This window comes from Equus caballus, chromosome 4, assembly GCF_041296265.1.
Source record: "Equus caballus isolate H_3958 breed thoroughbred chromosome 4, TB-T2T, whole genome shotgun sequence".
NCBI lineage: Eukaryota > Metazoa > Chordata > Mammalia > Perissodactyla > Equidae > Equus > Equus caballus.
The window spans coordinates 105669629-105788854 of NC_091687.1; the positions used below are offsets into that span (position 1 = coordinate 105669629).

General features: G+C 47.5%; 2 protein-coding genes and 7 non-coding genes across 12 annotated transcripts; 3 read left to right on the top strand and 6 right to left on the bottom strand.

The window, feature by feature from the left end:
• Positions 1-725: 725 nt before the first annotated feature.
• On the top strand, positions 726-797 carry TRNAC-GCA (transfer RNA cysteine (anticodon GCA)). The gene has a single exon. It is a non-coding gene; the product is annotated as a tRNA-Cys (tRNA).
• An 11506-nt stretch (positions 798-12303) lies between these two features.
• On the top strand, positions 12304-12375 carry TRNAC-GCA (transfer RNA cysteine (anticodon GCA)). The gene has a single exon. It is a non-coding gene; the product is annotated as a tRNA-Cys (tRNA).
• Positions 12376-13754: 1379 nt separating this feature from the next.
• Positions 13755-13826, top strand: TRNAC-GCA (transfer RNA cysteine (anticodon GCA)). Its single transcript has one exon. It is a non-coding gene; the product is annotated as a tRNA-Cys (tRNA).
• Positions 13827-20340: 6514 nt separating this feature from the next.
• On the bottom strand, positions 20341-20412 carry TRNAC-GCA (transfer RNA cysteine (anticodon GCA)). The gene has a single exon. It is a non-coding gene; the product is annotated as a tRNA-Cys (tRNA).
• A 1685-nt stretch (positions 20413-22097) lies between these two features.
• Positions 22098-22169, bottom strand: TRNAC-GCA (transfer RNA cysteine (anticodon GCA)). Its single transcript has one exon. It is a non-coding gene; the product is annotated as a tRNA-Cys (tRNA).
• An 8051-nt stretch (positions 22170-30220) lies between these two features.
• On the bottom strand, positions 30221-30292 carry TRNAC-GCA (transfer RNA cysteine (anticodon GCA)). The gene has a single exon. It is a non-coding gene; the product is annotated as a tRNA-Cys (tRNA).
• Positions 30293-40003: 9711 nt separating this feature from the next.
• On the bottom strand, positions 40004-40075 carry TRNAC-GCA (transfer RNA cysteine (anticodon GCA)). The gene has a single exon. It is a non-coding gene; the product is annotated as a tRNA-Cys (tRNA).
• A 13486-nt stretch (positions 40076-53561) lies between these two features.
• Positions 53562-80587, bottom strand: ZNF777 (zinc finger protein 777). Of its 2 annotated transcripts, none has more exons than XM_014739264.3 (6): positions 80390-80587; positions 74813-75664; positions 73627-73753; positions 71352-71465; positions 58211-58462; positions 53562-55147 (listed from the first exon to the last, which is right to left on the bottom strand). In XM_014739264.3, exons 2-6 carry the CDS (start codon positions 75647-75649, stop codon positions 53991-53993), a joined length of 2487 nt encoding a protein of 828 aa, XP_014594750.2. In that variant the 5' UTR covers positions 75650-75664; positions 80390-80587; the 3' UTR covers positions 53562-53990. The 2 variants fall into 2 exon arrangements, with proteins under 2 accessions (XP_014594750.2, XP_023495681.1); XM_023639913.2 differs by lacking the exon at positions 80390-80587 and adding an exon at positions 79640-80085.
• Positions 80588-93138: 12551 nt separating this feature from the next.
• On the bottom strand, positions 93139-117425 carry ZNF746 (zinc finger protein 746). Of its 3 annotated transcripts, none has more exons than XM_023639915.2 (7): positions 117113-117425; positions 113772-114071; positions 113565-113646; positions 112448-112561; positions 97796-97987; positions 96928-97053; positions 93139-95789 (listed from the first exon to the last, which is right to left on the bottom strand). In XM_023639915.2, the coding sequence occupies exons 1-7, from the start codon at positions 117134-117136 to the stop codon at positions 94735-94737; spliced, it is 1893 nt and encodes a 630-aa protein (XP_023495683.1). In that variant the 5' UTR covers positions 117137-117425; the 3' UTR covers positions 93139-94734. The 3 variants fall into 3 exon arrangements, with proteins under 3 accessions (XP_023495683.1, XP_023495682.1, XP_023495684.1); XM_023639914.2 differs by having other exon boundaries at positions 93139-95792; positions 117113-117424; XM_023639916.2 differs by lacking the exon at positions 117113-117425 and adding an exon at positions 115873-116547 and having other exon boundaries at positions 93139-95792.
• Positions 117426-119226: the final 1801 nt, after the last annotated feature.

Consider the following 119226-nt stretch of genomic DNA (forward strand, 5'->3'; position numbering starts at 1 on the left):
GGGTCAGGCACACAACAGGCACCTACTAAGTGTTTGTTGGCTTAATGAGTGAGAACCATCAAGGAATCTGTGGCTGTGTAGGGCTTCCCATGCCTTTGGATAGCAGAAGTGATCGGTTGCTAGTCTTCCTTGATATGGCAGACTCAACTGACGAGGTCCCAGGGCTGCAGGGGTGGCCCCCTGTGGCCATGTCTTGGCTACCCCTGACTTCCTTTGGAGTCCCTCCCTCCCTGTACTATGGACACATATTCTGAGTGGGAGCAGATACCTTCTTACATGACCTCACTCCTGAAATGGTTACACCACTCAGGGACCCTGACCCCTGGTTGCAGTGGTTGGTCATGGATAGGCACAGAGCCCAAGCCAGGCCAATCAGAGTCCTTCTCTAGAATTTTTCAGAATTAACCCTTTTACTGTCTGGCAACCAAGATGTAGAGATGTGAGCCTGGAGAGGTTGGAGATGAGGTGTCAGCAGCATAGAGAGAATGGTTTGAGAGATTAAAGCTGATGTAAGAGAGGACAAAAGAAGAAAGCTGGAGGGAGAGAGTCCTGATAACATTTGAGTTTCTGGAAGTCAGCTTCTTCTCTGACATTCTCACTGTCTCTCTGACTCTTGTTTTTAAAATTTTATGTCAGTTGAAATTTAATCTCTACTGCTGCCTGCCACTATTAACACATCATAGTTCTAGGGGTGAAATGATATTAGTAGAACCATAACTCCATCAGGGGGTATAGCTCAGTGGTAGAGCATTTGACTGCAGATCAAGAGGTCCCTGGTTCAAGTCCAGGTGCCCCCTTACATTTTGCACTTCCAGAACCCATCTTGGAGTTCATCTTTCAGGGCAGAGTATTTGGAGAGAGAGGTGATGAGAAATGGGAGATTTTCAAGGAGCTGAAGAAATGGATGCTGGGTACACAGACTCAACAGATGCCCACTAGAGGGAGTGATCAGATTGAAACTTGAAACAAAATCAACCTTGTCTGGCCCTGCAGTGTTTGGGTTGGAGGAGGATGAGACAGAGAGGAGAGACACTAGACTGGTATGCTAATACTGTGGTGAGCTGGGCTGAGCATTGCTCCTTCTCAACAATCTACCTACCCTGGAGGTCTAGTCCCACAGCCCTTGCAACCTTCTCATCCCCCGCCCTCATGCTGTGGAGAAGGACATTAACAAGAAAATAGTTTCTCTTTGTTGCTCTGCACATGAAGCTCAAGCCCAAAAGGGCCCTTGGCCTTGGATGCAGGGACAACTCCTGGTGCCCTGACACGAGGATGATGATCACCTTGTCCCTTGGCAGGTATATCTGCAGTGGGGACAGTTCTGTGGACCATGAGCTCCTTGAGTGCCAAACTGGATTCTGAATCAGCCAGCACCCAGAACAGATGGGAACATGGTAGGCATTCAATAAAAGGCAGGAACCAGCCACTGGCCCCTCCTTATCTGACCTCCATCGTTTCTTACACATTCTCTCCCTCCTCCCTCAGGCTCCCCACCCCCAACCTTCTCCAGGTGCAGTTCTGAGAAGGAGGCCCTTGTTGAAGGAGCTCAGGGAGAAGTGGGCAGGTGGAGATAGTTTAATTTGTCAGCACCAGGGTCTGAGGAATAAAAGCTTGTAGAAAAACAGTGAAGTTTTAAGGAGATACCTGGAGTTTTTATTTTGGGGTTCAACCACCTGGCCTGAGTTCTGTCCTTTGTTCTGCCCTAAACTCAAGTGAACTTTCCCATTTCCCACTTTGAGGAGGTGGGGGCTCTTAGCATAGCTGTTCATACAGGATTTATTTCCCATTCATTCATTCATCAAATATCTATTAAACACTTACTATGCCCCGGATTCGGGCTCAGGGCGGAGCATTCATAAGAGAAGTAAGGCAGGATTCCTGTCCTTAAGGGGCTTGTAGATCAGTGGGTGGTAGGTGGCCCTAAGCTAAGCACTGTGGCATATAAAGTAGGAATCTGAGACGCACACTTCACTATTATTATCAGTAATACTGCCGCCTTTGAGGTCTTGATTTCAAACACAGTATCTGACCATGACCTTCTATCTGACTTTGTCAAGTCCTCTTTCCATTGCCCATATTACTTTTCACCATCCATCTCACCCCTCGTGTCCTCTCCCTGCTGCCCACACAGCTTAGATTCCATGGCCCAGCGCATCAACTCTCTTGCAAATCCTCTTACCTGTTTGGCCCTCTCTCCCTGTGTTGTATCTACTTGGCAAAATCACAACCCAGGTGTTCACTTAGTCCATGCCCACGTCTGAGCAGCCAGACAGTGCTGGGGGAAAAATCACATCACACAACTGCAGACGAGATTCACCTGTGACCAGAATCACATGTCGGCCTTGAACACAGCTGGGCAAGTCCAACAGCATTATGTGATACACTTGCTTTCTCACTTTCTGAGACGGCTACTTGGACTCTTCTGTGCTCTTCTCAAGTCCTCAACGCTTCCTGCCTGTCTTCTATTGTAGTTAAATATCTTGACTATTCAGAAATTGGTGCTATCAGATGAGAACACGTCCACCTTCCTTCCGTCATTTCCAAACAACCAGTCTCTGACTGTACTCATATAATCTGCCTTCCCCTCTGTTAAAAAGAAGTGTTTTCATGCTCATCTATCAAGACCAATCTATCACTTGTGAATTAAATTCCCATCTTGCCTTCCCAAGGACCCCACTGCAATTGTCTTCTGTCTCCTGCGTTGACATTTTCTTCCTCTCTATGGGATTATTGTCATAGGCATATAAGCATGCCTTAATATCGTCATCTTTCAAAAAGTCTCTCTTGATCCCATGACCGCTCCAGTTCCTGCCCAATTTCTCTACTCCACTTTCCCAGCAAAACTACTCAGAAGAATCACCTATACTCACAGACTCCACTTCCTTACATCCCACTGCAATCCAGGTTTCAGGGTACCTGATTCATGAAAACAGATTTATCAAGTGCATCGGTGACCTGTATTTGGTCATTATCTTGCCAATGCCGGAGGCCAATTCTCTCTCCTCTTTTTACTTGGCCTCTCATACTTTTGCAACGATGACCACTCCCTCCTCCAAATGCGTGAAGACTAAGCTTTCTAGACGCTGCACTCACCTTTGTCCTACCCCACTGGCTGCTATTTCCCAGCCTCCTTGGCCTGCTCTCCTCTTCCACCAGCCTTGAAATATTAGTCTACACAGGGTGGTGTCCTGGGCTCTCTTGTCACTTCTAACTCCTAATTCCATGGCTTCAAATTCCATTTACATGCTGATGCCTCCCAGATTACATTTCTAGCCTGGAGCACTCCTTACCCTCCAGACTGGAATAGCTACCTGATGTTGGATCTCTGATGGGCATCTCTATCTTCATTTACCCATCACAGAACTATTAATTTCCCACTCTCACTCAAATCTCCTCCTTCCTGATCCTACTCTAGACCAGCAAAGGAGCCACCATCCACCCGGGTGCTCAGGCCAAAAACCTAGGCATGGTTCTTGACTTGCCTTCTGCCCTCACATTTCACATCCAGTCCATCAGTAACTCCTACCCGCTCTACCTTCAAAATGCTTCCTGTGCCCGACCGTTTCTTATCCGCTCCACAGTTCACCAACAATCTCCAGTGTGATCTCTTGGGTTACACTCTTCTCTCTTCCAATCAATGCTCCCCATAGCAGCCAGAGTAATATTCTAAAAATGTGGCTCCCATCATGTCCCTCTCCTGTTCCAAAGCTCTGACGGCTCCTCATCACACAAGTGGAAATAGAAATTTCCCACTGAGGAGCTTGCCTATCTCTCCAAAGTCATCATCGGCCTCCTGCCCCTTGTTCTGCTGCAGCCACACTGATCTTCCTTCTGTTCCTACAGCATGTCAAGCTCTTTCCCTCCTCAGGGTCTTGGCATCTCCTGTTCCATCTGCTTGTTCATCCCCTAGAGCCTTTCCTGTCATTCCCACTCACTCACTTCTGTTCGAATGCTGCTTCTGAGAGGCTTCCCCAATGTCTCTATCTAAAACAGTACCTCCGCCTTCTCATCGCCTAATCACCTATCTGCTCACCCAATTCATGTTTCTACCTGGCCCTTTTCATGACCTGAAGTTTACATCTTTTTTTGGTTGTTGTCAGATATCACCTACCACTTCCCCAAGAATATAAGCTCTATAAAGGCAGGGATGTTAACTGTCTTAAACTTTGTTTATTCCCAGCACCTGGAACTGTGCCCGGTGCATTGCAGATGCTCAATAAATACATGTTGAATCAGTGGGTGAACGTTGGATGGATTGAAATAAGTGCCACACACGTGGAAAGCGCACATTCGCCCAAGGCCACGTGGGTTGTGGACCACGGTGTTAACACATGGACACGCTGAGGGGTGATTCCATGGGCAGCTGAGGTGTCTGCAGTGTGGTGGGATGAAGGGTTTCTGATCCAGCATTAGAGGAACGAGAATGGCAGTGCCTACCTTAGTGAGCAAAACGGGACAAGACAGGTAGCGGGCACTGGGGTCTGCCCCAGGGACCTGTTACCCTGCAGGCAAATGCACTGCCACTGACCTGCACCCCCAATGCTTACAACCAACTAATGCCTTTGCACCTGTGTGTCCTCAGCCTGGCTTCCAGTAGAGCCTCAGGGGCTTTTTCTGGAGCTTGAAGACCTACCAGCAACTCAAGAGTTAATATAAAATAATACAAACTATCTACCAGCCAGGTAGAGCACGACTTGCCAGGTAAGTATTCACATCGTGGTAATTTGTTGTGAGAACATGTGACAGTGATATTCAAAAGATTTAACAATGAGCTAAGCGTTCAGAAGGATGGTGGCCACAGTGATGGAACAGGGCAGCCTTACTTTAGTTATTGTATCTTGGGAGATGGGTGGCTGGTGGCTTGAGTGGTCTGGGGTGACTTGAGACCTCAGTATGGAAGTATGTCAATGTCGTAACCAGGTGGGGCAGCTCCCGTGTCCAGCTAAATATCTGACTTGTGTGTGACGAATGGGGGCTGTGGAGGAGCATGAGCAGGGGATGAGAAGGTAGCTGCTGTGAGGGTGGGCAGACTCAGGGTGGAAGGAAAGATAGCAAGCCGGGTGTCCCACAGGTGAGCAACTGTCTGAGGGTCCTCCTGGGTGGCCTCCCAGGTGGAGGCAAGCACACTCCACCTCAGTTAAACCGTATTGTCCCCAACACTTCCCGCCCAGGTATGCTGGGGACAACCCTCCTTTAGCACAGCTTCACTGCAGATGCCTGGGTCACTTGGCCTCCTGCCTCTCGACCTCCATTTTCATCAGTCACTGTAAGGAGCAGCTGCACGCAGCAGGCTGGAATTGCATCTTACACGTACAGCTCCAACAGGCTTGGACTCTCCTCCTCCTCCTCCAATCGCCAAGTGCTCTAAGTCTAAGGCCCAGGTGTGATCATGCCCTGATGTTATCTGCCGTGTTGTCCCTGCCTTACTTCCCAGCACAGGTCCAGCCTCTGGGAATATAGATGTGTGTGATGTGTGTGATGATGGAGGTGTGTGCAAGGCCCCGGGGGAGCCAGAGCACAGGCAGCAGGGGCGGGGTCTCCACAGAGTCAGTGATCTGCGAGGTTGGCTCCATCAGGGAGAACAGTTTCAGTGCAGAAGGGTCTGCTCACGGAGTGTGGGGCTGGAGTGTGGACCAATCCTGCCAGGTCAGGGGAAGCACTGGTTGTGGAGATGGGCTGGGGAGACAGGAGAGGCCGTGCTGGGCCTGACATACCTTGTCTCACATGTTCCCATAAGTTTGGGCACTTATGTTGTTTCCAATTCCTTACCATTTTAAGGAGCGTTGTGATGAACAGGGAGTTTATCAAAGGATCTTTGCTGTTGACGCTGTTTATTTTCAAATTTTGTAACATTTTATCGATAGTACTGGGAGCTAATGTTTATTGTTTACTTTGCTCCAGGTACTTCTAAGTGACCCAATCATTTCACATGCATAACAACCACAGGAACAGGCACTATTGTTGTTCCCACTTTAAAGATACGGAAATAGAGGCTCAAAGAGGTTAAATGACTGACTTAGGATCCTACAGCTGATAAGTGGTAAAACCATGATAGAAAGTCAGGTCTGAAGTCAACCCCAGTTCTCTCCGACTCCAGGCCCTAGTTATTATCATTATTATTACAATACGCTCACTTCATTCTCTTGCTAGGAGTTCATTTTGTTTTCACACAATAACTCGGTTCCCCCTGAGATGAGAATTCATGGAAGCTTCATCCCCACCATCCTCCCCCTGACTTGGGTGTCCTTCCCCAAACAGGATGATGGTGGTGGCCTGAGAGAGCAGAGAGCTGACTGGAGGTCAGCAGAGGGAGGTTTGGGGAAGGGAGTGGCCGGAGAGTGAGGTCCTTGTGGAGTGTCTCTCAGCAGCAAAGGCACCCCATGGGCCTGGACTTTGGGATACAGACAGACCTCAGGGCAAGAAGAGGTCTCTGGTTCCAGAGCAGGCTCACGTGAAGCTGGGTCCCAGAAGAGGGTTACCAATGACTGGCCCAGGCGATGCCTCACTCCCACAAGGACGATAGGGAGCCTCATGAATTGTGGGCCACGTTCTCATGAGGGATGAGAAGGAGAGTAACCCAGCAGGTAAATATTGGCTCTGTAGGGAAGGGGCTCTGTTTTTCATGGACGCGACCCGTTTTGGAGATTCAGGAATGTTGAGTGAAGACAGAACTCCTAGATGTGACTGCTGTGATTGATGGGTGACTAGATTAAGTGACTGCACAATGGAGGGAGGTGGATGGCAGGCAATATGGTCCCCTGCAGTCGCTTACCTCTCAGCTTCTTGAGGAGCTGATATGATGGCTAGTGCATCATTAGAGCCTTGGTGGTGGCTGGTCATGTGAAATGTGCTAATGGGACAGCTTATTTTAGATGGGCTTAGAGCTTGGTGGTAGAGTACTTGCTCTATGTTATGAAGATCTTTGGTCTGGGAGATCCCATTTTTAATTTTAGAAAGATTTTGATGCAAACGCAAAAGGTTAGACAGCCATTTCCCAGACAATGGGGTCCAGAATTGAGCAGGAGTGGTTTTCATGTTTTCAGTTGTTGACACAGATGTCCTGGGACAAGGGAGAGGGACAAGGAGGGCCTGGCCTAGTGGAAAAGGAAGAGCAATGACTGGTGGAGATACGCAGAGGCCTTTAGATCCAGGAGGAGGGTCCGAACGCTCTGAGGGTGACATTGTGGGGGTGGAGGTTTTAGTTCACTTCTGCTCACTCCTCTGTCTTCTCAGGAGTCTTTGAGGCTAAGATTTTGTCTGCACTTGTTGGCTCTGTTTTAAAATGGACCCAAGATTTTTTTTATTCAAACATGGTGAGGCCAACAGATCAGATGACTGCCATTGAAAATATAGTTTGCCGCTCACAGTTTCCAAGATGAGGGGGCACAGCAGGCCACGCAGGGCAGCACCAGGGTCAGTCAGGAGACAGCAGGAGCGGGGGCCGGGGGGAGAGCGTGGGCAGGTGCCTTGTTGTGGTTTGCATGGGAAGAAATGGGCAAGGCAGGGTAAGCAGGCTTAGGGTTGGATGGTCTGAGTGATTTTGGCGGGCTCTGGACTATGGGGGTGTGCCCTACTTGTCCAGTACCTGACCCTGGGGTGATTTAGGGCAGTGGGATAGTGCTCTGGACTGCAAGAGCCTGAAAAAGGATGCAGATGGGGACATGGAAGGGGGTTTGGTTGGTTTGCATATCAAAGGCACGCTTGTAGGCAAGAGTTTGCTATCTCTAGGAATTAGCCAACCCTGGAAGGGGCAGTCCCTTCCTGGCCCATGCAAAGTCCCAAGATGTTAAAGCTTCATAAAATACAGAAAATAAAAAAACATGATTAATACAGGCTTCTCCAGAATCCGGAGCTTATAGTAGCTTTAGTCCCCACTGTCCTATCCCTCTGGGACCCCTGAGAACAGCTGAGGAAGCCAAGATCAAAATGGCCAGCCATGACTCTGTGTTGGGTAGGAAGGGGAAGGCAGGCCGGGAGGAGTGTGGGGTAAAAGGAAGGAGAAGGTCTGAGGGAGGAGGATAGAGTTGGTAGAGGGAGAACTAGAGAATTAGAGATTGAAGTGAGGGTAGGGAACTTCAGAGTTCACAGTTTTGGAGGTGGGGCAGTTTCCTGTGGTGACCAGGTCCCAGCTGTGTCCTCTGGCCAAGAAGTCCTGAGGTCAAGGCACTGAGGGAGCAGGGATGGGGGAACTCATCAACATGGAGGCAGAGATCACCAAGCACAACCAGAGACGCAGGCCGGGGGTAAAGAGCGGAGGAGCAGAGGCCCAAATCATCAGGGCTGGTGAGGGGGCGTCCTGGAGGCCGAATCACCACAGTGCTAAGGCTAGGAAAGGGGTTGCGCAAGTGAAAAGTGTGAACTTTTGAGAAGGAGAAGTTATTGAAAGACAGAGGGACAGCCAGAAGGGGATGGGCAGGTGGGGGTCATGTCCTGGGAGTGAGAGGTATATGAAAACTGACAAAGAACTTGACAGTGGGGCTGGCCTGGTGGCGTAGTGATTAAATGTGCACACCCTGCTTTGGCAGCCTGGGGTCCACGAATTTGGATCCTGGGTGCAGACCCACACACCACTCATCAAGCCATGCTGCGGCAGCATCCCACATATAAAAAAATAGAGGAAGATTGGCACAGATGTTAGCCCAGAGACAATCCTCCTCACAAAAAAATAATAATAATAAAATAAAATAATTTACATATCTAAGAATAAACTGTCTTCAAGTTATTTAAAAAAAAAAAGAACTTGACAAGTGGTCAGAGGAGAGGGTCAATGATGTCAACTGCTCAGCTGCTCCCTGGGTGCTGGACCAGCCTCGTGGGGTACCTTTGAGAGACTCAGGGAAATGGGCAGGAGGGAGAATCACCCAGAAGCCCAGGGGCGGGGGTGGGGGTTGCAGAACTGTCAGTGACGCCAAGGCCTTGAATGAATCAGCTCTGGGGGCTTCAGTTTCCCGGATAAGAAGATGAATTGGCTTCCAGGTGTGAAAGCAAATGCTCTACGCTGGTGCTGGGCAAGGAGATGGCCGGAGCCCACAGAGCTTTGGGGAAGGGAGTGGGAAGTGGGAGAGAGATGCAACGGACTATGTCCCAGTTGGAGCCCAGAATCTCCCACTCCCTACCTTCTTTCTCCTAGTAAAATACTAGTCTCTTAAAATACTGCCACCACTCCAGGCAACACTGGTCTGCTTTCTGTCTCCACAGATGAGTTTGCATTTTCTGGAATTTTATGTAAATGGATCATTCCATATGCATTCTTTTTTTGCTCTGGCTTCTTTCACTCAAAATAATTATTTGAGATCTATCCCTATTGTTGCGTCAATTGTTCATTCATGTTTATTGACAAGAATTCTTCTGGGGCTGGCCCCATGGCTGAGTGGTTAAGTTCGCGCGCTCCGCTGCAGGCGGCCCAGTGTTTTGTTGGTTCAAATCCTGGGCGCGGACATGGCATTGCTCAGCAAACCACGCTGAGGCAGCGTCCCACATGCCGCAACTGGAAGGACCCACAACGAAGAATATACAACTATGTACCGGGGGGCTTTGGGGAGAAAAAGGAAAAAAAATAAAAATCTTAGAAAAAAAAAAAAAAACAGAATTCTTCTGTTGGATGCCTAGACCACAGTTTGCTCATCCTCTCCTGTCAGTAAATGTTGGAGTTGTTTCCAGTTTTGGGCTTTAAGTAATAAAGTTGCTGTGAACCTTGGGTGCGTGGGTGCGTGGATTGTGCCTTCATTTCTCTCGGTGAACTTAGGAGTGGAATAGCTGGGTCATATGCTACGCGTATGTTTAACTTTTTAAGAAACTGCCAAGCTGTTTTCCAAAGTGGTTGTACCATTTTGCATTTGCACAGCAGTGTAGGAATGTTCCAGTCGCTCCACGTCCTCGCCGACCCTCGCTCTGGTCAGCCATTCTGCTGTAATGTCGCAGTGTCTCATTGTGGTCTTAATTCGTACTTCCCTAATTACTAACGATGTTGAGCAGACTTTCATGTGCTTGTTGCCGTCATATATCTTCTTTGCTAGAGTGTCTGTTCAGGTCTTTCGTCCATTTATTCATTTGGCTTGTTTGTTTTTTATGATTGAGTTTTGAGGGTTCATTATATATTCTGGTCCAAGTCCTGTATCAGATATATGGTTTGCAAATACTTTCTCCCAGTCTCTGACTTGTCTTTTCTTTCTCTTAACAGTCTTTCAAAGATCAGAAGTTTTTAATTTTGATGAAGTCCAATTTATCACTTGAGCTTTTGGTGTCATATCTAAGAATGTTTTGCCTAACTCAAAGTCACGCCACCAGCCCCCAATGTCAGAAAGAAACCAATTTTCTTTAACTGTTGGAAATACAACAATAAAAAATTTACGAAATTTGCTGTGTAAAAACCAAAATATTTCTGTTTTATGGTATGATAATGTAAAAATTGCCAGTTTTTCCTCAACATGAAGCAGCAGTGACAGCGCCCTTTGAACATTTTGTGTGACAATGGGCAGAGGACCCTCGGATCCTGTCGTCTCTCTGGCTACTGCTCTGGTCGCTGCTGGGCTAGAACTCACTTCCTCTGGTTGAAAACTGCACAGCCCTTCAGTGCCTAGAACCCACGTTTCTTGCTTTCCTGGGTAATTTAAAATTTCGACTGTACTTAGTCATGGCTTCTTTCTTAGAAACCACAATTAACTAAAACAGTGTCAAAGACCTGTCTCCTCGCCACCCCAGTGTCAGTGGCTTGGCCTCTCCCACAGACTGTCCTCATGGTGTCTTCTCTCTGCGTCTCCCCTGCTGCCCCACCTCCCAAGAGGCCAAGCCAGGCAGCAGTTTCCCTGCCCCCAGGGCTGACGTCATCTCCTTCTACATCCCTGTCCTTCCCCAACCCTCCCAGCCCAGGCGCACACCCTGGGCTACTTCAGTCCCTCAGGCCCATTTCCTAGGTCAGCTGCTCAAACAATTCTCCTTCCTAGAGGGGGCTGGAGGAGCACCCCACTTGATGGGGGGTGGGAAGGGATGACGTCGTGGAGACTGAGTGGTAAGGGTCCGGTGTGTAGCAGGAGCCAGCTGGTGGCCTCACTGCCAGGTTTCTGCCAGGAAGAAGTTGCTCCCCAGGCTGGGCTCATCTGGTGTGGGAGAGGTTCCGTATAGGCAGGGGGTAGGCCCTGGGATGCCCCGTCAGAGACCAGTTCCTGCTCTGTCAGCTATGCTGGCTGGCTGGTTGCTACACTCTTCCCCTGCAGTCAGTAGGAACTAAAAGTGTCATCCCCTTGGGTCAATGGAGGGAGGTTGTGGCCAATTCTGGTATGTCGAAGAGGCCTCAAGAAAAGAGGAGAACACAGTATGTATGACATCACTTCAGGTGCTAGGTAGACTTGGCACAATCTGCCCAGGAGATTGAGGACCCTCCTCAGTATTTCTGGACAAGACAGCTATGTCCCTAAAGCCCTGTGAGTGTCATTGTTAGAGACTGCTTCTATGGGGAGACGGGATGGGGAGGGGCGGCGCTGGGAAGGGTTGATGTGGGTTCAAAGCCTTTTTTGGCTTCTCCATTAATGGGGGGTGGGGAGCTCTCTGCGGCTCTGTCCCACACCATGGCCCAGCCTTTCAGATTAGAGGACAGCCCCCTCCCCTGGTTTACTCCCCATTCTCGAGGCCCACATTGAGTTGCCTGTGTCTGCCAGAAGTCTTGGAACCCGTCATCTTCCATGCCCTGGTGGCTCACAGGCAAGCTATCCTGATGGTCCACTGTCCCCCCGCCCCACCCCCTGCCAAGTCAGTTTTTTCCCCAAGTGGGAACCTGGGGCTGGTTCCCCTTGTTCCTCCACAATATTTAGCAGGTTGAGTGGATGGGGCCGGGGGTTGAGGGAAGGGGGGGTTGAATAAATAAGCATACGGTGGAAAGGGAGAAGGGGGGCCATCTGTCTTTCAGGATGTGGTGTCCTGGCCAGGTTCTTGGCCCAGACCTGCTCCTCTATCCATGCAGAGACCTCTCTCTCCTGAGTGCCCTAGTGCAGGAGGAGAGGAGGGGAGCAGAGTTCTATTAGGCTGGGAGAGCCAGTGACTGCCCCCTGCAGTGTAGACAGAGCAAGGGTGGTAGAGGTAAGCAGAGCCAGAGAGAGAGGGAGAGAACATGGAAGAAGGAAGGATGAGCCTGGCACACAGGAACTGGTCGGTGGGTGTCTATAGGTGGACGAGCGAGTAAGTGATGACAGTGAGAGCCAGGCTGTCATGGGGCCGACTGCCCCCTCCTGGGAGCTTGGCTGCAGGAGTCCAAGAACTGCAGAAGGCTGCACAGTTCAAGAGGTACAATTAAGGCATAAGAGTAGGCCAGGGGGTATAGCTCAGGGGTAGAGCATTTGACTGCAGATCAAGAGGTCCCTGGTTCAAATCCGGGTGCCCCCTTGCTAAAGTTGCTTTTAGCTGTGAAGTAGCAAATAAAGAGGAGGTAGGTGATTGCTCTTGTCACCCATATTAGCTCCTGACCCCTAGGGCACTCCAGTTCCTGTATTGATTGTCCTGTGTTCTAGGACAAATGCTGGTGCTTGTCTGCACCTGGGTTCTGTTCTGGCCAAACCTGTGTCCTCATCTCTAGAATTAGACAACAGAGGGGTGGATGTGAGGGTTAAGTGAGGTCAGGGCTAGTCATGCTGTGTGTCACAGGCCTTCCCCCAGTGACACGGCTGAGTCCCATTCGTTGCATTAGTAGGACTGCAAAATGTTTCCTGGGATGATGAGCACACTTTCTGTGTGGCATCAGTCTCAAGCCTCACCGAGTTCCAGACACACTTGACCCACTTTTTTTTTAATTTTTTAATTTTTTTTAAGATTGGCACCTGAGCTAACAACTGTTGCCAATCTTTTTTTTTTTTCTGCTTTATCTCCCCAAATCCCCACTGGTACACAGTTGTATATCTTAGTTGCTGGTCCTTCTAGTTGTGGTATGTGGGACCCCCACCTCAACGTGGCCTGGCGAGCGGTACCATGTCTGCACCCCGGATCCGAACCAGCAAAACCCTGGGCCGCTGCAGCGGAGCGCGTGAACTTAACCACTCAGCCACGGGGCTGGCCCCACACTTGACCCGCTTTTTAAATGTTTGTTCTTATTTTTCCCTTGGCCTGCAAGCCTCCTCAGCTTCTTCATCCACCAAACTCCTCCTTGTCCATCTCCTGCAGGAAGCCGCTCCTGACTCCCCAGGCCGGGTGGCTCATTTCTCCGCGCTCCCACAGTTCTCCGCTTGGGCTTCTGCTACTCTCTGGAAATATTTTGGTGCATAGATTTGTCTCTTATTCGGACTAAGACTCTTCGGGAACAGGGACAATGTTTTATTTGTCTCTGTATCCTCAACATGGATGACTGGGCCTGGCATCTACCATGATCTGAGTGTTTGTTGAGTGAATGAATGAATGAGTGAAACAAGGAGCACTCTCCTTGAGGCCTTGGAGTATGGAGGAGGCTCTCCCTGAGCTGAATGTGAGGTTCACTGAAGACCTAGGACCAACTGCTCCTGTCCTGATAACTACATGCCGGCTCAGGTAGAAACACTTATAGACTCAATTGACCTTTCCGGGTGTAAAGGTTGGTGGCATGACCACAACCTGAGGAAGAGGAGGGCTGGGGGGGACTAGTTGAGGTTGGAGAGGGGAAGATGGGAGAGTGGACCATAGCAGAGAAGACTCGCCACCTCTTGGGACATGCAGAAAAACAGTGAAGTATAGACGCATAAGTATCCTGTGCGTAGTTCCATGGGTGAAAAGATGCTAATGAAAGGCCACACATGAATGGGGGTATAGCTCAGAGGTAGAGCATTTGACTGCAGATCAAGAGGTCCCTGGTTCAAATCCAGGTGCCCCCTCTTTCTCTGCCCTTTTGACTTACTGAAGCAGGTGCTGGAATTTCTAACCCTTCCCCACACATTTAACCGCTAAGTATTGCGCTTTGTCTTGTGATAAAAACTCAGGGTCTATATCAGGACCTGCTCCAAGAATGCTGCCCTGAGCACCATCCACACGGTAGCTACAGGCGTCAGATTTCACTGAAGAGGCTGATGAAGTCAGCCCAGCCCACTTCCACCTCCCCCTGGGGACAGTCGGCCTTCATGGTCCGTGTGGGGACTTCACTTTCTCTAAAAGTCTCATTTACTCAACCTGACTGTAATCTCCAGAAAGAAGGCTCTCTCTCTGTTCTTGCTGCTGCCACTTTTGAAGGATCGATATCCATCTTCCTAGTTCCCAGAGGTGACTGGGAGGGTTTGAGAACCGTATCAAAGGCAAAGCCTCTGTCCTCTCGCTGGGATTTCTCAGCAGGGCTGCCTCTACATAGACTCGGACACTTGTTTCTCCCTCTCCCTCCTTTCTCTCCTACCATTTTTTCTTTTTTAACCTGGGTGAGTATTTCCTTACTGAGAATGCTTAGCAGTAGACTGTACTTTATATGATAATTTTTTTAAATTTGGATAAAAATATTCAAGACATATAAATGGCATAAAGAATCCTGCTGAGGAATCTCCTTGTTCCTTAGTGAACAAGATAATTTGAAATAATCTTTCCTATGAGGACACATCAAAAAGCTCAGAAAATATTATAAACATCTCATTAAAGGCATCAAAGAGCTAACTAGTTAGACAGGAAATTCTAGATGGTGACTTGGAAAGGATGGGATATGGAAAGTTAAATCTCCGCATCGGAGGCTGCTTTGGTCCTGAGAGTGTTTTCCAGCCCAGAAGAGGTAGCTGAGAGGCTAAGTGGGACTTTTGGAAGCCTCTCGGGACTAGGGGGATAGAGGCAAGAATTCTGGGCCCACTAAGAGTGGGGACACTAGTAAAACTATCTCTGGCTTTGGGCTAGGACCCTGAGAAGCAAGAGTGAACTGAAAGAGACAGCCAGTGTAAGAATTTATGGCTGATCTTTGTGACATCTGAACAGCCCAGAAAACTCAAGCCTTGAAACTATCTTGAGGTTTCCTAACTGCTACAGCCCCTCAGATACTTGGAAAAACCAAATAAAGGAAGATATTGTCATCCCCACACACTAGTTCTCCCAATAAATTTTGGAATACAATGTCCAACACATAGTTAAGGATAACTATGCACACAGGGACGCAAAAAACCATCAATGAAAATCAATAAAAACAACAGACCAAAGAACTAAACACAGGAACTTTTTATATTAGAACTGCCAGAAACACACTGTAAAATAGCAATGTTTGCTGTGTTCAGGAAGATAAACGACAAGCTTGAAAATTTCAGTAGGAAACTGGGAAGCACAATAAGTAACCAACAGGATTTGAAAAGAGAACAACATAGAAATTTTATATCTAAAAGTCAATAACTAAAATTAAAAACTCATTGAATATGTCTATGTTCTGCTCAATGAATAGTTTCAGCCAAAGAAAAACATCCGTGAATTAGAACACTGGGAAGAAAATTATCCATTACAAAGCACAGAGAGACAAAAGTATGGCAACTATAGAATAGAGGGTAATGCGTATAGCGGATACAATGAGAAGGTCTGAAGTTCATTTAAATGGAGTCCTGGAAGAAGAAACGAAAGAGAATGAAGCAGATGCAATATCTGAGGAGACAATGGCTGAGACCATTTTACTACTAATGAAAGATGTCACACTTCACATTCAAGAACCCCAATGAATCTCAAACATAATAAACAAGATTAAATCCATACCTAGAGTTATTGTAGTAAAATTGCAGAAATCCAGAGACAACAAGAAACCCTCAAAAGCATCATGAAAAGAAGACATACTACTTTCAATGGGGTGCCTATTAGATTGACAACTGAGTTCTCAGGTGCAACAATGAAAGCTAGAGGGCAGTGGAATTGTGAGTACTGAAATACTGTAACTGTCGACACAAAATTCTGTACTCAGGTAAAATATCCCTCATGAGTGAAGGTAAAATAAAGACAATTTCAGACAAACAAAAACTGAAGGAATTCATCAACAGCAGGTATGCCCTAACGGAAATTCTAAAGGGTTTATTCTAAATGATCTAGATAGCAGGGTTGAGATGTTGGAAGGAAGAAACAGGCAAAAAATTAGTAAATATATGAATAAGTCTAAGTGAACATTGACTGTGTAAAATAATAACAATAATGAGGTTAAAACAGCTTACGGAATAATGTAAAAAACAAAAACCGCATGTAAGTTAAGAGGAAGGTTATGGAGTTAAAGTGTTTTAAGATGCTTGTATTACCTGAGAGGAGCGTAAAGTTATTGGTTAACTATAGACTTTGAGAAATAACTATTTATATGGAGTTGCTGTATAACCACTAAAATAGAAGAAATAGCATTTATATTTTTCAAAGTAGCAGGGGGAGATATGGCATTGTAAAAATCCCAAACATTCAAACAAAATAAAAGGAAGAAGGAGAGAAAAACATAAATAAGTAACGCAAATTGAAAGCACAAAATAAAGTGGTAGATTGGAATGTAAATACATCAACAAATGCATTAAAAGTAAATAAATTAAATGCCTCAGGTTAAAAGACAAAGATTGTCATATTGGGTTAAAACAACCAACTAATTTTCTATATTCTATTTACAAAAGACACATCTATAAAACTTAGGAATACAGAAAGATTGAAAATAAAAGAATGAAAAAAATATATGACTTGCAAAACACTAACAAAAAGAAAGCAGGTGTATCTTACTGTCAGACAAAATAAACTTTAAGACATGCAATACTGCTAGAGATAGAAAGGTCACCTATGAATAATAAAAGGCTGAATTTACCAGAAAGATACAAGAATTCCTAACTTTAGGCTTCTTGTAATATAGCTTCAAAATGTGTAAGGCAAAAATTTGACAGAATAACAAAGAGAAATAAATAAATCTAGAATTAGAGTGGGAAATTTTTACATACCTTTCACATTAATTAATAAAAGGAGACAAGAACATCATGAATAATTTAGAATTTTTTGTTTGGTTTCTTTTTGCCCCACTTTACTGAGGTACAGTTGACAAATAAAATTGTAATATATTTAAAATATAAAATATGATGATATGACACATATATACATTGTGAAATGATTACCACACTCAAGTTAATTAACACAATGTCACCTCACATAGTCACCTTTTTTTTATTGTTGGTGAGAACACTTAAGATCTACTCTCACAGCAAATTTCAAGCATAAAATTCAGTATTACTAACTATATCACCACGCTGCACATTTGAGCCTTAGATCTCATAACTGTAAGTTTGTACCCTTTTACCAATATCCCCTAATTCCCCCACCCCTCGGGCCCAGGCAACAGCCAATCTACTCTCTGTTTCTATGAGTCTGACTTTCTTTTTTTTAAAATTCCACAAAAAAATGATTCTATACAGTATTTGTCTTGTTTTAGTCTGGCTTATTTCACTTAGCATCATGCCTTCCATGTTCACCCATGTCACAGATGACAGGATTTCCTTCCTTCTAATGGTGAATAATATTCCTGTGTGTGTGTGTGTGTGTGTGTGTGTGTATCTCACATTTTCTTTATCCATTCATCCATTGATGGACACTAAATCAGCATTTAGAGGAATACTTATAGCTTTGAGCAATATACTGGAAAAGAAGAATAAAAATAAATTCAGAATCCATCTCAAGAAGCTACTAAAAAACTGGATAAAAGAACACTATGAAAGAAGAAGGAAAGAAAAGTAACAGCAGAAATTAACGAAATAGCGCACAACAGAGAAGATTAACAAAGCCAAAAGTTGTTTTTTGAAAAGAAAAGTAAGATTGATTAACTTCTGGTAAAACTGATAAGAAAAATAAGAAAGCAGAAAAAACTCCCCCAATATCAAAAATCAAAAAGAAAAACTGCAGATTCTTTTGACTTTAAAATAATGATCATAGAACATTATGAAAAATAATACACAAAACAATTTGTCTATTTAACAAACATGTACAAAGAACTTACCATGTGCAGACACTATTCTACGTACTTCAAAGAGATTAATTTATATAATCATCATAACACTTTCACAAACTAGGCACTATCATTGTGCTCGTTTCTATTATCATTCCCATCTTATATATGGCAAAACTGAGGCTGAGAGAGTTAAACAACTTCACCAAGGTCACTCAGGTAGGATCCAGAATTTGAAGCCACACTTTATGTCTTGAAAGTCCAAGGACTTTACCACACTATGCTATGCTGAAATTGAGCAAGAACTCAAAAAACACTACAACTTACCAAAGCTGACACAAGAAAAAACAGAAAAGCTGAGTAGTCCTCTAAGTTTTAAATAGTTATTTTATTAAAACAGTCATTTCAAAATTGTTCCACAGAAAAATTCAGATAAGATGGTTTCACTGGTGAGTTTTATCACATTTGTAAGAAATAATAACTATTTCTACAAAAAATCTTTCTAGGAATAGAAAAGTTGAGTACATTCTACAACTACTTTTGTGAGGCTAGCCTTGATACCAAAACCCAACAAGGACAGTACAAAAAAGTAGATAGGCCAATCTCACTCATAAACATAGGTAAAAAAATTAAATAAATTATTATCTAACTGGTTATACATATATATATATAAATGATAGAACTTCATGATCAAGGTGGATTCATATCTGGAATACAAAGTGTGTTTAATTTTACAAAAAGCAGTAAGTGTAATTCACCATGTTAATAGACTAAAGGAGAAAAATCATATGATTATCTCAATAGATGCAAAAAAAGAGAGTTTTGATAAATTTTACATCAATCTATGATAAAAATTCTTTTTGCAAACTAGAAATAGAGGAAAAAATCCTTAATTTGATAAAGACCATTTATAAAAAGTATACTTCACAACATGTACTTAATGGTGAAAAGTTCACAGCTTTTCACATGAACACAATGAGACAAGATATCTACTATCAACACCTTTATTCAACATTATAGTAGAGGTCGTAGCCAGTACAATAAGGTAATAAAAGTAAATAAAATACATAAGGATTGGAAATAAGGAAATAAAACTTTTGTCTTAGATGATATGGTCATATACATAGGAAATCTAAAAGAATCAACAAATAATTAGACTTAATGAGTGTTTAGCAAGGCCACTAGCAAATGCCCTCCACTCCCTGATCCCCTTTTTCTTGGCAAAACCACAGCTTTTAAAATGATACACTAGAAAATTCTGCATGCAAATTTTAGAAGTCTAAAGTTAACCAGTATCTTTATCCTTCTTCCAAATTACATAAAGATACTTTAACTCTTATCACCTCATTCCTTATATGTTATAATTAACCAGTATTTAGTTCTATCTTTTAAAAAAACTTTATAAATTAGACATCCATATTGTGTTATACGGTCAATGATTTTTAGATTTACTTACATACCTACCAATTTCTTCATTCAACATTTCTTCTCGTATCTCAGACCTCCCATCTGGGCTCATTTTACTTTTCTCTAAGATGTATATTTTATTTTTATTATTTTTTTAAAAGATTGGCAACTGATGGGGCTGGCCCCGTGGCCGAGTGGTTAAGTTCTTGTGCTCCGCTGCAGGCGGCCCAGTGTTTCGTTGGTTCGAATCCTGGGCGCGGACATGGCACTGCTCATCAGACCACGCTGAGGCAGCGTCCCACATGCCACAACTAGAAGAACCCACAACGAAGAATACACAACTATGTACCGGGGGGCTTTGGGGAGAAAAAGGAAAAAATAAAATCTTAAAAAAAAAAAAAAAAAGATTGGCAACTGAGCTAACAACTGTTGCCAATCTTCTTTTTCTTTTTTTTTTCTGCTTTTTCTCCCCAAATCCCCCCAATACATAGTTGTATATTTTAGTTGTGGGTCCTTCGAGTTGTGGCATGTGGGATGCCACCTCACCGTGGCCTGATGAGTGGTGCCATTTTGCACCCAGGATCTGAACTAGTGAAAGCCTGGGCTGCTGAAGCAGAGCATGTGAACTTAACCACCTGGTCATGGGGTGAGCCCCTAAGCTGCATATTTTTAAATTTTCTTTAATGAGAGTATTTTGGCAGTAAACTCTCTCAGCTTTTGTCTGTTCTTTAAGAATAGTTTAGCTGGGAATAGAACTCTAAGTTGGCTATTATTTCCTCTCAACAGATTGAACATGTTATTGCACGATCTCCCAGCTTCCTTTGCAACTGTTGGGACATCAGCCAGCAGTCGAAGGCTTTGTTGGTGATCTCAGATTTCTCTCTGGCTACCTTCAAAGGCTAGAGTCCTAACCCTAAGGCAGGAGATTCAGTACACATTGGAGGGCGTGGGTACCAGGTGAGGGGACAGTGGGAAAATCAGAGGAATGGAGCAAACACATCCCCTGAGAAGAGCTGCTCTGCTTGACCTGGAAACTGGATTCAGCGAGAGGAAACCAGAACTCCTTTACCACTGTTAGTGACTAAAATGATAGGGGGCACCCAGATTTGAACTGGGGACCTCTTGATCTGCAGTCAAATGCTCTACCCCTGAGCTACACCCCCTGCCATACCAGTAGGTCCAGTTAACATCCTCTTCCGCAGCCATACCCAGAGCTTCCGTCCCTGGTGCCCCTGTGGCATGCGTTGGCTGAGTTGCCAGACCTGCTTTGCAGCTAACTCATCTCCCTGCCTCAGAAGGAGCAACAGGTTCCTTTCTCCTGCAGCTCTGCCACCTCTCTGCCTACAGTCCCCGAATGAGGACAGTAACCTGAAGAGCATTCCTTGACAGGGATCCATAGTGACATCTATCTTGTGGTTTTTGCACTGGGCACCTGAAAACAGAGACTCAAATGCCCAATGGCCTGGCCAAGCAGGCAACACCTCAAAGATAGAACGCACATTGCTTGGATATGGATCAGAGCTCTCTGCACAAGGCCACACCCTCTCTCATTGCCCTAAATCTCCATATATTCAACTCTTTAACTGCTGGGTGAGAAGAGCCATCTGAAGAAATGATTGAAGAAATGATTTCTCTAAGCTCCAAGTCCACCTTACTGTGGTCCGCTCTGTGATGCCGGGTCTCGGACTCTGTAAACCACGCTTATCCTTTGCCAGGTGGCTTCCTGGTTGCTCCTGCCAATAGGTCTCTTAGAGGGAGACTGGAATGTTGGAGCAGGAAGAAGCACTTGTTCCTTCTCACTCTTTGGGTTCCTGTGAGCGTCAGCCGGCAGTGACAGTCCATCCCAGTAGCAACAGTGATTGCCATCTGCAGTTTGGTGCTCATGGGACCAGCGTTGTCATGTCTCCTCAGGGACATTAGCATCTCCTTATAGATCTGAGTCCATGATCCACAGAGATACTCCCCGAGTGTGTAAGACTTAGCAACTTCATCTGCTTCTGCTTGGTCCCCCAGCCCTGGGGCGGTAGCTGCTTCTTCCAGATACTACCCCATGATACTCAGTCTTCCCTTTTTGCCTTTCAGTTTTCTCATTCTGGTTGTTGTGGGTTAGTTCTGCCCCCCAAAAAGACATGTTGAAGTCCTAGCCCCCAGCACCTCAGAATGTGACCTTATTTGGAGAGGGCCGTCAAAGATGTAATTGGTTAGGGTGAGAGCACAATGGAGTAGGATGGGCTCTTGATCTGGTAGACTGGTGTCCTTCTAAGAAGAGGAGAGAGGCACTGCGGGAGAAGACTGCCACGTGGAGATGGAGGCAGATGCTGGAGTGAGGCGTCTACAAACCAAGGATTGCCCACAAACACCAGAAGCTGGAAGAGGCGAGGAGGGACCCTCCCCTAGAGCCTTCAGAGGGAGCACGGCCCCGCCAACACCTGCAGCTCAGACTTCTAGGCTCCAGAATGTGAGACAACACATGTCTGTTGTTGTAAGCCACCTAGTTCGTAGCACTTTGTTACAACAGCCCTAAGAAACTGATACTCTGGTTAACAATTATTTACATTAAATTCTCTCTATTAAAATAACCGGTGCAGTTTACATCTCTGGACTGGACCCTGTCAGATACAGAAATCGGTACCCTTGGGGCCCTGGGAAACAGACCCTCAAAGAGGGTGTTGGGGATGGACTCGTCCTTGGTCTTCAAGGCAATGCTGAGTGCCTGACCAGACCCTGAATCATAAAGGATGGCCACATGAGGTTTTATAGGCTCTAGCCAACCTCCTCCCTTACAGGGCGTGGTCTCTGTAAACTTGATTTTGTCAGTTCAGTTCAAGGAGGAAAAGAGGACCCTCAAAGGGGGCATCTGGATTTGAACCAGAGACCTCTTGATCTGCAGTCAAATGCTCTACCACTGAGCTATACCCCCTCTTGCTGAGGGTAATATATAATTAATAAGCTTCTTTACACTTCCACTTACACAGAGGCTGCTCATTCTGACTTAGCAGAGAGCTGCTAGCCCTGCTCAACTGTAAACACACTCCCTTATGCCATAACTCTCCTCCTTTCCCCAAAGGGACCACGACTTCTTGGCATCAGCTTGGAAGGTCACTGAAGGTTCCATTTGAGACAGCAAAGTCTATGCTTGGCTTGGTATACAGGCAGAAGATGAAGCCCAGAAGCAAGTTGCTGCTTATTAAGGACTAGAATGTTCATCATTAGCTTTTCAGTTGAGATCACTCTCAAATATCCTCTAGTGTGAGACCCGGTGTCCTCGCCCACCTCACCTCCAAATCCCACATCTGTTTAAGGCACTTGAACTTTCCATTTTTATTTTAGCTTTCTGTTTCATATTTCCCGCCCTCCATGCTCACTTCTCCCTCTTGTCTTTCCTTTAGCCATCCCCTTCCATCCATGCTGACATCAATTTTCTAAATTCTTTGTTTCTTTGGATTTCTCTCTCATCACCAAATTGCTGTCTTTCTTGTGCTTTCCCGAAGTGGTCCAGAGGCTTGGTTGATTTGGGGGCGGGGAGGGTGTCAGCATTGGTGGCAGAAGGACTCTGTATTAGTTAGATGTTCCTGTATGACAAAATACCCCCAAACTTAGAAGTTTCAAACAATAAACCTTTATTATATCTTGCATTTTCGGAGGTTCAGGAATCTGGGGTGGTTTAGCTGGGCAGTTCTGGGTCAGGGTCTCTATGAGGTTGCACGTGAGATGCCAGCTGGGGCTACAGCCATCTGAAGGTTTGCCTGGGGCTGGAGGAAACACTCTGAGCCGGCTCACTCACGTAGCGGTTGGAAAGAGGACTCGGTTCCTCGCTGGCTGTTGGCAGGAGGGCTCAGTTCCTAGCCATGTGGGCCTCTTCCCAGGGGTTGCTTGATGCATCCTCATGACATTGCGACTGGCTGCCCCCAGTGCTAATCTCATCCAGAAATACTCTCACGGACACACCCGTGTTACCGAGCAAGGGCTTCCTACACCATGCACGTAGAAGCCAATACTAGTGCGCTGGCTTTTGAAGAGAGAAAGAGCTTTACTGTGAAGTTGACTGGCAAGAAGACAGGAAGAAAAGCTCTCAAATCTGTCTCCACCCAAAGTTTGGGGCAAAATTTAAGGAGTTAGGGGCTACTAAGCTGCAGCTGGGCCCAGGTAAGCCAACGGGCTGGTCTCCAATCACTCCACACATGGCAGTCAAGCTACTCGGGCTGCTGGAAGCCAGGTTTTCCTTAGTGAAGGCGGAGGTCCTGCTGGGGCTGTGGGTTCCCTCCTGGCACGTGCGCAGTGCTGTCTCTGTTATTGAGCGAGATTTGACTAAACAACAACCTGTTTTAAGGAAGCAAAACTAGTTTAAGCCGGTCAATGTTTTATGCGCTGTTTCACTCAGAGTAATGTTTGACCAAATATCTGAGTACCCCGTGGACCAGTGACATTGACACATAAAATTAACCATCACATGTGGTGAGCATATATTTAGTTTTGTACAAACTTGACAAACTGTTTTTTGTAGCTGTGCCATTTTACACTCCTACCTGCAATATATGAGTGAACCAGTTTTTCTGTATCCTCACCAGCATTTGGTGTTATCATCTTTTTTATTTTACTCATGCTGATAGGTGTGTAGTGATAGCTCGCTGTGGTTTGTTTTTTTTAAAATTTTTTTTTGAGGAAGATTAGCCCTGAGCTAACATCTGCTGCCAATTCTCCTCTTTTTGCTGAGGAAGATTGGCCCTGAGCTAACATCCATGCCCATCCTCCTCTACTTTGTATGTGGGGTGCCTACCACAGCACAGCTTGCCAAGTGGTGCCATGTCTGTACTCAGGATCCAGGCCAGCAAACCCCAGGGCCACCGAAGCAGAATGTGTGAACTTAACTGCTGTGCCACCAGGCCGGTCACTCACTGCGATTTTAACTTGCATTTCCGTAATGGTTAATGATATCAATATCTTTTCAAGTTCTTATTTGCCATCTGTATATCCTCTTCAGTGAAATGTCTGTTCATGTCATTTGCCCATTTTCTAATTGGATTTTTTTGTTGAATTTTGACAACTTTCTGTATATTCTAGGGGCAAGTCCCATTTTTAATGCTTTTACATCTATATCTGAGTATCCATAAACAATATTGAGTATTGTTCTGGGTACGTTTTTAAAACCCAAATGGCATAATGCAGAATGAATAGTTCTTCATCTCAAATTCCTTTGCATATGACTTCCTATTTTTGAAAGCTGTCTGTGTGGCTCTCGCATCTGGTACATTGAACTTGTAGGACTCGAGAGGTAATAATAAAAGCAACTTTATCTTTGCCCTTCACTGTCCCTTTAAACTTCCTCAGTGAAATATTTCTCTTGCCCAAGTGACTTTAATGATCACTCTTAGGTGACAGCAAGTCCTGTGGCTGCAGTCTGAACTCAGCGATTAAGATGTCCAGTCCCATGAACAGTCAGTGCTCGGACTTGATTTCAACTTCTCTCCTCCCCTAGAAGTGGGCGAGCTGGGACATGGGCCATCCTCTCCCCTTCCCCACCCAGCATTCGTTCCTAGCATTTGGCGGGGGGATGGGAGGGGTAGGGGAAGGAAAAGGAGAATAGGAAAGTTCTTACCTGATGAGAACTGGACTGAGACAGCTTTGCTGCCTCCAGCCTGGCAAGTGTGTGAAATTATACTCCTCCGGCATTTCCACGGGAGTCCTCCGAGGCCGCCAATGGGAACATTCTACTGCTTCCATGACCAGGCAATGCATTCTTCTCTTGGCTTTGCGTCACATAGACTCTCTCTGTTGAGGTCCACGATCCATTCTCTTGGGCAGAGTTTGACGTTGCTCCAAAATGGCTGTCCCCTGTGTGGCCCGCAGGAGACACGTGTGGGCCTTTAATTCCCACCCGCTCTGGCAGAACATGCCGGTCCCGAAGAGCAGTGGGCTGCTCGCCACCTGCAGTGCCAGCCGCCTGGGCCCAGCCTCATGCCGGACACGCCTCGCTGGAACCCCAAGGCTGGGGCACAAGGACCAAGCCCTCCAGTGGGCTCCGTGAAGCCCCTTCGCCAGGCTCGAGGTGAGGGGAGATCGCCCCAACGCTTCCTCAAGAGTGACACTCACACCACAGTCTCTCCCGAAAAGTGTTCCTCACCAGTGCTCTCTGAGCTCCAACCACCTGGCCCGCTGGTGCTCTCGCGGCGGTGGGCGATCTGGTGATTAGATGTGTCGTGGACAGTTCCGTGCTGTCTCTCCTGCCTTTGGTACCTGACACCTGTTTTATGTCGGACTCTCGGTTGAAACTTCCTTTTAGCTGCTTTATTTCATTATATTATAGGAGTCCAGAAAGCTTTATACATCTATTCCACTGTTACTGGGCCTGCTTAGAATGTTTCCTGCTTTTTAATAGTGTTGCAATGAAAGTCTTGGTACGCATCTCCTGATGCACCTGTCTCAAGTTTCTCAAGGGGGCAGACCCAGAAATGAAACCCCTGGATTGCATGCACACTTTTAACTTTACTATTGTAGTTTTATGTAATTTTTATATTTATTTTACTATTTTCATTGCCAAAATTTTCTCCATAGTGAGTGTATCAATTATCCTCCCATTGTCCCATTGGTAACAAATGAAAATACCATTTCCTCCCCTCACCAACTCTTGATCTAGTTAAACTTCAACTTATCCTAAGTTTGGGGAGGGGAGTGAAAATGGTGCCTGTTTATTGTTTTAATTAATTTTGATTTCCCTGACTTCTAGTAAAGTTGGGTATATTTTCATATATTTATTGGTCATAAAAACTATCTCTTCTGTGAATTGCTTATCCTGTCTTTGCCCATTTTTATGTTGAGTTAACTATTTTTTCCTGATTGCTCTATAGGAATTCTTATTTTTTAAAAATAATTTTAAAAATTATTTCATTATTTGTTTTCCTTGTGGTAAAAAACACATAACATAAAATTTACCATCTTAGCCATTTTTCAGTGTACATTTCAGTGGTGTTAATTATATTCACATTGTACATCAGCTCTCCAGAAGTTTTTCATTATGTTTATGTTCTGGTAAAAATCCATTCTCCATCATATGTCTCGCAAAATTCAGAGTATCTTGTTTAAGGAATTTTTGTCATATAAAATTTTAAATTTTGATGCAATCAAATTACCTTTCACACTTTGTGATTTTGGGTCTGTGTTTAAGCAATCTTTCCCTGGGTCACGTATGTATATATGTTTGTGTCCCTCCAAAATGCGTACACGGAAACCTAATGCCTAATGTGATGGTATGTGGGGGTGGGGCCCTTGGGACGCAATTAGGTTGTGAGGGTGGAGCCCTCACGAATGGGATTAGTGCCTTATAAAAGAGGCTCCAGAGAGCCCTCTTGTCCCTTCTGCTGCATGAGTACACAGCAAGAAGACTGTCCATGAACCAGGAAGCGGCCCTCAGCAGACGTCAAATGTCTGGCATCTTGATCCTGGACTTCCCAACTTCCAGAACTGCGAGAAGTAAAGTTCTATTGTTCATGAGTCCCCCAGTGTACGGTCTTCTGTTACCGCAGCCCAAACACACTCAATGTTCTGTCATACATTCTTCTAAAAGTTTGGGTTTATATTTAGGTCTTCAATCCATCTGGATTTTTTCACTGGAATGAGCTAGGGGCCTTACATGATTTTTTTTTAGGAGCCAATTATCCAAGCACCATTTATTGTATAGTTCACCCTTTCCACACTGGTGACACCATCTGGGTCTTATATTCCGAGGTCACACTTCATCTAGGGCAATGCTTTCCGATAGAAATATAATGCAAGCCACAAATGTAACTTTATATTTTCTAGTAGCCACATTAAAAAATAAAAAGAAATTATTGAAATTAATTTTAATGGTATGTTTTATTTAAGCCAAAATATCTAGAATATTATCATTGCAACATGTAATTAACATAAAAATTAATAATGAAATATTATTTTTGGTCCTAAGTCTTCAAAAATCTGATGTGATTACAACGGCATTTTCACGTTTTCTGGTTGTGCAGACACTTTGGAATGGCCCCTGTTGTGCATGAGGAATTTCTTTCTTTACAAGACCAGCACCTCAGAAGAGAACACGGAAAGCTCTGTTCTCCAGGCCCTTTTGGGCTTCTGGAATAGGTCCAGACTCCAATAATAGGACGTACTCGCACGAGGCGTGAGGAGGGAAGCGGCTGGTATAGAGCCCATTTTGCCTGTAAGGATGGTGTCGCCATGCAGCTTCCAGGGCTTGAGCATTTGGTGCAGAGCTGGTGCGTCCTGTGCTGGGTTTTGGTGGGAATGGAGACTGACGTCTACTGCTGGGTGGTGCCAGTCTGGCGGCTGTGGTTTCTTCATCAGTCCAGTTCTGCGTCTTGGTTTGGGGCGTTGTTCCAGAAAGCTGAACCTGGAGATCCGTTTTCCATAGCTCCTGTCTCATGAGATAGATATTCTTAATAAACTTTTACGGCTTAGTCTAGCTTCTGTTGCTGGCACCTAAAGGCCCTGACTGCCCCAGCAAGCTCAACCCCCGAGTGCTGTGTGCTCTGCACCACTGCTTGCTGAGAAATGCGTCTCCAGGGCGGGGGAGTCAAATCAGTGATTTTCCAACTGTCTGCAGCGAAAGACCAGCTTTATTTTTATTTGCTTAAAATCTGTCTTGGCTCAATCTAGTACTTCCGACTTGTGGACTTTGAGACCCACCACAACACCAGAGCTGGCCCACGTCAAACAGTTGTAGAATTTCCAAGCACTGGCAAAGAGCTCATGGACTGGCCCATTTGTGGAGCGCACTTTGAGCAGCGTAGGTCTGACGGTCACACTGACTGTGAATTCAGATGGTCAGGGTGACCGTGAATTCCTCTGGAATCCAGAGCTGACTTTACCACTCTTTGAGTTAGTCCTGCGAGCCCACTGTAGAAGTGCCTTTTGCAACCATGGAAGACTCAGACTCCCCCAGTTAGGAACTGCATTCGGCGGCTGGTAACCAACGAGAGCTGAGAGTGGCTGTTGTGCTAAGGGGTGCAGACTCACTCAGGGCCGTGCCTCGCATGTCTAAGGGGAAGGAAGGGAAGCTCCTGGGGGAACTTACTGGCAAGGGAGCAGCCAAATGCACATGGTCCCCTGAGCTCTCTTTATCCGAAAGAGAGGGGCTTGGACCAGGCAGAGCAGGGCGCACCAAGGACCGTGCAGCCACAGAAGGACCTCTCCCCTGAGTTGCTTTCCATTGTTATGGGGGGCTGAGAAGGCCTGAGAGCACATGGTTGACTCTAACAATGGGTGTTTCCTGGTCAAGGAAATGGCCTTGCTAGAAAAGCTTCCTTTTAATGACTAACTCAGACCCGCTGAGCTAGGCGTTTGCTAAGTTGTTGATGGGGAAAGGGCATGAGCCTTCAGAGTCATCTGGGTTTGTGTCTCCTCTGAGGTGTAAACCAGCTAGAAATGTATCTTTCTTTTGTAAAGGGTGGGTGGAGTCTAGCAGACCAGGGCTGGCATGGCCGCTCCAGGGTGTCTTTAGGGACACAAACTCCTTTTGCGTCTCGGTTCAGTCCTCCTGAAATGTGGCTCTCATCCTCAAGGTTGACTCGTGGTCCATGTTGGCAGCTGGTGCTCCAACCATCACATCTATGCTGTAAGTGGGAAGCAGAATAAAGGTGAAAAAGGGCACATCATGTCTGTCCTTCTCTTAAGTTGTCCCAGACGTCTTGTCCAATGACTGCTTCTTATCCCTCATTTGTGTCTCCTAGCTGGAGGCCAGGAAATGCGGTCTTTCAGCTGGGAACATAACTGTTCAGTATAAAATCAGGGTTCTGTTGCTAAGGGAAAGGGAAGAATGTAAACTGGGTAGTTAAATAGCAAGCTCTGCCTCCTCCACACACACAAGCGCACATACACATGTGCACACACACATTATACATATGTATGTGTGTGTGTATATATTATTATACATATATGTGTGTGTATAAATATACATATATATGTGTGTGTATATATTATTATACGTTATATATTATGCGTGTGTGTAGCACAATTTCAACTTTTTTTTTTTGTAAAAGGGATAGAATATGGCCAATATCTAGGGTCACTGTGTTGCATAACTCTCGAGTACAATGTAATTGGTGGAGTTGTGTAATTCACAACCTGTGTGACTATACACGGCTTCCCTGGCAATAACCATCACCTCTCTGGTGTTCCTTCTATAAAGACCTATCATTTGAACGCCTGCTGGTTTTCAGAGCTAATAAAGTATTTTACTCAGTTGATGAATTGCTGTATTTTCACCTCTGTTTGATTACCGGGAAGCTCAGAGAGACGTTTTGTGTTCAGCGTTAGTAGCTTCTCCTAACCTGGGCTCTCTGGATTAATTATTTACCTCCTCCCTTAAATGTTCAGTCTTTGCCCTTTTTTTCCTTCAATTTTAAAAATTGTGGTAGTGTACACATAGGATAAAATTTATCATCTTAGCCACGTTTAAGTGCACAGTTCGGTGGCACTGAGTACATTCATCTGGTTGGGCAGCCATCACCACCATCCATCTCCAGAACTTTTTCGCCTTCTGGAACTGAAACTCTATCCCATGAATGGATACCCCCAACCCCCGCACCAGCCCCTGGGCCCGCCATCCTGCCATCCGTCTCTGAGATTTTGACCGCCTCCTAGAAGGCAGCCCTTGCCTCGTGTACCTGTTTAATCGGTTGGACTTTTACTGTGTCTTTCATTACAAGCTACTTCAGATCCTATTTTTTTGAAGCAAGCTTGGTATAAACAAATAAAATCAGGATGCTAATAATTAGGCCCAAGGGAAACACAGAGAGAGCCTAGGGCGGTCTGCGTCTGCCTCTCCAGGAAATGAGAATGGCCGAGGAGGTAAAAACGAGCACATGAGAAATGTCACAAGTGGAACACTTCAGTCTTTACTGCTTGTTGGAGATTTAGATTCCGCGAAGCTGGACCTAGCAGATAACAAGGAGCTACACCCCCTGTGGGGTAAAAGTGAGGTGGTACAGGGGGCACCTGGATTTGAACCAGGGACCTCTTGATCTGCAGTCAAATGCTCTACCCCTGAGCTACACCCCCAGCTGTATATATTACTTTAATAAGACATCTCCATGACTGCGGTCTTTTCCAGGCTGTGCTCTCGCCATCCTGTGCCTCCCCGAGCCACAGTTCTGGGCATGCACCTCCACACTTGTCAGAAGCTGCCGCCTTACTCAGAGTCTGCACACCTACGCCCACCTGAACATCCCTCCTCCCACAGCACTTGTCACCCCTCGATCATTATTATTATTATTATTGGGAACAGGAGGATTTCTACCCATTCCCTTAATATCTAAGATGCTTTCTTTCTCTTTTCTTTTTCTCCATCTCCCACTCTCTGGTTTGGTTTCCTTTCTCAGGGACCAAGGTTGGGACCCATCGGAGGCCCTCAGGTGCCTGGCTTAGCCCAGGGGAGGCACCTGGCCAAGAAAGCTGCAGCCCCGGCTTTCTGGGGGAGAGGAATGGGCAAGGATAAATCCAGAAGTCAGCACAGCTGGAGGGCCTGGCCTTGGGCACTGGGCCTGCTGGTTCTGGAACCCGCAGAGCCTCTGCTTTACCGTAATACATGTTTGAACATTGAGCCATCAGTGCGGTTCTGCTGGAGTCTTTCTTGGTTATGTTGTACTATACTATTAGATATGATTTTCTACTGTTTTATTTAGATTATTCCAAAGCGAGATGGGCCTTCCCCATAGAGGAGGATGGTCCTTTGGGTAAGGGTGTCTGAGTTGCTGCGCCCTGCTTGAACCTCCAAGTGCTCAAGGTCCGTTGAGGCGAATGTGGGCTCGTCAAGAGTCCAAGACCCCAGACGTGTCCAAGCGAGGCGCTGCGTGTGGCGGTCTGCCTTTCTTTCAAAAAAAAAAAAGGAGCTAGAGTATTGGCAAGGGGATGATTTTTTTCCAGAATTATAAACAACACTTGGATGAACAGGATCATCTTTGCCCGCTTCTCAGGTTATTTCCCTCGGATCGATTCCTGAACGTGACAAGATCATGCTCCAAGGACCTCGCTCAGGAATGGGGCTCACAGCAGTGATTCTCAACCGTCGCTCAATCTCCGGTGGGTTTCCTGGGCGCTCCCCATCACGTCCCCCGCTCCGCGGTCCTGCTGGGTTACAGCATTCACTCTGCCCTTTGCTGGAGGGCTAACAGCTTCCGAAAGGCAGCCCGAAGTCCTCCGTGTGGTCCTCAAGGTATGGAGTTTGCTCCTGGACCCGCAGCTCCAGGCCCCTGGATTTGTAGATGCAACCTGATTTGACCCGGCTCTCAAGACCTCCCTAATCAGACTCTCAAAGATGGATACTTAATAAGCCAGAATGCCCTCCAGGTTACCTAGGAAACCGAATTAGCCATCAGAAGGCTGCTCAGTGAGGTTGCAATCAAGCAAAGGGAACTGAGTGCTCTGGATGGTATTTTCTCAGGCCATGGAAAATTATGACAAATTATTCCTGTCTGAAGTACTATCCCTTCTCTAGAGACAAGAATACTCACATCCACCAAACTGGGAGTCTCAGAGCATCCTCACTCCCCCCTGCCAGATCACTGAATCCTGTGTTCGAGCCCCTGAACACATGGATCCCTTCTCCTCCACCTAGCGTCTCAGCTCTGTGATCTGTGTGTGCGCAAATCTTAGTGCCCAGATCAAGGGGTAGAAGATACATAACTTTATAAGGCCACAAAACAACTTAATCTCCATTTTGTGTCCCATCCTGCTGAGTCACAGAAGTTTAATGACTCAACCCCTGGACCCCCCACAATTTCCCTCGTGTTGCACGCAAGTTCCCAAGGGGCTTTCAGAGGACTGCAGCACTGGGGGTGGGTGGGCATCTGGGCCTCCACATCGTCTTGGTCACATTGTGAGCGTGGGGACCTCCTGATCTCATGCTGGTCCCCGCTGCATCTTCTCCTCGGTTCCCTGGCACTCCTGGCCACGCCCATGCGGTGCTGGCATGTCCCATGTGGTACTCCCATGCCGGGACACAGCTGGCTCCTCCTGTGCCAAACTTTATTCCCTGAATCTCCCAGCACCCAGACCGTTGGGCTCTGAAAGCAGAGCCCTGACAATTTGCCTTCTATGGGGTCATCCCTTCTCAGTGGTGTTAAAGGCACAACACTTACAGGCTGGATTGGGAATGTGGGGGTACCAGTCCTCACAGGCAGGAAGCCTTGATTACCATCTCCATTAGGACTGCCACACCTTAGCTGAAGGAAGACCCAGCTGTCTAACTGTTCTCTCCATCTCCCCTCCATGGCCCCCTTACTCTCCATCCTTCCAAGACAGCCTCTGCAGGGGCCTTCCTATGACTCGGCACTAAATGCGGTCCCTGAATTGTCTCCTTTTGTCTTCACATCAACCCTGTGAGATCGGAATGATTATTATCCCCAGTTTACGGAGGAAGAAACCAAAGCTTAGGGAAATTCACTAACCCAGACAGTCTAACTCCAGAACTAAAACTTGTGACCATATTGCAAGATTGAAACAGATGGAATCGGGTCTCTGTCTGCGTGGCAGTGCTGGGTAAAACATCAGCCAATTCCTTACTGTCTCATTTCCCTTCTAAAATATTCGGGAGCTAGCGGCCCATCACCCATTGCTTTAGGCTAAGTTACGAGACAATTAATGAGGTCCTATCTTGCTTTCACTGACCTTCCTGTCTGAAGAAGTCACTTTGGGTGCTCCTTCTCATAAACTTGTCTCTCTGGGTCACTTCTGCTGATGGCCGATCCCATCCGTTGTGTGCTGATTCTAGTTTCACTTTCACGGGGTGATATTATCTTCAAGTGACTCTGTCTTCAGGTTTCCAGAGTATCACATCCCAAATATAAATAAAAGTGGGAGGGTCCTAGGAGAAGCTGGAGGTAAGCACTTTTTTCCCCTAATCTCTGGGCAATCCCTGAGGCTGGAGCCCGCCTGGCCCAACAGCAGAGTAGCTGGTGCTCATCAAGGTGTCCACACATTTGTCACCTGGCCCTGTGTTGCTGCTGTCACTGCCAGTGATGCTGTTAATGAGCCAGAAACCACAGCGACTGGTGCTATGAGCGTGCTTCATTGTTTCTCCTTGCTTGTCAGCAAAGCTCCTTTTGGAAACGTCAGCCTATCTCCACGGCACTAAGAGGAATAAGGAAAGAAAGTTTCCCCTTACACACCAACACACAGTTTATGAACGTAAGACACAAAACCAAGTCAGAACGAGAAGATGAAAATAGTGGTTTTTACTTGAGGAGCATAATTTCCCCTGCTGTATATGAAAATATTTATCCACGAGAAAGGAATGTTTTTACTCTTATTATGGAAAATTTCAAATATATACAAAGGTAGTGGTCTCCATCATCCAGTGTATTAGTCAGGGTTCTCCAAAGAAACAGAAACAATTATATGTATAATTATATATATATAAGAGAGATTTTTTGTAAGGACTTGGTTCATGTGATTGTGGAAGCTAGGTCCCACGATCTGCCATCTGCAAGCTACAGACCCAGGAAAGCTGGTGATGCAGTTCCAGCGTGAGCCTGAAGGTCCAAGAATGGGAGCGCTCAGGTGCTCCAGTTCTAAGTTCTAGTGTGAGGCGGGAGAAGACCCATGTCCCAGCTCAAGCAGTCAGGCAGAGAGCAAATTCTCCCTTCCTCTGCCTTTTTATCCTGTTCAGGCCCTTCACGGGCTGAATGGCGCTCGTCAGCATTGGGGAGGGCAATCTGTTTTGCTTAGATTTTATTCATTCAAATGCTGATCTTATCTGGAAATACCCTCACAAACACACTCAAAAATGATGTTTAACCAAATATCTGTGTGGCCTATGACCCAGTTAAGTTGACACATACAATTAACCATCACCTTCAGCTTTAACAATTTTCAACATGGCCAATCTTGCTAGATCTAGACGTGTAACCCCCGCCCTCTAGGACCAGTTCAACTGACCCCATCTTACCAACAGGGTAATTAAGAGTGGCTTTTCAGGAACTGACAAGTGACTCCTTGTCCATTTCAGGCCGGTTAAGGCCATCAACTCAGTAACGGCCCGTGCAGGTGACTGATAGGTGACCCTTTGACGTCAAGGTTTAGCTGCTCCCTCCACCCTCAGGTCATGGTAACACCGCCATTTTGTGAACGTGTGTCCTGTGAAGAGTCATGAAGCCTGATTACACCCGTGCACGTCATCAGTTACCTCACCTCTCCTCACCTCCGGTCATCTATCTGTACACTCAGACCGCCCTGCCCTTCGTCCCACGAATTTTGCCCCAAGCCCTGGATTGGGGAGACAGAGTGCAGAGCATTGCCTCCTGTCTCCCTGCAGATTAATCTCACAATAAAGCTGTTTTCTTTTCCCAAAGGCTGATGCTATAATAATTGGCTTTTTAAAAAATGCACATTGGGTAGGAGAAGCCTGTGTTTGTGTGGTGACAGACGCTTGGTCAGACTCAGGTTCACGTTTTCTAGCAAGCAGTCGGCCCTGGAAGTGCTGTGTTCTTCCATCGTATAAGGATGCGCATCATGTCCGCTTGTCTCTGTTTTTGTGAAATTAAGTAACTGGTATGTTGAGATGTTGTTGACCTCATAGATTTCCCCGCTTCGGCGGCCCAGAGTTTTGCTGGTTCAGATCCTGGGGGTGGACATGGCACTGTTCATCAGGTCACTTTGAGGTGGTATCCCATGTGCCACAACTAGAAGGACCCACAACTAAAATATACAACTATGTACTGGGGGGATTGGGGAGAAAAATCAGAAAAAAAGTTAAAATCTTAAGAATAAATTTAAACAATAAAAAAGAAAGTATGCAGTAAAAATTCTTCTTCTCACTCATCTACCAAGCCCCCTGTTGTGGCCACTGCAGGAAGCCTATGTTCGCACTTTCTTTGAATTCTTGCATAGATAGTCTGTATGTGTGAGTAACGAATGCATAGTCTCTCCTCGACTTTTTTGTAACACAAATGCTAGCATAACACACACTATAACACATCTAATTTCTAGATTTAATATAAGTAATGCATTGCCTGCAACTGTTTCTCTTTACAAGAAGACAAGTCTTGCCACAGGGGCAACCCAAATTTGATACAGACTCAAAGCCCCCCGGAGGCATTTGAGGCATTTGATGCGGTAGCAGGGGTAAGGAGGAAGGTTTCCAGCTGAATTTCTACTTTTTACCCCATATCTACAGATAGATGGGGTACCAGGAGGTGCAAGTGGGTAAAGGGAAGTTTGGGATAATTATAGGGGGCACCCGCATTTGAACCAGGGACCTCTTGATCTGAAGTCAAATTCTCTACCCCTGAGCTATACCCACTACCAGGGTGTAGAAACCTCCTCAGGACTTTTCATTTTGGTCGCCACACTCAAGACACCTGTGACAACTGTAGGACCACCGTGTATTAAGCGCTGACAATGTGCCACATACACTGTTCTAAGGGCTTCAGATATATAATTTAAAAAAATCATTCATGGCAGCACTACCACCACCACCACCATCACCATCCTCATCATGGATGACAATGACACTAGAAATTGAAGCAACTTGTCCCAAATCACAGAATAAGTGACACAAAAAGAGTTAAACGACCACCATGTTGTCCTGCCTCCACTCAGCTGCCCTGTGAGGGTGGATCTGCAGGGCCTGCCTGTCTCACGGCTGACCCTTCTCCCTGCCCGTGACAACCACAGTTCCCCATCCCTTTTCAGAATGGGGTTGCCCAGAGAGGCAGAGAGGGGACCTAATCCAGTGCCTTGAGAGGACCCAACAGAGGCTACTGGAAATCAGAGCACTTGATCTGAGGTTTTCAAAATTTGTGAAAGTAATTAGCTTTCATATGAGTAGTGCTTTCACATAGTACAGAATTGAAAATGTACAAAATAGCATTCGGAGAAAAATCAAGGCTCCGTTCCATCCCCATCACCCAGCCACCCGGTACCCTCTTTACGGGTCTCTTATTGTGTGTACACCTTTAAAAGGGAAAATGTTCTCTGAGGGCCCCAGGGTTAATTTAATTTTAGTTTATTGTAGTGCTTATATCCGTATACAAACATGTACACAAAACTAGATATAAATGCCTTGTACTTACAGTTTTATTCACTGACAAAACAACTTTAGAAATCAATACAAATAAAATCACAAACCCAATAATATTCAAATTAATAGCAATTCAGATGAAATTGTTTTGCTAGAACGAACGGGCCCTTTGCAATGCGCTTGTGGGGCTGTCCCTGCCTCAAGACCCCGTTGTGTTCTGATTGGTCTCTGAAACGGCCTCCGCTGACACCCCTGGGGACACGGCTCCTGCTCCGATGCCCCTGCTGGAGGCTGAGGTCGGCTTCTGTTCTCTCATCAGCACAGGTGTTACAGCCCGGCGGGTGAGCACATAATCATAAACACACAGGCGCGCTCCAGCGCAGGGCGTCCAGGTTACAGACGGCCACCAGAACAAGCCATAGGACGCCTCCGTCTGAAAGGTTAAGATTGTATTAAAATGTGACTAGAACATTTTAAAGATTCTTAGGTGAACTCAAGAACCACCGAGAAACACTGATCCAGCTGTCCCCTTGCCGCCACCACCCACAAAGACACCCAGAAGCCCGCCCGTGCATGTGCGCCATCGGCAAGCATCAGGGCTGGGACTCCAAGGCTTTGTTCCTGCTTCAGGGTCTGACGAGGCGCGTGGCTGCCTCCCTTCATTTTTTCCTCCTCTCTCTCCAACCTCCCGAGCAGCCGGGCAGCGAGCCTTTCTGAGGAAAACACCGTCCTGGGGAGAATGAGTTGGTAAGTGGGTGACTTCAGGGTCGAGAAACCACAACGTCTTTGTTAGTAGAGCCACATAAGTCTGTCACTGGGGACAGTCCTGCTTCCAGGTCTGTCATCCCAGCAACCAATTCATGGATTCAAAGTGACACTTTTGAAGCTCGTTTGGTCAAAGGAGGAACACCTGGCATTGTGAATGCTGGTATAAACGCCACCTAAAATGCAACACTGAAGGCAGAGCTCCTTGTCGTTGCAGGAATAATGCAAGAGGGCACGTTTTGGAGCACAGCACCGTGACACAAATGACGTTCTCAGCAAGGAAGTTTTCAGGAAGTTCTAAGCAAATTAAGCAGAAATGTCGTTGGAACAGGTTGTGGCACACATAACTCACAGTGCATCCCAATGAGCTGTGCCGTCCTACCAGTGAGATAAAAGCAGGCTTTGTCTTTAAAAAGTGATATGTATGCAAATAAGCTAAATTACGTTTGTGACAGAGGTGCTGTAATACAAGAAAATATTTCATTGTGGGAGTATTTACTTTCTCTCTTCAAAAATGTTTTTGAAAATAGCTACTGAACAGAACTATTTTGTAGGTGTACCAATATAGTCAATTTCTGAGACATAACTGTCCCCACTACCACTAAGCCCTGAGAAGTGCTTAAAGAAGCACTTTATAAGTTAACCTAAGTGTCCTACAATGGTATTGGTATTAAACATTTTTTTGTAGAAAAGTGTGTCAAACTGTTCTTGCATTTTGCATATATCTGTTGGAAATCTTTAACCAAAGTTTTCAACAGGGGCTGGCCCCATGGCCGAGTGGCTAAAGTTTTATGTGCTCTGCTTTGGTGGCCCAGGTTCAGATCCTGGATGTGGACCTACTCTGCTCATCAACCATGCTGTGGAGGCATCTCACATACATAATAGAAGAAGATTGGCACCGATGTTAGCTCAGGGCACATCTTCCTCACCAAAAAAAAAAAAAAAAAAAGTTTTCAGCAAATGGTGTACTCCAAAACTTCAGCTTTTGAAACTTTTAGGGAATTGCAATAAATGAAAACAAAATTTGTGAACAGAAAGACATGGAAACATATTCTTGTAAAAGTAAGAGAGAAACTGAACAAATTCAACAATGAGAATTCAAAATGGTGTATAAAATTTAATTTTGAAATTCTAAAATTGCACTCACAATATCTCTAAGCAGTCTTTGGCTGGATCTCCTCATTTAAATTGCATACATTTACACTCTATACCTGAAAGGAATGAAATTTTAAGAGCTTATGATTTGGCAGCCTCTAAATTTGGTGAAATATTCAAAAGAATCATGCTCATTTGAAGAGCTTTGTCATAAATATTTTTGTGGAAGAAATGTACTTTGAATGGAAGACAATATCTGTGAAAATTTTGTGACTAAAATTTTACATGTTGCAATACAGAAAACATTAGAACCGAGAATACTCTTCAATTTCCTCAGCACCTGTATCAAAAGTGTTTTCGTTAAATATACTGTGGTCTGCAGAGAAAAGTCAATTGAAAGGGGTTCTCCAGGGGCCTGGGAGTCTGTGGGTCTCCTATTCCTTTCCCGGAGCCGGCCGCCCACCCTGGTCTCACCTCTGGCTGGAGGAGCTCCGGAACAGCCGTCTGAGCCTCTACCATCCTGGTATCGATGAAGACGGAGGGGCGATGGCAGTGCTGGGACCAGACCCCAACTTCTGACTCCTCAATGGGGTTCCTCCCCTCCACCACACCCCAGGGAGCAAGAGGAGCCTCCCTGTGTCCTGACCAGCCACCCCCACCCAACTGTCCCCTCGGAACCACAAGAAGCCCGCAAGGCCTCCCGCCCTCGGGAGCTGTCCATCATGCACAGGTGGCTGGTCCGCACTGACAGGTGCCTTAAGAGAAAACTGCACGCCAGATTTCAAAGACTCAGTCTAAACCCCCCCACAAAGCGTACAGTATCTCATTTATAATTTTTATACTGATTCCATGTTGAAATGATAATGTTTTGGATATATTGGATTAAAAAATACAGAAATTAGTTTCACTGGTTTCTTTTTACTTTATTTTTTCCAGTTTTATTGAGATATAATTGACATATAGTATTGTATAAGTTTCAGGTGTACAACATAACGATCTCATATTTGTATATTTTGCGGGATGATCACAAGTCTAGTCAACATCCATCACCTCACATAGTTAAACAATTTTTTTTCCTTTGTGATGAGAAGTTTTAAGATTTACTCTCTTAGCAACTTTCAAATATACCACACAATATTAACTATAGTCACCATACTGTACATCATATCGCCAGGGCTTATTTATCTTATAACCAGAAGTTTGTACCTTTGACCCCCTACACACAATTCCCTCACCATCCACTCTTCTTATTTGAATACTGAACATGGCTGCTAGCAAAGGCACATTTAGATATGTAGCTTGCATTCTGTTTCCAGGGAATAGCACTGGTGTAGACCTTGGCCTTGGCAAGGAGCGGCCTTGACCTCACTGGCGGGGTTGCCTGTGACCCCAGAGCCAGCAGTCCCCTCCGCTTGGGCTCCTTGCTGGGCAGTTTCCCCAGGCTTGATTCTCAGCCTCGATTCCCGCCACTCGAGGAGCCTTTGTGTTCACTCTCTGTCCTGGTTCTTGGGATCCCGCTCTCTGCACTGCAGGTAGGGCAGGAAAAGATGGTAGTGATTGTCATCAGAGATGCTCTGTAGCCACCGGCACAGGGCATGTGGCCAGACGTGTGATCTGGACTCCTGCCTTGGTTTCGTCTTTTGTAATCTTAAAGGCTTCCTGTGAGGATGAAATAAGAACGAGAAGATGGGAAGGCAGCTGAATCCAGACAGGAGAGAGTCGAGAAGATGGGAAGGCAGCTGAATCCAGACAGGAGAGAGTCGGGAGGTGAGAGGAGGCCTGGAGAGTGGGTCCTGTTCTCTGTTCAGAGGGGATACAGGATCAGTAAAGCACCAGGGAAGGAAGACTAAGGCAGGCTTGCTGGAGCTTGGGAACTCTAAAACACAACTTTCAGGGGGCGCCCGGATTTGAACCAGGGACCTCTTGATCTGCAGTCAAATGCTCTACCCCTGAGCTACACCCCCTGATGCTTATTATTTCTCTCTCACGCCTTTATATTCACAGAGCCACACCCAGGCCCTATAAACCATCACAGCTTCTGCACCTTGAGTTTCATTTCCCATTGTTACTACAAACTTGCCTTCCTACTCTGAATCCCAACCCACTTTCTTGCCCGAGTTTGGTGGATGATTGATTTGGTCACAATCTCTTCCCCACAGCTGGAGGCAGCAGAGGTTCTGGGGCCCTCTCCTTACCTTACCTGGACGAGAAAACGCAGGCCACCTGGAGCCCTTCCATCGCGCTCGCTCTGGGTCTGAACCAGGCCCACCTCACTTATTTCCTCAGTCGTCCTCCATCTGTAGACTTTTCTTTATCCGTCCTTTTTTCTTTTTGCCCTTCTTCTCCTCTTTTATTTACCACGTGTCTTTCTTCTCCCCTCTGCTCTCCGATGTCACTCCCGGCCCTCCTCCCCACCCGCTCCCCTCTTCAGACCACCCAGACCTCCTCAGTTCTTCATCTGATTCAAGTACTGTCTTTTTCACACTAGCTCCTTACCCGAGCTGTAAATGGAGGACCAGGCCTAGTCAATAAAAGGTAGACCATTTATTTCCAAAATTAACATAGGTGACGGAAGCTAAGAAAACTGTGAAAATAACAGAAGCGACACTGGAGGACTCGTCCTGGGAGAAATCTACTCAAACACGAGGCTGCGAACAGTGCAAGGTCCGCACCGCGAAATCCAGCCCTGGGAAGACACCGTAGCGCGGACACGAGCTTAATAAAAGGCAACCACTAACGTTTGCTCAGCAGTCCTTATGCTCACAGGGACCCTGTGAGACAGGCGCTCTGGCTGTCAGCCCAGCCCCACAGACGAGGACACCGAGGTGCTGAGATGTCCAGTGAGTTGTCCAAGGTGGAATGACCAGGAGAAGGGGTGGCAGACTCGAGCGTTCCAGCACCAGAGTCCACACACGTAACCACAGCGTTTATGCTTGATGGTGACAGCAGGCCACACAGTCACAGGGGAGAGGAAAGGTCATTTATATAAGTCACACTGGGAGAATTTAGTTGGCCATTTGGGAAAAATAATTAAAGTAGCAACTAAACTTCTTTTCGTGTATCAAAACAAATTCCAAGTGGATTAAAGCACGATGTATAAAATATCAAACATAAATAAAAGGATAAGAGACTATAAATGAATAATCTAGCTGAATTTTGAATGGCAGGGAAAGCATTTCCATGGAAGAAATCCCAACAGAAAATACCAATAGATTTGGCTACACTAACATTAAAAGTTTAGGTACACGAACAAAATCGAAAGGTTAAAAGCAAGCTGGGAAAATACTTCCACCATTTATGACAGACAAAATGTTGTAAATTAATATCCTTAATATGTAAAGAACCCACATAAAAAACAAAAGCCATCAATAGACAATTCACAAAAGGAAATGAGTAGCTAGTAGACAAGGGTGAGCGTTCAGTCTCAGCAAGTCTTAGCAGAACCAAAGACATACAAACGAAAACAACGGTATAATTTTCACCTATCAAATTAGAAAAAAAATTAAATAGTAATGATCATCCTGGTGCCATAAATTAGGGCTGTAAATTGGTACAATCTTTCTTGAGGAGAAGGGGTATGAAACAAGAGAGCAGTTAAAACAGTTAATTCCCATTGACCTAGTAGCAATTCTGTTTTATGAACCCATCCTTGGAAAGAGCCTGAAATATGAACAAATGTTGGCTCAAAGATAGTAAGTACTCTTAAGTGTTATAAAATATTTAAACAAATAGAAACCGACACGCCTAATATTAGAGAGGTAGGTAGTGAAGTATGGTGTGCCCCCGACCGAAAACTAGGTGGCTGTTGAAATGTTTGTTATCCTTCACAAGACAATGTGAATCACGAGTTAAGTCAGAGGTTCTCTATTCTGACCGTACATTAGACTCGCCCGGGCGGGACTGAAAACTCTACCGGGGGGAGAAGGGGGCAGGTCAATCGAATGAGCGACCATCACGGATATTCATTAAAACCAGGGAATTCTAACGTGCAGCCTGCTGGCATCACGGTCCTCTTGTAGACACACTTAAATTTTCATTGTTTGCACCATGACATAAAGGTGAGGACTGAAAAATAAATAGGGGGATTATGGGTGATTTTTAAACTTTCTTTTTTATACTCTTCTATAGTCTTCAAATTTGCTGCATAAAATGTTTTACTTTCAAAATCAGAAAAACCAATAAATATTACAATTTAAGCATATGCCCTTCTAGTAATTGTAAGCAATACCATTTCCTGTTGACACAACTGAAAAATAATTGCTTTAAGACAAAAAGGATCAGTGGAATGCTAATTTGGGAGATATGCATTATAATTTACATATCACTCATTTAAGCTTTTATAGGAAGAATTATTTCCAGTTTGCAGATGAGGACACAGCCTCACAGCCTCCTCTGCCATCTCGCTCCCTCCAGGTTAGAATGTGTGTCCATCTAAGATATGAATAATGGCTCCCATATGTTGAGGGTTCACTCTGTTGGAGACACTGCAGGTACATCTTCCCATTTCATCCTCCCAAGAACTCTCTGAAGTAGGTGAAATGACTGTCTCCCATGAAGCAGCTAAGATCACTCCCATTTTATAGATGAAGACACAGAGACCAAGAGGGGTTAAGTTGACTTTCATTCAGCCATTCAACAAACACTGAGTAAACACTATTGCCTTTCAAATTCTAGTCTAGGCACTGAAGGCCCAGCAGTGAACAGGGCAAAGTCCCTGCCCTCATGGAGTGTATATTCCGGGAGGTGTAGGGTGACAGACAAGCAAACAAGTAAATGAACGAGCTCCTCGCAGACGCTGCAAACGCTGTCAGCAAAGAGCAGGATGATGTGACGGAAGATGGCGGGTGAGATGCGATGCTCTGGGAAGTGACATTCTGAGCTGATGTCTGAATGATAAGATGCCAGTGTGTAAAAATCTGCATACAGAGCATTCCAGGCCGTGGGGACTGTGACTGCCAAGGCTCTAAGGCGGGAACCAGCTTGGCAGATGAAGGAGCCTGAGCAGTGCCAGTGTGGCTGCAGCAGAGGGCCAGAGCAGGACCTGGGAGCAGTGAGGGAGGTGGGGCAGATGAGTTACACAGGGCCTCAAGCCATGGTCAGAGGCAGGTTTATTTCCCGAGCCGCCTAGGGAAGGGCGGGCCTGGGCTGATGCAGGCCTGTCTCCTCGTGCGTCCCGGGCTGCGGCCTCCGGAACCTTCCTGGAGGGCCCTCTGCAGTGGACTCAACAACATTAGGGTTTGTTATTGTTCATCCAGGGGCCTGGTGCTGCCCCCGTGGTGCCCACTTTCTAGCGGAGGAGGCACACGCGAGTGTGACACACTGTCCCTCAGGTTCTCGCTTTGTCAATTATCATTGTGATGAGCGCTGTGAGCCCACAGAACAGGGCAGGGTGGCCCTCGTCTGTGGGGTCCGGGAGAGGCAGCGACATTTCGCCTCCTTGCAGGAGGAAGGGAAGTTAGTTAGGAGAAGAGAGGACCAGGCAGCATGGCGGAGCCTGAGCCAGAAGAGCAGAGAAGGCCAGAGTGCCGCAGTGAGGGGAGACAGCCTGCTGCGGGTTGAATAGCGCCTTCCCCAAATTCGCATCCTTGCAGGAACCTCGGAATGTGGCCTTATTTACAAAAAGGGTCATCACGGATGTAGTTAAATTAAGATGAGGTCACAGCGCTCATCACAATGATAATTGACAAAGCGAGAACCTGAGGGACAGTGTGTCACACTCGCGTGTGCCTCCTCCGCTAGAAAGTGGGCACCACGGGGGCAGCACCAGGCCCCTGGATGACGACGGAGGCAGACCCAGGGTGACACTTCTACCAGCGAGGGACCCCGAGGATGGCTGAGAACCGCCAGAAGCTGGGAGGGACTGGGGAACGGATCCCCCCTCAGCCTGATGACACCCTGACTTTTCACTTTCAGCCAATAAATTTCTGTTGGACAAGGCCACCAAGTTTGTAGCACTTTGTGACGGCAGCCCTGGGAAACCGGTCCGCAGCCCGAGAGGGCTGGAGGGGCCTGGCCGGCCTGAGGAGATTTTGGATTTTACCCTAAGAGCAATGGGGAGCCACCGCCCGGGGGTGTCAAGCAAGAAAGGCCCCTGATCCAGCCTGCATTTTCAAAGGAACCCTCCGCTACCCCGGTTCCCAAATCCAGGGAGAGTCAGGCCCCGCAGCAGCCCCGCCGCCGTTCCCGCCTGGTCATCACGCACTCGGAACCCCACGCTGTCGCCGGAAGGCGGGTGATGGTCAGCCTGCAGCCCGCCTCCTGGCGAGGGCACCCTGCCCGGTCCTCGGCTCTGCCTGCGGGCCCTGCCCCCTCAGACAACCAGCCCAAACTGGCGCCCCTTGCGGAGAGCCGTTTGGCGACGTGCATCAAAAGCCTTTAAAAAAGTCCATTCTCTTCGACAGGGCAATGCCCTGTCTAGGAAATAACTAGACAAATAATTTGAAAATGTTTCGAGAAACACACAAGCCCAGCCGTGCATCAGAGCGCACGGCGGCCACACATCTGCCCCCAGCTTAATCGACTTGGAGCTTGAGAAGAGTGGGTGAAAGAACACGCCGCCGGGGAAGGGATTTAGACCCCCTGCAGCTCGGGGACGTTCAAGCCTCATCCCTTCCTTCTGGTCCCCGGGACTTCCTTTGTCCTCTTCTCTGCAGTGGCTTCGAGCCTTCGGGCGGGCACGTCTCAGCTCCCCCGCGCTCTGGGAGCCCGAGGCCTCCCTTCTGCGTCTGCCCGCGCCAGGTCCCCGCACCAGGACGCGCACAAAAGACGGGCCCCGCCGAAGCTCGAGGCGTCGGGACGCGCGGCCCAGGCGCGCTGGAAAACGGGGCCGCCAGCGCGCCTTCTGCCCCGAGGCGGGCCGCAGCAGGCCGGCTCGGCCACGGCGCGGAGGAACGGCCACCGCACGGCGGGGAGGGCGCGCCGCACACGCGGCTCCGGGGACAGCCCCTCTCAGGGCGCGCGACGGCCTCCCGCGCCACCACCGAGAGGCCGGCGGTCCTAGAGCGGCCGCGGGCGGCCAGGTGCGGCGGCGGGCCTCCCGGCTCCGGCCGGCAGGGGGCAGCGCGGCGCGCGCGGGGGCCCCACGTGGCGCGGGAGCGAGGCGGTGGTCCCGCGGGCTGAGGAGCGGAGGCTCGTGCCGAGGAATTTGAAAAATTCAAGTCGTTCAAAATTAAATTTACAAAATACATACACATTTATTTGAAATATGAATACATAAATCTATAGAAATACATTTTTACAATTAAAAAATACATAGTGGGTTTTATTAAGCCCTGGCTCCATCATCTCGCAGCATCGCTTACAGCGTCCCCATGAGACCCACGCTGCATGCCCCCATTTCACAGGTGCTCGCTCAGGCTTCGGAGGGGGTCCATGAAGACTCAGGCAGGAAGAGATGGAGCTGGGAGGCGGCGAGGGAGGCTGTGGACGGGACGCGGCTGTCCCCGGGGGAGACAGGACAGGGCTCTGCGGGACTCCAGGGAAGTCTTCAGGGGCTGCGGGCCTGAAATTGGGAGAGGACGCTTCCCAGGGGTCCCGAGGCCTCAATGTTGTGTTACACGTGTGTGTCTACGTGCCGCTGCTGCACAGAGCAGGAAGGCACAGCAGAGCAAGGCGATTGAAAACCAGGGAAAGCCTGGGAGTCGCTCCTGGCCTGTGCAAACAGCCAAGTGACAATGCGACAGCTCCCAGCCTGCAGAGGAAGGGAGGGCAGGCTCCCTGGATGCCAGGGGAGAGGCCAACGGCTCCGTGTTCCTGCAGTCTAACTCTGCTGCCTGCTGGCCCTTGGACTCCTCATCAGGGAGCTGGGTGACCTTCCTTCAAAGGAGGGCTGCCCAGAAGGATTTCTTCATCACCCCAGGCACCCTGCGACTGTGGTAAGAGGATTTGGCAGTGACCTGAGAACTCTACCTAACATTTGGCCTGAAATATCTGTGGGAATGATAAAATTACATTTTTTTATAATATCTTGTAAAGGTTTTGGATTAGCCTTAATGAAGAAAATCATCTACATCCCAACTGGGGTTTTACCAGTGCTTCTTCCTGCACATTGTCGCCCGTGGCTTATTCACCCATTCGTTTCACATTTATTGAGTGCCTGCATGGGCCAGACCCAGGTGCCAGGTGCTGGAGCAAGCAGGGAAATGAGCAGAAGCCCGCCCCTGGGACTGCGGAGCACACAGGCCCTGAGGGCCAGCTCCGGGTGCACACCAGGCCCAGGAGAGCCGGAGGAGGGGACCCTCAGCACTGCCACAGTCCTGTGTGTGGCCAAGGGCCCTGCGCAGCTGTAACCTGCACCTGGGTCTTGCCCTGCCCTCACAGTGTAGGCGTTTGCTGTAAAAATAACTTGGGGGATCCTTGTAGCTTCTGACAGGGCTTTTCTGGACATCTGTGCTGCTATTTTCCCCTGCCTTCCAGGGATTCTTGGTGAGTGTCAGTTTGCTAGATTTCCCTGGCGAGGTTACAGGGACTCCCGTCGTCTGGTAGGAACCTCTGCCCAGTAATGTAGAGGTTACAGAGAGTAGAAATGCATGTATACCCTAAAAGGAAGAAGTGAACCTAAGAAACCCTGTGCCGTCTCAAAGAATTCAGTGAGCGTGGAATGTGTCCCTGGATAAATTAAACATACAGAGTTTGGATTGAGACTGGGCAAAGTTGACGCAAGAATAAAAGGGTCCTCGGAGACTCCTCAGGGCAGCTCCCAGGGCCAGGGGAGGGCCCGGCAGGTGGGCCTCGCTCCTTCCCCCTCCACCCCAGTGCGCTGCCTCCAATTACTTTGCATGTTTACCTTCTGAAAATGGTTTTATTTAAACAAGGGATTCTGGGGCTGAAAACAAAAGCTTGAAAACATTGACAGATGAAGCACAGAAAATTTGGCTGATTATTATAAATTTGCTGAAGATTTTGTGTCCTGAATCTGAAAGAGATTGTAAAATATTCTAGATTTTGTTTCTACAGAGAGGGGATGAACACTTCCAAACAGTTCACTTAATTTCACAGGTGTGGAGATGGTTAAAGTCCTCATACTGGGTGGTAAATAAAAAGGATTACTTCCGTTACATTTATGGATGAGACTTGATACCTTTTCTTGGAAAAATAAGGGATTCATTCAATCCTAAGATAAGTTTTTTTGTTTTTTATTAAAGATTGGGGCCTGAGCTAACATCTGTTGTCAATCTTCTTTTCTTCTTCTTCTCCCCAAAGCCCCCTAGTACACAGTTGTATATTCGAGTTGTGGGTCCTTCTAGTTGTGGCATGTGGGATGCTGCCTCAGCGTGGCTTGATGAGCGGTGCCATGTCAGCGCCCAGGATCTGAACCGGTGAAACCCTGGGCCCATGAAGCAGAGTGCACGAACCTGACCACTCGGCCACAGGGCCGGACCCTACGATAAATTTTATTGTTCGGAACTCAGAAATTCCTTTTTCAGTTAGAAAACAAACAACAATGCTATTTTAATTTGGGAGAAAGGGTTTTAAATTAAATTCTGAAACGCTGTTGTGTGATTATTACACACTAACGTGAGTTCATCTTTTTGGTAAAATGAACACCGAGGCATATTTGTATGCAGTCTACACTTGTTCCCAGACTCTGAAGAGCTGGCGTAGATTTGGGCAAGAAAAATGTGTCTATTTCTTCTCAATATGTCTACTGTTTGAATTAAATATACTAGAGCTTGGCATCACGTGGTCTGGGTATTGACTTGCTTTTTTAGCAGTCCTCCGAAATGTTTGGGGGTTTAATTTTTTCCAAACTTATTTCAAAATATATCACAAACCTCTGTCTCAGTAAGGCATCAATTAATTCAAAATAAGCTAAGGGAACCACTGCATTACAGTGGGAAAGGAATAATAATTTTAGTTGGACGTTTGTTATTAAATTGTTCGGGGGTAACTATGCAAACCAATATACTGCCTTTCCCTTTGGACGAAATTAATGTGGGGGGTTTTCAGTGATGACGATGGATCTGAGCAGGAGCATACACACACAAACATTTTATCTCAGACTGTAGAATTAGACTGTCGAATTATCTTAGATTGTATCTTATCTTAGGTTGTAGAACTTGTATAAATAATTTACCTGCAGAAAATTTGATCATGGAACCATATCGTTCTTGGATCCCACCTTCAGTGGAAGAATGGCAAAAGTCACATTTCATAACCTGTTTGATTTTCTTAATTGAATTTATCTTAAATCCAATCAATTTCAATCCTTTGAGGGCACAACTTTAGTATTTGTGTATCCTGGAAATAAGGAACTGATGGGATGTAGTTCTTAAGAAGGTTGTATACTTAGACTACACTGATTTGAAAAGGGAACAGTTCGTTGTACTGATGTTCATTAAGGACACTTACTAGAGAGAGTGGGAACTGTCACTGGTGCATCTTGTCATTAAAGTTCAACTTTCCATCATCCTCCTTAATAGCAGATATGTTCCCATCCTGTGATGCTCAAGTTACTTTGAGAACCTGGATATTATTCTATAAAGAGAAGCAGCGAGTTTCCCCCGTGGGAGGAATGGGCAGAACCCCAAGAGGCAGTGAGCTGGAAGATCAGGGTCAGCGTGTGAGCGCTATGGTATGGGGGCAGGTGCGTTCCCTTAGATTCTCCTTCGCCCATGCCTTCTCTCACTGTCACACGAATGGCTTCTTAGGTCCCAGCTTCAGAAACAAACATAGAAGTCGAGCCCCTTCCTTAGCAGAGAGTTCTCTTCCCAAAGTCCATATGGAAGAGAGGGGCTCAGTTTAAACCCGGGGCTTGCTTGGCGCCCAACAACATCCATTCTGCCCTGGTCAGGTGAGCTGGGCTACCGCCCGAGTGTTTCCGGGCTGGGCTGGGCCGGGCTGGTGAACTGTCTGCTCTCAGCCAGGTCTACAACTCACACTCAGTGTCCAAGGGACAGTCAGAGCTGCAAATCAGAGAGGAATAGCACTGTTTTGCCTTTTTTATTAAGGATCCACATTGAAGAAATTGGGAGGCAGGATATAACAGCAGGCAACAGCACACACTTTGGGTCCTACCCAGTTAGGTTTGAATTCTGGCCGTGTGACCTTGGGCTAATTGCTTAACCTCTCCGAACTTCATCTGTAAATGGGATATGAATATGGACCGATTTCACAGGCTGTCACAAGCTAAAACGAAGTGAAACCATTTACCAGCACGGTGCCTGGAACATGGTAAGACCGAATGAATCGTAGTGATGAGGATTATCAGCCCTAATAAACGCGAGTCTGGATCTGATTTCTGACTCCAAGTTTTCAGGTAAGACTACTGTCTGTCGGACTAGGTTTAATTTTGTTTTTTCCTTTTCTTTTCTCTCTCTTCCTTTCTCTTTCCTTCTTTCTTTCATTCATTCAGTCTTTCTTTTTCTCTCTTTCCTTCCTCCTTTTCCCCTTCCTTCCTTCCTTTTTTTTTTTTTTTTAAATTCTTTTAGCCTGGAGTTACCTTCTGTGGAAAATAGAAATAAAGGGGAAAAGAGTTAGATTTATTATCTATTAACTAAAAATACTCACTTCAAGGAACCCAACTATAAGTGGTAAATGCAGAATTGATTCTTTAAAAATTTAAACCTAGAAGTTCCCACTGTGCCTGGGAAGCAGTGAGAGGCTTCAAGCAGCTGAAACGCTTTCCAGAAAGCTGGAGGAGAGGCCTTGGCCTGACTCACCGTTGCCCTGGCAACAGTAGGGCCTGGAGGCCTCCGTCCCTGATCCCTTAATCTGAGGAGCGCCGGAACAGCGCCTGGGAGAGGTCTCCCACAGGCACCTGGCTGGTTAACGCTCCCCTGACCAAGAGGAGGGATGGAGAAAAGATGGAGGGGCAGCTCTTTCTGCAGACAGCTGCCCAAAGGGCTCCATGATCATCTCGGCTTCCAGACCCCTGAAGGCTTCTCCTAGAGCGTCAGGCTGCAGAGTCTGCTCCGGGTTCCAAGTGCTGTCCAGGCAGCCGACGGTCTCCTCCTGTGTCTTTCTCCATGGAGCCCAGCGAACGCTCTGCACACAAGTGGTGTTTAATAAATACCGAGGGCTGTGTGACCGTGAGCATCCCCCACAGTGCCAGACCATCGCCCTGCTCCATCTGCTGTCCCCTCCCGAGTGAGCCAGCTCCGATGCCCCACGCCTCTCCGTCTTAATTTCCCAGCTATCAAATGATAGGCTCCACACTAAGGACTTTTTTGCTTCTAAAATTATTTTTTATTCTCTTTCTACATTCGTAATTTTGGCAGACATACGGCACAGAGCATGTTCTGCTCGATATATGCTGTTTCCCCCAATTTTGTCTTAAATTTTAAAATCTGAGGGTAAAATGGAATAACCTGAAAGAGGCGCTGGCTTTCCTTTTTTCAACAACCATTCAGGTCCCAGGGAAAGAACTTTATGGCCAAGTACATGGACTTTGGAGTCAAAAAGACGAGTTCAAATCCTGGCTCTACCATTTGGTTGCTGTGTGACTTTAGGCCTACCTAACCTCTGGGCCTCAAGCTCTTGGCCTATAAAATGAGTAGGACAATGCATACATCAGAGTTATGAGGTAACATATGTGAAATCTTCAGAAGTTGGAAGCGTTCAATAAATGGCAATTATTCTTCTCGGTACCAAACTCCATGGGACCAATGGCAACTGGCAATTTAGGAGTTTGAAAGTCTGGCTTTCTAATTAAATTAAGGGCACCCTAGGAAAGCGCTGTGAGAGAGTATAGATACCCAGCAAGGTGGGGAGCCACCTGCTGCAAACTCCGGCGTGTGGCCGACAGGTGAGCTCACAGCCCGGTCCCCTCCAGCATCAGGAGCAAGATGCGGTTCTCTGCGTCCTTCGATTTGAACATCCTCGCCGCAAACAATCTTCCGCTTCTGCCTGTTGAAGGAGTTTCCTTCTCAGAGATTCATCCTTTTAGGATACAACACCAGCCCACAACCCACCTGAACTTCTGTTCTTACTAGGTTAGGTCGTCATTGGCTAGAAGCCAATAATGAAATTAAAACAATTTTATTGAGCCCTCAGTATGGGCCGGTGTCTTTGCTGTGTTTACTCTTTATGTTATTTAAACCCCAGAACAATGAGACCTTTATTATCCCCACTGAACAGATGAGGAAACTGATGTTCTGTTAATGAACTTGTTCAAGACCACACAACCCTCAAGCTTAAATCTGTTCGACTGCAGCGTCTGTCTGCACCTCGGCGACTGCCCTCTGTCAGAGGTTGGCCTCGGACCGATGTCGGAGATCATGGCGGGTGCAAAGTGGGAATCATGGCGGTGTCGAGGTGTCGGGGCAAGGGCAGGCGTGATTTGGAGTCCAAGGCCCTGGGCCCTCGGAGGAAGAGGTGTGAAGAGGGGGTTAGAGCTGAGGACGGGGAGGGAGAGGCACAGAGAACCCCTGACAGCCTGGCTCCGTAAGACGCACCGGTCTGATGATATTCAATCCTTTATAAACCAGATTTCCTAGGAAAAGACAGGCACATAAGCACTGTTCCCACTGCCCCACACTGCTCTGAGGATGTCCTGGTAACTTCGCCTAACAAATGAAGCTACTCTCTGCGTCTCTAACCTGGACTCCACCCCAAACCCCCGTGGTCCCCCACTCAGGTCTGAACAACTCCAGCACTTTTTGGTCCTCAAATTCCAGGACAAGCAAAGATTTTGAGCAGTAACCCCCCTCCATCAAATATCTCTAAAATCTCTTGGCTAACATCTCTTCAAGGTTTCGAAAATCCTGGTGTTCGAAAGAACCGTTTCCTCTGTCATCCCCTCACCCTCCAGCCAGCAGTCGCATCCTCTGTGCCCTGTCCATTGCACAGGGCCGATTCGCCTGTCTGTCTGATTACGGCAGACACCCCCTTCCCCATCCGGTTCAGTCTCCTGCTATTTATTTGCATCACGTCTCTCTCCTGGTCAGCAGTCGTCAATGGTTTCCCACACAAAATCAATTCAAACTCCACCATCTTGAAGTCTAAGATCCAAGATTCCTCTGTACCCCCAGGCTACCCCAAGCTAACCTTTGTGACCCTGTTTCTCTCCACAAGCCCTTTCTCCAGTCAGTGGGTTTAATCAACCACTGCTACCTAATCAATCAGAGCCCACTTTCCACACTTCCGCCTTTAAGAACACCCCCACCAAAAGGCCTTCCTCCTTCTTCCCATCTGTGGAATGCCCCCAGCCCACAGGACCAGCTCGGATCCCATCTCTGCGGAGCAGCTGTCCTGACTTCTCCAGGCTCATCGTCCTGCGGTCAGCAGAGCACATGCATTTGGCACTTAGTGTTTACGGCACACGAACGTAACCACATGTCCCTGGATCTGACCCCACTCTGCAGCTGGTTCTTGAGATCAGCGCAGAGACAGTCCGCCTTTCCAGCCCTTTCCGCCAGCCTGGGCCCCTGCCCCCTCCTCTGGCTGCCCGCCCTGATGTCCCACCACTGTTTCAGAAATTTTCAGTGTGAACGGAGAAGTCACATCTTTTCAGATGTGAGCTTTGGGGTGTCACCCTCCTCTCTGTGCCTCAGCTTATGCATCTTCACAAGGTGCGGGGGGGGGGGGGGGGTGTTCTTGAGCGCTATGGTCCCTTCAGTCAACGATGTAGCATCTTCTCCCTCAAACTCCCTTTCGTGAACCTCCTTCAAGTGTCTTGTCCCCTCCCGTCCACCCCAGACTCCCGACTTAGTCTGCCTGCCTCCAGCAGCTCTTGTCTCTCGGGCCAGTCTCTCTGCCTTCAGCAGAAGTCCAGCCTCCCCAGTTCTCGGGGCTGAGCAGGCACCCTGCTCGCTTCCATGAATTGTCCCTTCAAAGTGCCTGCATTCTCTCCGGGTCACTGCCAGGCCCAGGAGCAGTGCAGAGTCATCGCTCTGCGGCCAACGTAATACGCCTAGTTTTTCTATGCCTCACTGGAGGGCAACTGGAAATGAATGAATACCTAGTGAAACCAGGGCGCATCGTGCATTTAACAAATCTAAAGAGAAGCTTTGGTGCAACATACGATAAAAAATGTTCTGACTGGTGCCTTTTGTGTTCTCTCCAAAGACTGGCACCAGGGGTCTCTGCGCCCCTTCTCTACCCTTTGCTGCACGACTGGCCACCCCTCCACCAGCTGCATTTCAACACGGGCAGGAGGGCTGCTTGGTCCTGAGGCAAGCGCCCAGCTTTTGCAGTAGGACCATCTTTCCAGTCCATTCCAAAACTGTCACTCTTCCTGCCTCCCCCCTGAAGTCCCACTGTCCTCGGGACGCCGGGCCACGCGCGAGGGTCTGCAGCCAGGACGCATTCACTATTTGAAGCTCTTCAGTTCCGTCTCTCCTTTCAATTTTATAGTCGGTGGGATCTGGGTCCCCCTCACCACCCAACACAGGATATGAGCACATAAAAGGAACTCAACAGAACCTGTCCACTGACACTAGGCACATGTCCCTTGGTCACCTTCTCAACCCATCCCCTTCAAAACCAAACAAAAACGGCAAACAGGAAACGCTCTTTTAAAAATTACTCTATTATTATCAAATAGAACCACAGTATCCAAAAGGTCATTAGAAAGTTCTATCCCCAACTAAGTGGCTCTGCACCGCCCCTCCGTGTGGCCGGCGGCCAAATCACTCCCCCCGTGCTGATTGGTTTCATCCATTTTATTGTCAAGGAAATTAACAGCCCGAAGGGGTTCCCCAGGTCCGCGCTCTCCCCCCTGGAGCCCCGGGTAAACACGGCAGCAAGCGACCTGGTCTCACTACCCCCGTGTCCTTGGGAGGAGGGACGAAAGGAGAGGGGGGGCTCACAGCAAAGGGGCTGGGGGGCGCCCCGCCCCCGCCCGCTGGGCTCGGGCCTCACGGCGGCCAGCAAGCGTCCCGGGGGCGGGCTCAGCCACGCTCCTGGCTGCGCAGCTGGCCGGGCGGCGGCGGGGCGCGCTCACTCGCCCGTGTGGGTCCGCAGGTGGTACTTGAGCGACTGCTTGTAGCGGAAGCACTTGGCGCAGTGCGTGCAGGGGTAGGGCCGCTCGCCCGTGTGCGCGCGCTGGTGCTCCAGCAGGTGGTGCTTCTGCGTGAAGCGCTTGCCGCACTCGGCGCAGTGGTAGGGCCGCTCGCCCGTGTGGATGCGTCGGTGCTCCAGCAGGTGGTGCTTGCGGATGAAGCTCTTGCCGCACTCGGGGCAGGCGTGCGGGCGCTCGCGCGAGTGCACGCGGCAGTGGTTGGTGAGCTTGGACTTCTCGCTGAAGCTCTTCTCGCACTCGGGGCACTTGAAGGGCCGCTCGCCCGTGTGAGTCCGCTGGTGGCGCAGCAGGTGCGACGGGCGGCTGAAGCTCTTGCCGCACAGGCTGCAGATGAAGGAGACCTCGTGCTTGCCCGCGTGCACGCGCTGGTGGATCACCAGGCTGATGTGCAGGCGGAAGCTCTTCTTGCACTCGGGGCACGTGTAGGGCCGCTCGCCCGTGTGCGTGATCTGGTGCTTGGTGAGGCTCGACTTGTGGCTGAAGCTGCTGTCGCACTCGGGGCACTTGTAGGGCTTGGGACCGCCGCCGCCGCTGCCCGAGCTGGGGGACTTGGGGCGCGGCTTGAGCGCGTGCTTGGGGGCGAAGCCGGGTCCGCGCTCGGGCGACGCGTAGCCGCCGCGGACGCGGTGGATGCGCTGGTGCAGCGTGAGCTGCTGCTTGTGCCGGAAGCTGATCTCGCACTCGGCGCACTCGTAGGGCCCCTCCTTGATGTGGTTGCGCTGGTGGATGATGAGGTTGATCTTCAGCCGGAAGCTCTTGCCGCACTCCATGCAGGTGAAGGGCCGCTCGCCGCGGCGGTTCCGCTGCTGCTGGCCCGACGAGCCCCGGTTCTCGCTCAGGTGCCGCTCGCCGTGGGACGGGGGCGCCAGCCGCTTCACGGCCGGGTTTCCCAGCTGCAGGGGCGGGGGGCTCTCCTCGCCTTCGGGGGACAGCTCCCCCGGCAGCGGGGTCTGGTATATACTGGCCTCGTACCTCCCGGACAGCTGCCCGAGGGACTGCAAGTGCTGCGGCAGCTCATCCTCCTCCTCCTCTTCCTCCTCCTCCTCCTGTTCCTCTGTTTTGATCACGATCCCCTCTGGCCAAGGTCGGGAGAGAGAGAGAGAGAAGATGTCAGCTGTTGCCTAGCGCCCCTAACCTGCACGTAGGTAAGCACGGCTTCATCCTCAGCAACAAACACCGCGTTAACATTGCCAGCCCCAATTCCTTCTTCTGGGAAAACACTCCTTTCCCCTCCAAGCGCTTGCATGTGTAACCCGGGCTGGTCAGGGAGTCGGTTCAGGGATGAGCCCAGACCTAAAACGGGCCAGTCGGAGCCCTCTCTTGGAATTCTACGCGGAGGAAGCAGGGAAGACTGCTTCTTTGTGACGGGAAGCTGGCACTGCTTGTGTCCACTTCCCCGAGCTGCTTGCTAACCAAGCGGGCAGGAGTCAGCAGGGACCAGCAGCCCAGCCCGCAGAGCCCTCCCCGCGGGACCTGGGTGCCTGACGCTGGCGTCCTCGTGGACCTACCTCCCAATGAGCTGAGCCCATAAACACTCCTTTGGTCATTTAAGGTACCTAAAGGTTGGGTCTCTACCACCCGTATGGAAAGGGTCTCATCAAGCTCTCCACCTTTTCCATTCCAGAGTCCCCTCTTCCTGAACTTCTGTGGAGATTTCTCTTCAGCTGCCTTTGCTCGCCCTTCTCTCTCAAATCGTGCCCATCGTTTCACACCCAGCCTCAATGCTGTCTTCTCCCTCCAACCTCCCTTGACCATCCCCACCTGTAGAACTCAACCTCCCGGAGCCCACAGCCTTCTGCTGCGGCTCACCCGCACAGACTCCACCAACCTTGCGCTGGGGGTTTCCTCTGCCTTTCCCACAAGCTCTGGTGTGCGGTGACACGCACACGGTAAGTGTTCTGTGAACACCCCAACTGATGGATGTCCTCCTCCCAGGCCTTCCAGCCTCTAGCCTGGCGCTTCAGGACCTAAAAGATGCCGGGTTCTAAAGTGGCCCCGAGAAGGTAAGTCCTAGAGGAAAGGAGTCGCCTCCGACTCCTGTTTGAATTTTCCCAAGTGCTTCATCCTGCTAACTGGGGAGCTCTATTGTTAGTCACTGACTGTGTGACATGAGAAAGTCGCTCTTCTGAGCCCACCTGTGGGATGCAGGACACAATAATAGTCTGCATTTGTGGAGTTCTTAAAAGCAAACAAATGAGAACTTTTTCTAAAGGAGTTCACACCTGTTCTCTTTTCATCTTCACGGTATCTTATAGGATAAGTCAAGCAAGAATTATCCCCATTTCACAGATGTGGGACATCCAAGCCCACAGATATCAAGTGGTGTTTCCAAAAAAGTAACTAGTGTTATAATCCTTTTCAGAGCTTGCAGCATCTAGTAGTCTATTCCCTCAGCTGACGGGGCAGCTGAAGCTGGCAGTGTTTGTGACCCGGCCAAGGTCTTGTAGTTCGTTAGTGACCGCTGGGCCACAGCACTCTCTGCTGCTCCTCTGAACCCAGAAATGGCAGTGTTAACATCAGAACACAGGGCTGGCAAGTCCCAGCCCAGGGCGCTCAGAAGACAATGCTGCCTCGGCACTGTTAGGATGCTCGGCAGGAAGTGACCCAGAACATCCTTGGAACATGATGCTCAAAAGATAGGAAGGAGGAAGCGGCTGCAGAGGTTGGTAACTAGTTGCCCTGGTGTTTATGCTGAAAATAAGGATTGTTTATTCCAGACAGAAGGAAATATGGGCCCTAGCAGATTTAAACCCTCCTTGAGCATCAAAATTTTTTCTTAATGAAATATCTGGCCCTAAAATTCAGAGCTCAAAATTCCACAAAGTACTATTTAGTAATTTTCTAAGGTTCTATTAGAATTAAGGGGAAATGCTCAAAGGGTAATCTCAAATTTATATTATGAAGCTCCCACTTTAGCATATATTCACAATTTGCCTTGTGTCTTTCACTATTCTCTTATGAAAGACAACTTGGTATAAAAGACTTCTGACATCCTGAAGTCATGCAGTTATTTAAAAATAAGAAGTTAGATCCATATCTTTTGACCAAGGATGTCCATGATATTTTATCATTAAGTGCAAAAAGGCAAACTGCAAAGGAATTATCTACACATAAAATGAAAAAATTTTTAAATCAACCTATTTTTAAAAACCTAAACAAAATGGATGTAGATACATTTCTAAATATAAACAATATATAAATTGATAAGATGGTTAATGACTCTTTTGCACATAAACAAAACAGCCAAACAAAATGCAAAACCCAAGTGAGTTCTACCAAATTTTCAAGGGACACACTTAATTCCTATCTTATACGTTATTTAAAGAATATAGAAAAAAGAGCGAAAGCTTGCCAGCTCATTTGATAAGTCTAGTATAATCTCGTTTCAAAACTAGATGAGGTCGATGTAAGGAAAGTGCAGGTTCATTTCACTTATGAACTGGCTGTGACCTGACTACAACAGTAGCTCACTATTCTGTCTAATAGCGTGTTTGAAAGATATCCCCGGATGGCCAGGTAGGGCTTTCCCCAGGACTGCAAGGGTGGTTCAGCATCAGAAAATCAACCACAAAGGATGTCCTGGGATCAGGCTGCTGCGAGCCCACTTCCTTATTGTTCCCCTTGTACTCACGGGGAGCAAGAGTGTGCAGAATGGTGACTTTGAGGTTTTATAATTAAACAAAAGTGATACCTCGATTCTACTAGAAAAAACAGTACAGTTGGTCATTTAAAAAAAATGCTCTCTGCAAGGGTTGAAATCTCTGAGGCAGCTGGGCTTCTAGTGTGACACAGAACAGTCAAGGACGCATCAGGACACTGAAGTTCCAGCATTGCCACTATGCTGTGACCAGCGCAATTTATTTGCCCTTCTCTGCCGGCAGGAGGGGTTGGAGAGATGCTCTTTGAGATCCCTTCGGGCCCTCCTCTGACCTAGTCTTTGGCTGTGATCCCTGCTTTCCTAGCCCAGAGACAGATTCTTATGAATCCTGAGGCAGGAGAGCCGCCCCTGAGGCCATGCTCGAGGTTCCCTCAGCCTTTCCACCCATCACGTCAAGCTCCCTCTCTGAAGGAAACCACAGCTTTGCCACAGGCAGGGGCCCGCCTGCAGGCCTACCAGCTCCTCCCCAACCCCACTGACCTGTGCAGTTGCTCTGCTGCACCAGCATCTGTTTGAGCTCGCTGAACTCGCTGGAGCCTTCTGTGGACTCCTCCAGCGTATTTTCCTGTTCCTGCATGTCCAGGTCTGGCTGTTCTCCACACGGATCACCCAGCTCTGAGTCCTGAAAGCCATGTTCTTCCACCTGTCCCATCAGGGGCTCCGGCGTCTCCAAACTTTCGGAGCCCTCATCGTTGGTCTGCACCTCAATCTTAATCACAATCCCATCGTGTGCTGAGAGAAGGCGGGAGGGGTGGGGGAGGAGGACAGAAGAACTCAGAACATGTTTATTCCACCTGCTCTAGGATTTACATTTCAAACTCTTATTTTAGAGACCCTGAAGAAATAGAATACTGAGCTGGCGTTGAGTAGACATAGAATTTTCTGGACATTCTGCAGGCTTGCACACCAGTGCAAACTGGAGTAAACTTAAAATAGATCCAAAGGTTGTTTTCCCTGATGCCCTCAAATTTTTAAATAGTGTTATCAGGGTTTATTTTAAAAAGTGATGCTAATTCCCTTTCCCAGGTTAGGCCAGCCAAAGTCAACAGTTTCTGTCTCCCGACCCCAGAATCAAGTTGAATAAAGAAAAACCTAATCATCTCCTCCCACACAACCCTTTCAGGGCGCCCCCCACAGCCCAACACCAACAGACCACAGATACCCCCAGCCCCTCTTGCCCACATCTATAAGCTGCGTACACGTACAATAGGAGCTTGGTTTGTCTTTAAACAGCATCCCATTATCCACGCTGCCCTGACATTTTTTTTAACTTGCCTGTAGGTCTGTAGGTTAACTTCAAATGCCATTACACACTTAGGCACCATTTTACATAAATGGGATTATAACACACATTTTTGGGTTTTAGTGCATTATTTTTTTTCCTTTTAACTTGCCTTCCCTTTCCCCTCACTTCCCATTTCACAGATATGACCTTCCCAAGTAACTCCTATAACTAACCTAGTATTTTTCTCCATGCTTATGTAGTTATTTATTATAACACATTTACATTTATGTGTGTTTATTTCCTGGCCATTATTGGTTTTAAAAAAACAAAATTGCCTTATACATAGTCCTCTATGTTCCTTTTCTCACTCAAATATCTTGTAGTGATCACTTCAAACCCATTTCTACAGGGCTCAGGCCTTCCTTTTAAAAGCTGCACACGTCGCACGGTGAGGACTACACTGCAATGTGTCCAGCGTCCCCTGTAGAAGAACACGCGCTCCACGTTCCCAGTCCTTTGCCGTGGTGAACAATGCTGCAATAAACATTTGTTTATTTATATCTCTAACTACAAAATAGTGGTTTTATTTCTATGAGAGTGCGAGCAGTGGGACTGCAGAGTCCAAAGGTGTCTGTATTTTTAATTCTGATAGATGTCATTTTCAACCAGGCTATGACAATTCGTGTTTCTGCCAGCCCTGCACCTTTTCCCCACATCCCTGCCAGCAACAGACACTGCTGCTCTTCTTAATTTTCCTCAGTCAAATGGGGGTAAAGTGATAACTTACTGATGCTTTAATTTCACTTCCCTGACCAGGGGAATCTGAATATTGTTTCTTTCATTTTTTGGCCTTTTGGAGCTGATTCTGTGTGAACTGTGTTCTGTTCTTGTCAACTGGTAAGAGTCCTTTGATTCCTGTATTAAAAATAACCCATTTTCTCTTATTGGCATTTCAAATATTTCCCCCAAATCTATTATTTGTCTGTTGACTTTGTGTTAACTTTTACCACACAACTTTCTTAAAGTTTCCATATTCTCAAATGTGCCCCTCTTTCTTTTTATGGCTTCTGGTTTTTTATCTTGGTTAAGAGGGTCTCCTCTGGTCCTAGATGGTTTATCTGGTCTCCTAGATTTTACTCCAAGGTTTTTATTGTTTCATTATTTACATTTAGGTTTTACTCCACCTGGAATTTATTTTTATTTTGTGTATGGTGTGAGGTAGGGGTTTCAACTTTATTTTATTCCATATGGTAGAGCTGTGCCAGCACAAACCTTCATACAGGTTGAAAGTCACTGTTAATTAAGGAAATTATAGAAGTCTAATGCATAAGCATATTCATTCATTCACTGAACATTTACTCACTAACAGACAGTATTGAGCACCAACCATTTGCCACGCGATGCTCCAGGGGCTTGGGATACATCAGTGAACACACAGCATTCCCGCCCTCATCCGTCTTACACAAGGCAATCGACATAATTAATAAATTCTATGGTATGGTAGAAGGTGGTAAAGCCCGTGGAAAAAAGTGAAGAAACTAGGAAACCAGTAAACAAAGCTGACTGTCCCTGCCCTCACGATGCCCCCTCTGTGTTCTTCCGCCACATCCACTCGTCATTCTCAAGCTAAGGTGGACCACATTGCAGAGAAAGCAGACCAACCAATGATGCTAGCAACTTATGCCCTATGACCTAAAACTGATGCTTGGTTACCCTTTAAATCCTCTCTGATTAGCCAACCTAAGCCGTTTGGGAGTAGACAGAATATAGAGCAGCTCCAGTGTTCCCAGCTTGCATTCCCCACAGCCTTAAATGCAGACGGTGGCTACTTTGCCTCAGAACTGAGTCTCCAAAGATGTCTCCATCTTAAAAAAAAAAAAAGAAGTCATCTGCACTCACATCCCGGACAGCCTCCTGCTCCAGCTCAAGGTCACCACCTTGACCCCGCCCTTCTCTCCAACCTCAGGAAGAGCAGTGTCCCTCCTCAGTCCTCTTCTCTCCGCAATGCTCTCCTTGCTTCCTTAGCGCTGCCCATGCTTCTCCCTGGAACTTTGCTCCATCAGTTGTGCCTCTTTTCTCCTCTACCTTCAATCCGAGACTTTGCACCAGATCCACAGACACGACCATGACTCCAGCATCAGAAAAATATCTTTCTGACTTCAGACTCCTTAACATGTTTTGCTTGCCTGCTCCCTAAAATAATTTTTTAAAACCGTGTACCCCTTTGCACCTTTCTGAATAAACATATAAAATGCTTCAATAACTGCAAAAGATGTAATTTCTGGAGTATTGTAAATATTGATATTTTAAAATAAACTCTTCCATCACCTTTTAATGTCACCAACGGAACCTAAGAACCCTAGCAATTTTAAACCCACCATTATTCACTTAAAAAAATACTCAAGTTTTTCTTTGATAGTTGAAAGTTTTACATCATTCCTTTTCACCTTGAACTTCTATTTCCATTCCCACTTTGCCCACAGAATTTTCTCCTAATAGAACATATTTTTATGCTTAGAAGCCTTTTACTGATCACCTCATCTACCACTCTGCCATAAAAACATGTATATAAATTAGAAGGATTAATTTTGCTTTCATTTCTAATAACCACAAGGCTCTAAGTGTTAATTTTTTTCCTGGCTTAAGTTATCCTTAGTTATTATTACTGTAGAATGAGAAACAATTGTTCAAGATAGAAAACAAAAAACTTGATGGATAGGGATTTTTTTCCCCAATTAGTTCACATATCTGAGAATGAAAAATTCTTATTCCTTGAATGAGACAGACTCCCACAATCCACTGTATCCCTATTTTTCACTTTATAAATACAGTCAGTGGGGAAGCTCGTTTACACAGATAGGTAGATGGGCTGGCAGGCGCTTTGTTCGGGAATCATCGCTCGATTCTCTGAACGCCTTCTGAATTAGAATGCTACGAAAGCACATGCTTAACGTATCACCAAAAATTGTTTTTAATGACCTATTAGCTGACAACTTAATTAGGTTCTCTTTCAATTTTGTTGAGAGCAAAGTAGTGCAAACGATCTAACTTGCAAAAGAATCCGCCATCAGGCCCCAGCGCGATGCACTTCTGGTCGTGCACCCCAAACTTCTGGACTGTCTGTCTGTGCCCCACAGGGCTTCTGCTCTTCAGAGAAGTGCTCCGTAATAAGGGAGGGAAGGGCGGGAGGGGCCTGTGAGTGGGAGATGTCGGGGATGCGGCCCAGGGTGACAGGGACTGCACGTGCTGGGTGCTTGCTGATGAGTTTTCTGAAGGAGAACAGATGGACGAAGGACCTGGACACTGAGCCTTCAAAGCCATCTATGTGTGTCCCTCTTGGAAAGTCTCCTTGTACCGTCAAGGGCATGGGACCCTAGCCTGAAGACACTGCCTTCTAACACCTGCCCGGACTCCAAGACGCCCTCCACCACTCGTCTCCCAGTGCTCTCAGCTGAACGCAGTCGGGCCCCTCTCTGAACCCCAAGCACTTCTCTGCTCCTCTGTGGCATTTAATCCTTTTTCCCTCCAAAAGTGGTATTTACACATTTTCACGCCCCCTCTCCCCATCTGTTACAGTAGGAAAGCCAGCTGTTTCCCACCTATAAGGCTTCCCACCCCAAACAACTTCTGAAAGAGTATTGACAACCACACTGCATTTATAAACAGTAATTTGCTCTTCCATTTAAAAAATTAATCAGGGGCCAGTCCTGAGGCCTAGTGGTTAAGTTCGGCATGCTCTGCTTCAGTGGCCTGGGTTTGGTTCCTGGGCGTGGACCTACACCACTCATTGGCTGCCATGCTGTGGCAGTGACCCACATACATACACAAAAAATAAAGGAAGATTGGCACAGATGTTAGCTCATGCCTAATCTTCCTCAGCAAAAAAAAAAAAAAAAAAAAAAAAATCAAAGACATATACACTGAGAGAATACAGTTTATGACCAAAGGCAGCATTTCAAACCAATGGGGAAAAGTTTTACATAAACGGAGTGGAGACAACTGGCTTCCTGGCTAGAAGAAGAAAATAATAGCTATCTTCACATAGGTCACAGCAAAATAAATTACCGATGAATCAAAAATTTAGACATAAATCATGAAATCATACTAGTATTAGAAAGAAGCACAGCTTTTTCCCTTCTTTTACAACTTTGACCTAAGGAACAGGCCATGCCTAGAGCTCTGGGACTTAGATATTCCTTCTGAGGCCACAAACAGTCAATGTGCTCAACCCATATGAACTATGGTTTTTTTGCTGTAAATTTTTTGGAAAGAATTTTTGTAGCTTTACCTTGACATTATTTGGCAATAAATTTAATTTGTGATTGGTTTTCAATCTCTGCGATCACATTTCTTCATAAGACCTCTTGTGAAATGGGAAATATCTGTCCTATAAATTGGTTTTAAACATATTAAATGTTTGCAAACACTAAATTTAATAATTGTGAAGCTGATATATGGCCACACCTTGCTTAACGATGGGGATGCCTTCTGAGAAAAGCATCGTTAGGTGATTTCATTGTTGTGCGAACATCGTAGAATGCACTTATACAAGCCTATATGCTACCGCACCTAGGCTCTATGGTACTAATCTTATGGGACCACTGTCATATATGCACAACTGTAATGTTATATTTGTAGACAGTTAAACATTTGATTATTACATTTTGCAATTTTCTTTTTGTTTTCTGGAGCAAAAAAATTTTTTTTCAGTTTTCAAAAATTTGTATAGGTTTTTGAAAAGCTCACAGGCCCAAAGCCTATGATCATAGTGTTTATGAATAAACACTAATATGGGCTGAGCAAGTATTTCTATACTTGATATGAAACCCAGATACCATAAAGAAAATTATCAGTAAATCTGAATACACAGAAACTTCAAATTGATAAATTTGAACACATACAAATTTAAAATAGCTACACCACACACACACACACACACACACACACCATATACAAAGGTAAACCATAAATTAGGAAACATATTCACATATATATGACACACAAGAGCTAATATCCTTAATATATAGAAAGCTTTTAAAAATCAATAATAAAAGGATGAATAATCCAAAAGAACAACGGGCAAAAGATAATTCACAAAATCAGACATACTGGTCATCATGAAGATATGAAAATATGCTCAATATCACTCTTACAGAAAGTCAAATGAAAACATCAATATACTGTCTTTTCTACCCACCACTGGCACAAATAATTAAAAGATAAATAAACCTACTACTGGCACAAGAGTGGGAAACAGGTAGTCTCACATATAGATGAACGTGTATAAATTGGCACAATTGTTTTGAAGGGCATTTGCTAATATATAATAAATTTTTAAATGGGTATATCATTTGACCCAGAAAATCCACTTCTTAACATTTCAGACAAGTGCACAAAGATTTATTTATAAAGGATCTTTAAGGAAGCACTGCAACTTGGGAGCACTTTAAATGTACACCATGGGGAAATTATTTAAATAAATTATGAAATCAATACACAGAATACTATAGTTGGCTATGAAAAAGAACAAGATACATTTATATGTTCTGACATGTAAAGATGTCAAGGAAACATTATTGAAAAAAGTTGCCAAACAATGTAATTCTATATTGTTTGATTTTTTTAAGATGAGAATGTATTTATGGATTACTTATATAATTAAGGCCATATGTGTGTGCGTGTGTGTGGAACGATATGCACATAAATTGGAAGGAATAAACTGTTGACTCTTGAGAGAGAACTAAGTAGGACTTTCACTCTCAGCATTTTTTCTTTTTGAATTACATTGATGAAACTTTAGAGTTTTTGCTGTTTTTTTTTTTTGAGGAAGATTAGCCCTGAGCTAACTACTGCCAATCCTCCTCTTTTTGCTGAGGAAGACTGGCCCTGAGCTAATATCCATGCCCATCTTCCACTACTTTATATGTGGGATGCCTACCACAGCATGGCTTTTTTGCCCCTCGGTGCCATGTCCGCACCTGGGATCTGAACTGGTGAACCCTGGGCCGCCGAGAAGCTGAACGTGCGAACTTAACTGCTGTGCCACGGGGCCAGCCCTGAAACTTTGGAGTTTTATTGGAAAGTAAAAACCAGTGTTGCCACATGAACTTTCTCTACCAGCTCAAGGAAAGAAATGATGGTTGACACTGGCTTTCCAAGGCTGCACTTTCTGTTAGTTTTTAAATGTTTGGTATATTAATTTTTCTTTTTTTAAAAGCTATACATGCACATAGGCCAGAGAGTTGAATGGTTTTTAAAAAGCGCTCCTTCACAATTCCTATTTCCTGCTCCCCAGAGGCAATCACTTTCAATTCTTCTAGCTGAGTCTTTTGTCATTTACCTTCATAGCTCTGAGTAACAGCCTTACGTTGCAACTCCTTGAGTTTTCAATTTTAAGCGTTTTCTCTTGACTTCCAAGAGCTGGAGACGGACCATCCCTCCCCAGCCATCTCCAACTCTTCCAAATCCCTGATGCTTTCAATTTAGTTTGTAATTCTGGTTGGATCAATGTTGGGTGGTTCCATTATTAGATTATGTAAATGTTATTTAAAATTGAACCATGTAGTATACTATAAGCACTTTTCTGTGCCTGTAAACCTTTTTGCTTCCCCTGGAGCTAACAATTTTTCTTTTGCTTAGCTTACTATTAATTATCATTAACTCAGCTCCAGGCTTTCCCCACAACCCTGCTCTGTAACTCTCTCAAAACTTTTAAACATATTGGGTATTTCTCAATTTCATCTATTTGAAGAAAAATTTTCTGGAACCTTCTGACGTGCTCCAGTCTGGACTGGTTGCCTCCAGGGCACAGCTGTCTTCTTGGGATCCCCACCTGAGGATTCCCATCACCTCTCTTGTGTTGGAGCTCCTAACACCTCTTTCTGGATTTATTTCCTCATTTTGGCAAAGCACCCCCCACCCCCACGCCAGCCTGAGAAAGGGTGCCTGCGTGACCTGGAATATCTCAAAATGTCTCCATTTCACTCTTATATTTCATTAGAATAGTCTGGCTAGATACCATATTTTAGAGTGGCTGGAAAATATTTTCCATTTTTAAAATTTAAAGAATGTTAAAGGCATTGTTGTACTGTCTCGTGGCTTCTAATATTGTTGGAAAGTCCAAAGCCATTCTAATTCTTGTTCCTTTGTATGAACATGTTTTTCCTCTCTGGAAGCCTGTAGGATCTCCTTGGTCCTCAGAGGCTCTGGAATTTCTTGTTGAAATGTCTAAGGTGTGTGTCCATTTTCATCCATCGCTCCGGGCAGCTGAGCGGCTCTTTCAATCTGGAAAGCCACGTCTTTCAGTGCTGGCAATGTTTCCTGAATTATTTCATTGCTAATGCTCCCCTTCCTGTTTTTGCTGTTCTTTGTGTCTGATATTCCTATTACATGGACATTGGACTTCCATTCTTTACTTTTCTTATTCTTTCCCTATTTTATTTTTTGTCTTTTTGCTTTATTTTCTGGGGTGTGTGCTCAACTTCATCTTCTAACACTGCTGCTGAGTTTTTAATTTGATTATTATGTTTTTAATTCAAGAGTTTCTATTCTTTTTTTAAAAAAATAAGCATTACACTTTTATGTCATGGATGCATTCAGTTCTTTTATCCAAGGTTTATACACACACACACACACACACACACATATACACTTAAACATACTTTTTCCCTCTCTACATGGTTGGTCTCTGTTTCCTCGAAATTTGTGTGTGTTTGTTTTTCCTTTGGTCTCTGTATATTAGAGGTTCTACCTAGATGTCTTGGTTCTTGATTGTCCATTTTTATTTAAAAGTGGAACACTCAAGAGACAATTGAAAGTCGGGTGCATTCAGGTCATGCTCGCTGACATGGTTTCCCAGTAGGATGATTTGGCTGGGTCATTTCACTGGGAAATCTCTTGGGCTGGTCCCAAAAGTCTCCAGATAAAACTCTTCCAATGTCCTGCCCTGAGGGTTTAATCATGGGTGTCACGTCATTTTGGGAGCCAGCTTAGGGAAGAAGGCTGGAAATCTCAACACGTGTATGTCATACTTCACTTATGCCCTTCTTTTCAACGTGGTGCCCCACCCTCAGCTGTGCCTGAGCCCACGTCAGAGATCTCCCTGTTCATCCCCTCCGGAGAGTAACGCTGGTCATCAGCCAGCGAGGGGAGAGGCCGACAGCAGCTGCAGGGACGGGCAGGTAACGGAGGGGGAAGTGTAGTGTTCAAATGCCTCGGTAGAAGATGTTCCACCCGCCCTCGGTTTAGCCTCGCCTTTACCCCATTTCCAGGTACACCTGGAGTCCCAGTATTGCCAGCTCCCGAGCCTCGAGCAGAGGTGGCAGTGGAGGGCAAACTGGGTTTCTTCTCAGCTTCCCCCAGTGCCAGTTTTGGATTCAGCTTTCTACATCAGTAATTGCCCAGCCATTTGCTTTCAGGCTTCCAAAATTTTGTTGCTATCTCCTTGTCCATTCTTTTAAAAAGTCCCTTCATTCCTGTTTTAGAAGGATTTTGGGAGGTAGGAGTAAACACATGTCCAATCTGCCATCTTTTGTGTGTGTGTGTGTTGTGTGTGTGTGTGAGGAAGATTCGCCCTGAGCTATCATCCGTTGCCAATCCTCCTCTTTTTTTGCTTGAGGAAGACTGGCCCTGAGCTAACATCTGTGCCGGTCTTCCTCTACTTTGTATGTGGGACGCCTCTCCTACCATGCCACCAACGTTTCTCTTGCTAAGGTCACTGATGTTGCCAATTTGCAAATCCCAGGGACACTTTTCAGTCTCCATCCTACTAAACCACACTCTAGAATTCAACACTGTTGACCACACTCCCTCCTTCTGGAAACACTCTTCTCTTGAAACACCCAACAATGCGCTATCCTAATTTCTTGCTACCTTTCTGGCCACTCCTTCTGTTTCCTTTGATTCCTCTGGTTCCTCCCTTTTCCAAATCCTACAAGGTCTTCAACCTTGGCTGCACATGAGAGTCACCTTGGAAGCTTTTTAAAAAATACTAATGCCTGGGCCCCACCCAGACCAACATATCCCAGATCCCCAATCTGCTCTAAAAGTCAGGGCTCCCAAGGGCATGGCCTGTCCTCTCTCCTCTTCTTCCACAGACTGGGAAGGTAATCCAGTCTAGGCTACGAATGCCCACATGTCTGTCTCTAGCACAGATCTATCATTTTTTTTTTTTTTTGTGAGGAAGATTGGCCCTGAGCTGACATCTGTGCCAATCTTCCTCCAGTTTATACGTGGGATGCTGCCACAGCATGGCTTGATGAGCGTTGTATAGGTCCGAACCTGTGAACCCCGGGCCACCAAAACGAAGCACACACACTTAACCACTACGCCATTAGGCCAGCCCTCAGATCTCTTTTTCGAACTCCAGACTCCTTCATTCAGCTGCTTTCTTAACACTTTCTCCTTTATGTCTCATGGGATCTCAAACCTAATGTGTTCTTGTTGCTTCTCCAGACCGGAACCTCCTGTTGTCCCCCATCTACCCTCTCACTCAAGTCACAGATGGGGAGTCACCTTTGTACCTCCCTTTCCCTCAAATTCAGCATGCACGATCGTGAAGTCCTTTCTAGTCTACTGACAAAACATATCTTGTGAACATCCACTTCGCTCCCTGGGCTACGCCAAGGTCTCCTACCTGGACCACGAGACCAGCCTCCAGCTGGTCTCCTGGCTTCCAGTCTTTCCCCCGCGGCGAGTTCTCTGTGGAGTAAATGGAACTCCTCCTTGTTCTTTAGGTTTCCACTCAAACTCCCACTTCCTCAAAGAGGCCTTTTCTGATCTCCCAACCTCGACAGGTCCTCCCTGCTGCCTGTCTCGTAGCCTGGACGCCTGTCTTCACAGCACTATCACAGTCGGTGACTCTATTTTATCTACGTGCAGTGTTTTGGTTGTTAACATCAGTCTCTTGACACAGTACCTGCTGCAAAAAATATTTGATGAACTAAATAGTAAACATACAAGTGAAACGTATGCTACCAAAGCCCTTCATAAGTATGATTTTAGTGTCTTTTAACAATCTATCATAATGGAACGTAATATTTGTACATCTTAATACATATTTTGGATTCTTTTCCATTTTAGAGACTTTCAGGAAACTATTAAGTATATGAACATTTTAAATATTTAAAACATATTTTAAGACTGGACAATATCTAATTGCTTTATAGAAAGACTGAAACTACGTACAATGTATGAGAAGCTGGATTTCAGCCATGTCTTCTGGTTTGTTTGTCTTCCCTTCTGCTAATCTGTTTGGTGAAAATAGTACCTGGCTTCTCCCTTATAGGGCCATGAACGGGAGCCCTGCTCTGAGGATTTGGAGAGCAGGGTCAATATCTCAATCATCTTTGGATCTCCTCGCCCTTAGGGATCCAAACGATGAATAATAGTTTATTGAATGAATTACTTAGCCAGTTCATAACACTGTCATGTTTGGTGTATCTAGAACTATAAACATTCTCAATTTTCTAGACTTTTCCCCTTTGGTATCACACTGTTGGGTCTGGCCCAGGGCTGGTTTTGTGGCTGCCCTTCTAAGGGAGAGCACATGTGAACAGACAGGTTACCATTGGTGTGCTCGGGGCTCTGATAGCTGCAGCTTCCCAGGACAACTCTGCAACCCAGAGGCCAGGGCCTTTGGTTCCCCACGCAGGTGCGGGTTGAAGGCCAGCCCCACAGAGCAATGAGTCCCATGTCCTCTCCTGTCCTCTGTCCAGTCCAGGCTCCAAGTGGTTGGAGACGGTTGGTGGAACAAATGGCACATTCCAGGCATACAAGGCAGCCTCTTTGAAGCTGCCACTTCCCACAGAAGCTCAGGCTGTGGACGTGCGTGTGCCAGAACCACCCCAGCCCCGGGCAGAGTGGGTTGGGGTTATTTGCTTTTGACTCTGGCCCCACTCTGGGAGGCCCATCTGTGATGAGGATGTGAACAAGTCGACAAAGGACGGGGATCACTACTCTCATCCCAGCCCTTCTAAGAAGATGCTAGAAGAGCAGCCCCTGGACCACAAGACCCAACAGGGCCATCAGACTGGATTTCAGGATTTTTGCCACAAATCGCCTCTCCCTTATTCTCATTCTTTGTCTCCCAAGCCTTCTTTCCTATTCCTTCTACTCTGAATCTCTTTATTCCCACTTGACCCTTGTTTTTGGATGTGGCCACTCAAACCTTTCAGATACAGACTTATTTTCCTCCAAGCAAAAGATGACTCTGCCACATGCCACACTTTGTCCCCAAGCCTCCATTCTCATCTACTTTTAAGTACACCTTTTTTGTCTTCCAGAATGAATTCAGGATCGGCCTTCCCCCTCGATTTAAATCTCTAGAAAGTAATGATACTGGCTTTCTCTGAAACAGGCCAGCACTTAGTTTCCCACAGAGTTCTGTCTCTTCCGTAAGTTACCCTCACTCCTAGTCCATGGGGTTCACGTTGCTTGTTTCTGGACCTCCTCTTTGGAGCCAGTTTATAGGTCCCACTATCAATGACATTACTTTATAACAAGACCCAGCTGTTGGCCTCATGAATTCTCCTGCTACATCATCCTCCTTTTTTAAAAGACATGGTCACCAATGATGTTTGGCTCCAAAGGACACGGATCTGCTTCCACTGAAGACCTTCAAGGTAAGTGATGCAAGTCCAAAGGCAATTCCAAAGCAGGAGCTCCGAAAACAAGCTACACACCCTGAAAGCACCCACTGCGAAATGTGCAGGCTACCAATATAGCCATAGACGACAACAGCTGATGTTTGCTGGGCTACTGCCACAGGCCAGTCACCACGCCAGGCCCTAGATATGAGTGCCAGTCCCACTTTATAGGTGAGAAAACTAGGCCTCCAAAAAGGCTGAGTAACTAACATCACACTGCTAGTAAGAACAGCCAGGATTCAACTGCAGGCGGCCCGACGTCAGAGTCTACACTTGAGCCACACGGCCAGCCCCACCTGGCGCCTCTCTGCTGCTTCCATCTAAGCGCCTCGTCTAGACACTGTCCTGCACGTTGTAGGACGTTTCAGGCGAAGTCCCTCTGTCCCTATCCTTCCACTGACCTACTGGAGGACCAGGGACATGGCCCTTCTTGGGGAGCTCCAGGATGCACAGGCACAAGCGCCCTGACAAGTGACCGCCTTCCTTTCAGCTCTTTTCCTTCCTGCAAAGAGCAAGGTGACACTCAGTCATGTCAGTAACTCCCTAAGACAACGAACCCAACGGCATTCCTATTTATCAGCCAGTTGGGCCACTGGCCATCACGTCCTAGCACCTGCAAGCCTCCTTCCTGCACACAGCTTGCTTACATATCCCTCCAGGGTCTACTTGGGATTGTAATGCCCCATGTTGGGCCTCCTGAGTGCTGAAAGATCTAGAAGGCAGAGCTCTGGGCCAGCCGGCAGCCACTCACCAGCACTGGGATCTGCAGGCGCCTCGCCCTCCTCGGAGTCCTCTTGCTCCTGCATGGTCGGCCTCTCCCCGCGCTCCATCTGTGACATGAGGTCCGGTTTGGAAATTGCATAGTCTGGGCAAAAGGAAAGAAAGAAGATATACGATGAGTGAGGATGCACTGGATGCTGCAAAGATGTCACCTTTGCGAATGTGACAGAGGGCATCTGCCCTACCCACCGCCGGCAATGTTCAAAAAGAAATGGGCCAAGTTTCCAGCCCTTTCCTTAGGGCCCACTGTATGTATGTGTGTATGTGTGTGTGTGTGTGTGTGTGTGTGTGTTACCATGTGCACCATGTCTTCCCATGCGGGACCAAGCAGTGGGGTGCTGCCCGCCCACTAAGAGAAACTGGCCCTTCCGTCATCTGTGGCTCTTGCTGCTCATATGTGGCCAATGCCTGCTCAGGTTTTTGATGACAAAGGCACAAGGTATTTGAAATCTTATAGAGTAGAAAACTAATCCTGATAAAATCTAGAGGCCATAAAACAAAACACTGACAGATTTCCTTACATTAAAAGAAGTTTAAAAAACTTCTTTGGAAATACAGTTAAAAGCTGAAGAAACTTGGAGGAAATATTATACACACACAGACACCTATTTGTCAAATATAAAGGCAAAGAGTTAATATCATAATTATATATAAAGAGCCTCTACAATTAGTAAAAAATAAAAAAGCAAAGATATGAATAGGTAATTTCTAGAAGAAATGCAAATGGCCAGTAAACACAGGAAAAGATGCCCAAGCTCACTAATCATCAAAGAAACACCTAGTAAAACAATGAGGGGTCATTTTCACCCATCAGAAAAGACAAATATTTAGAACAGAAGAAAATCAGTTCAGGCCAGGGTGTGGAGAAATGGCACTGCCACGCACTGCTGCATAAACACGTACAGGCTCAGCCTTCTGGAGGGTGCCGGAGCAGTGGCCGCGATATTGTAAATGTGAAACCTCTTTACTGGACAAACCCAGTTCTTGGAATCTGTCCTACTGAAATACTCACGTAAGTGCACAAATACACAGAGATGTTTATCACAACACTCTGCAACAATGGCAAGACAGAATCAAGCTGCTGCTCATCGACAGCAGAAAAGTCAACTGCCCAGTGGTTCAGATGGAATACTGCAGCTTTCTGAGCAGGCCTACGTGTGCTGACGTGGAAAGCTGCCTGTGGCCTACGGTTAGGGAAAATAAGTGAACGATCCTGTTTGTGCACACCACAAACTGCATGTGCGTGACTGCACGCATCATGCATATGTTTGCACGTGCACAAAAAAAGATAAGAGAAAATACAGGCCAAAGGGTTCATGGTGGTTACCTCTGGTGGGTGATACTGGTGGGAAGGTGGGGATTGCTCTTTATTATGTAAACCTAAATTGTTGAATTTTCACAATTATGTATATACTTAAAGAACAGAGGAAAAAAAAAGAATTAAAAAGAAAAGTTATCCTATCAGGGAAGTATATGTGTATAAAATCAACAATTTGAGTAAGAATCAAAGTTTCTAGGCAACAGCATATTTAATGTTTTTCTAAACTTTTTGTGTGCCCAAAGAGTCCCTCATATCAGACAAAAGGATACATGAAAAACTAAAGTATATTTTCCCAGAGTTTCATCCTTAAATATTCTTATTAATGAAAACAAGAATCCACAGACTTTGGGATAAAGGACATCTCAGCGAAATTGTGACTTCTTGGTGTGGACCTAGGATGAGCGTTTAACCTCCCTGGGTCACAGCCTCCTCTCTGCACAATGGGGATGAGAACCCGGGGCACGTAAGCCCTCCCTCAATGACAGTGTCCAGTCACCTGAATGGTAGAACAGGAGCGCAGACACCTGTCCCAGCTCCCTCACGGGAGGGGAGTGCGGATTACATGAGGTGATTCTCATAAAGCACCTCACACCTGCTTACTAAGAGTTTGCTAAACAAACTAATTTTAAGATAAACATGTAGGGGCCATGGGGAAGATAACATAAAGGTGACAGACCACTGATGTCTAAGTCTGTCCTCGCCCGCTGCCCCGGCAGCTCCTCTGGTGCGGCGTCCTGATCTGTGCTGACATACGTGGGTACACGGCAGCGTCTGTTCTAATTTGTTCTAATTTGTCGTGCTCTCTAAAATTCAGTTGTCCTTGGTATGGATTATTGGTAGTACTGGAGTTCAGAACTCCCAGAGGGTCCAAACGACCCTCCAGCTGATGCCAAGGAAGCCCCCGGCGAGTGAAGCCTTTCCTTACCCATGGAAACCAGAGACTCGTAGTTGCCCCTCATCACGTTCTTGTACAGCTCCTTCTGCCACTCAGACAGGTTTCCCCACTCCTGCTCCGAGAAATGGACGGCGACGTCATCGAACGTGACAGGGACCTGAAACCACACAACAAGCTCAGCTCGGACCAACTGGAAGGCAGTCACAGGCCCTCGGCTGCTGAATCCCAAGGCAACGAATGGCTCCGACTCCCTTGCCCGGGCTCGAACACCTCTTCCTAGGACCAGAGTGGGAAAGGCCCACGGGCACAGATGTGGGTTTTTCCCAAGGACCTCTCTAGAAAACGGGCCTGGCTTCAGCCACTGTCCTGGCCCCAGAGAGTAAGGGCCTTGTCTTGTCTGGTCCTTTTCCTCTTTAAAGGATAATCCTGGCTGCTGTAAAGCATGGTGTGCAGACCAGCAGCAACGGCACCACCGGGGAACTTGCTAGAAATGCAGACTCTCAGGCCTCACTCTAGACCCACTAAATCGGATTCTGCATTTAGTAAGATGCCCAGGTAATGCATGTACACAATAAAATCGGAGAAGAGCTGGCCTAGAGAACACAGTCCAAGTTTTTTCCCTACATAAGGCTGTCAAAAGGGGCAGTAGCGCAAAAGAATAGAAAGAAGTCCAATCCACATTCAAATTCTTGCAGAACTTCTGCGAAATATTAAAACCTAACCGTTCTCTAGTTTTTTAGGATACCTCTTGAAATCACTTTTTCGCTGGCATTGACATGATTTATAAGTCAACTGATCAAAACGGTGAGCAGGACAGAGCCCCCCAACATTTCGCTGAGTTCTCCCTCCACTCCTATGGTGGACCACTAATTCACACTCACTGGACACTGACTGAAGCCTCGACACAGCTCCATCACTGGGCCTTCGCTTTGCCTTCTTATCCTCTCAGACATCACGGACTGAACGCCCTTCTCAATTGTCAATCCCTGATTGTTAGGATGTTTCTCTCATTTATTAACCTATGCTTTCATCAACAGAGAAATCATTTGATTTCTTAGAACAGGTGCGTCCTGTTTTCAGTGAAGTGATGTTGGCAAATAGGTTTCATTATTTTTTTCCTTCTTAACCATCGCTTTCCCCTTCTTTTATATTAAATTCCTAAAACACAGTCCAATTCAGGTCACCCCTTGGGAAGCCCCAGTTGGGATGGGTTTACCTTGGGAACTTCTCCATTGCTGCCTGGGGGCAGCCGCAGGATCCAGAAATTTCTGTTTTTCAGCAGGTTCTCCATGTTCTCCAGCCGCCTCTGCAGCAGCCCGTACTCCTGCAGCAGGGTCCCCAGCACAACCCACTTGCTCTCCAGATGGTTCGCAAACTCCACAGCCGTCTTCTCACAGTCAGCTATCTTTTTCTCATTTGTCCCCGTCCGGCCCTCCAGGGTCAGGAGCCGCATGGCCTGGGCCTCCAGTTTCCTCTCTACCGCTTGGACGGCAGCCCACACGGCCAAGCGGGTGATCTCTGCCGTCGGGAGTGGTGTGTCCTTCTGGGCTGCAGAAGAGATCTGGAAGGGGGTGTCCTTTTGGGAAACTGGGCTCTGGAGGAGGGGGTCCATGTCGGTCTCGGGAACTGTGGGGGAAAGTCTCAGGGGGTCTTTCTCAGGAACTTCAGGGGAGTGGAGTGGGGCTTCCTGATGGTGGGTGGAGTGGGAAAGAAGTGAGACTTCCGGTTCAGCAGCGGCTGGGGGTGGATACTGGGTCTCTTCTTGGGAAGTCAAGGGGCCCTGGAGATGAGTCTCTTGCTCAGAAGTGGCAGGATACAGGAGTGAGGGTCCTTTCTGGAGAATATGAGGCATCCGGCCAGAGGTCTCTTGCTTGGGAGTCTGGGGTAGGGAGCCTTGCCGGGGAACGGTAGGAGACAAGGAAGGAGTTTCTTTGGGGGGAAGAACACGGGACTGGAACAGAGCTTCTCGGGGAAGTCCAGCAGGGGCCTGACGTGGGGTTTCTTCTTGCAGAACGTTGGGAAATGACAGAGGTGATGAGCGTTGGGTCTCCATGTCCAGCTGCTGGACCTGTGTTCAAGGAAAGAAAGGACAGGATTGAAGGCCAGAGTCTCCAGCTGCAAAAGAAATCCCAACGATAAGCACCCCCATTAAAAGGGCTTCAGGTTTGGCAGCAATATGATATGTCCACGGACATGAATCTCTGCTTGGGACCCCAGCACCGATTTAGACATCAATTATAAAACCATTACTAACAACAAATAAAAGATGGTTACGCCACCTTTGGCTTTTTATAGCGCCATCTCCTTTTTCACAACTACATCTCACAGGTATCATATTATCAGGAGAGTGGTAGAGGAGAAAGGGTACTGGCCTTGAATTAGAACGCCTGGCTCTCAGGCCTGTCTATACTGACTGCTGCCTGTGTCACCCTGGCCCAGTTATTCGACCTCTCTGTTCCCAGTGTCCTCATCCACAAAATGCAGATAATAGTATCTGATACACCTGCTACCTCTGAGTTGTCTGAGCATTAAATAAAATAAAACTCTGAAAAACAACAGAGCAGAATCTTGTCAATGCCAGACACTGTTACTATCCCAAGACTTCTAGCAGGTGGGAGGCGATCACTAGCGGGGGCCGGTGCTGTCAACTGACTTACTTGGAAGGTGAACTTGACCTCCGGCCCCATGGCTTCTGCCTGTACTGTCAGGCACTTATGGTGCCATGTTCTTTCCCTCACTTTGCTCAACAGTGAGGACACACAGTTACCTTAAGTTCCCCAGACTTTGATAAAAGCTGAATTGTTGACTTATCAATAAAATTTCTGCCAAGAGTTTATATGGTATAGTTTGACCGTGAGACCTGTTCCATGGACCCAGCCCCTACTGGAGAGGCTGAATGGGCTTCTGGGCCGGCTTCTGTTCTAAGCAGAGAGGGAAGAAAGACAGAGACAGGCACAGACATGGCAATTGAGCCACTCCTACGGGACCCTAGGTCACCAGGCAGATGGTTCATTGTGGCAGGTGTACTCTGGCGGTCTGGGTTCCCCTCTAAGGTTCGTGAGGTGGGGAATGAGGCAGAAAGGAGGCCTGGAAGGGCTGGAAGCAGAGCTGAAATCAGCCAGTTTGGGGACTTGTGTCAAGACTGGTGGGGGCTAGAACCAAAATAAAGATTGATTCCTTTTGGGATTTCAATTAGTCACTTTCTCCTGCTCCCCACCTTGCCACGTCCACATGGAGAGAACTTCTGTGTCATCAGGGAGGTGAACCCAAGGTCTTCAGAGTGCCCAGCTCTGTATTTACCTATCCTGACAATCAACATCTTTATTGGAACTGAATAGAACCTCTTATAATGATGTTTGTCCATTTCTTCGTCATCTTCCTTTGAGGAATCTGCTGAATGGCCAACTACTGTGTGTCATATACAAGAGATCTTTAAAGTAATTCAAAGTCCCATTTTCTTCCTTTGAAAATGATCCATGGTGTCCAGTCTGATATATAGTATGTACTCAATAAATGTTTGCTGAATGAATGAATAGCATGAATTGTTGAATTATGAAAAAACTTAGGGTAAATAATGAAGTTCTTTCATTTATCAAAGACATCTAAATCTACTTATATCTTCTATCGCCTTCTTTCTTTTATTGGTTCATTCATTCACTTATGGGTGGCTTCACTGAGACTGCATCACACTTTTTAAGCCAAGGACTGAAGACTTAAGACCTTGTTCAGGAAAAAGGTTTCTGAGGACATATGATTCGATGGCTCTGCAGCTAACCCGGTGTGAGAGCTAATTAGCTGGGTAACAGCTAACAATTATTCGGCATTTACTATGTGCCATGAACTGTGCTAAGCATTTTAAAGGGCGATCTCATTTAATCCTCACAAAACCCTGTGAAACAGGGACTCCTAGAATTATTATCCACACTTAGCACATGAAGACGCTGAGGCTTAGAGAGGCTCAGTAACTTGCCCAAGGTCGCACAGCGGTCCCGAGCCCGGGCTCTCAGCCCACACTGTAGGTTGCCTCCGGGCCTCATCTGCCAACTGAGGCAGCTGGTTGGTGTTCTGAATCCTTTTTACCTCTAAAATTCACAAGCTTGAAGATTAAACAAAGACCTGTGGGAGGTCCTATCATGGGGTAGGTGGAAGGCCCAGCCCACAAAGACATTTCCATTTAAAGCTGGGGTCAGGGCCCCCTTTGAAAGCCTAATGAAAGTCACGGATCCTCCCCCCGAAAAAATACACATGGGCACACACACGAAATTCCGCAAACACTTTCACCGGGTTCACAGACCCCCAAACTTGAAGGCTCACCCACAGCTAAGCCACCTCTCAACTCTTCACTCTTCACAAGTGAGGGCAAGACTGGACGGCCCTCTGGGACCGCAGCCTCAGACACAGAGAAAGTGGCATAATGCGGCACAATAGGCACATCACGGCCCCATCCTCACAGGGGGATTAGAGTGTTTGCCTACAACTAGTAGGAAGAAGGGAAAATCTCCCCAGGGGCCAAGTTAGTCTCCCTGAGTAATACAGGGGTTTAACTGAAACAATGAAAAAAAAAAGCTCCAGTACAGTAAATAAAGACAGCAGACCAAGACATCTTTACCAACCAGTCTAATCAGAGCCAAAGGAAAATACCATTTCTTTGCTATTATTAGACTGTCTCTCACCATTTCCGGATCTGGAGGACTGCAGAGAGGTGAGGGGCCACAGGAGCACGTCCCCTCCCCCACCTCAAAATAAAAGCCCCTTGCTATAATTTCATAATGGCTTAATTTTACCCAAAGCAGAAAGAAATGGCCAAAGAGAGCGATGGAGCTGTAAATACAATATCTAAGATTAATAAGCTTGCATTCTCAAACTACTGGGGGCAGGGGCTAGAATTCTTCTGAACCATATTTCATAGATTTCACCTTCCCTTCCTACCCCATGCATCTAAGTGGACGGGATCTCCAGGATTCACGCCACATTAGCAGGAAAATACATAACCATACCTATCTGACTTACAAAGACAGCCGTGCCATTTCCCCATGTGACCCGGTGTGGTTCCCTCGGAATTATACAGGGCCCTGCAGACCTAAGCCCAGAGGTAGCATTTTTAAATCTTCATGTTATTTCATTTTCCCAAGAGTTTTGTTTTTTTTTTTAATCATTCTTCAAGAGCTGGGAGGCTCGTTAGAAAGCCGCGTATCCCGACCCCTTCCTGCACACAACAGGAAACTGAGGCTCAGAGGGACGGCCTCCCGCGCGGCCATCCTCCTCCCCTGCGCGGCGACTGCATCTCAAAGAGCAGGTCTGCGGGGAGATTTCCAGACTGCTTTTTAAGAATGGCCTGCTGAAGGGGAACAGCAGCCCCCAAACCCTCGGGAGCTCGCTCCCCAGACCCCATCCGTCAGGACACCCGGAGTCTGGCCGGGGGCCCTCCAGACGCGGAGGCTGGGAGGCCGAGGCGCCCGAGCCGAGGGTCACCTGCTCCCCACGGTGGAGACGCTCGGCTGGGCGCTGCCTGGCCTCCCGGCCGGCACCTCCCCCCGACGGGCCGCGTCCATCGCGCGCACGGCCGGGCCGCCAGCCCGGGGGAGGTCGCCCGCCGCCAGCGCCGCCCCCTCCCCGTCCAGGCCCGCAGCCCCGGGGGCAGGCATTTCTGGGGACGCGGGCACCGAGCCACGGCTCGCTGGCTACGTGACCTTGGGGCAGGCAGGGCGGGCCGCCGCCAGGTGTCTGCGCCTCAGTGTCCCGGCTCTGCAAAATGGGGAGAGCCGCGTCAGCGCCGCGCTCCGGCCGCGGGGGGCTCGGCGGGGCCGGGCTCTGCGGAGAACGTGCGGCGACAACCCCGACGGACGCAGCGCAGGCTCCGCAGGGAGCGAGCGCCGCCCGGGCGCCCGCCGCCGGCCCGCGTGCCTGCCAGGCCCGGCGGCCCCGCAGCCTCGCCCGGACGGCGGCCGGCGGCCGGCCCGCTCCCACCCCGCAGCCCCTCCCCGCTCAGGGGCGCGCGGACCCCCCGCCCCACCCCCAACGTCGCAGCGTGCCCGTGCCTTACCGAGACCCCAGGCCGGGCCGCCGGGCCGGGCCCGCGCAGGCCGTCCCCCGGGCCCCGAGTCCGCGCGTCCGTGCGAGCGCGGGCCGCCCTCACCGGAGCCGGGGCCGCCTCGGCCATGGCCCTGCGCTGTCCGGCCCGGCCGGAGTCGCCGCCGCGCGGCCCCACGCAGGCCGGCCCCCGGCCTGTCCGCAGGCGCGCCGGCCCGGCCCTGCCTCCCCGCCCGGGCTCGCGCGGCCGTCGGGCCCGGCCTGCTCGGGGCGCGCGGGGCGGGCGGGGACGGAGCGGCCGAGCCCGGCGGCGGCGTCGGAGCGGGGCGCGCGGTGGTGCGGGCGGCCCGGCAGGCTGCGCCCCGGCCGCGAGCTGGGCCCCGGCCCTCAGCACCGGCCCCCGGTCCGCGCGCGGCCCCTCTGCGGCCGCGGCTGCGCCCCCGGCTCCGGCCCCGGCCCCGGCTGCGAGCTGCGCTGCCGTCCCGGCGCCTCTTCAGCAGGGGAGCTGCACAGCAGCTGCCATGTTGATACAAACTGCATCCTGGGAGGCATGTCCCTCTCAGGCCGTTTAAAGAGAAACACTCCGAGGCTCGTCGGAGGCTGCAGGAACCCAGACAGCTCCATCTACAGCCGGTAGGAGCGAACAGTGTCGAGCGAGCAGCCAGGCGGCGGCGGACACGCCCTGAGCCCCGGGCCAGCCCGTCGTGCAGCCCGGGCCGAACCGCCCGGGCCTCCCGCCCTCCGGGGCCCCCTGGCCTCTCACCTGGGGTCCTCGCCTCCCCGGGCACCCTAGGGCGAGACCGAGAGGCGAGAGCGCAGAGCAGAAACACCAGCGCGCAGCCACGGCGACGTGGAGGGGTCTGGAGGCGGCTTGATTGGCTCCGACAGCCTTCCTCCCGCCGGATCCCCCTGCTCCTCTCAAACCCAGAACCCGGGTCGTTCCCTTTCAAAACCTGCGCTCACAAAGGGATCTAAGAAACCCGTCACACCAAAGGCAGCCCCGAGTTCATGTGACCAGCTCTGTGCAGTCCGGGTTCCAGGGGAGCGGGCTGTGGTTCCAAGGGTAGCCAGGGGGCTGGGTGCTTTTGTGAAATGCCCGAGTGTTGTTTTCGACCTGAAAGGACAGAATTCCGAGAATCAGAGCGTCCTAGGGCTGGAAGGGGCCATAGCCGTCATTTGGGAGGCAGCTGAGCCCGAGTGGGACGTGACTTGTTTACCCTAAGGTGCAGTTTCCGTCCCTTGTAGGAACGCTCTTTCTGACCCTGAGAGATATCCCCAAAGGATGGGCGAGCTTGGAGTTGGCCACTCCCTTTCCCGGACAGGTTCGCTTCCACACGTATTTATGGAATACCTACCAGGTGGCAGGAACTGGAAAGGGAATGAAAAAAAGAAAGGAGGAAAGTATAGGCAGGCCTTCTGGTTACAAGGGATGAAAAACAACTGGAATTAACCTAAGGGTGAAAAAAAAGTCGAATATATTTGTTCAACTAATGGGACCCCAGGGAGCTCAGGTGTGGCACTGCCTTGGAAGGCAACAGGAGCAGGACTCAGTATGTGGCCAGCTCAGATCTCTCTTTAAACGTGGAAAGTTATGGAGGGAGATAAGGCCAAATCCTTCGCCTTCCCTCCCCAGCGGTTACAGTTCCACCGCTGTCCTGGTGCATTTCCTACCATATGTCAGTAACAGTGCATACCCCTGGTTTTGGTATTTAAAATTTTTATGTTAGTGATGTCATTCAGTCCATATCCGGTTGCAACCTGCTTTTTTTTAATGCATCATGTTTTTGAGATATAGTCATGTTTAAACAAGCATATCTGGTTCATTCATTTTAACCACTATATAGTATTTCATTGAATAAATAAACTCCACTTTACTTTCCCATTCCCCTGAGGGCAATAAAAACAAACCTGCTGCCAGGAACATCTACACACATGTCTCACTGTGCACGATGTGAGAGTTTCTCTCAGAGACACGGAGACCCGGAGTACTGGGTGACAGGGGCGCCGCTGTCTTCCCTGGGCTAGCCAAATTGCTCACCAGAGAGACGGTGCCCAGAGACACTGGCTCCAGCAGTGCCTGGGGTCTTGTTTTCACATCTTCCCCACCACCTGCTGATAATGGACTTAGAACCTCTGCCAGCACAGTGAGTGTGAAATGGTAGTTCGTTTTACTTTGTATCGATATTTGTATTTCCCTGATTACCAAGGAAGTTGAACATCTTTTCATATTTACTAGACATTTGGTTTCTTCCTCTGTGAATTTCCTCTTCAGATCCTTTGCCAATGTTTCTGTTGCAAAGTCTTTTTCTTATTGGTTTATAGACTTTTTAAAAAACATATTCTGGATACAACTCCTATCGCCAAACACTTAATTGTAATTACTGATAAGATTGCATTTAAATCTACCATCTTACCGATAGTTTTCTATGTGTTCCAGCCATTCATTGAGACTTTCCTGCTCCTTTTTTTTTTTGCCTGCTGTTGGATTATTTTTTTAGTAATTCTATTTTTGACTATTCACTTATTAGTTATACCTCATTTTTGATGGTTGCTCTAAGTTTTACAATATACACCTTTAATTTTTAACAGCCTCCTTTATGTAGATTATGCCACTTCACAGTGATGCGTTAACCTTACAACAGGTTATCTACCATACTTTGTGCTATTGTTAGCATATATTTTATGTTTCTAAATGTTATAATCTGCATGTTATTGGTTGTGCACATGGCAAAAACCTCCCAGTCTGTCTCTTCTCTTAACGTTTTTCATTGTAAGTGCTGCACAAACATTTATATTTAAATGTACTCGAATTTAGTACTTTTCTTTTTAGGGTTTGTGGTTTTTCTGCCTTCTTCGTTTGTTTTCTTCCCTACCCCAATGTCTTAAGGATATTCCTCAACATTTTATTCTAAAACCTTTACAGCTTAGCTTTTTCACGGTTAGATCTTTAATCTAGAATTGATTTTTTCAGCTTTTAATGTGGGTTGCATCTTTACTGAGATATAATCCACGTACCATAAAATCTGTCCATTTAAAGCGTCCAGTTCAGTGGTTTTCGTATGTTCACAGAGCGGTGCAACCATCACCATGACCTCAGCTGGAATATTTTCATCACTCCGAAGAGAGCATGGGTACCCGATTCCGCACTTGCCCCAACCCCGCCCACTCAGCCGTAGGGAAGACTAATCTACTTTCCGTCTCTATAGATTTGCGTATTCTGGATATTACAAATAAAGAGGATGATAGAATATGTGGTCAACTGTCACTGGCTTCTTTCACCCAGTGTAATGTTTTTAAGGCTCACCCATGTCGTAGAGGGAATCAGTGCATCATTCTTTGTTGTTGCCCAATGATATTCCATTGTACAGATAGACATTTGGGTTGTTTCCACGCTTTGGTTATTATGAAAAATGCTGCAGAGAACATTTGTGTACAAATTTTTGTGTGGATGGATATTTTCATCTCTCTTGGCTGCGTACCTGGGAGTGGAATTCTGGACGAAGTGTTTGATATTTGCAGGAACCGCTCAATTGTTTTCCGAAGCGGCTCCCCCACTTTACATTCCCACCAGCAGTGAGAGGGTTCCCATTTCTCCACATCCTCGCCAACACTTATTATTATCTTTCTTATGTTGTTATTTTCTTTTCTTATTTTTGTGGGTGTGAAGTGGTATCTCGTTGTGGTTTTGATTTACATTTCCTTAATGGCTAATGATGTTGAGCATCTTTTCGTCATTTGTATGTCTTCTTTGGAAAAATGCCTATTTAGAAACTTTGCCCATTAAAAAAGTATTAATTGTGGTAAAATATACATAACATAAAATTTACCATCTTAACCATTTTGAAGTATATGGTTCTGCAGTGTTAAGTATACTCACATTGTTGTGCAACCCATCTCCAGAACTCTTTTCGTCTTGCAAAACTGAAACTCCATACCCATTAAACAGCTACTCCCCATTTGACCCCTCCCAGCTCCTGGCAGCCACCATTCTACTTTCTGTCTCTAAGAATTTGACAACTCTAGATACCTCATACAAGCAGAATGACACAGTATTTGTCTTTTTGCGACTAGCTTATTTCACTTAGCATAATGTTCTCAAGGTTCATCTATGTTGTAGCGTGTGTCAGAATTTCCTTCCTTTTTAAAGCTGAATTCCGTTGTATGTATAGACCACATTTTGTTTATCTATGCATCCATCGAGGGGCACTTGGGTTGCTTCCACCTTTTGGCTGTTGTGAATAACGCTGCAATGAACAGGGATGTACAAATGTCTCTTCGAGACCCTGCTTTCAATTCTTTTGGGTACTCAGAAGTGGAGTAGCTGGATCATATGGTAGTTCTATTTTTAATTTTTTGAGGAACCTCCAAAATGTTTTCTACAGCAATTGTGTCATTTTACGTTCCCACCATCAGTGCACAAGGACTCCAATTTCTCCACATTCTCACCCGCACTTGTTGTTTTCTGTTTTTTTGATAGTAGCCATCCTAACAGGTGTGAGGTGGTATCTCATGGCGCCTTTGATTTGCATTTCTCTCATTATTCCTGATATTGGGCATCTTTTCATGAACTTATTGGCAGTTTATATATCCTCTTTGGAGAAATGCCTATTCAAGTCCTTTGCTCATTTTGAAATTAGGTTGTTTGTATTTTTTTATTGTTTGCTTTGCCCACTTTAAAATTGGGTTGTTTTTTATTATTGAGTATAAGAGTTCTTTATATATTCTAGATACATGTCCTTCATCAGATGTATGATTCACAAATATTTTCTCCCATTCTGGGGGTTTGTATTTTCGCGTGCTAGAGGGTGTCTTTTCGAACACAAAATTTTTTAATTTTGAGGAAATCCAATTTACCTATTTCTTCTTTTGTTGCCTGTGCTTTTGGTGTTTGGCTAAGAAACCATTGCCTGATCCAAGGTCATGAAGGTTTATGCCCATTTTTCTGATGAGAGCTTTATACTTTTATTGCATTTAGTTCTGTGACCCATTTTGAGTTAATTTTTCTATAAAGGGTCCAACACCATTCCTTTGCACATGGATGTCCAGTTGTCCCAGCGCCGTTTGTTAAAAAGACTATTCTTTACCCCATTGAATTGTCTTAGTGCCCTTGTCAAAAAAAATCACTTGACTATAAATACAAGAGTTTATTTTAATTCTGTTCCTTTGATCTATATGTCCATCCTTGTGCCAGTACCACACTGTTTTGATTACTCTAGCTTTGTAATAAGTTTTGAAATCAGGAAGTGTGAGTCCTTCAACTTTGCTCTCCTTTTTCAAGATTTTTGAGGCTATTTGGGATCCCTTGAACTTCCGTGTGAATTTTAGGATCAGCTTGCCAATTTCTGCAAATAAGCCAGCTGGAATTTTTATGGGGCCCAGAAGTCAACTAATGAGCTAATATCCCACTAAGAAGCACCTAGATTAACGAATCTATGATCATTCTTTTCAGATGAATGTGAGATGAGAAATTCAGTATTAATAATTTGGATTTTCTTGTTACCAAATAAAATGAAAGACTGCAACCACCTGAAAAGTTAATTAACTGATTTGAATCTATTTTCCTTTGTCTTCTAGAACATGTAAAAAGTGGAAAAATAAAATGTATCTTCCATTTAACAGGTTTAATATGAATTTCCTTCTATAATTGTATATACTCTTGGTATATTTTTCCTCTTAAGATTACCAACTGTCTATTTGACATATTAGTATTAAACAAACTGTGTAATCAGATGAAATTTTGTTGTTATGAACTTATTTACAATAAGAATTGTTCCAAAAACAAATATGTAAAGCAATATTAAATGTGAACAGAAGTGTTTTGCTTTTGCTTTTTCTTAAATAATTATTCTCTTAAAAAGCATTTTGTATATCATTTATTATTTATTTCTAATTTTATTGCATAGTGATTATAAGAAGTGGTCTGAATAAAATTGGTTATTTGGAATTTGGAATTTGCTTTGCAGCCAATTTTTGCAAATATTCCGTGTATACTTGAAAAGAAAAAATCTCTAATTGTTTGGATAAAATTAAATGTGCTTTTTAAATTTTCTATATTCTTACTAAGTTTTGTCTATTTTATCAATTACAGAGAGAGAGAGAGAGGCTGCTACAGTCCTCCCCCTGTCACTGAGGGGGATTGGTTCCAGGACCCCTCTTGGATACCAAAATCCACGGTGCTCACGTTCCTTATATAAAATGGCATAGTGTTTGCATGTGACCTATGCACATCCTCCTGTATGCTTTAAATAATCTCTAGATTACTTATAATACCTAACATAATGTAAATGCTATGTAAATAGTTATTATACTGTACTGTGTAGGGGATAATGACAAGAAAAAAAAGTCTGTATGTGGCCTTTTGATCTGCGGTTGGTTGAATCAGCAGATGTGGAACCTGCGGATAAGGGAGGTGAATGTATATAGAAGTCTCCCATTGTGATTTTTTCAATTTTTTCCTTATAATTGTCATTTTTTGCTTTACATATTTTGAGACCATGCTGCACCTTACTTCTCTCACAATATAGTGGCCTTTTTTCATTATTGTATACGTTGCAGGTGTACAATATTGTAATTCAGTATTTCTGTACACTACAGTGTGCTCACCACACTTCTAGTTGCATCCATTATCACACACTTGACCCCTCACCCATTTCACCCACCCGCTCACCCCTTCCCCTCTGGTAACCACTAATCCGTTCTCTGTATTGACAAGTTTGTTTTTATTTTGTTTGTTTTGTTTTATTAGATTCCCCAAATGAGTGAAATCATACAGTATTTGCCTTTCTGCATCTGACTTATTTCGCTTACCATAATACCCTCAAGGTCTATCCGTGTTGTCCCAAGTAGCGAGATTTCATTCTTTTTTATGGCTGAGAGTATTCTCTTGTATGCATATATATCACATCTTCTGTATCCATTCATCCATTGATGGACACTTAGGTTTTTTCCAGATCTTGGCTATTGTCATTGATGCTGCAGTGAACATAGGGTGTGCAAACATCTTCTCAAATTAGTGTTTTCATTTTCTTCAGATATATACCCGGAAGTGGAATTGCTGGGCCATATGGTAGTTTTATTTTAATTTTTTGAGGAACATCCATACATTTCCATAATGGCTGCACCAGTTTATGTTCCCACCAACAGTGTCCAAGGGTTCCCTTTTCTCCACATTCTCGTCAACACTTGTTATGTCTTGTCTTTTTGATAATAGCCATTCTGACAGGTGTGAGGTGCTATCTCATTGTGGTTTTGATCTGCATTTCCCCGATGATTAGTGATGTCGAGCATCTTTTCATGTACCTGTTGGCCACCTTTATGTCTTCTTTGGAAAAATGTCTGTTCACGTCCTCTGCCCACTTTTTAATTGGATTCTTTTTGCTATAGCTTTGTATGAATTCTTTATATATTTTGGATATTAAGCCCTTATCAGATATATCATTTACAAATGTCCTCTCCCATTCAGTAGGTTGCCTTTTCATTTTGTTGCTGGTTTCCTTCGCTGTGCAAAAGCTTTCTAGGTTGATGTGGTCCTACTTCTTTATTTTTGCTTTTGTTTATAATGACCCTTTTATCCTAGTAATGCTTTTTGCTTTAAGCCTGTTTTGTCCAATAGTATTCTATTCTGTTTTCTTTTGGTTAGTGTTTGCTGGTATGTCTTTTTTTTTTTTCTTTCAATTCCTTACTTTGAACTATACTGTGACCTTAGATTTTAGGTATATCTCTTGTAACAGCATGTGACAGGATGTCAAACGTCATTTTCCCCTTGTCTGGGAATCCAGGTTAAGGCCCAGAACTGAGGACCAAAGGCATAAGCTATCCCACATAGCTTTGTGTGGCCAGGAGTTGGGATGGTCACTTACCTACAGAGCTCACTAAGAGGCTCCACCTCGGAACTGACACTGTCTGCCCCGCGCTGTCCACCCTCTGCATGAAAAGAGGACTAGGAGAGAAGCGAGTCTTGGCCATTCCTCCCCTTTCCACCACTTAAGAGACTTCTCCGTCTCCTTTTGCGGAGCCAGGAGCCTGCCTCATTGCCCTTTTCAGGCTCCCTCTTGTGTTATGGAGAAGAAGAGGAGGGAGCTTGACAGGTATCCCCTCAAGTCTGCGGGCATCCTGGAGCACGGGAACAGACAATTTTTTAACGTAGAGTTTTCTGAAGGCTTAAAAGCATTGTAGGGAAAAGGCTGGGCTACGCCCACCCCAGCCGGCTCCCCTCAACCCCTGAAGAGGGGCTTCTTGTAAAGGAGCACAGAGGTTAGAGGCGGCGGGGCGGGGACTCTGAAGCTGCCCACATGGCCACAGGCCACGGGTGGGTGCCTCCCCCGGGGAATAGTTAGGGGCAGACATTTCTAGTCACCCCTCTGGGAGTGATTCTCAGTGTCAGAGAGGGTCAGGGGAGAGCTGAGCGCCACCCCAAGACAACCTCACCTACCGCCTACCTGGAAACGCCCCTCCCAGCAGAGGCCCGCAGTCCCTGGCGGAACCAAGGTGAGGAAAGCTTCCGTGTTAACACACGTGAGCACGTCCTCCCTCACCTCCTTTCTGAACACTCATGCTTTGGCCAGAAGTGAGGCTTCGTGAGGCCTAATCCAGAGTCTGGGTGAAGGAAGCGTGGACAGACCCAAGAGGGAAAGGAGGAAGGGTTTCAGGAGCAGACCACACGCTCTCTGCCAGGAGCTGCTAGTGCCCCAGCCAGACCCTGAGAGAAGGGGACACAAGCTCTGAATTGAGTTTGACAGAGAAGTTCAGATGTGGTACACACTGAGGCTAGAGTGAGACTTTCTGAGAACAGAAAGTGACGAAACTTTTTGGAATTTCGACAAGATGTCATTATGGTACCGAAGAACCAGTAAGAAAAGATGGGTTGACATCACACAACAGGGCAGTCTTGGAGACAGGAAAACTACTTTGTGTTTATGCCGCAGTGAATTATTATTCCTCACCAAAGCTTCAAAGCATAGAGCTGGAGTTTTGTTTACTTTCACAATCTGACAATTTGTCTTTCAACTGGAGAGCTTATTTTCTTTATATTTATAGTGAATATAGATATATTTGGATTTTTTCATATCATCTTATTTTGTGATCTTTATTTACCATAACTTTGCTTTGCTTTCCTCCTTTTCCTACCTTTTATTAGATTAATCAGGTTTTCTTTATTCACTTTCTCTCCCTCTGTTAGGAGCCATTCTACTTCTATTCCTTTTGTGGCTATGATGAACATTTTAAATATGTATGTTTGACTCATGAAATCTCAATGTAATTGATAGCTCTACCCTCTTCTTGAAATCACAAGGACCGTTGGATGACTTCATTGAAATCAGGCTCCAAACTTCCTACATGTTTTTGTTGTCTAGTATTTTAGTCCCATGCTTTTCCCAAGCTGCTGCTGCTGCTTTCTGCCCTCTGTTTTATACCTTATAAAACTATTCACATTATGTTCTATTTTGGCTGCTCTTTACATGAATTCAAGTTCTTGGATTTTTTGATCCTGCTGTTTGTTGTGTTCTCACGAACGGTGTTCTGTTTCCTTGTGGGTTTTGCAATTTGTGATTGTGAGCTTATATCGAGCAGGCTTGCGGGCTGGATTGTGGGATGGTTCCTCTTGTTTTTGTTTCCTTCAGGCAGAAACCTCAAGTGCTCTCATTGGCCTAGGGCCAATTTTTATTTCAATTTATCAGCCCTGTGGATGATGTAAATTTGAATCTCAACCTCCACAATGTACTAGCTCTAGCTTGGGATTCTCAAGGAAGATACTGCCCGATCCACTACCATCACTCAGAGCCCAGCCTGAGACAGATAAACTTTTTGTCGTCTGTGGAAGCCATGGAGTCACGCTGCTCGGATCTCCATTCAAGAACTTACCATTCAGCTAAAAGGAGTGCAGTCAACTGACAGCTCCAGTTATTAACCCCTTCAGGAAATGCCTTTGCTTTCAAGCTAAGGTCATGCTTTTCCTGGGCAGCCCCAGCCAAGGAGGGAGCAGGTGTGATCCTAGGGCCTGGATGTTTCTGCCCAATACAGGACTCAACAGACGATCTTTGCTCCAGAGTCCCTTGCCGAAACTTTGTCCGAGCTGCGTCATGTTCTATTCCTGCTGCCCAACCTGCCTCCTCTCCTCTTTCCTTTCACGGATGTTGGATCCGAGTTCTGGTCTGAGACCCTGCCTGCAAAATCCTGCTTCCTCCTCCTTTTGCCTTTCATAGGCATCACTCCCCAGGGAACCACTTGCACTTCAAACTGTGTCTCAGCATCTGCTTCCCAGAGGACCCAAATCACACATCATCTTTTGGTGCTAGGATGCATTTTTCTGGAACCATGTATTTCCTGAAGATGAGGCCTTCAAGGGGCTTTATCTGGAGGCATCGGTTCCAACTTCTTACCTTCATGGGCCCGAGCCCCATACACCCTCTCCTCACCCCACTCCAAGTAGGTCCAGCAGCTACTCACATGCTTCCAACGTGGGTGTGCAGTTTTATCTTCATTTCTGGCACATTAGGATTTTTCCTTATTCCTTTCTATCTTAGCTCTATATTTAAAATTATCTTTATTGTATCCCATCTGGAATTTCCAGATGTTTATATCAGGAGTGTCTTCAGGTTATACAATCTACAATATCTGCACTTGTTGACCCCAAATTTTTTAAAACAGAAATTATTTAAATGTATATATTTAATGTCTAAATCGTGCTTTTAATGTTTTTAAATAATCATGTATAAACTGGACAACACTCAGAGTTAAAAGAAACATGACAATTATGCGAACTCAGGAACTTGGTTTCCCAGCTGTCAGGCAAGAGACACTTCCTTAGGATTTGTCAGTCTATTGCCTCACATTTATACATACACTTTTATACACATTTCAAGGAACACATTATTTACAAAGTAAGAGAGAGTCTAATGAGATAGACAGATTCCGAGTGAGGGTTCATGGAGAAAGAGGGGAGGCATCAGCTCCACCTGCAGAGATCAAGGAAGACTGGGTGACATTGAGCCAAGACCTGTGGGGTAAGAAGGCGTGGACCAGGTGGAGCAGGGGCAAAGGGAGGGAGGACACTGTACGCAGCAGGAACAGCATGTGCAGAGACATGGAACAGCATGGTGCTCAGGGAAGGACAGGTGGTTCACTCCATCTAGAGAGTGAGATGCAAGAGGAGTTGCAGGAGATGAGGACAAGGAAGAAGCCACCTCACGAGGGATCAGACATGCCATGCTAAAGTCTGGACTTAGCAGGTGATTGAGAGTCATTGGAGGACTTTAAACCAAGGAGCGAGTGATTGGATTTCTGTTAGAAAGGTCACTTGGGGTCAGTGTGAAGGATGGGGCGGGGCTTGGTGGGGTGCGAGTTAGACTTGTGGCCCAGAAGGACTTCTGGCAAGCTTTCAATGATGTGGAAGAATGACTGATAAGTGACAGAAAAAAGGAGAGGTAGAAGTTGACAGGAGCCTCAGAGGAGGAGGGGTGCCTTCCCAAGGATGGAGATGTGAAAGGGTAATAGTCACAAGCAGCCAACGCCATCTTCGAAGATCTTGATGCTGTTGAAATGGATACGGCACAGTCGGCCCATCTTGTCTTCAATGTGCCTGTGAACATGCCAGTGACGTAGCACTGCTACTTAACAATGGGAAGAGTCAGAAGGGATGGGGGCCATCTTTGGAAACATCAGGAATAAGAGAGCAGAGTCATAAAAAGACAAAGGTAAAGAAAGACGTCAAGAGGAGGCAGGCAGCAGGTGGGGGTACCTTTTGATAAGCAACAGAGGGTGGCCGAGATGAAGGAATGGCTGAGAACGGTGAACCTCAAATGTTCTCATTTTGGCACAAGTTATTTTGGTTCCAGAACATACATGAGTGTCCCAGGAGGATTTGGCCTGGCTTCAGAGAGGTGACGAGAGCTACCCTGAGATGTGGGAAGTGTGCTAATTTGAATCACAGCCCCTCGAAGATGTCCACATCCGAACTCCCAGAACCTGGGAATATGTTACCTTACGTGGCAAAAAGGACTTGACGGATGTGGCTAAATTAGGATCTTCAAAGGGAGAGATTATTCTGGATTATTTGGGTGGTCCCAATGTAACTGCAAGTGTCTTTAAGAGAGGTAGGCAAGAGGGTCAAAGTCAAAAAAGAGCTGTGATGATAGACGCAGGGGCTGGAGTGACTCCTTTTGAAGATGAAGGGGCCGTGGGCCGAGGCACACAGGCGGTGGAAAAAGCGAGGAAATGGGCTCTCCTCTGGAGTCTCTGGAAGGAGCACAGGCCTGCTGACACCTTGACCTTTGCTCCATAAGACTCAGTTTGGACTTCTGACCTCTAGAACTGGAAGATTAATGTGTGTGGGTTTAAGCTGTAAAGCTTGTGGCAATTTGTCACGGCAGCAACAGGAAACTAATACGAGGGACGGTTGCGCTGTGGTCTGAGCAGGAGGCTTCAGAGCATGGTGGAGCACAGCTTCCCAGGACGTTTGGGAACAGCGGTAGGGGCCCCCATTCCACGGCGCTTGTCTGGTCTCCCTAACCAGATTGGCACCCCCTTCTGGCTGTCTGAAACTGAACTCACCCCCGGCCCCCCCGCACCCCAAAACTCTCCTCCCCATGTTCTCTGTCTTGGAGAGTGTCCCTGAGCCAGAACCTTGGGGCTCATCCACTTAGTGGGCTGGGGTTGGGAGCTCTGGCCTGATAGATGAGACTCCTGCACGCAGAGCGTGTGGGCCAGAGGGAGCATGGGGACGCCCCAGAGGACTGGGAAGGGTGCGGTGGTGGTGGAGCTGGGCAGACACTTGGAGCGCCCCTGCCCAGCAGGGGAGGTGGACAAGAAGCACAGGGAGAGGCCGGGGCTGCCAGTAAGGAATGAGACCTCATGGCCACAAGGGCCTGCACGAGGTCTACTCCTGTTCCTTCTCCGTGTCCCACTCCCACGCCCTTGCAGCAAATTAAAGCAGATTTTACTTTACATTTCTGTTTTTTTAAAAAGACAATGATTGAAATGAAAAAGGCTGAAAACATGAGATAAAATGTTCACAACTGTTAACTGTGGTTGGTAGGAATATGGGCGTCAGCCTGGCTCACTGGCCATGGCATGGACTTCACTCCAAGACCAGGATTACAATGAGGGGCACCACCAATGCTTTCTTGGCTTCTGCCCAGCCAGGAAAAGATGCAAAGAGAAGACATCCAGCATCCGTTTTCCTTTGATATTCTGCAATTTTTCTCCCAGACCTCCCTATCTTTATGTATATCATATAAAATTATATAAAACTAAAATTACAGAAACCATGATTATATTTTAAAGCAAAGTGATTGGATGTGTTTTCATCTTCCCTCCAAATGTCAGTTTCTCCCTAGAGTCAAACTTCTCTGGATTCTTCCATTCCTGCTCTCAGGGACAGTGGCCTCCAGGGTCCAAGGTGACCAAGGGCAGGAGGCGAGGCTGAGGAAGGTGACCACACAGCTCCCCTGGGGGCCGTGTTTAGAGGAGTCAGCACCAAAGACACAGGTCTGAGAATGGAACCCACCAAACGGCCGCGGTGCTGGTTAGGTTTTATTTTAACAGGATGTTTCCTCTTCATTTGTTTTCAAAATATCAGTTATATCAATATTAGAACTGTAAACAGGTACAAAATATACAGTACATAGAAACAATTTTCTTAACTAGTCTATTGCCTAACAAAGGTACGCATGAGGGAGCGGGACCAACAGAAGCCACGGTCTCTCCCTCTGCAGGGAGACAAGCTACCCATTCTGGACAAGAAACCAGTGGCTGCTTCAGCGAAACAGGAACGGATACTTGTGTGGCAGGGGCAGCACTGCAGTGGAATCCAGAAACCCGGGTCCGTTTCCAATTCCACCTTAAGGTGTCCACTGGGGACCCTGACCAGCCTCTCAGACCTCGCCAAGTGCCCTCCCGGGGGAGTGAGCACACACCGGGGAGCCGGTGCTCACTAAACCTCGCAGCCTGACGATTTTCTCATGCAGACGTGGAACAAATCTTTTAAGAGGGCAAAAAGGAAAAGCTTTCCTCCCTCAACCTGAGGCTTTTCCCAACTCTCGGCACTCACCGTGAGCCGCAGGTGTGAGGCCGCGGTGTGTCCTCTTTGAGTAATTCATTTCCTCATCTCTAACAAGAATACTTGTCTTGTGTGCTTCACAAGGTCACGGTAGTGATCAAATGAGATGTGCTGTGAAAGCATTTGACAATGAAAAACACACTACACACGGAGAAAAGGAAGTAGAAGCATGTCGCTGGCTGGAAAGCCGGCCCACATCGGGGCGGGCAGGCCAGGCTTGGGCCCTGGCTCTGGCCCTAACCAGTGTCACAGGTTTCCACTGCCCACGCCTCAGCCTCGTCACCTCTGCAGCCCTGACACTGTGTTTTCGGACAACTCTCCCTTGTGAAGCCCAGGAGTCCCGTAAAAGGGCGACAGGGCCAGGCCCCCTTCCCACAGGGGCAGCAGATGGCTGCTAACGGGAAACACAAGGAGGGCCAGCGCTTTTGGAGGCCTACGACGGAAAAGCAAGCTGGGAATGGAACAGGCTGCTCCTGGACAAGTCTCCCCGCTGAGCGGAGGCTGGGGCTCCACAGCACACAGCTGGCCTCGCTCCCCAGGGGGCTGGGAGCCCCAGGCCCAGGCTGGCCCGGCCCTGGGCAGAGCATGGTCTCAACGCCCCTGCGACTGTGTGCTAAGACCGGACAGTCCCCAGGAGTCAGTGGGGTGGGGGAGGTCCAGGGCCCTCCTCACCTGCGTCCCCAGCCCGCCAACCTTCCAGCACACTCTCTGTCACGTCAGGCTCGGTAAGGACACAGCCCACAGCCCACACAAACGCACGCTCAGAAACCAAAAGTACACTATAAAGTTTAAACTGGTGCTACTACTATTTTCCAGCTTTTTCTTCAAGAATTAAAAAAAAAGGTTTTGTAATTAAATTACTTAAAATTCTATGGTGCTCAGTTTCACAATCAGAACTCTACTTCGTCGGGAGGCGGAGGCGGAGGCCGGGCCGTGCGATGTCTCTGTCGCCGGTGGTCCGGCCAGCAGCCCGCGCGCCCGCTCCCCCGCCGCACTCCCGCCCCGACGCTGCACGGGCGGCTCCACCCTCGCGGCCGCGCGGCCGGGGCGCCTCACAGGTCCCCGCCGTCCGAGGGTCCCAGGACGCTGAGGCCACACGTCCAGTCGGTCACCAGGTCCGTGGGGGCCAGCGGGCCTTTGGGGGCGGGGCTCTTGAAGGGCTCGGCGGCGCCGGGCGGCAGCGGCTGCAGCTGGGGGCCGCGCGCGGGGCCCTTGGCGCCGGCCGCGTGGTTGCGCTGGTGCTTGCGCAGGTGGTCCTTGCGGATGAAGCTCTTGCCGCAGACGGTGCAGGCGAAGGGCCGCACGCCCGTGTGCGTGCGGTAGTGGTCGATGAGCTTGGAGCGCTCGGTGAAGCGCTTCTCGCACTCGGTGCAGGGGAAGGGCCGCTCGCCCGTGTGCAGCATGCGGTGGCGGATGAGGTGCGCCGGCCGCGTGAAGCAGCGCCCGCACTCGCCGCAGCGCAGCCCGCTGCCGTCCCGCGCGCCGCCCCCCGCCGGCCCCGGCGCGCCGTCGGGCGGCCCGCAGCCGCGCTGGTGCGCGCTCAGGCTCACCTGCAGCTGGAAGCTCTTGCCGCACGTGGCGCAGGTGAACGGCCGGGCCCCCGGCGGCGCGGCCGGGTGCTTCTTCAGGCCTGGCTTGTGGCCGAAGCCTTTTGTCCGGCCCGGGTATTTACAGGGGTCGCTGAAGGGTCTCGGGGCCTGGCTGGGGTCCAGCACAGCCTCTGCGTTGTCGGGCGAGGAGTAGGGCAGCCCCTCAGGCCCAGTCCTCGGGTTCAGGCCCACAGGAGGTTTACACCTGAAATTCCAGCCCCACCGTACCCCCCCAAACAGCCAGTCCCCCTGAGGGGTCTCGTCCTGGGCCACGGCAGGGCTGAGCTCTCCCATGTCCCGCTCAGGCCGGGCGGGCTCTCTCAGCCCCAGCACAGGGTCCTGGCTGGGGAAGGAGCTGCCCTGGCTCTCCCAGGCTCCTTCCTGGGCCGGACTAGGGAAAAACCTCGTGGCTTGGCCTGGTCCAAATAGGGTCCCGTGGGCCTCTAGGTCAGTAGGATGCACTGGTGTGGCCACCACCTCCTCTTCCTGGACTTCTGTTTTTATCACGATTTTTACATCTGCTGAGAAAGACAGAAAGACCAGGTATCATTCTGTCCGCTTACCCGCTGAGAGCGAAGATCTGATACCTTCCTGTGCATATGCAGCAGCTGCTTGGCCCCATCACCACCTCTGCGCCCTGGTCTCCAAGCCTCAGGACCCAGCTCAGCAGAGCAATCCCCCAGGTGGTCATGTGGCTGCCTCAAACCCTGGGTGAAGACACCTGTGTGTTCTAGAACCTTCACCACAGGTAAAGCACCTTTGCAAATGCTCACCCGGTTCTGTTTTCACTTTGGCTAGTAAGGCTAATCATGAATGCATCCTAAGGAAGGAACTCTGACATCAGCAGCACTGTCCCCATGGGGCAAAAGCACAGGGCTGGGGTTCAGGTGTGTCTGAGATTGCACCTGGCTCCCCCACAGACCAGCTGTAGACTCAGGCAAATTTCCTAACCTATTTCATAGGGTGGTATGAGGATTACGCTGGATAACACATCTAAAAGCACTAAGCATGCTATTTGGCATGCCACATGCCTTCAATAAACGTAGCCAGCTAGCTAATGATTAAATATTTGTGAAATAGTAAAACTGTGTTTGATTTTATGTAAATATACTTGAATTTCAGGTCCTGAAGTGTTATGTCAGGGATCTAGGCTTTTAGCACGTTTTTGGGTGCTAAAATATGACAGAAATTATTCCTTAAAGTAACAGTTCACTGGCCTTCAGAACAAAAGTCAATAGAAAACGAATACATAAATTTGGTTGTTCTCCCCGATCCTGGCCCTCGGACACCGTCTTTGGCAGAGCCAATACCTAAGATGTGGTTTTGTTTTGGTTTGGTTTTTTTCCATGCCAGAGAGGGGCCAGGGTTGCTGAGTCTGAGCAGAGGGGCATCCTCTCAAGGGATCAGCTTCTCAGGACACACTGGTTCCCAACACTCGAGAAAGGAGCTGTGGGAAGCAGGGGCATTCTCAAGGCTGTTCGAGCACGCGAATTTGGAGGGAGATGAAGGTCAGGCTGTACAGCGTCCTGAATCACAGACTCCTAAAGGCCCGCTGGCTGGAGGGTCAGGGCAGTTCACCAGTGACAACGAGGGGCCCGCGCTGAGGCAGCCTCAGGCAGACTGAGCCTTTCCTGTCCTCTCTCCGCCACCCTGTACCTTCCGTGGAGGCCGCCGTGTTGAGCTTCAGTGTCCCATCTGAGCATGCGGAAGAGGGGTGGTGGGGAGGGAGATCCGCCTGCCAGGAAGTGGGTGGGATAGTGGTTGAGAAGTTGGAGTGGATGCCTGCAATGAAGAGAGAGCAGAGCCTGTGCGTTGGGGGGAGAGGAAGAGCAGGCAAACCCCAAGACCCCACCTGGGACTTTCTGCACGAACATAATGACCCCACCTCTTGGGAACCCAATTTTCTTCTGTCCCCCTCTCTGAGGCACTAGGAAGCACAGAGGTCCGTGGCTTATTTCACACGGCCCATCGTTAAGAGAAGGCAACTGGTGATTTTTTTTTTTTAGGAAGATTAGCCCTGAGCTAACTACTGCTAATCCTCCTCTTTTTCCTGAGGAAGATTGGCCCTGGGCTAACATCCGTGCCCATCTTCCTCTACTTTATATGTGGGACGCCTACCACAGAATGGCTTTTGCCAAGCAGTGCCATGTCCCCTGGGATCCGAACCAGCGAACCCCGGGCCCCCGCTGAGAAGCAGAAGGTGCATACTTAACCGCTGCACCACCGGGTCCGGCCCCGCAACTGGTGATTTAAATGCCCAATGCTGGGGCAAGAAGAACAGGAGTGCAGCTGATGAAGGTGAGGGAGAGAAATACCTGGACAAGAGCGTCACTGAACCCAGAGGGGCTGCAAGATGTCATGTGGTGCAGCCCCTGTCTGAAGGTGGGAAGACTTCTAAACGAGTCAGGCCAGATGTTTGAGAGCCCACAGCTCCCCACAATGCTTCCAGGAACTCTTTTCCCCATGCCCTGTCCTGAGTCCCCACACTTTGTTCCCAGTCTCTGCTCCCATCTCAGCCACTCACCAGAGGCAGCATCTGTAGAGATGTCTCCTGCTCCAGAGTCCAGCTGGCTGAGGCCCCACGGCTCCTCCCCGATATCCGGCTGCCCAGCTGCCCATGCCTCTACCCCCAGAGCCTGCTGCTCCTGGAGCTGGAGTTCGCCCTCCTGCTTGATCTGCATTAAGAGGTCAGGGGCAGGAACCGGGGGTCCTGAGCCTAAGAAAGGGAGAGTGCGTGAGCATACAGCATCAGGGCCCCTCAGCCCTGGGTGGACACATATCCAGTCAAAGAAAAGGACGTGGGGGCCTCGCAAGGGTCAAACAGCAAAAGAGCCTTGTGGGAAGGGAGGGCAAGAGCACAGAGGGACTGCAGGGCCTTCTGGGCAAAGCAGGAGGTACGTGGTGGGTGGGAAAGAGTGAGGAGCACACCAACGCGTTCTCTGGGCCAAGCCTCTGGTCCATGGACAGGATGGAGCTGCCCATGGAGGCCCTGCTTTCACTTTAAACACAGAAATGCTATATAAAATCTAACCACAAACCTCCCCAAAAACCTTATCCCCAAACATGTATTTAAGTGAGTGCAAAAAAAAAGAAGATTCCAGATGTAAGAATCAAAGAGAAAATGCAAAGTCAAATCAAGAGTTAGAGCAGGAGCCTAGTGACCTGGGGAGTTGCTGGAACAGGATGTGGGCCTGCTGGGCCGGGCCTGGATGTCCAAGTGGGGCCGGAGGGCAGCTGAGCGGCCTGCGTGAGCCAGGAACCATGAGGCTCTCTCCCATCTGTGAGATGAGGACTAGGAAAATGCCATCTATCTGAGGGAGCTAGAAGGAAGCTGCCCACTTGTCCAGGGCCATGGGTGGGAAAGGCACCCATAAGAAACTGGAATCCCATGTCCCCACTGAATGCATACTACCCACACGGTGCAGAGACCCTAAGCTGAGATATTCATAGAAAAAGAGAGGACTGTGGCAACCCAGGAGGCCCCCCAGCACAGGTGAATGCAAACCTGCCCCGCAGGGGCACCCCCACAATGCAGGCCATGGGGGGCCCCTCTAAAAAACTACACTTACAAAGCAGAAGAGGAGCCAAACAGCATGAGAGTCACAGCAGAACTCACTCCCGGGAACAAGAGAAAAAAGAAGAAGCTGAAGCAGACGGTAACATAAGTATGTCTAAAATATTCAAAGGAATAAAGGAAGGAACAGAAGCTCTAAGGCAAGACCAGGAAATTATTTTTAAAAAAGTAGATTTGAAAAAGAACTAAATAGACATTCTAGAAATGGCAAAAGCAGTCACAGAAATGAAAAAATCAATGGATGGCTTAACAACAGACTGAACACAGTTGCAGAGAAAATTAGTAACTTAGAAGATGGGTCTGGGGAAATAACCCAGAGTATAGCACTGAGAGAGAAAGGAATGAAAAATGAAAGAGAAGCTGAGACACGGACGACAGAACGAGAAGTTCCAACATATGCTGGTAAAAATCCCAGAAGGAGAGAGTCAAGAAATGGGTAAATAGGAACATGTACAGAAATAATGGCTGAGAATTTTCCAAAATTTAAGGCATTATGAGCCCGTAGTTTGAAGGAACACACCAATTCCTGAGTAGGAAATTTAAAAAAGAATATAAACCTAGACAACATTCATGTGAAATGGAATATCACATGAATGTAAATTGTATCATTTAGATTGTACAAACTAGAGGTCAGTGTATCAAAAAATTTATAAAATAATCTCATTTATGAACAGATATGCAAAGATTCTAAGTGAAAGAATTACAAATCAAAGCCAGTAATATTTTCAAAAAAGACAAAGTGACAATACATTATGAACAAATTGGGTTTACCCTGAGAACTCAAGGATCTCTAGAAAATGTAGTGACATAACTCACAAGGTTAACAGACTAATGGAGAAAACAATATAATCATCTCAGCAGATGCAGAAGCAGCATTCGACTCTTCTATTTCTGGCATATGGCTAGTTAGATGTGCAGAGAAACTCCTCCCAGTATGGAATATCTAAAAATGCTGGGTAAAGTGTGAAAATAAAAACAAACTTGTGTAGCATGGACGATGCGGAAATAGAGTAAGGAAGACAGACAGAGGCCAGAACCTCTAGACAGCCTGAATCAACCACGTAAATCGCAGGGCCCCTCCCGCAATTGCAGGGCCTGGCTGTAATGGACCGTGCACATCTGGGAGGGAGGAGTGCGACAAGCCTGGGGTTCAAGCAGGTGGGAGGTTGGGTTGGAGACCCCCTGCCCCCACCCCCACATAAACCTGGAACCCCAAAGAGCAACATTCCAGAGGACTAAACTCAGAGTGAACACCCACCCTGCAGAGGGGGCCCGCCTCTTCCGTGGGACTACAATCTTGCCTGGGGGCTGACACACGGCAAGCCAGAGCCCGAGGGTGTCTGTGCTGGTCTCGCCCCCCAGCATGGCTGAAACCCTCCAGGACACGACTGTTGGCCCCGAGTCTGCACTGGCACCGATGACCAGCAGAGGCAGACACACAGATTCTCAGGAGGACAGCATTTTAAACACAGCTGTCAAGCATGGGTGAGCTCACAATTACAGATCACCACGTTAACATGAAAACCAGCCACCTCACATAGAGTCAGGAGATGTCGTATCTGCAGGATTTGACCCACAAAGACACCAGATATTGGAATTACCATATACAAACCATAAAGTTTAATATATTTAGAGAAATAAAAACGGGGAGCGAAGATATGGTAAATAAGAGACTATCAAACCTGACCAATCAGATTTTGAAAAAGAATAAAATATAACTTTAGAATTGTAAAATAAAATAATTAAAATTTAAAAATCCAACCTATAGGTTAAACAACAGGATGGAAACAACTGAATAGGACTGAATAGAACTAGTTAGTGAACTAACTGGAAGATAGATTAGAAGAAATTATTCATAACTCAGCACAGAGAAAGAGCTGAAAACATGAAGAGATGTTCAAAGTAACGGAGGATAATACGAAAAACTTCCAGAATAAAAGAGAAGAGAGATTGGGGGCAAGGCAACATTTAAAGTGATGACACTGCAAAATTTCCCAAATTGTTGAAAAATATCAATGACGAAAGCAAGATAAGAAAAAGAAATCCAAAACAAGAACAGACTCAGAGATACAGAGAACAAACCAATGGTTACCAGTGGGGTGGGAGGGAGAGGGTGAAGGGATTAAGAAGTACAAACTTCCAGATATAAAATAAATAAGCCCCAGGGATGTAATGTACAGCATAGAGAATATAGTCCATAATATTGTAATAACTTACTGGAGGGTTACTGGATCGTGGCGATCATTTCATAATGTATATAAATATCAAATCACTATGATGTACACCTGAAACTAATATAATGCCATTTGTCAATTATTTTCAATTAAAAAAAAAAGAAAAAGAAATCCACACCTAGACATATTGTAGTAAAATTGCAGATTGCCAAAGTTAGAGAACTAAAAGGCAGGTTACCCACAAAGGGGTAACAGTTAGACTGACGACCGACTCTCAAGAGCAGCAGATTACCTTCCAAGGGCTAAGAGAAAACGACAATCCGACTGGAACGATATCCTTCAAATACAGCAGATACTGTCAGACACGGATAAAGGCATACACAAATACACACAGAGTTCATTACCAACAGAGCCACAAAACACAACTTCTAAAGGACATATTTTAGAAGAAAAAAATGTCTAAGGTCAACTCTAAAGGAACAGAAATAGAATGTATAACTTCCAAATGAATTAAAAATAACAATAGTTTGAGGAGGAAAAAAAATCTAAATGAGTAATTTCCACAACAAGGGCAGGGAAAAAAGAAATACAGAAAAGGTACACTAAGGATGCACGGCACAATTTAAGGTGGGGGATAGGAACCCAAATACACTAGTGACCACAATCAATGTAAGGGGCCTGGAGCCCTGACAGAAGTCAGTGTGAGCCACGCAGCTGACCGCAGGTTTTCTAGTGGCTACATAGAAAATGAAAAAGAAACAGGTGAAATTAATTTTAACAATATATTTTATTTAACCCAAAATGTTCATTTCAACATATAATCTATATAGAGATTAATAAAATAGTTTATATTATTTTTTATACATGCATCTTTCATATGCATATCTCTTTTTTTGCACACAGTTTTTGAAATCCAGGATGTATTTTATCCTTAGGGCACTTTTCAAGCGCTCAGTCGCTACATGTGGCCAGTGGTTACTGTTCTGGACATTTAAAAGGTAAAGATAATCAGACTAGAAACAAACAAGAAACTTCACTATATGCTGTTTTCAAGAGACACAACGAAAACAGGATGCAAAAGCAGTGTAAAAGAATAAAAGATGTACTAAGCCAGAATTAACAATTTTTTTAAAAAAGTTGTCATTATACCATATCAGATGAAATCAACTTTAAAAAGAAAAATATTCATAGAAATAAAAAAGGATCACTGTGCAATGGTAAATTGATCAAGAAGATAAAACAATTCTAAATTTTTTAATCTAATAACACAGCTTCAAAATAATAAAGTAAAATTGACAGAACTCCAACAGAAATGAGAAAATCCACCGTCTCAGTGGGAGATTTCGACAGACCTCTTCCTGTAATCAATAAATCTAGCCGACTAAAGGTTACAGGGAATTTGAACAACATAATTAACAACCCTGACATAATACAAAACAACACAACATAGCAACCCTCAAATGGACATAAGTAGAATCTAAAGACAAGGAAAACACAGGCTTTCCAAGCTGCCCAGAATGTTAGGGAAAACGAACATTTTCTAAGCCATAAAACAAACCAGTAAATTTTAAAAGATTAGTATTTTACACACATTTTCTAACTATAACACTATTAAGTTGGAAATCAATAACAGATATCCCCAAACTCCCCATAAATGCTAAAATTAAAAATATATATATTTGCTTTATAAATAATCCACGGCTGTAAGGACAAATCACAATGAAAATGAGAAGATATCTCAAACTCAATGCTCATGAAAATATTATTTATCAAAATGTGTGGGCTGCATCCACAATGGTACTTAGAGGAAATTTTATAGCCTCATATGTTTATATTAAAAAAGAGGAGATGGGTTGAAAATTAATGGGTCAGGCAGTCATTGTAAGATGTTAGAAAAGAAAAAACATCAACAACAAAACCCTTTAAAAAGTGAAGAAAGGAAATAATAGAGTGTAAGTTAATAAAATAGAAAACAAAGATAGAATACAGAGAGCCAAAAGTTGGTTCTTTGAAGAGAATATTAAACCTATCCGTCTCTAGCAAGATTATCAAGGGAAAGGAGAAAGCACCAATAACCAATATGAAGAATTAAAAGGGCATATTTATAGATGCAGCAGATTTAAAAGATAAAGAGAATTATGGATGTTATTCCTAGTAATTTGAAAACTCTGAGGAAATGGAGAAATCCCTTAGAAAAGCTGTAACTTGCCAAAACTGACTAAGGAAGGAATAGAAAACCTGAATAGTCCTGCAACTATTACAGAATTTAAATCAGTAGATAAAAATCTCCTCTGCAAAGAAAATATGAGGCCCGGATGGCCTCTCTGGTGTCTTCTACTCAACATTCAAGGGATAGAGAATTCCAATATTACACAAACTCTCTGAGCAAGTAAAAACAGAGCTTATATCCTTACTATCCAAACCAGACAAAGACAGTCTGAGAAAGGAAATTATAGGCCAGTCTCAAGAACAAAGATTCAAAAATCCTAAAGAAAACAATTAGTACTAAATCCAGCAATGTACATAAGGGATCAACACGAAGTTAGGCTTATTTCAGGATTGCAAAGTTGGTTCAACATTAGAAAATAACGTAATTTACCACATTAGCAGGTTAAAGGAGAAAAATCATATAATTATCTCAACAGACAACAAAAAAGCATTCTATAAAAATTCGACAGCTATTCCTGTTAGAAATGACTAGTCAAGCAGAAATACAGGAAACTCCTTCACTCTGATAAAGGGCCCTGATAAACAAAACCTTTAACAAATACGACACTCAAAGTGAAAACTTAAAAAGCATTCTCTTTAAAATCGTGAACCAATAGGATACTTATCATCACTTCTATTTAAGGATTTTCAGGGAGTTCTCAGGCAGCACAATAAAACAAGAGAAAAATAAACTGCAAAGATTTGAAAAGAAACCAAAAATTCTTATTACTCATAGAGGATATGATTATCTTTTCAGAAAATCTGAGACTCGTCAGACAATTATTAGCATTAATGAGAATTTTAGCAAGGTTTCTAGATAGAAATATTAATAAGTGAAAGACAACTGCATTTTTTATACTCTTAGGGTTTTAAGGGAGCCCAACAATTACTGTTTTTCTTCCTGTCATGGATCTTAACTGACAAATAAAATATAAGAGAAAGGCAGGTAAGGGTAAACTTTTCCTTATTGATAATTGAGGATGCAGCTTTTTTGGTGGGCATGAGGGGTTCTGAGTACTGACCCGAGGATCAGGAAGTCACCCCCGGACCACAGTGAAGCAGCCTGTCCCCAGCGGAGCAGCAGAGACCGCCCGGCCCCTGGAGGCAGGGAAGAAGGACAGGCAGGACCGGGCTCGTCCAACCCTTGCTCCCAAACTGTCTGATGAGGTGTGTCCCTGGTGGGACCCCTGGTGGGGTGCCTACCAGGGCAGAGAGAGTGGCATGTTACTGAGCCCCCTGCATGAGAAGAAGCATGGGGAGAGGGACATCCTGCCCCAAGCCCCCAGCAGACGTCAGCAACAAACAGAAAATGCACGGTAAACAGAGGAACCACTGAGAGCAGCGACTGAAAAAATACAGGGAACTAAGGAACACATCTAGCAAAAAAATGTACAGGACCTTTTTTGGAGAAAATTATAAAACTTCACTGAGACCTTACGGATGAGCTAAAGGGAAGGACTTACATTATTCAGATAACATGCCTCAGTACATATAGTGAAGGGGTCAGGTCTCTCCAACATGATTAATAGAACGAACGCAGTTCCAACCGCAGTCCCAACTGGATTTTCCATGGAACCTGATAAGGCAATTGGAAAATTTCCCTGAAAGAGCAAAGGAAAAGAAGACCCACAGCGCTGGGGAGGAAGAGCCAGGGTCTGACCTCCCACCACCACAGAATCCACTCCAGGGAGAGGCAGAATGCTCAGCAGAGAACATGAGATGGTGTATTAATTACAACCTTGAGGTAGGGGAGAATTTCTTAATTGTTTCTGACATAAAAAGGACAAACCATGGGGCCAGCCCATGGCACAGTGGTTAAGGTCGTGCACTCCACTTCCGCAACCTGGAGTTTGCTGGTTCTGATCCTGGGTGAGGACCTACGCACCACTTGTCAAGCCACGCTGTGGCAACGTCCCATATAGAAAATAGAGGAAGATTGGCACAGATGTTAGCTCAGGGCCAATCTTCCTCAGCTAAAAAAAGAGGACTGGCCGTGGATGTTAGCTCAGGGCTGATCTTCCTCAAAAAAACAAAAGGACAAACCATAAAGGTAAAAACTAGTAAATCCAAGTCTATTAAAATTAAAAGCATCTGTTCTTTAAAATATACCATAAATGGAGAAGATATCAGCGATACACATACCTGACAAAAAGACTGATGTTCAGAATATGTAAAGAACCCTTACGAATCAACAAGTAAAAAGAAAACAAAATAAAAATGGACAAAAGACATACACAGGGATTTCACAGAAGAGGAAAGACAAGTGGCCCATAAACAGAGGATATAATGTTCAATCTCATTAATTAGGAAAATGCAGGTTTTAAACTACAAAGTTTAAACCCTTTCACTCCCACCAGATGGGCAGAAATTAAAACACAAGGCGTTTCCAGGGCTGGTGAGGATGAATGGCAACGGGAATGCCAGCACTGCTGCTGGGGACTGACTGGCGCCACCATGGAGAACACGGTGACTCTACCTGGAGGGTCGACCTGCATCTTTGCCGGGACCCAGCAGTTCCACTCCCAGGTCTGCACCTAGAGAAACTTGTACATGTGCACACGCATGCTCACAACAGCCTTGTTCCTAAAAACAAAAGTGAGAAACACACCAACACCCACTGAAAGTAGAAGGAATAAAGGCATTGTGTTTTCATAAAACAGAAAACTATAAAGTGGTGAAAATCATGAAAATGAACAAACTACAGCTACACTACATCCACATGGGTGACTCTCAAAAACGTGGTGTCAAATGAAAAAAGCAAGTTAATGGGCCTGGCCCCGTGGCCGAGTGGTTAAGTTTGCGCACTCTGCTTTGGAGGCCTGGAGTTCGTCGGTTTGGATCCTAGGCATGGACCGCTCATCAAGCCATGCTGTGGCAGCATCCCACATAGAAGAATGAGAATGACCTACAACTAGGATATACAACTATGTACTGGGGCTTTGGGGAGGAAAAAAAGGAAGACTGGCAAGATGTTAGCTCAGGGCCAATCTTCCTCACCAAAAAACACACACACACAAAAACAAGTTAAAGAAGACTACACATGGTATGATCTCATTCATAAAAAGTTCAAAAACAGGTAAAAGTCAACAATATCATTTAGGAATATATATGTAGGGAATAAAAATGTAAAGAAAAGCAAGGCCTGAGCACGTCTGTTTCTGAATTTTCTGTTCAGGTTGCAGAAGGAAGGGAGGGGTGTGGGATCAGGGAGGGACAGTGGGGTCTGGGAAGGGTCTGGCTGTGACCTATCTCTTATGCTGAGGTGTTGGGAATATGGGTGTTTATTTTCATTGTCTAAACTTTACATGAAGTTTGTTCATGTTATGTATAATACACAGTAACAAGGTTTCAAAAGAAACAAAACACAGTATTTAAAAAAGGAAAAAAACAACATCTGACACAATGTGACACTTGTTCACAAGAAAAACGTTAGCCAGAAGTGGAAGGAAACTTCTTTAAAAGAAGAATATCTTCAAAAGTCTACAGCAAAAATCATCCTTAATGCTGAAACGCTAGAAGCATCCCACAGACAAGGATGCCAGCTGTCTCCACCACTATTCAACAATGTCCTAGCTCAACTGCTGGAGAAGAAAAACAAAGCTGTAAGACTTAAAAAGAAGAGATAACTTTTATGTTATCTGTGGACGGCACAATTGTCTACATAAAAAATCTAGAGAATCTAAATTGACAAGTCATTAGAGCCTAATACGAGAGTCAGGCAAAATTCCTCCTTTACTGAACAAAAGTCAACAGCATAGCTGTACACCTATGATAACTATTTAAAACATGTAATTGATTTAAAAATCCCATTTACAACAGAAATAACAACTCTCAGGAGAAAACCGTAAAACCTTATTCAAGCACACACAGAAGCATCTTCCCACGGATAGCAAGGCTCAAGGTTGTAATGGAGGTAACTTCTCCAGAAAGGAAATTATGAAGTAAGTGCAATTCCAATCAAAATCCAACAGGATTTTCTGAGAACTTGCTATAACGATTCTGAAATTCATATAGAAGAACAAAGGCCCAGGAATAGCCAGGAAAAGTTTTGGAAAGCAAGCAGGGAAGGCCTAGCCCACAAGATACCAAGGCTTCCTGTGAAGCCAAAACAGCGAGTGCAGGTGCAGAGACAGACAGAGACCAAAGAAACAGAACAAAGAACCCAGGAGCTGCTCACACACATGTGGAGCCTGGTTCACGACTGAACTGGTGATACAAATCACTGGAGAGAAGACAGGATATTAGCAAACTGTTGGAAATCAGACGTCCCTGGGGGGGAAAGAAATTTATATTCTCCCTTGTAACCTACACAAATATTAATCATGGATGGATTAAAGTCTTAAATGTGAAAAGTAGAACTTTAAAAGTATTATAGGGGCCAGCTTAGTGGCGCAGCGGTTAAGTTCACACGTTCCACTTCTCGGGGGCCCAGGGTTCGCTGGTTCGGATCCTGGGTGCGGACATGGCGCCGCTTGGCACGCCATGCTGTGGTAGGCGTCCCACGTATAAAGTAGAGGAAGATGGGCACGATGTTAGCTCAGGGCCAGGCTTCCCCAGCAAAAAAAGAGGAGGACTGACAGTAGTTAGCTCAGGGCTAATCTTCCTCAAAAAAAAAAAAGTATTATAGGGCCGGCCTGGTGGCAAAGTGGTTAAGTTCACGCACTCCACTTTGGCGGCCCAGGGTTCGCGGGTCTGGATCCCAGGCCAGACCTACACACTTCTCATCAAGCCATGCCATGCTGTGGCAGTGCGCCACATACACAATAGGGGAAGACTGCACAGATGTTAGCTCAGGGACAATCTTCCTCAAGAAAAGAGGAAGACTGGCAACAGATGTTTGCTCAGTGCCAATCTTCCTTACCAAATTTATAAGAAAATATAGGAGGATGTCTTTCTGACCTGGAGCGAGGTAGGGAAGGATAAATTAAGAGAGAAAAAGTATAGACCATAAAGAAAAAGACTGATGTATTTGACTCTGCCAAAAAATGAAAACTTTTATGCACGAATTACAAAGTTAAAAGACTCGACACAGACTTGGAGAAGATATTTGTAATGCAAATAGCAGACAGAGGATTAGTATCTAGAAGCTATATACAGAAGTCCTGAATCATTAAGAAAATGAAAAACAACAGTAGAAAAACAGAAGAGATTTCACTAGAAAAGAAGCCAAATAAACATATGAAAAGGATGCTAGACTTCACTAACAGTCAGGGAAAAGCAGATTAAAATAAGATACAATTTCACCTCCATCAGCTTGGCAAAAACCTAATTCTGAAAAGCCAGCAAAGATGTAAGAAAGCAGGCACTTCATAACTGCTGGGGGTGTAGGATAAGGTGGCATGACCGGGGAGAGCGACGTGGCCGGGGCAGGGGTGCAGACAAGCACGCCCGAGATGCAGGCTTCCACCCCGGTCTGTTCCCCAGAGAAATCTCAGCAGCGCATGGACACAGAGACACGTTCAAGAATGTTCGCTGCAGCCCTGCCTGTGACAGTGAGAACTTAAGAGACAGCTTAAGTGCAACTCACTGGAGGAATGGATAACAAATTGCAATATAGTCGCTTTTGGAATAAACCTGTGTGTCACTTAACAACGGGATACATGCTGGGAAATGCATCGTTAGGTGATGTTGTCGTTGTGCGAACATCATAGAGTGCGCTTACACAAACCTAGCTGGTACAGCCTATACACACCCAGGCCCTATGGGACTAATCTCATGGGACCACCGTCCCATAAGGGAAACGCGGTCTGTCCTCATGCAGCGCATGACTGTAATAAGCATCTGTTAAAATGAATGAACTTGACCTATAGGCATCAACAGAGATAAATCTAAAATAGAGCATATTGAGAGATAAATATAATGACATTTTTGTAATTTTCCAAAACACACAAAATCATATTATACATTATTCATGGTTACCTATGTACCCATCAGAAGTTTTAAAATGTGAGTGGAAAGGGTAAATATCAACTTCACGACAATTCGTCAGGGAGGAATGAGACTGCGAGCTCTAAAAAGGAATTTAGTTTCTATCAGAAATAGATTATTTCATACACACACATATTTTAAATGATGACACAGCATACACTCAACAGATATGTAATGAAGTCCTACTCTGTGCTAGGCAGTATTCTAGATGCCCAGAAATGATTACATGAACAAAACAGATAAAAGTTCTTGTCTCCCTGAAATTTACATTCTAATGGGTGGGGGGCAACCAGACATACATAAATATACAAATATGAAATATATATAACCTATAATATAAAATATACATAACAGATGATATCTGCTATGGAGCAAACCAAAGCAGGAAAGGCAGACTGGAAATACTGGGCGGGGAGACAGACTTTAAATAGGGTGCCTAGGAGGGGCTGGCCCCATGGACTTTAAATAGGGTGCCTAGGGAAAACCCTATTTAAGCAGAGACCTGAAGGAGGTAATGGACTGAGCCAGGAAATAGCTGAAGAGCATTCCCGGCAGAGGGCACTGCCAGTGCAAAGGCTCGGAGACTGGACCAGCCTGGAGTGCGGGAGAACAGCAAGGAGGATGGTACGGGGCGGGAAGAATAGCAGGAGACAACGAAGGAAAGGTGGCCAGTGAGGTGGGAGGAAAACCTGGAGAGCGGGGGTCCTGTCCAGGAAGTGACTCTAAGAAGAAAGAGTGATCGAGGGTGGCAAATGTCACCCGCAGGTCGGGTGGGACCTCAGACCTTCAGCACCATGAGGTCCCCAGTGGCCTTCACAGGAGCGTTGGTGGAAGGGGTTTGAGAGAGAGGAAGAGAGGGCTGGAGACAGCGGGCAAGGACGACGTGCCCAGGAGTGTGCCACGAGGAGAGCAGAGAAGTGGGGCAGCGGCTGCACGGTGTGGGGCCGAGGGCAGTCTGTTTCCAGATGGGGGCGTGAGGGCAGGGGAGGACGCTGGTGCAGGCCGGGGAGAAGTGCTGGGCCCCGTCCTGGAGAAGGTGGCCTGGGATGGGATCCAGTGCCAAGTGGAGCCCAGCCTTTGACCGGAGGGTGGACAGTTTATCAGCCACAGGAACAAACAGAGAACAGGGCACAGATGCAGGCAGACGGGCAGGTGGGGTGGTGAGGGCTGAGCGTTTTTTTCTTTTTTTTTAATATAAAAACCATTCTAAGCTTGTGGGCTGCAAAAACAGATGGTGGGCGATGTGGCCTGAGGGTCAGTTTGCCAGCCTCTGGGCTACCTAGTGAGTGGACTGAGGGGGCGCTGTGCGACTGTGGGGCAGCACTGAAGACCCCCCTGCGTCTCAGCTGAGACCAGCAGGGGCCACAAGCAGCTGCTTGGGAGCAGGTGCAGAGCAGGCAGACAGGTTTACGGGTTTTGCCAGATGAATACAATGAACTAAGAGGACGAGGCGGTGGAGGATGGGTGCGAGGGAGGGGTGACAATGATGGACCCAGAACCCAGGCTGGGCAAGGAGGGAGATGAGGCTGCGCCGGGCAGTGAGAAGGCAGCAAGGCCAGGGGCTGGCAGGAGCTGTGGGCCTGGAGAGCTGCCGGAGTCGGGGCACTAGGAAGAGTGAGCTGCCAGGGCAGGAGGAGGTCAGGGAACGGTGTGCTGAAATGCAGAGGATGAGAACGATGGCCTCGTCAGGGCAACGAGCACGGGGTGGCGGCAGAGAAGGGGCCATCCTGGTGGATACTGCCAGCGCCAAGAATGACGGCAGGGGCAGACATGAGAGGGCGAGGGGAGGCCTGAGGTGTGCAGGAGGCAGTGAAGATGAGGTGATTCAAAGGTGGGAGTTTCTAGGGAGGAGGGGGAGACCGGCATAGAGCAACAGCCAGGAGCGAGGGGCTAAGAGGGACTCGGGGAGGCGGGGATGCGGCGTCCCGGGGGAGAACCAGGCCTCACCTGGGCACCAACAGGCAGGGACGCTAGGGAAGAGTCTGAGGATTTGGGGGTCTTGCTGAGGACTGAGTTCCACAAAGCAAAGCAGGAGAGTTCAGGAGTTGAAGAAAATGGGAAAGGAGGTCTGACAAGGGGCTGCTCCAAGCCCAGAGGGTGTGACGGGTGAGTTGGGGGCCCAGCTTCTTGGACTGAAGTGGGCAGGGATGAAAGCCAGATGGGCTGAAGGCAGAGAGCGGAATCTCTGTGTGCTGGAGGGCAGGGCGAGGTGGGGGTCTTGCCAGCAGCCACCGTATTCCTGGGCCCCCATTCGCTCTCATGAATGATGGTGTGGGAGCCTCCACATGGATGTTATAAATATAAAATGAGCCCACTGTGACCCTCCTGCCAAGGCTAAGAGGCTGGAAGCCCCCGCGTCATAACCCTCTGTTCCATCCAGACACACTCGGCTCTTAGTCATTTTCTGTCCTCTACCTTCCAGCACTGTCTCTGGCATCTAGCAGATTCTCAGATACGTTTGTTGAACTAAACTGGTGAGTGATTTTCTGACCGCTGACAGTGTGGTCGGCCCTCCACACGCTCTGCCCTTCGTAAAGCAAAACCTCATTGCGATGAAGCAGCAAACATGGAAGACACATCTTATTAACCACGAATTACACACAAGGCCTTTCAGTGACACTGATGTCCGGACAAAAGGGGAACCCAAGGCAGGGGGACCGACAGGGGGCTTGTGGAGGAGGCTGGGCCTGCAGGACTGGGTCTCCCTGTCAAACGCAGCCTGTCATTTACCCCACAACTCAGCACGGCCCTCACTTCACTCCCTCGGCTTCTGCCACGCTGCCACCTGTCCTTTTCTTAACTGTCGAAGGTGCTGACGGGCTCCAGGAAAACCTGAGACACTGGTATCGGGAATCCAGATTCACCTTAAATACATCTGTGGTTCTAACGTCCTTAAATATGTAGCTAACCAATGTTCTGTGACCACGCGCGGATTTAAGTGAAATTTGGTTCTTGGATGGAGGCAAGGACTCTTCCTAAAGCTATGAATGAATGAAGTTTTGACTTCAATATTCTACTACCTTCCCTATCAGGGTCCCCTTCACTTCCCTAATTCTGTGCCACCGGCTCTGTCTCTTTCCTAAAAGACGAGCTTTGCTGCCCGTGTCCACAACGGGAAGTATTCCCAGAGTGTGACCTCAACAGGCCATGGGTCATAACTCAACGACAAAACTTCAACATTCAAGTCTGATGCTTCTCCTGGGCTCTCCCTGGAAAGGTCACGCCCTCCCTGGCGCTTCTCCATTTCCACCCCATCGCCTGGTGTCTCCCTGGCCCCCTCCCAGCGCCTCACCTGGACTCGGGCCCACAGGAACATCTGGAAGCTTGGGGCCAGGGCGACGCCAGCTGCACGGCTCCTTCCCTTGTTCGGTCTGGGAGAGGACCTCGGGCTTGGAGATGGCGTAATCTGAGGGAAGGCGGAGAGGTTAGCTCCTGCCACGTTCCATTCAGAGCTGGGCACAGGCAGCCTGGGAAACCAAGAGTGGCCTAGGAACTACATTTCTTGACTGGTGTAGAGCAGTGGTTCCTAACTGTAAGCAATTTGCCTCCCAGGGGACATCTGGCAAAGTCTGGAGACGTCTTTGATTATCATGACTGGGGGCTGGGGGAGACGTGCTACTGGCCCTTGTGGGTGGTGGCCTGGATGCTGCTCATCATCCTGCAATGTTCAGGACAGCCCCCCAGTAAAGAAGCAGCAGGTCCAAAGTGTCAACAGGGCCGAGGTTAAGTAACTCTGGCGCAGAGTCTCCACATTAAGCAGCAGTACATTTCTGCAAACTGAAATATAACATCACACCCGCACCTGCTCCCAGCCTCACTAAGCATGCCTTATTGCCTTCAGACCTGGGGCCACAGAGAAACTGTCGCAAAGGAAATAAGCCCAGGAAGAAACAGCCCAGCCCTTCTTGTGGGGTCAAATGAAGAGAGCTGCAGCAGCCCCAGGGCCTGGGGGAGCAGAGGCTCGAGGCATGGGGGCAGCACTGGCCGTAAGGAGCATGGTCTGCCCATGTTCTTCACTGATCCGGAGGAACGTCATGGTCAAGGCCACGGTCTCAGTAAGAAAAGGCTAAAAGAAAGTCTTTCTCAAATGTGAGTCAATCACATCCTGGATCTGAGAGCTGAAGGAGCCTTCTCCACCCCAAGCCTCAGCGGGAGAACAGGGAGGGCTGTGCTCCCCGCCTGACTAGGAGAGGGGTCACCCCCTCGGTCTGGCCACCCAGGAGCTTCACCAGGTGGAAGGGAGCTTTCGACCCAGTCAGCACTCATCTTTGCTAAGAGGAGGGGACAATTCTTTGTGTGGTCAAAGTTCCCAGTGATTTACACATTCCTGCAATGAGATCCACCAGCGTGAAGGGAGAGGTCTGAGGACTCCCCAAGTCACACTGAACAGAGAAGAGGATCAGCCTTACCCAGGGAGACCAGCGTCTCGTAGTTGCCCCTCACCACATGCTTGTAGAGCTCCTTCTGCCACTCGTCCAGCTTGCCCCACTCCTGCTCAGAGAAACACAAGGCCATATCATCAAAGATCAGGGGCCTGGAACCACAGTGTCACGCACACTCACCCACACACAGGCACGGCCCCTCGGGCTGTCCCACCCCGGGTGCTCCACGGTTACCTTGGGGGCCTCCCCCTTGCTGCCCGGGGGCAGCCGCAGGATCCAGAAGTTCCTGTTTCTCAGCAGGTTTTCCATGTTCTCCAGCCGCCTCTGCAGCAGCCCGTACTCCTGCAGCAGGGTCCCCAGCACGGCCCACTTGCCCTCCAGCTGGTTCCCAAACTCCAAGGCCGTCTTCTCACAGTCGGCCAGCTTCTTCTCGGCCATCCCAGTCCGACCTTCTAGAGAGAGTAAGCGGGCAGCCTGTGATTCGATCTTCCTCTCCATGGCCTGTATCGTAGCTGCCATTGTCCATGGAGAAATCTTTCAGAAACAGAGAGAGAAGACCGGCATCATTCACTTCATCCACCGTGCCCTTGAGCCCATCTTCCCTAGGAATGGGGGAGCTGGGCGGGGGCGGGGAGCACATGTGTGGAAAGTGGGGATATCTTGTGCCACATGCAGATCTCAGCTCAGCGATTAGCTTCTCTGAGCCTCTTAGACACGGCCTCTGTCTGGGCAGGTGTCTTCCCTCCGGGCCTCTGCGGCACACCGTGCAGCCTCCACTCATGGCCCCGACTGCCCTGCACAGTAATCCTCTGCCTCCACCTCTGCCAGCTCTCTGAAGGCAGCAGTGCATCTTTTCACAGCACAGTGCGAGGCCCATGGTGGGCACTCAGTGCGATTCTGCTAAACAAACAGTGACTGAGCACTGCTGGGGCGTTTTAGTGGAGAAACAGTAAACTGCAGACTGACTAGAGCCCAGCCGGCACCTCCCATCATAATCGCACAGGAACTGTCTACTGATGATGACCTAGCAGAAAAAACAGCTGGTTCACTGAAACGGCACAAACAAGAGCATTGCTCAATTTCTTTCTTTTTTTTTCCTAAAGCATCTCGTGTCTCTTTTTGATAAACATAAAAACCTAACAGCTAACTCCTCTGCCCCCAGGACAATCTGATTTGTCCCCTCCCCAGCTGCCCACCGCCAAACTAAAAACCACCATCACTGCAACTCCCTGCCAGCCAAGAGTTAGACTTTTTGATACCACACGAGCACCCTGGGCCCCCTGAGGTTCTCACGTTTTCTCTGACTGTTCCCACGCCTCCCAAGGGGAGAAAAAGGTCTCAGACATCTTTGTAGCTGCCCCCGGATCAGTGACACACCTTGCAGACTGGTGAGGAAGGTAAGACACATGCCACAAGGTGAGGCTTTTATATGTGTGGCAACCATCATAAAGACGCCGAGCTTCCCCACACCATGACTTCCCTGTCGCCACAAAGTTCACACGGTAGCTTGAACTGGGGCAGTTGGGGACACTGAGGAAAGGGCACATTCTGCTTTGGGTGGGGGCTGGACCCACCCTACCTGCAGCTGAAGAGGGGACCCATGGGTCTGAGAGGAGGTTCTGGCATTTGTGCCTTCTTCTGGCCATGCCTGAGGATCGATGATTCCTTACAACATTCTGGAAATTATTCCTAAACTAATGGTTGGTGACTATTTGCAAAACAGAAAAGCGACCAGTAGGGACCAGTGTGCATTCATTTAGAGAAGGCCACTGAGAACCAGAACAGGGGTGGACACCTCAGAAAATAGTGACAGAACTCGGAGAGTTTGAGCAGAGGCCAAAAAAACTGTCAAGGATGGAGCATTAGCAATCCTTTGATTGTTTGGAGAGAGGCTGGACCAGATGACCTCTGACCTGAAGAAGGAAGGGCTTGAGCTGGGTCTCGGATGACGGATGACGGGGAGGAGGAGCTGTTTGAGGGAACACCGGGATGTGGGGGGACTCTTGCTTCGGAGGCGGGTGGTCCTGCCCTGAGCCTGCAAGGACTGCGCTGGGCTGGTACCACCCTGGGTGTGTGAGCCCACCCTCCATGACTGCCACTGTTCCCCTCCTTTCCCTGGCTCCTCCTCTCTGATCAATCCCTGCCATAGGACCTCAGCCTCCAAGAGTCTGCTCCAGAGGTGTCCTTTCCCTCCATCACCCAGCTCCCCATCCACTGACGTCCTACTCAGCCTCCAAGTGCCTGTGACTGTCCTCACCACAGTTTACGTTGCAGGAAAAGGGCATCTGCATAAACTCCTACTTTACAAACAATAAGGCATGTGCAGTTTCCTTACCATTTTAACAGGGTAGGGAGCCCCATCTGAGGCCTCCACACTATTTGGTGGGAGGTGACAACGTTTCTGCTCCAGCTCAGCTCCCTACTAAGTGGTGGGTAGACAATACGGGGCTGTCCTCAGACTCCTGCCAGGGATGCCGGAACTCTGCTTGAGTTGCTGGTGGGACGACTCTGAATCCTTCAAGAGCTCCCCACCCATATGATGAAGTTCAGGCACTGAAACCCCTTCTAGCTCTCCCTGCAGCATGCTCTCTCACTGCCCCCCGGGAAAACCATCTTCTCCAGGCGCATGGACTCCTTCCCTATCCTTGACCATGCCCCAGGCTGCCTGTCTCTGTGCCCAAGCCGTCCTCCCCACCTGAAAAGCGTCCCGATCCTGCTGGGCCTGATGAAACCCTAGCCCTCCCTAAAAGCCCAGCTCAAATCACAGAAGCCGGGGGCAGGAAGGGTGTGCAGAGCAGGCGCCAGCCCCTTCTCCTGCGCTCCACAGCATGCTTCCTCCTCGGGCCAAGAAGCACTCACCTCTTTCTGTTTTGCACGATTATTTCCAGTGTACCTGTCTGCTTCCCTCAACACCCGGTGTGCCCTGAACACAGAGCAACTGTCTTTTCACACACTTTCTAGCTGTGCGATCCCGGGCAAGTGAACTTCTCTAGGCCTCAGGGTTTTCTTTTGTATGACAGAGAGAAGGAGTACCTACCCCACAGGTTTGTTGGGAGGACAAAATAACGCCTAACGGGGCCGGTGCCGCGCCTGCTTCTACCAACCGGAGCCGCTGTCCTCCGCCCCGACCCCCCGCGAGCTGGGCACTCCGGGTACTCGGTGTCGGCGGAGTGAAGCCGCTTAGGACGCCTCCCAGGTGCCAGCAGGCCGCTGGGGGGAGCTGGGGGGTCGGGGACGCAGGGCAGAGCGGTGGGCAGAGAAAGGCGCCGCGGGGTGGGGGCGCGGGGCCCGAGGGCCGGCGGATGGGGCGGGGGCAGGAAGCCGCGGAGGGCTGCAGGAACTCGGCGCGGAGCGGCCTCCGCGCGGGGACGGCCGGGTCCGCCCTGCCCAGGCTCGGCCCGGGATGGGGGCCCGGCCGGCGGGCGCCCTAGGCCCCGGCGGACCCCGCGCCCCGTTCGCCGGAGCCCCAGGCCCGGCGGCCCGGCCCGGCCCCCGGAGCCCCTCCCCAGGGCCTGCGGCGCCGTGCGCCGGGCCCGGGCCCCGCTCCGCGTCCGTGCGAGCGCGGGCCGCCTTACCGGAGCCGCGGCCGCCTCGGCCATGGCCCTGCGCTGTCCGGCCCGGCCCGGCCGGAGGAAGTCGCCGCCGCTGCCGCCGCCGCCGCCGCCGCCGCCGCGCGCCCCACGCAGGCCGGCCCCCGGCCTCTCCGCAGGCGCGCCCGCCCGCCCGGCCTCCCCGCCGCGGCGCCGCGCTCCTCGCTGGCCGGCCCGCGCCGCTCCGCCCGCAGACGCGCCGCCGCCGTCAGCGCCCGGCCGGTCCACACTGCATCCTGGGAGCCGGCGCAGGCCCGTGAGGCTGCCTGGAGGCAGCGCGGCCGCACAGCCCCACCTGCAGCCCGGAGAGGCGAACGGCAGGCGCCGCGCCCGCCCCGCCCCGCGCCGCCGCCCGCCCCGCCGGCCCACCTGCCCACCTGCCCGAGAGCCCCTGACCCCGAACCTCCGTCCCGCCGGCCCACCTGCCCGCTCGACCCCGACCCCCTGACCTCCTGTTCCCTGGCCCTCCTGATTGCCCCACTCCCCGGCCCACCTGACCCCCCGACCCACGAACTCCAGAACCCCGCCCACCCAACCCCAACACCTGGACCCCCCGACTCCCCGGCCCACCTGCGCACCTGACTCCCACCCCCTGGCCCCTGGCCCACCTGATTCCTCGACCCCCCGAACCCCGCCCACCTGACCCCCGACCCTCCTGAACCCCGCCCACCCAACCCCAACACCCCGACCCCACGACTCCCTGGCCCACTTGCCCACCTGACCCCGACCCCCTGGCCTATGGCCCGCCTGATCCCCCGACCTCTCGAACCCCGCCCACCTGACCCCGACACCCCAGCCCCCGACCCCCCGACCCACCAGCCCACCGGCCCACAGCCGGGCGCGCTGAGTCACCGCCCGGACCCCGCGCCCTACCCGCCTCCGGCCGCGCCTCGCGACCGCCTCGGGCTTTGGACCCCCGGCGCCCCGAGGGCCTCTGTTACCAAAAAGAATCTCCCTGCTCCAGGGACCAGCCCGGCGCCCCCGGTGACCACGGCGACGGCGGCCGCTCCCCCTGCGAGCCCCAGGAGACCCGCGCCCCGTCCCCAAGGGCACCGCCACGTCGCCTCTGCAGCTTCAGGTCCCGCCAGGCGATACGGGCTTCTTATGTGTTTCGTACTTATTTGGACGGCTGTAGCTCACGTCTACCTTTGGTCTGAAATAGAAAAAATTCTTCCAACGATAGGAATATAGTTCGGTAAATGCTGGTAGGCAGCCACTTAGAACTTTCTGTGACGTGTTCATTACTTATAAAAAATGAATTTTAATGGAATGAGCAATGGAACAGAATACCATCATTTAAAATTATTTTGGTCAAGAACTTGGTATGGGAAGATGTTTATGATATTTTAAGAGAAGCCTGTCCAGATCCCACTTTTATTTTGACGATGAATATACAGATATATGTATATAAAGACAAGTTTGGAGGCATATAGTGTAAGTACTTTAACAGTGAGACCACGGGCCATTTGTACACATTTTCTAACTTAAAAAAAATTAAAACTCTGTAATGACAACAATAATGTTTTATAATATTTTGTAATAACAAGAATAGTATTTTTAAACAAGGAGAGAAAAAATAATAAATAAATTGAAAAAATTCCTCAAGAAGCGAACTGGAGCGGAGGAGGGCAGGAGACTTTGAATGGGGCCCCCATGTGGTCACGAAGATGTGTTTCCTTTCAGAAGTTCCTCTGCTACGTGGAACTCTTTCCTCGAGAGGGGGAACCGGTGCACCCAGTGCTCCAGACTTTTGGGCTTGGGATCTAGCAGCCGGTCCTAACATGCCTGTTGTTTCTCTTCATCAGCCTGGGCCGAAGGGACAGCCGGGGGTCATCTGCATGCATCCTTCTTTGTGTATGGACCTGGACTCTCCCCAGGAGTGGAGGGGGAGACGCTTGACTCAGACTGTTTGGGGAGGTCTGTTCCCTTCACCTCCTTTTCTGCTCCTCATTTCTTTCTTTACCTCATTTCTGGTGCTCCCCGGCTCTCAGGGATTGCCCCTCAATGGGCGGGCGAAGGGATTTCCATCTTGGAGCTCCTGGCATCCTTTTGCCTCTTGGAGTAGGTCCCTCAGAGGGTAAAGTTGAGCCACTTACTAC

What these genes read in the sequence shown, in the direction of transcription:
- ZNF746 (XM_023639914.2), bottom strand. Translation starts at nt 117,136, where the DNA reads ATGGCCGAGGCGGCCGCGGCTCCG. An exon ending in CCGAGGCGGCCGCGGCTCCG is followed by an intron (nt 114,072 to 117,112) that starts GTAAGGCGGCCC and finishes TGTTTCTGAAAG; the next exon opens with ATTTCTCCATGGACAATGGC. An exon ending in CGAGACGCTGGTCTCCCTGG is followed by an intron (nt 112,562 to 113,564) that starts GTAAGGCTGATC and finishes GCCTTCCCTCAG; the next exon opens with ATTACGCCATCTCCAAGCCC.
- ZNF777 (XM_023639913.2), bottom strand. Translation starts at nt 79,756, where the DNA reads ATGGCCGAGGCGGCCCCGGCTCCGGTGAGGGCGGCCCGCGCTCGCACG. An exon ending in GCAATGGAGAAGTTCCCAAG is followed by an intron (nt 73,754 to 74,812) that starts GTAAACCCATCC and finishes GTGTGGTTTCAG; the next exon opens with GTCCCTGTCACGTTCGATGA. An exon ending in GCCTGCAGATCCCAGTGCTG is followed by an intron (nt 58,463 to 71,351) that starts GTGAGTGGCTGC and finishes GCCTTCTCTCAG; the next exon opens with CACACGATGGGATTGTGATT.